Source organism: Choloepus didactylus, chromosome 8 (assembly GCF_015220235.1).
Source record: "Choloepus didactylus isolate mChoDid1 chromosome 8, mChoDid1.pri, whole genome shotgun sequence".
In the NCBI taxonomy this organism is placed as follows: Eukaryota; Metazoa; Chordata; class Mammalia; order Pilosa; family Megalonychidae; genus Choloepus; species Choloepus didactylus.
Genome location: NC_051314.1, coordinates 38,225,184 through 38,369,362, shown reverse-complemented (window position 1 = coordinate 38,369,362; position 144,179 = coordinate 38,225,184). Strand labels below are relative to the sequence as shown.

At 36.6% G+C, this 144,179-nt stretch overlaps 1 pseudogene; it reads left to right on the top strand.

The window, feature by feature from the left end:
* Positions 1 to 49,668: 49,668 nt before the first annotated feature.
* LOC119542605 lies at positions 49,669 to 98,184 on the top strand (annotated as a pseudogene).
* Positions 98,185 to 144,179: the final 45,995 nt, after the last annotated feature.

The window sequence follows — 144,179 nt, the reverse complement described above, 5'->3', positions numbered from 1 at the left end:
GGAGGAGAAAAGCTCAAAGGGGGCATAAGGAAAAACTGGAATATAGAATTTAAGCTTTATATTCATATTAATTTTCTTGAATTAACTGCAGTTAATGACATAAGTGTATATCCTTGTTCGTAGGAAATGTACAGGGAAGTGTTATGAGTTCAAGGAGTATGATATATGCAACCTGCTCTCAAATTTTCAAAAAAGATGATAAATGGGTAGATAGATAATTGATAGAAAGATAGTAGATATAGTTGAAAGAAAGGGGGGAGGGTAGGAGAGGAGAAGGAAGGAAGGAAGGAAGGAAGCAAGCAAGGAAGGAAGGAAGGAAGGAAAGAGAAAGAAAGGTACTGCAAAGGTAGCAAAACGTAAAATTGGTAGATATGGATATCTGGGGTTGGGCGGGGTGCTGGAGTTCTCTGTATGGGATTTGTATTGTATTTGCAACTGTCCTATATGTTTGAAATTATTTCAATATAAAAATTAAAAAATAAAATAAAATAAAATGCATATGCTTTGTTCAGAAATTGATTGTGGTGAAGAATACATAACTATATGATGATACTGTGAACAACTGATTATACACTTTGGATGATTATGGTATGTGACTATATCTTAATAAAATTTCAGAAAAAATAAAATGCATATGCTTACTAAAGTTACTTTAAAAAAAAACCAAGATATGAATTAGGCAATAACTGTGTCCCAGAATGAAAATCAGTAGAGCACATGGTTTTGAAAACCAAGAACTATAGAATTAACAGTTTGCATAGAAATTAATAACAGCATCAACAACAATTTAATTAGAAGCTAGTTATATTGGTTAACACATTGTCCACAAATTTCAAGCAAAAGAAGATGTGATTGAATTAACCTATTACATTCAATCCGTATAAAGCCCCCATTATGACAAGGTCCCAATGGGTCTTATCTCTCTACACTTCCCCAATTCTCATCATGCATCAACATCACTTTTCTCTCTTAACTGCAGCCATAATGGCCTTCATTCAGTTCTTTGTGCCCTATATACATTTTGCTCTTCATGGATTTTTCCTCCTCTGCTTGCCTCACTAACTCCTACTTGTCCTCCACGTCTTATTGCAAAGGTCGCTTACTCACTAAAGTGTTCCCTAGCCTTGTAGTCATGTCCAGGTTCTGCTCTCCTCTCATGGAGTTTCATGTATTTCTTCCAAGCACCCATTTTTGTGATTATTCATGTTGGATTCTCCCACAAAATAATAAGTTCCTTGCAGAAGAGTCCATATGTATATGTTTCTTTATTTTATTCCTAATACCTGTGAAGGTGCCTGCAAATAATTGGCAATCTATGTGTACTTATTAAATGAAGGACTAAATATTTAGCTTCTAAATGGCAGAGACCCCCCATAAGTTCCTCAACTCATAATTAAATTTATTCATTCATTTCCTCTAGCAAATGCAGTTGCTAAAAATCATTATATTGCATTTATCTTGTTGGATGTGTTGAATCAGTAATATGAAATCAATAGTAAAAGGGAAATGATGAAGTTTTTGTTCAAGGGAACATTTTAACTCAATTTGTGGAGGACATAAGGACAAGCTACTGCATAGAAATTTACTTCACTCCCATCTCTGTTACCTCGTGGTGGATGAGTATCCTCATTATTCTCATACATACCCGAGGATAAAATTGTCCATGTAAGTGTTTCAGCTCGTTGTGTGTGAGAGACACATTTGAAAAATATATAAATAATAAATGATAGATGGATAGATGGATAGATAGATAGATAGATAGATAGATAGATAGATAGATAAAGCATCTAGAGCCCTAGAAATGATTTCTAAAACCAATTTGCACTTTCATTTGTGTGAAATTCAGAATTCCCATAGCACCAAATATGTAAGAATAATCAATACCTGGTTTTCCTCCCAAGAGCTGCCCTTGAGTTTTATTATACTCTACAGCCATTATGGTCGGAGTAAAGTAAGATGTCCAATTCACGGGTTTGCTCTAATTTTCAGGCCCCACCAATCATGCTGGTGCATGATCTTCGTAGAAACGAGTGGTGATAATATACTCGTGCTTCATGTTTAAACATGATTAGTCATTAAGATTTCATAAGGAAGAGAGTGTTTCTAGAACTATCGAATTTTAAGTGTCATATGAAACAAAGTTGAGGAACACTTCAACTGAGCTCAGTCTCTTGTGATTTGAAAAGAAATAAGGGAGGCAGCATAGTAAGGCAGGATTTACTTAGAATTATGATATCTAATTGAATCCTTATGCCCATTTCTTAATAGCTGGGACAAGCACATTTCTGATATCTCTTAGCTTTACTGCCTTCATGTATAAAAGGGGAAATATAGAAATTACTTCATGGTTTTCTTTCTTAATAAATATTTAATAATGCCTACAATTTGTTGAGTCTGGAGCTAGATCCATTTACTTGAAGATTCTATCTAAACTTCCCATAAAGTGGTATTAATAGCCTCATCTTACAGTGAAGCTTAAAGAGCCTAAGGTCACATGGCTAATAATTTTCAGAAATGAGATCTTTAGGGGTCTTTGTCAAAGCTGTGAGACTCTGTTTTTTCTGTTGTCACTGCTATTGAAGTTACAGACCAAATCCCAACAACCCTGGACCAAGAAATGATTTTCACTGGTCTCTGAACTTGGCCAAAAATCTTGCTTGCTTTAATTTATGCACCACTGTGGTTCTTAGTCATGGGGAGCTCCCCTGTGATTCCTTAACCACCAGTTCCATGCTCAGTTTCTCCAAGCATAGGGTAGACCCAACATGGACTTTCTTTGAATGTGGATATCATGATAGTTAACATTGTTGTCTTTCTGCCACATGTTGTCATATTGGATTCATTGTCAAATTGGATTTTTTTACATGATAAAATCCATGTAGGTCCTTGGGATTTTGAGAGGCTGAGCTCGTCATGCTTAAAAGTGCATGTGCTCTCTTGCATATTTATTCTGTCTATCTCAGCAAAGACAACCTATGTGACAGGTCGTGGAACTGAATATGAGAACAATAAGTTAAATTCTCTCTGTGGGAAAATAAAACGTTGTTGTAGAAGTCTGGATCAAAGCTTTTGCATAGAAAATATTTGGAACACGCTTAGACATTTGGATAGTATTTTTAGAAGGACAGCAAGAGTTTAATGGGAAAAGTCCTATCTCTATCATTTATTGGTTGTGGGATTTGGGCCAGAGTCAAAAAACATCAGCCTATTTCCTTAATGTAAAATGGCCACAATGATCCCTTCCTAGTCCACTTTCCAGAGTTGCAGTAAAATTTAAATGAACCATATGAGAAAGTGGGGTTCAAATATAGTCCTCATATTATTATTGCTTTAATTATATGCAGCAAACTATTTTTATTATAGGCAATATTTTCCTAAATATGTTCTGTAGAACACACATTATTTTGGAAGAGTAATAAAAATTTATGTTTGGGAAATTCTGGGTTAAACAAAGTTAACTCCTTACCTCAAGAACTCTTGGAGTCTCTGCTGGTCTGAGAAATACTCTAAACATTTAAAGAGAGAAAATTCTATTTATTACTTTCCCAAATTTTATTTAACTTTGTACCTTTAATCTTCCAGGATTAGTATCATGCAAAACATATTTTTGGAAACTTTGCTCTTTAGAGAATGGACTAATACTGTATTGAGGTTTGAATTCTAAGATAAAACTTTTTCTAAAAATTAAAATAACTACTATGTATTCAATATTTCCTATGTGCCAAGAACTGAGCTAAATGCTTTAAGCATTATACCATGATTATAAACCTGATTTAAACTTTATAAAAATCATTTGAATTGCATGCCTTATTCCCATTTTATAAGTGAGAAAATGAAGCTCAGGATAGTTAAATAACTTAGCCAAACTAATGAAGCACAAGGCCAAGATTCAATTCCAAATCAAAGTCCATGCCCTTGCTCACTATTTGTTTGAATGATTGGATGGATGAGTCATGTAATCATGTGAGACATGTTTTAAACAGAACAAAGCAATTTTGCGGAAATGGACAGCACTTAGGAAGAAGGTTCTACCTCTTGCTCTAGCTGTGAAACTCTTCTAAGCTCATCTCTTGCTTTGTGGTAAGCAGACTGGAGTACAGCCTACCTTCTTAAGTCAGCTCTGGCTAGGTCTTCCTCTTTCTGTTCCATTTTTTATGCATCAGTAATCAAGATGGGCTGGTAGGTGCTATCTGCTCTGCACAAGGGGTAGTAGAAAAGATAGCAGATACTCAGACAGGCCTTATGCTTAAGTCAAGTGTTCCAACACAGTTCTTAAACAGATTTCAGAGTTTTAGAATTATTTTTTGTTTTTTAAATTTCCTTATTTTTCTTTATCAGCAAACTCCATGTGAAGTAAAAGTCAGTAGCAAGGTTAAAAGTAAGGCCCTGTTTTATGATCTTACTTTATGACCAGTAGCCATGACACCACCAGAGTACCATAAAAATCAGTAGATCCTCGAACAGAGAATATTGAGATAAAGATGAATCTTTTAAGAATATGTGTGCAATTCAACTCAACGACAGCTTGACACTGAATCTAAGGAATTCAGACCTTTTTAGATCATTGTTTACATGCAAAGGTATCTCTTTTTATTTCATCCAAACCAGTTTGATTATTTCTATCTTAAACCATTTAAGGAAATTGGTGTGACCAATAAAACAGGAAGAGTTAACATTATCAAATATCCTAAAATATGCCATACTCATTCATCTTTGACCTTGTCATAAAATTAAAAGTTTATGAATCTGTCATGTAAGAAAAAGGCACTGACTAGAGGCTATGAATGTAGAATTATTCCTTTACTAAGGTAACTCCTCTCAAATAGCTTTTTTTCAGTTATTTTCATAATTTTGCAACTGAAAAATAATTTCATCAAATAATATTTTGCAAAGAGCTCCATATATTAATCAGAAAGAAACAGAATCATTGTGAGAGAAGCAAGAGAAGAAAGCTGGAAGATCTGTCTGCTCAGAGCTTTGCTTTATACCAACTTCTCCAGCTAATGTTATGAACCTCTGGTCCAGATAATGTTTTAGACAAAATTAGGTGTCCTTTCTGAATAATGCATTCTCACCCTAGGTCTCAAAGAATTCCCACAAATAAAGTTTCAACATGCATGACATGACTTTTTTTTTTAAATTACAAAACACACCAAAAATAAGATAATCAGATGTAACAAATTCTAAGGTCCAACTTACAAGGATGATGCAACAATTAAAAAAAAAAAAGATTTATGTAACACTTATAACATATGAAGAAAAATATGACAGAAGTTTAAGGAGAAATTGACAAGCCCACTCTAGTAGACCTTCCTTTCTCAGTCATTATAAGGTTAGAAGAATTAAAAGTAAGTAAAGATATAGAAATTTTATACCCCAAAGGTCAAACACATTAATTTTGAATACAGAGATAACTTATGAGATGGGAAGGAATTCATTTAAACTGACAGGAAAGCTACCAGAAAGCTATAGCAAATATCATATTTGATAATAAAATATTTAAACACCTCCCTTCAAAATTGAAAATATGATGAAGATACTGGATTTACCACTTCTTTCAACATTTTATTGCAGTCCCTGCTTACAAAAAGAAAAATGAAATAAAGAAAACCTTTTGTAAGTAATGAGATGAAAAAGAACACTGTAATGGATGACAGGATCAACTACATTGAGAATTAAATATATATATAATAAATTTTTAGAATTAATAACAATTTAACAAAATTGCTGGATATAAGATCAATTTGAAAATGTTGACTTCATTTCTATGTGCTATTAACAAATATTTAGAATATTTAAAATATATGCCATTCATAACAAGCACAATTTTTTGTCAAATCTAGAAATGATACTAGCAAAAAATATACAAGAACTTCATACAAAAATTAAAACCCTTATTGAAAACCTAAACATAATGTTAGATAGAGAATATTCATAAATAGGAACACAGTTTTGTAAAGATGCCAATTTTCCCAAAACTGATATAAAAATTTAATGCAATTCCAATCATAACTCTAATAGAGATTTTTGTGGAATTTGCAAGCTAATTCTAAGTTTTACAAAAAATGCTAAGAGTAGCAAAGACACTCTTGAAATAAAAGAACAAGGTAGAGGCTTTACCTTGTCAGACAAGTAAACATGATAAAGCTTTAATAAGACAGTACAATAATGGCACAAGAATAGATGATAGACCCATAGAATAAAATACAGACCCAGAAATCAGCCCACACAGATCCAAAAGTTGATTATATTTTTGAAGTGACATGGCAGATTGGTTGGTAAAAAATGGATTATTGAATATATGGTGTGGAAGGAAATGATAATCCATGGGAAAAACATAAAAATTGTATCTCTATTTCACACCATTGCATAAAAATGTTTTCCAAGTGAATTAATACTTAAACATGAAAAAATGTTTGAAGAAAATATAAGAGAATATTATTACATCCTCATTGTAGGCAACATTTTAACAAATAAGACTTCAAAAGAGAAACCATAATGGAGAAGAGTGATAAATTTGAGAATATTAAAATGTTTTCAGCAAACAATCAAAAAAGCTGCTTTTCCTCAAAATGTATATTTTAAAATCAAAGAGGCAAGTCAACACTGGACTAAATAAACAGATGACAAAAGATATGGGTATAGAGACCTCAAGGTGTGGTACATGGATCAAAGAGTACTTGCATCACTTGAGAGCTTGTTATAAATCCCTAGTTGACTATATGCTCATTAAAGCTTAGAAGCACTGGTCTATAATTTAGTCCTACTAAACTCATAGGAAAATGGGCAAAAGGTGTGAACAGGCATTTCACAGAAGAGGAAACACGAATGGCTAATGAATACACAAAAAGAAACTCAGCCACTAATCATCAGGAAAACGTGAATGGAAACTAACTTAATGATACCATTAACAATGCACCAGTTTGGCAAAATTGCAAAGTGTGAGCAATATTAAGTATTATATGAAGATATATAACAACAGCAACACTCATCTTCTATGTGTAGAAGTGGAAATTGATACAATTTTTTTAAACAATTTGACAATATTAAGTAAAATTAAAATCACAAATGTCATACAAATCAATAATTCCACATACCCTGAAAACCAGCAGTTCCAGGACCAGGAAAAATGTATGAGAATGTTCATAAGACCTTTGTTTGTAATAATAACAAATTTGAAAACAAACCAAATATGCACTAACAAAAATGAATAGTTACACTGTGATCTATTTAGACAAGCAAATATTATTTAACATTGAAAATCACTTAATGAACTACACATAATGAATCTCACAAGCATATTTTTGAACATAGGAGGAATTCACATAAAATGCACAAAATACCATTTACTTTAATTTTAAAACTACAAGATGGAAAAATAAAATTTTAGTAATAGCTTACTATAAAAATTATAAGGAAAATCAAGAGAATAATGTATACAAAATTCAAGATAGGGGAACCACTGAGAGGAGGGATAGCAATGTGATCAGGGTGGGTCAGACAGGGAGCTACAGCAATATTGGTAAATTATAGGATGGTTATATAGATCTCTGTTATTTTATCTTTGATACCATAAATAGGTTATATGAATTTTCCTTGTTATGTATGTAATGTATCATAACAAATAAAGAAAGAAATATATCTAATAAATACAGGGATACATTCTAGGTTAAATTAAAGGTCAAAGAAGAACAAAAGTGGAAGACTGACTACCCAACTTCAAGACATAGTGTAGAGCTGTAATAATGAAGGCAGTGTAGTCCTGGGAAAAGAATAAACAGATCAATGGAACAGAATAGAGAGCCCAGCAAGAGACCTACCCAAATAGAGTCAACTGATATTTGACAAAGAAGCAAAAACAGTTCAATGGGGAAAGAACAGTTTTTCAACAAATGGTGCTGGAACAACTGGACATTGACCTGCAATAGCTACTAGAAAAAAAATAACTCAGAATGGGATATAGTTCTAAATACAAACCACAAAACTATAAAACTTCTAAAATATAACTTAGGAGAAAATCAAGGGGCAATGCAACAAAAGTCCAAACAGAAAGAAAAAATTACATTTGGACTTCATTAAAATTGAAAACTTCTGCTCCTTAACCACACTTTTAAGAGAATGAAAAGACAAGTCAAAGACTGGGAAAATATATTTGCAAAACATATCTGATAAAGGACTTGTATCCAAAATATACAAAGAACTCTTCAGCTCAGTGATAAAACTAACACCCAATTTTTTAAATAGGCAAAAGATCTGAATAGATACCTCACCAAAAAAGATATACAGATGGCAAATAAGCATAAGAAAATTTGTTCAATGTTCCAAGCAACATGATGATTTATGATTAATGCGTAGTGAAAGCATGCTAAGTTTTGTTATTGTTATAAAGAGGGTAGAATTGCTTAATAACAGTCTAATTTGTTAGAAAACATTAATCAGAAAGACAACCATCAGAAGAATAGAAATACTATATTCACTTTACAAATCAGAAGTATATCAAAACCATCTTTGAAATAATAGATGTCAAATTAATGATTGTGGTTATCTCTGTGGAGAGAAGGAAGGGCAAGGAGTACACACAGACCTATACTGCAACAGTAACATTTATTTTCAGAAATATCTAAAGCAAATATGGCATAATCTAGTATTTGGCAAAGCTATATTGAGGATACATGTATTCATTATGTTCTCTAATTTGTCTATATATTTTAAATCATAAACTAATATTTAAAAGCGTGATGTTAGGAAATGGCAACAACAACAAAAGGAATATGGGGAACATGATGCTGTCAAGACTTGCTAGATTAAGTTGAACTGTCATTTTTTGTAAATGAAAAATTTGGCAATTTTCTATAGTTCTTCTATTCATGGTGGCCACATAGTGGTAACCTCTATGGCTTGTTATCCATAAAAGGTTTCAAAATCAGGGGGTAGAGAAAATGGCAAACTTTAAATCACGTCATTATATAAGGGGACATGGGACATATAACCACTTCCTCAACTATAGTGAAATTCATCTATAGCCCTGTATAGTTCATGGACTTAATCCTGAGCTGTTTGCTTTGACAAATACCATGCAAAGATTCATTTTACTGATCATTGATTTGCCCCCTACACCCAATGAATCTGAATCTCTTAGTTTATCTTATTTAAATCTGAAAATGTCTTGATGTCTAGATTTCTAGTACACTGTTCTAAAAAATTTAGAACTTTGCAGTATGCAAAATTACATTGTACCATATATTGAATAGGAGATATGTAATTTGCTAAAAATAAAGCCCTCAAGAGTTATCCACCATAGAAGAGTTTTTAATCAATAAGAGACTTGGATAGGTTATATAACACCAATTGAAACTTTTGAAGATAAAATTTTAAAGTTTGATGTAGACCCTACTGCTACAGTTGGAGACGTGTAGTGACATCATGATGATTTGTAATTTCATCTAAGTCAACCAGCTGCAAATTAAACTGGACTTTGAATAAATGGAAAAGAAATTAAAGCATTTGTTTATTAATATTTATTATTCCCCGATAAAAATGAGGAAGAGGTAGCCCATTTTCCTAAGATTTATTGAAATATTTCAAAACAAACAAACCCTGATACATCCCTTAAATCCTATAATGAAGAATAACAAAACTGAACTTTGAAAAAAATTTTTCCATCTAATCTAATTCCCTCCAGCTGCAATCTAAGCTTCTTTTAGTCAGTCTATTCTTTCTCATATTTTAATTGATGTTTACAAAGGATATTTTTTGCATAGATTCTTGAGGGACCAAAGTTCCATTCAAGAAAACTTGGAAGGCTGGAAGTGAAAAGAGTCCTCCAAAGTAACAGTGAAAATGGCAAGATTGTGTTTATGTTAACAGATTATAAGCAACTCATAAATTGTCATAAACATCTCCTGGGCTAATCACAACATTCCTTATGAACTTCATTTGAAATATATATTTTTTTAATTTTTTATTAAGATTTATTCACATACCATACAATCATACAGATCACATTACCATCATATAGTTGTTCATTCATCACCCCGATCTATCTTTTTTTTAACATTTTCCTTGTACCAGAAAAAGTGAAAGCAAGAATAAAAAACAAGAGTAAAAACAGAACACCCAAATTGTCCCCCCACCATTCTTCTTTTAGTTTGCTTTTTTTTTTTTTTCTCCTCCCGTTTTTCCACTCATCCATCCATACTGGATAAAGGGCTTTCCCAATCACATTGTCACCCCTCATAAGCTACATTGTTATACAATCGTCTTGAAGAGTCAAGGGTTCTGGGTTATAGTTTCAGGTATTTACTGCTAGCTATTCCAATTCACCAAAGCCTAAAAAGGGTTACCTATGTTGTGCGTAAGAGTGCCCACCAGAATAACCTCTCAGCTCCTTTTGGAAACTCTCAGCCACTGAAACTTATTTTATTTCCTTTCACATCCCCTTTTTGGTCAAGAGGATGTTCTTCATCTCACAATGCTGGGTCTAGATTCCTCCTCGGAGTCATCATTTGAAATATTTTTAAGAAGGGCTCAGGGATTGGAACTTTTGGGGAACAAATATTTCTGAAATTTTTGGTCTATGGAGTAGCAAACTTAATTTTCCTTAAATAAGTCTTCCCCAATGTTTTATCATGAAAAAATGATGCCTATTACCTCATCTAAAATTGTCTCATATACTAAGTTGCTATTTTATGTACATAATTCATGTCCAAGAAGTAGATGTATTTTTTTTTTTCCATTTCCTCCTTCTAATAGCTGGGAATCAGGTATGCTTTTATTTATTTAAAGGATGAGAAATTGGAGGATCATAGAAATTAAGTAACTTGACTGTGGTCACAAAGACAATGAGTGACCATTCTAGAAATCAAATCACAATAGATACATCAAAATCTCATTCTCTAAGAGCAGCGTACTTGGGATAAATTAGGTCTCCAGAAATACAGACTCCTATATTACATAAACATATTTAAATATAGTTAGCCTGTGAATATGAATGTATCAGTCTCATCCTTTGAAATCTTTATTATTAAGGGGTTCTGTTTTGCAATGAATGAGGATATTTTCATAGTCAATATTCCAAAACTTTAATTTAATTCTCATTATAGTAATTTACATAGTAATTTTATTCCAGTTACTATTCTGCTTAATTTGACAAGAAAATTCTAGTACTAGTAAAATTTACATTAGAACTCATCTGGGAATACAGTTTACCATATTGACAGTCCTAGGCATCTGCTGATACATTAAAGCACAGAATTAAAAAAATGTTAGATCTAAAATCCAGGATATATAGTGTAATGAAGGATGATAAGAGGCTTTGGTCACTTATTGGTGAGACATATTAGGAATGAGAGCAAATGAATTTTGTAGTAACTTGAATAAATAAGCCCTAAAAATTATCTTTGCAAGCATGTGTGTGTGTGTGTGTGTGTGTGTGTGTGTGTTTACATGCAATGATAATAGTTAGCACTGGTAAGCGATGGTAAAATGAACATTCCAAATGCTGTCAGTGAGAGTATAAATAGCCTCATTGTCAATGACAGTATAAATCACTTCACTACATTTACCAAGGCACTAATAATATTTGCCAATATTCTTAACATAGTTAAATCTTTTGACCATACAATTGGATTTCTAGAAATCTCTTAGAAGACAATTCATCAAAGATGCAGACACAGATTATGTACAATGTTGTTGACCAAGGTATTATTTTGTGCAGCAAAAACTTGAAAACAATTCTAAGTCTGATAGTAGGGGTAATAGCTAAAAATTATGCTAAGTTCATATCATAATAATGTAGCAATTTAAAATTATATTTATACAAACTGTTTGATGGTATGATGAAGAGTAGAGTATAAAATCTACAGTTGGAGCCCAGTTTTATGTGTACATATGCTTATAGAGAAAATAGAAAAATACATCAAAATGCTAATTAATGGTGGTCACCTCTAATAAAATGTATTTTCTTCTTTATTCTTGTATATTTAATTAAAATATTTATAAGGATTATACGTTGTATTTTTAACAAAAATAGATCATAATTAGAAATAGATAAGTTATTGAGAGGTGGGGCCTTAGAAGTTAGAGCCCCCAGCACGTCACTGGGGTGATTCCAATGAAGCCAACACCCCTTGTGAATGCATGCACCTCATGAGGATATGGCTGTTTACACACACATTCAATGGCGTTGCTTTTTGCCAGTCAGTCAGTGCTTGAATGCTTTTCACACACCTCTGTTAGGGACATTTCTAAAGGAAATAATGCAAAAGATGGAGTGATGGTTATTTTCTTTCTTATTTATCTGTAACAATTTTAGATGCAAGTGTTGTGATCAACTAGGACTAAGCAGGGTGGTTCTGAGACCACCTTTCCTGAGTTCGGGTTTGAGATAAACATCTTAAGTACTTACCTCTCTTGACTTGTACAACAACCCATTTTACAGATTAGGAAATGGAAGTTCTTTGAGACCTCATGATTTGACCATGTAACCATGGTGACAGAGAGGCAGAATCAGAAGTCAGTACTCTTTTTGCTACCTATGCTGAGTATTTCCTTGTTAGAATTTTCCATATAAGCATATAATCAAAGTGTATCTGATGTCAGAAATATTAAAATCATCCTGGTGTGGAACTTTTGGGACAAACTGAATCCACAGGGATCCATCTACAAAATACAATTAGTCTAGCCTAAGCTTCTGGTTTTCAGACAATCCTCACAGAGAACTTAAGCATTTGGAGTGTGTTGAGCTTAAGTACATGGTAGAAGGGATTCAGAACCAACTTATCTACTTGAATGAATAGAGGCAGGCTCAATCAATGCATTTTTTGTCTGTTTGTTTTAAACATGCAATTAAAAGTGAAATACATTTAGACAAATTAGTAATTACTGAATCTCATTGCATTTTTTTTCTTCTATAGATCTACACAGGCATTAAGGTAAAATTATATACAGATATTGTTTATATTTATTCCCAAAAATTTATAATAGAAATACAGATAAGTTCTAAACCATTCAAATAAGATAAAAGATATGTAAGAAGTGACATGTCTACATAAACTACATCAGTTAGAAATATGCTTTGGAGAAATATATCTGTTTTTCTACATACAGTGGGCTCATTCCAGGTAGCAATTCAAAACTAAACTTATTATTTAGAAAAATCACAACAAAATCCCTGCTTGCTGAGTCTTCTTTGTTGAATAATGGGTCCTGTATTTTTTTTTTATTTTACTAAATAAATGAATTAGAGCACATTAAAGAGCCTGTAGGTCTAAATTCACTGTTTTAATCAATGCTGAGCAGCAGCACTGGGCTGAGTCCAAGAAAACTTATTGTTATAGTGACAACCTTCTCCAACTACTTCAGAATGTTTTTTTAAAGGCCTCAGGAATTAAAATTAAAACAAATGCCTCAAGCCCTTTAAAAACTCTTTCCCAGAAAATAAAAGCCAAGTGACTATTCTCTGGAGAATTATGGAGAGAAGTATTTGTCTGAGATTGAAAATAACTTTTTAAGGTAATATGAGTGACTAGAAAAATTATGACTGAACAATGCTCAAGAACCCTACTCTGAAGATTAAAAAACAAATGTAGGGTTGTTTAATCAGCAATATCCATTTTAAAACAATGACCTTATACATTTAAAAACATGATGAATTATTTTTAAATACAACTTGGCACATACAGTATTATGAATAAGTTAAATTAAGTCTTCAATTATTCTTTAAGGCTTTTTTAATAGAATACAACAAAGCAAAACATGAACCATCCCAATGAAATATGACTTCCATTACCTTCTTTTCAAGAGCTATAGCTTATGAAAGGAAAGCTGTAGAAATAACCACTTTCCTTTGATAGAATTCTGGACATTTATTTAAGTAAGTGGAAATGGTGATTTTGACATTAGGAGATTAGCATAATCGAAATCTAAAATGCTCAGTGTGTGTCAAAATAATATACCTTATGTTAAGGTTCCCAGATTTTTTCCCCCATCTTGTACTTAAGATTAGAAATTTTTTAAAGGTTAGGTTTTAAATATACTCATTTAAGAACTGATGGTAAGGTTCTGAATAATTGTGATCATCCATTTCCTCCTAAAATATTTGTGGAAATGGTTTGGACTAGGAAAGGCTATTATATTATCCTAGTCTAACCCACCTCTTTAACGCTGATCAGACTGAGGTCCCTTTGGTGGCAGAGCTCTCACCCTGCCTCCCCAACTAGGATTTTCTCCCCTCTCATACACTGTCTCCACATACACAATGAAGACTCAGGAAGGTGCTGGTTAAATTGACTCTATTTTAAAAATAAATACTCTGAAACTTCAAAAGGGTCAACTTTTGTTTATTTCCTTAACATCTCCCCCATTTCCTGATAGGAATAAGCTGAATAGAAAATTCAATAACCCATGTTTAATAGCTTGGCGTGTTATAAACCAAAAGTGAATAAAATATGCCTTATTTCTTTCCAGGATTTGAGCACAGGACAAATCTCAAAAAGGCACCAACATGTGTCTTGATCTTTACTCATTATAATGACATACTGAAATAATAGAGTTTAAAATGGTAACCTTTCCAGAAGAAGCCTCTAAAAGGAGTGCATTAAGCTGATATTTCAAGGCTTGTAAAATATCAAGTTGTTTTTGTCCATGTGGGCAACTATAATATTTTTACAATGTTTTTAAGCAACCATACATAGTATATAAGACAAAGTGACCATCTCAAATGAGGACAAAGGCAATTGCTTGGTGGTCATGAATTTTTCCATTGTAATTAGTGAGACTTTTCTTTTACAATTAGACAGTAGTAGTGGTTATCACGACAATGCAAATATCACCCTATCTCCTTGCTGTTTGCACTTGCTTGAACATGTAACAGTGGCTTATCTAGCTCCAAATATAAACCTGTCAGAAAGAAGGATATGGGATACTACTCACTTGTTTTTATGCTTAATTCTCAAAGAGTAAAATGGAAAACTAACTTTGTATTTTTGTCGGGAGAGGACTACAGGAAAGTGTTTTGAGTTCTCAGAACAGGAAGCTCCCTTTGACCCTTTTATTTTCCTCTTTCCCATTTTTTTAAGAGATGGAGATAATTGTAGGAAGTTGGAAATAATGGTGTGGAACTTTATAGATTTCTGATTTTTTAAAATATATTTTCAGTAGCAGAACATTTCCTAAAGAAAATTTTAAGCAGAACTCAAATATACAACAAAGGTAAGTGCCAAGCTTTTATCTCTGAAGTGGACCGAAAGTGCCCAGAGTCCAGGGCAATCCCACCCCTTGTCCCTCTTCTGCACTGACCTCTGCAGCATCTTTGCAGAATCCCAGGGCTCTGCAGAAAACAGCGTGGAAAGTATTGGTAATTACAAACAGAAGACTGGGAGTATAAATGAGGGAGTTAGTCTACAAAGTGGCATTCTTTTACTAAGGTAATAAAGACTTGTTTATGACTGAAAAGCCCACAGGAGGTCTGATGATAGAGACAGAAATTTGGGCTCAAATGGCTAAGAAGGGCTTTTGGCTAAATTCTAGAACTGAAAGTGAATTTACAAGAAATATTCTAAATGAAAAATATTCGTATCATGGTTGAATTTAGTTTAAAAACAAGGAATAGTGAGAATAGGGATCATTAGCTTCTTTAATAGTTGCTCAATAAGTCTCCTCTAGCAACCAAACAATACATTTCTTTTTAAAAACTAATTATCTCTTTGTTTGGAAATTTGGAAACGTATGTGTTTGGAAATAATTGGACAGGAAAAAAGGGCCTAAGGTATTTTAATATTTGCAAAGATTTTAAGTCTGCAGATGAATAAAAGCCAAGCTAAAAAGCTTGAAATAATACGTGTTGATGAAGAAACAACCTTTGTATTAATTTTTAAAAAGTGATGGGAGTCTGAAGGCCTTCCCTTTTAAGAAGAAGTGAAAATCATCTCCATATTAGACAGTAGTTCTATTAATGGAAATTTACTCAATATATACTCAATAGATTTGATCAGGGTGTTAGTATATCTTCTCATATATTTAGGTCTTTAAGGACCTTCATTGATTTTTTTCTAGAAAGAAATGGTGGAAGAGAGATTGTGCCCCCAGTATCCATTCTCTTTTTCTTCTTTCGGTAAGGGAATTTCTAAGTGTAATTTGGTGACCAGGATACATGGCCATTTAACTAGACTGTATTTTCTATCCTCCCATTGGTGAAGGAGGGATTCCCACCCTGGGCTAGGGGGCTGGCCGAAGCCAGGACACCTAACACTGGAAAGATTCTATTGATAGTAGTATATTAGTCCCATAAGCTCACCACCCTTGGGGGAGGGGGACACAGCGCGCCACGCAAGGCCACCCACAGTTGCGCTTGGGAGCAGAGTGAACAGCAAGGAGCCGTGAGAGGCAGGCTCTGTAGAATCAACAGGTGGGGTTCCCACGGAAGGATGTGATTGCTTTATCAGAGTATCTCCGCAGGCTGGCAGGGAACTGAAACTCAGTACTCAGGGTAAGTAGGAACTGATAAGTAGGAACTGTGCCAGGTTCTCACAATAAGTAGTTTCTCTTGATAAGTTCTAGTAATAAGTAGTTCCCATTTAGCTATGAGACCTTACCTGTGGGAGTAGATGGGGAGGGGAACTTGCATTTATGCCTTTTCAAGACCCCTCCCATCTCCCTCCAATTCCTTTCAAACCCTTCCAACCGCAGCCCATCCCCGTTTTCAGATGTCAAAGTAGCATATACCATTCAACCTTAATTTTAGGTCTTATGCCACACCTCTCTTGCAGTCAGTGATTATATTTGGTCCAATAGGGTACTGCAGAAATATGTGCAGCTTCTAAAGCTGCTTGCCCAATACTTTGTTCCTCCTACCACTCTTGTCAAGAATAGCAGCGAATCTTGGACTTAAAGATGGAAATTACAAGAAGATGATTGAGCCATCTGGTCAAAATGAGTTCTTGGGGACCACAGACTTATGACAAGAGAAATACTCTATCTAAATCAAGGCCCTGCATTTTGAGGTTTCTTTGTAATCCATTGTTAGCCTAAGCCATAGCTGATAAAGAACTTGGTACCAGAAGGGGTGTACTGCCATAAAATATATATATATAGCATTGTCTTAGTGGTTTGGTTGTATTAGTTAGGGTTCTCTAGGGAAACGGAATCGATGAGAGATATCTATGAATATAAGATTTATAAAAGTGTCTCACGCAACTGTGGATATGCATGAGTCCAAATTCCGTAGGGCAGGCAGCAAACTGGCAACTCCAATGAAGATGTTTGATGAACTCCTCAGGAAACAAACTGGCAACTTCGACGAACTCCTCAGGAAACGCTTTCCTGGTCAACAGAAGAAAAAGTGAAGGTCCTCTGTCTCACTTAAAATTGTCTTCAACTGATTGGATTAAATCCAGCCAACTGCATTCTCTCACTGTGGAAGACATGCCCTTCATTGACGTCATCAGTCACAGCTGCAGCCAATTGACTGATGATTTAATAAACCAGCCTGTTGGTTTATCAACCAGTCACAAATGTCCATGTAGCAATGGTTAGGCTAGTGCTTGCTTGACCAGACAGCTGGATACCATCACCTGGCCAAGTCGACACATGAACCTAACTATCACAGTGGTTGAATAGCAGACTACATGGACATAAATATTGCAGGATGTAAAATGACCTTGTATAGCATAGGAATAGCAAAATACTTGATAAAACTGTCAATTATGGTGAAAGAAAGACCACACCTATTAAATCTGTAGCTCTAAAGAAGATTGTTAGAAAAAGGTTAAATGTGTGTATGTTAGCTGCTCCTTGATGCTTTTAGCTAAATACAATGAGAAGGGAAAGCTTGGGTAAGAATTCCCAGTGTGCAAGTAGAGATAGGAATAAACAGAAACTTGTTAAGGGAGTTTCTTTCTGACAGAGGTCTAAACTCTAAACTGAGAGGTACTGGTACCTCGTTAGAAAGATAATCCCCTCCTTATATGTCCCAACTAGCAGAAGATAAGACTGTTGCTCAGACACTTTCTCAGAAGCCTCCCATTACTGCTTCTCAGGCAGACAATGGAAGCTCTGCCTAGTTGCAAAGATCAGATCAAGTGTGTTAACTTCTCAACAAAGCCTATTATCTCAAAGAGATGGTCCTAGAACAGAAGTCAGAAAATAAGAGTGAAGAATCTTCAGATATGTGAACTTTTTAGAGGAGATCATCAAGTGCAATGATGTTCACATGGAACTGATTAGCAAGCCAATAGATAGAAGCTTTACTAAATTTTTGAGGGAATTAATATTGCTTAAAGAAACCCAAAGGCCTGGACTATGAGCTTAGTTTTAGGGCCCCAAATGTGTACCAGCCAGAAACACGCGGTGGAGATTGTGCAGTCAGGGAGAGCATACTTTCCAAAACTCCCTTCAGGGGTGGCCACAAATAATGGTCAAGGGAAAACTTCCAGAAGTCATGGAGAACAATGGGTGAAGAAGATAACTTGTCTCTTAGTTATAACTTATGGATCATAAGGATACTGCACATTAATAAGAGGTTCTGGATTTTGAACTGGGTGCAGAGAATGAATGTGGCCTGGGTAACTCCATTGAGGAGAGCATGAATAGGGGCTGTGTGTGCAGAAAAGGATATGCAAAGGCATAGACTACTGTCAATAATTTTTCAATATCTATTTTGCTTTTATCTCCTTTAGTAACAATTCATTTATGTTTAAGATGGGCACAAGGATACTGAGGAAAAAATAATATTTCTAGCAGCTAGGGTAGCCATAAGATTAAATTTGGGCCAATAGAATATGAATGTATGTTTATATATACACACACACACATATTGTTTAGTGCAGTGCCCCACAGTCATTCAATAAATGTTTTTTAGATGAATGAGTGAATGAGTGAGCGAACACTGAAAACTGTTCCCAATTATAGGGGGGGAGTGCCTAAAATTTTTAAAGTCTATGAATTAAAATTATGACAAAATGGGAAGAATCACATTTACTCAAGATTCAGATTATGTTATAAATTTTGCCTAAAATTTCATCAAATATAAGATCATAAAATTTGAGTTATTTCTGATTTCCAAATTTAACCCAATTAGAAAGAAAATTATTTAATTTGGAACCAAATGTTTTTATTCTTTTTGTCTCTTTGTGCTCCACAAATGGAGTGCAAATTACAAAAGAGGTTAAGAACTATGTAGTTGACCCAAATTAGTTTTTGTCCATTTAAATTTTTTGAAAGTCTACTCTAGACATTAGATATATTCCTTATTTTTACTGATTTGTGGAACTTATCAATATAATTTTTCATTCCACTTGATGTGGCTTATTTAACTATATGTTTCTGCATTTTAAATTGCAAGACTTGCTCAGCACATCCTTTTAAAATTTCGTAGAAAACCATAGGTACAGATGGCCCATTAATAGCAATGAAGAGGTGCATTAAGATTATGCAAAACACTTTGGAAAGCAACTCATTCCACAGCTATTTCAAGGAAAATGCCTGGGTTTAAAATCTGATGTGATAAGAACCTCTTGCTGATATGACAAGTTGTCCTACAAGAAGTGTTGTATCATCTAAATTGTCTGCTTTTGGCAAGAAGGACAGATGGCCTAATTGATTTTAATAAACAATATCATTAATGGGATTCCAATCTGTCAGTGTTAGATAAGAATTCCTCACATGATTTGATAGACAATGACATTTCCAAACACAAACTTCTGATTTCTGTACCTACCAGTGGTTCTTTTCTTTTGAGATGATAGAATTTTTCTGTTGTCTGGAAGAGTATAGTCATTCAACTTTTGTTAGGTAGTGGTTTACAAAGCTCTTGGCTGAGTGAGGCTTTGGATGCTGCAGTAGATACCAATAAACTCTGGAGCCAAAACACGTGTTTGCAAATTTCCCCTCTGCTCTTTGAATCTGCTTGGGAATATCACTTAATCTTATTTTCACTTATAAAATTATGATAATTAATAATGAGTCTTTTAAGCAATTTAAAGAGTGTCATCAGAGATGCAAAAATACTTTATATATTTTAAAGTCTACACAAATATGAAGTATTGTATCTACATTTGGAACAGAGGAGACAAGTTACACAGAAATACTTGTTTAGAGTCAGATGCAACCAACTGCTTTTGAGTTAATTTTCTTAGAGGCCTGAGGAGTGACATGAAGGAAAGCTGATGTCAATGGAAGAATGGAGGGAAAATGACAGCAAATTTCCAAAGAATAATAGAAGAGATGATGGAGGAGCAAATTGGAGAAAGACCCTGTGGTGGTTTGGAGTTCTGTACCCCAGAAAAACATGTTCTTAAACTTAATCCATTCCTGTGGGTGTGAACCCACTGTAAATAGGGCCTTTTGAGGTTACTTCGGTTAAGGTGTGGCCCAACTGAATCAGGATATGCCTTAATCTTTGTACTGAAGGCTTTATAGGGAAGGCCAGAGAGGGAGAGAAAGTCACAGGAAGCAGCTAAAAGCTGGAAGTCAATGGAACCCAGAAGAGAAAGGAGAAGCCAGGAGAGGCTGCCACATGCATTGCCATGTGATAGAAAAGCCAATGACCAAGGATTGTCCACAGCCAGCCCCAGAATGCCACAATCTTATGAAAGAAAGTATCCCCTTGGAGACGTGCTGTTCAAGCCAACCCGTTGCATGGTATTTGATACAGCAGCCAGGAAACTAAAACAGACCCAGTGAAGAGAGAAAGGAGGAATATATGTAAAAGAGATATTTGAGTAAATGAATAAAGCCTTTTCCATGATGCCTTGTCAGATATTGATATGGGGAAGGAAAGACCATAATATGGTAAAGAATTCTGATAGAAGATTACTCTCCTGCAGAAATTAATCCTATCGGTAACCCCCAACTGTGGTTTTATCTACATGAGTGAAAGGATTAGGTTAAAACTCTATAGAGCAAATCCTGTTCATAAAGTAATTATTCAGTTGATGTGAAAATGTCATACTTCAATGAGAATTTATTTTTGGAGATGTAAGGACCAGTGATACTTCAAGCAAGGAGCATAATCAGATTATATTTGATAAACAAAGAAGAAAGCAGGATACCTCCAAATTTCTGGAACAGCTGTGCTATAATTATGCCATAATTAATTCTGTGTGTGTATGTGTGAGTGTGTGTTTTCTTCTCAGGATTACTTCCTCTTCTTGTTCAGCAATTTAAAAGAACCATAATTTCCTGGAAGGTGTTTGGAGTTTATTATGCATCATGATGTTGAGTTCAGAGCAACTTCCCGTGTTATTTCTTATAATGCTACAGTTGAATTGCATTGCTTCTACAAAATCTATTTGAGGAAAAATGTTTAAGGACAAATCATTCTGTATTCATAGCACAAAAGGAACTGTATACTGAGTCATCTCATTTATAATATGACTATAGAATTCTGATGGGAAGTCAAACCAAAGAAGGGTGTTTTTCTGGGGGCCCATATTCTCTTAGCGTATCACTTAAAACCTTTTGAAAGTTTCCACAGGAATTAATGGTCAGCACCCTGGGAGGAACTGGGGCTGTTTCAACACTGCTGAGCAAGGCTGACTCAAGGATGAATTCTTCAGTGCTCTGGGGTACCAGGCACACATTTTTAGCCTTCATCACCATCCTAAAGAGATGAAAGCCCCTTGAAGTCAGTGGGAGTTTCATTTTTAAATTAGTTCTGTCAGAAGCATAGTAATTTGAGAAACTGGACTGCAAATGGTATTTGAATAAGGCAGACACACACAATGCCAACTTTGTTATTTGAACTCCAGTCTTGCTGTGGATGACTCTAAGAGTGTGTGTAAGTGTGTGCATGTATGTGTGTGCATGTATGTGCATAGAATATAGTATGGGAAATGTGCATTTGAACATCCACTTTGCTTCAGTAACTTCAATAGTGTCAAGAAGCCTCTCAGCATTTGTTTATGCAATACCTGTGTATACATAATTTTGCATAATTATAAAAAACAATGTACATCAAGAACTGGCTGAGACTAAGCTCTCTATGCACTTGTATTTATGTCCTCCAAATATGGTTTATTTATGTTAGTTTATAGTATTATCCTCACAATTGACATATCAAAAGGAGGTTTTTGAGACTGGATTTTAACAAACTAATTTGAAGCAAAAATAAGGAATATCATGCATCAGGAAGAAACAAGGACAATTACATACCACAAACTTAAAGCAACGGCTAAGTTGAGAAAAGAGATCAGGAGCCCATACACAATGCAATTCTTCTTTAGCTACATTGCAACAGACATAAGAAACCAACATAAGAAAATTCTGAAACCACCCAGTAATTGTCATGTCATGGGAGAGATGAGAATTACATTATTTGGGTCCTCTGTTCTACCATGGAATCAATCTGCTTTCACAAAACTGTGTAGTCCCACCCCACCCCCCATTTCCTTTCTGGAAATCCTTTCATAATTGCCATGAGAGCTTCTCCAAAGAGTGAGTTCTAGAAGGAATTATAATCAGCAAAGGAGACTCTTGGGAAGAATTATAAATGAGACATTTTCACAGCTGCTTGTGATAAAAGCAAAGGTGACTGTGAGGAGGAAACTGTGAGTCTCCACTAAAAAGATCGGTAACATTCAGGAAAACCTAACTCAACTTCTCTGTTATGCATGTCCTGGAAAGTAGAGCAACATGCAGTTCAATGTTACCCACTAAATGTGGAGAGCGGTCAGACTGCAGAGCAGGGATCTGGTTATCTAGCACATGTATACACACACATGCAAAGATACAAATGCATATACATATTGATTCAAATATTTGTTCATACACAAGTAAATCTGGTGCCCTGTATTAGTTTCTTAGAGCTGCCTTAACAAATTAACACAAACTTGGCAGCTTTAAACAACAGAAATGTATTCTCTCAGTTCTCAAGGCCAAAAGTCTGAAATCAAGGTGTTGGCAGAGCTTCACTTCTTCCAAGGGCTCTAGGAAAGAATCCTTCCTTTCTTCTCCCAGCTTCCGGTGGCTCTCAGTATTTCTTGACTTGCAATGCATAACTTCAATCTCTCTGCCTCTGTCTTCACTTTGCCATCTCCTTTTTCTCCTTGTGTGTTTCTTCTCTGTGTGTCTCTCCAAAAGAAACTAGTCATTGGATTTAGGGCCCTCCCAGACAATCCAACAGGATCTCGTCTAGAGATCCTTGACTTAATTACATTTACCAAAGACCCTCTTTCCAAATAGAGTTACATCCACAGGTGCTGGGTGTTAGGACATAGACATATATTTTGGAGGCTACCATTCAACCCACTATACCCCCAAAATTTTTATTTTTGTTCTTGCATTCCCCTTGCATCCCTCACTCTCCAAGAACAGGTGCTATATAATGTATTTACTCCTTGGCGCCTCCTTCATAGCTCCTTGCATAATGTTTTGTCTACAGTGGGCTTTCCATTAAGAAATGTTTACTAATACTGTGGCAAAAGTGTTTCCAAATGGTTCTGATTTCAAATTTGTGGAGGAGAACAATGCAGTTAGTGTGCACATAACACCTAGAAGATAAAGGAAAATCAGAAACATTGACCAATCCAATCAGACAAATTTATAATTAGCCAACAGAATGATCTGAATGACTGGCTGCTAACAAGGTGCCAGAGACATGGCTAGGATCCTTTTATCATGATCTCATTTGTTATTCATTACTCCGTCACTTGGAAGATTACCTGACTTGTTTGTAGATGCAATGAATATATTTAGGATAATAAGGGAAGTGACAATGATGAGGGTTCGGAGATGTTTGTGAATACAGCGTGAATATACGATGAGTAGAAACAAATGTGTGTTATTACTACATTGAATCTAGTTTTATCTAATAGGGTACTGTGTACTGAGACAGCTGGATTACATATATCAATGTAATCAAACCTTTAAGAAAAATGATATTATGATAATATTCCTGCCATGTCACATCTGCCTTTCCCAGGAGAAGTTAATTCCCAAAAGGCCTTCATTGATTTATTCTTTAAGTAAAGGTAGCAGGATAAATGTCACTTTAGTGTTAATAGCTGGCTCAGAGTTCCCCTTAGGGAGAAAATTATCTTTGTTTTGGAAAACACCTTGATATTCTGCTTTAGATGTGTGGGCCCTGAGGACATAGTCTAGAAGGATCCTGGAAGGAAAATGAAAACAGTTACATTTCTCAATCTAAATATTTAACAGGAATTTAAGAGAAAGCATGAAAGGCAGAAAACCAGACTTTAACCCCTAAAATGATAGGGTAAGGATAGAGACAGAAGGATAGAGTTGAGAGACAGAGAGAACAAAGAAACATGGCAGGAAGCTAGAGATACTGGAGCTCTGTGGTCACTAGGAAATTCCTGGTGACTGGTGGTAAAAGACTGAAGAATGACAGGCATATTAAGCAGTTTGGGAAATACTGTTATTATGTAACCTCCTTTTTTTGCCCCAGACTTTGGTAAAATCTGCTGCCCTTCCAAGTGCTTTGTGTGGATGACATTTTGGAGAAATCAGAGACCAGTAGGCCTCATTTCAATAAGCATAGGCAGAGAACCATGAACAAATATAGAAGGAAGACATATTTCCTTTTCACTACTTTCAACAGCTTCTCCTCTTTTCTTATTCACCATCTTTCTGTTGAGACCTTTACTTTCCCAGCAGCTCCAAGACATAACATCTAATTCTTATAATAACTCCCTTGATCTTTAACTCAAAATATTTCTGCTTTCTTGGCTGAATCCTGACTAATTCAGGCTCTTGCAAGTGCAGTGTTTTCATCTCAAAGACCTAAGACCTGTGACAGTGACTTGAAGCTGGATGGCAGGTGGAGGCTGGAAAGAGCAAGAAATCTATTAGGGAAGTCTTAGAAAATGGCCAAGGGATGTTGGAGGTTGGAGGAAGGATGACCAGTATTATGTTGCAAAGATAAAACTTCCAAAAAGACTTACCTGCAATAACATGAAAGACAAAAAATATACCAGCTGAACTTATAGATCTGGTTGTGGAGATCTCTAGACAAAATATTGAAAGGGCTGATTAGTTTTTCCTGGGTGCACATGATAAGATATGGGAAGATAGAGATGAGTTAAAGAAGGAATTTTGCAAGCAGAATTTAGAGAAAATATAGAATGCCCAGGACTTGCCGGGTTGAAACACAAAACTTTCTTTAATCCCAAGTATTGCAAGCTGTAAAAAATTCTCAAAGTGAAATGAGGCCTGGGGCTAAAGATCAAATCAAGTGTTAGTCTATAAGAGCCCTTTTAAGACCTGTGAAAGATTCAAGGCAATGCTGCTCGAATTAGCCTAGGCAATCAGAGGAAGAACTAACCAGCCAAACCACAGAATTATGTGAAACAATAAGTCATCATGTTTGGAGTTTTTAAAACTAATTTTTATTTTGGTAAAATATATATTACATAAAATTTCCATTTAACCATTTAAAAATGTGCATGACATTCTCATCATTTAAAAATGTGTGTGACATTTAAAAATGTGCATGACATTCACAATGTCATGCAATCATCACCACTGCCTATTTCCAAAAATTTTCGTCAACCAAACAAAAACTCTGATGTGTAGGAGAAAAAATTAAATATATGTAAACACCCATGCTTTTATGTTTGAGCTTTCTCTTCTTTTCTTTGAGTGTAGTAAACAGAAGTGAAAACACTGACTGACCCTCAATTCCCACAGCCTGATGCCCTAGATTAAGATCAACTTTTAATCCAGGCATCGCTTTTCCAAGGTAAATGTGTATGGTGACAGAAGTGTGGGTAATAGCTCTTCTCAGCCTGCAGTTTGGCTGAGCCAGTTACTGTCAGGAAAATGTCAGCAGACTACTGCTTGAACCCAGGATATCATCTGAATGAAAAGAGATATCATCAATCACCACTGCCCAATTTTATGACTAGGATTCAGTATTTTCATAATTTTTTTCCAGGGATAAGACCTGCTTATTCCTGGTCTATTGCTCACAAGTTTCTACATTAGAAGATGGAGTTCTTCATTGTTGATTAATTTGCTTTACTTATAGGTTACTCATTAGAAGTTAATGTCAACCCCTAACTGGCTTCCCAGTGACATTATCTTGCTTCATAATAGTAACTTAACACTATTATTGAAAAATAGTTATAGTATTATTTCCTCACAAATTCAAGGGTCATCTCCAACTAATTTCTTTAAAATAATACATTTTAAACCAAAACCTACTTAATCATAACTCTGAAACTGGACAGGATGACTCCACTCTCTCATTACCTCAGGTAATTTAAATGATTTAGAGTTCATTAAGATATTACCTATGTTTTAATTGATAACCCACCTTCTGCCAAGATAATATGATGTAATGATTCATAATGGTGTGCTCCTAACAGTTAATATCTCTTTTCATTGTAATGGAAGCTTTCTTGTAGTAGTATAATTTGTGGTTGAACACATAGTCATTGCACATGCTAGCTGACATTCAAAAAAGTTACTGAACTTCTCTGACCTTCAGTTTCCTCATCTATATAATAATGATACCTATTTCACACGGTTGTTATGAAGAATAAATAAGGTAATACCTGACAGGTGGTAACACTTAATACATATCGGCTATACTAGTATTAGGACAATAATTTACCATCAAGAATGGGGGAGGGGGTAAGTGGGATCATGGTAGATGTTTTAGGCATTAAACCAGGTTTTAGAAGGAGAGCTCAGTTCTAGCCTTAGACAAAAGTGGGATGTATAGTTGCAAATCCACCCCTGATCGTACAAAAGCCATCCAGAGGGTAGATCTGCCGAGGAGGTATTCTCCCTCTCCCAGGTCATCTAACAAGAGAGAGAGAGATTTACTGTTAGTATGGGAAAGGCCAGGAAATTATCAGATGGGTTTACAGAGCAGTGAACTGACAGGTGACACATCCAATCATTACTTGACCTGGTATTATATAGGCTTATGTGAAACCTGGGGAGAAAAATCAGAATCATTTTCTTTATTTCCTCTCACCCATTTCTAATTTTTAGTAAAAAATTATTTTTTAATGTCCCAGTTTGCTTTTTCTATGCCTTCATATTTTTAAATTGTATATTTAGAAATGCAGCTATTTTTCTAAAATCTTAACTTTTATTCATTACTGGATTCATTTATGTAACAAATATTTATTAAATGCCTCCTGCATTCTTGTCACTATGTTAGATGTAGAAATATAACAGTGAGAAAGAAAGGCATGTTGCTTGTCCTTTGGGAGTTTTCAGTTTAGTTAGAGATACAGAGGACTGAACAGGAAATTAATATACAGTGTTAAAAGTATTGCAATAGGAAAACTATTTGTTGCTACGGAAGCTCAAAGAGAAGCATTTTAACCCAGCATGGTGTACCAGCAAAGTGATGCCCAAGGCCAGTGATCCCTAAGGTGAGAGTTAAAGGATAAGTACAAGTCAAGCAAACAAGAAAAGAAGGTGTTGGAGGCAGGGAAAAGAAAATGCCTGAAAAAACAATCAGAGGCAAGGGAAAGCACAGCACATTTGACATGAAGGGAAATGAGTGTGTCCAAAGACGCAAGTGGAAAGACACCTGGAGGCTAACTCACAAAGGGCCTATGAACCTTATTAAGAAGCCTCTTTATCTCATGGGCAGTGGGGAGCTTTTAATGAGTTTTGAGCAGAAGTCTATAGTTTTACGCAATCACTGTGGAGTGTGGAGAATGGTTTGGCAGAGGAGCAGAAAGGAAAGTTCGAAGTCCGGTTCTGTTAAGGATTTGTCTCATGATCTAGGTGATGGACCTATGCTAGGGCTCTGAGTGGAGACACAGAGAGTAAATGGATTAGAAAGTCATTTACAATGGAGAAGCCACAGAACATTTGCTTAATATGATGTCAGACTCAACAGAGGTAGAAAATCAGATTTCAAGTTTGAGCAACTGCATAAATAATGGCACCCTCTCCTGAGATAGGGTATATGGGAACAATAGAGGAGAGATAGGTATTCAGGATACAATGATTAATTTAGTTTTGAGTCTGAGGACATTCAGGTTTAGATTTCTGACAGGTAACTGCTTATGAAAGTTTGATTTTTGGGGAGGTTTTTGGACACTAGAAGTGGAAAACATTCACTCATTTATCCAAATGTTTTCTCCTGACAATAATCTGATCATTTTAAAGTAGATATTAGAGAGCCTAAGTTTCTGGATTTCCTAGTGAACAGTCTGTCTTTTTCCATGATGAGTTATGTAATCCAAAACCTGTAGACTTCACATAAAAATGTAGCCGTCACATCAGAAGTTATCCAGCTGACTAGAATTCTATGGCCTATTATGTCACTTATTTTACTTGTGTATTTCTCTCAGAACAAGAATACATATGGACATTTTCAAACTAATAAAAAAGAGGAAAAAACTTAATGCCTATTTTTTTTTAATTCTTAAAAAATGTTTTGTGTGAGTTTTAACTAATGGCCAAGAGAAATATTTTAACAAGTTGTGTTTCAATTGGCAAAACTTTCTGTTCATCATTTTTAATCATACACTATTAGACTCAAGTTGGAATCATGTTGCAGAAAATGTGGATGAAAGATTATCTATGCCACCTGAAAAGCATAAGCTGTGCTTTTTAAATAATGGATGCCTTGTTATAAATCAGGCTGACAGTTTATTTTTCACGATATCATTCTACAAAGGCAAGTTGCAGTTGAAACAAATTGGCCTGACAGATGTATTTCTACAATGTAGAGATGCTTTTTAATTAATGAGGAATATAAAGCAGTTAATTCTTTGTTTTTAAAATGACTTATTTCTAAAAAATAATGGCAAAGAGAACCATCTAGGAAGAGGTGAAATGAAAAGCTTCTAGAATTCTAGAATGAATTAGAGAACTGGGAAGAGAATTCACACATGTTCATGGTTAGAAGTCAAAGTATTATTGGAGAGAGTGTCTTGGATAGCAAAGTCCCACAGTGGTTTTAATGTCTCTGCTAATTTTTTAAACACCTGAAAAAGAAAAGTCAACATAATATTGGTTAGAAGAAGAAATTTTGACTTGAAATTTTGATTTGAATTCCCAGAAAAAGTTTAATACCACCTTCATGCAATTATCAGTACCATTGGAAAGGGTCTACCATTCAGGCCCCTGAGAAACTCTAAAGATGGCATTTGGATTATTATTTCCTTTTTGCAAAACCTATCGAATTTGACTTGGCTGGCACAGCAAGTATAGAACTGAGAAGCCATTCTGGTGAACTATTAATCACAATTCTCTCTTTGAAAAGTCACATAAAGTAGATTTCCAGACATTTTTTAGATGAAATCTATTTAAATAATGGGCTATTTACAGTTATGGAAATATTTCTGATTATGGTCTTGAGGAAAGAAAGGAAAAAATTGTAGAAGATGAAAGAGGAATTGAGAAAGCAGCAATGTCAGTGAAATGGAGTGAATTTATGAGGCATGCATTCCTTGAGGCTTGGCTTACCTTTCTGAAAACATCAGAGGGCTCCAGATAATGGCAGACCCCTTTTATGAACTATAGGCCATGTGATTAAGGATCCTCAAATACTGTATGGGAACCTTCTCTGAGAAAATGGAACTCAAGATAAAAAAAATGCGTACGTAATTATGCACTACAAGCTGTGTAATTGTAGGCAAATTACCTAACTTCCTGTAATCAATTTCCTTATCTTAGAAATAGAAGGAATAATGCCTACATCATGGGTTATTGTCAGTATTCAGATGCATCATTTTGTCTGCACTTCTCGGACTGGGGTATTGGGCTATGTGCCTGATACTGCTTGAAGCTGCCAAATAAGCTTGGCACATTATTCAGTGGTAAACAATTCGAAGCACATTTCAAGCATGAATATTTGGAGTAATATGCAAGACAAAACCTTAGATTACAAAGATGCGGTGGTCCCCTCTGGTTACAAGTAACCCCTTACCCAAATTCTGGTTGTATGTAAAAGTAATTCTCATTTATTAAGGTAATTTCAGAAGAAAAGTATGAGAAGTATTTTATGGGTAAGTACGTGGTATGCAGTAGATCTTCCATAAATAACAAAAGCTAAGAGTTAGTTGGTGCTGAATAATCAGTACATAATAAGTACACTTAATAAATACACACTTAATAAATAATACTCAGTGGATTACCTCATTGAGCCTGCATACCAACCCCATGAGGCAGATACAATTATCATCACTACTTGAAAAGATAAAGAAACTGAGGGAAAATGGTAAAATAATGTGTCTACATCCTGACAGTTAATGACTAACGAAGCCAGAATTGAAACTTAGGCCATTTGGCTCCTAAATTTATGCACTTAGCAACTAGTTTATATTAAAAACTCAAAATCTTGTATCCACAAGATAAGGGTCTGGAACACCTAAAGGAAAAAAACAAACCTGGGAAATAGCAACATAGCAACATTAATAACCCAGAAATTGTCTGGTTAGAATGACGTGACAGGCAAAAGTCACTGCTAGGCCTCACTCTGATTCACTCAAGGCCACTTCTGGGAATATTTTAAATCTTTCCCTATATTCCTGTACCATACACTTAATATATAGAGAGTCTTGAAGAAATATATAATTACCTGAGTCTGGGTTACATGTCAGAAACCTGGCACCAAGGATGCTGAGAGAGAGATTTCATCCTTTCAGGTTCAGTGGAGAGCAGCTGAATCCCATGCTCCAGTGTTACGTGATTTGGGTTATTCCTCCAAACTAGGAAGGAGCATTGGATGCTGAGCAGTTAAAAACAATTCCCCACAAGTTATTGTCACCTAATAAGATGAACATGCTCTTTGTACAGCTAAATAGATACCCATTTGTTCCCCAAAGAGAGTCAATCTGAGTTGACCTAAGACATGTAATGTCCATTTGTCCTTTAGTTCTGCCATGTCATCTCTCAATAATCTGCAATATATAGACCTACACAGTACAATGTGGCATCCAGTAGTCACATGAGAGCGGCTCCTAATCACTTGAAATGGGGCTAGTCTGAAGTGAGATGAGAGATACAGTTGGTTGTGAAAACAGTTGTTGAAGTGATAATATTTTGAATATATTTTAATTAAGCAAAATATATCATTAAATGTAACCTCATTTTGTTACTTTCTACTTTCTTTAGTTTGGCTACTTAAAAAACTTTAAAATTATATATATGATTCACATATTTACATTGGATAGTGTTGCTCAAGACCAAATGGTTCACTCTACCACATACATTCCCTACACACTATGTTTGGAGAATATGGAGTTTTCAGGTAAGAAAATAAAGATATTACTTAAAATATATAAATGTATATAATACATATACTGGTGGCCCTGGTTGAGTGTCTGTTTAAAGGAACATTCCCATAGAGAACAACTATGAATGTTAGCATGCATAAAGTACTAACTGAAAGCATCAGTGAAAGTGTAAGTTTGCAGGGACTTGAGAAGTCAAAGTCTTAGAGAGAAGGAAAATGCATTTAGGTGAGCCCTATAGTCTTCTGGCAATTTTTCCTCAAGCCAGTTGCCAGGTTTTAGGTTTCAAATTTGAAGACTAAAACATGGAAGGATACAAACAAACAAACAAGTAAAAAACAGAAAGCAGTTGCTAAGAGGCTAAAAAGACCAACATAGGAGACCAGTCTCCTTATGTTGGGGAGAAAAAAATATTGGAGCTTAGAGTTCGTGAAGGAGAAGGCAATCCAGTAATAACTTCAGATATACAGATGAAACTCTGAAAAGACCTACACCCTAAGGAAAGGGTAAACTGGAAATAGAACAGTCTTGACTGATTTAATGTGATTTACTTAATATCTCTCTCCTTTCCAGATACAGATCCTACAGGAAGAAATTAACACTAATCATGATGGTCTAGTTTTTTCTATGTAGAGTCCAGCATTCAACAAAAAAATACCAGACATACAAGGAAACACAAGCTAACGGCCAAAAAATAAGAGTGAAAAACCAGATAAGTGTAAAGGGCAACAGGTGATCCAAATTTGTCCATATTAGCTCCAGACTTTAAGAAAAACAAAAGCAGTGGGCACTATAATTAAGAAAAATTATAAAAAGATGGAGAATTTCAATAAAGAACTAAAATCTACAAAAATAATCAAGTGTAAATAATAGTATTTAAAAATAATATACCTAAATTTTTCCATTCACTGGATGGTTAAAGTAGCAGATTAAACACAGTTGAACAGAGGATTAGTGAACTGAAATATAGCTCAGTAGAAAATATCCAGATTTCAGGGTAGAGAGAAATAATTGGTGGAAAGTAATACTTTAAAAGATAGCTCAGGAGACATATGGACACAATGACAAAGTTTAATATATAGGCATTTGGGTGAGGAATTTGAGGAGAGCAAATATGGTGCAGAAACAATATAAGAAGGGTAATGGCTGATAATTTTCCAAAACCAATGAACAATATAAAATTACAGTTTCAAGACCTTCTGCAAATCATAAACAAGATAAATACAAAGAAAACCACACTCAGGCATATAATAGTAAAGCTGTCAGAAATGAAACACAAATATTTACTCTCAAAAGCAATCAGAGGAATGCTTCTCATGGTTATGTCATTGTGTTTATTTTTTAAAATTACATCAAGTTGCGCATTTAAGATATGTGCATTTTATTACATCTATGTCAAGTGCTATACTTCAATTAAAAATGCTCTTTTTTTTCCCCAAATAAAGGAATATGTATAAGGACTCAATTCTTTATTTCCAAAACTTAACAGGAGATCATTAAATGGTATATATGGCTTTATTTTTCTACTTCTTTTTTCTTCATCTCCAAGCCTTCAATTAGCACCAATGTGGTTACTCAAATTTTCTTTTGTGAAAGTGCTTAATGCTTTGTCATTCTGCTAGGTTTTCTGTTTCAAATGTTTTCCATTAACTTCTACCATCAGGCATAGTAGTAGAAGGAGGCACATTATGGTATGCCTTTTGTTCTGTGTAATCCCTGGCTTTATTGAGAAGCAATTACCTTATTTTCCCTTGATTGCCAGGGATGATTAGCTTAGCCAATACTATAACACACTTTTTGCTGGTTTGCCTGATGGCATGAAGAGCTGAAAAGATTGACTTATAGTCATTCAGGTTCAAATTAAACAGGACTTGCTGGGTCACCTTGGTGCTAAAACCTTGGGGTCATGTCACCCACACTAGAAGAAATAACATTGCAAATGGAATACTTATAATTAATGATGCAATTGGAAAAGGATACTCTTCAACTTCAACTTCTTGGTTTTTGGAGTTGTGTGTTTTACATAGGGATGCCACTGCTGCTGCTGCTAGCAACAAAAACCACAACTGAAATTTATTAGAGCTTACTATATTCCAGACACTGTTTTAGGCAGATTGCTATATTAATTTTTTCAGCTTCAAGAAACCTCACAGATTACTTTAATTACTACATATTGAGGATAAGGAAAATGAGAAATAGAGAGGTTAAGTAATTTTCCCAAGGTCACAGAGTTGGTAGAAAAGAGCAGTGATTTGGACTGAAGCATTGTTACTCAAACGTCTGAACTTATTTTCTGATAAACAGTTTTAGTGAAGGATAATTGACATTAATAAAACTATACTTGCTTAAAGTGCACAATTACGATAATGAACAAATCCACCACACCTGATTCCTCATACTTCCTTATAATTTCTCCTTCCCACCTTTTTTTGAACCTTCATTCTTAGACAACTACTGATCTGCTTTCTATAAGATTAGTTTTTATTTTCTAGAATTTTATATAAATTATAGAGTAGGTAATCTTTAACCTTCTTTCTTTCTCTCATGATTCATTCTGTTGTCATTGTGCATCAATAGTTCATTACTTTTTATTGCTTAGTAGTATTCCATTTTATGGATGTATTACAATATATTGATTTGCTTATTGATTGACATTTGAGTTGTTTCCAGTCTTTAACTTTTACAAAGAAAGTTGCAATGAACATTTGTGTACAAGAATTTGTATGGAAATTCATTTTCATTTCTCTTGGAGTGGAATGGTAAGGTCACATGGTTGATGTATATTTAATTTTTAGGAAAATGCCAAACTGTTCACCAAGGTGATTGTACCATTACATATTCCCACCATAATATGGTATATTTATCTATTTAATTAAGTCTCTTTGACTTATTTCAACAACTTTTGTCATGTTTGGTGAACAACTCTTGAATTTCTTTTGTCCTGTTAAATCCTACACATTTGGCATTTTATATCCTATCATATATGGTATTTTAAAAATTAATATCACATTTTGATTGCTAGTGCATAGAAATAAAACTGATGTTTTTGTATATTTACCCTCGATGCTGCAACCTTGCTAAACTCACCTATTAATTCTAATATCTTTTTTGTAAACTCTGTAGAATTTTCTATGCTATTTATTTATTTATTTTTGCCTTAATGGCACTCTCTGGACTCTCTAGAAGATTGAAAAATCACAATTCTGGTTAGGATCAGTGTTTCATGCAGAAAAACCTTTAACTAAAATTATTTTCTTCTGCTCAGTCAACTGTTCATTGCAACAGTCTCCACACTATCATAGGTAAGAGTTGAAGAAGAGCCATAATTGTGTCTAATATAGACACACAGGAGTAGGAGCCATCCATTCATTTAACTCACAGGTGTCTTCAGGGCTTCTCTTCCTTCAGGTTTCATACACTATTATTTCCACTTGATGGTGGATTGCTGTTACGCATGTCAAAATCTTTAACAACATACAGTTTATGATGAAAGCTTGGATTTTTATGATCATCTGGAGGATCCTATCATCAAGTATTCATTAAAGCCCCTTAAGTAAAATGATCCTTACCTTCAATAACAAAATTGGGGCATCAGGGATAAAGTAGGACTTTCCTGGAGGAATCAGAATATATGGTCACTTCCCATTATCAAATCAGGATTATTTCTTAAAAGGAAAACATCTATTGTGAAAGAGGACATGGATTTTCCTCAATACCCTAAGGATTAGATGGAAATGGGTTAAAATTCAACACTGAAGGATCCTTAAGGAACAGAAGCTCTGAGGAGCCCAGGCCTGGGTTAACTATCAGGCTGGAGACACGAATCCAGCTTTGGACTCTTCCGTTCCCTGAACTTTGCCATCAACTGTCCAACTACCCAGAGCCTGTGTTCATAGTGAGGCACTCAAGACCAGATGCTGTTTGGTTCAGGGGTCCTTGGGAAGGGGTTTGGGGGAGCTCCTCCTACTCAGGGTCTGATATCCCAGTCCTCATCTTCCCTGGGACATGACTTACATCTCGGTCCCCTGGTCGTGGTGTTCCGCTGACGCTGAGCCTCTTTGTCTTGACAGCTCCCTCCCTTCTCTGCCAGACAGGAACTTGAGGAATGTGTTGTGATGCTCATCCCTTGTCCTTTCTCTCAGACCTTCCCTAATTCCCCAAAAGCCAGGGATTTGTCCTCATTTTAAAATTTGAATAAAATAAAATTTTAAAACCACAATGAAGAATGAAAGGAGCACATTTCTTTTCCCACTGATTTTCTCCCAACCTCCAATTACTCCCACTCCCATCCCCTTCACTCAGTGGCCCCAGGCCCTGGGGTTGGTGTAGCAAACTAGTGAGAATTTACCTGGGTTCATATTCTGGCTTTGCAATGAAGGAATTTTATGACCTTGGGAAAGCTATTTAATTTCTATGAGCTTCATTTACTACCTCTAAAAGAATGACTTAGGCAAGTTGGTGCTTGAAATCATCTCTAGCCCTAAAGGAGAGTCCTGACCCAAAGCCAATTTATTTAAGCTGGAAACAGCAAGCAATTTAAAAAATCACCACTAAACATCCTTAGGATTCCCCTCTGACAAGTGGGTCTCAGTGGTTGCCTGCAGCTCTATCATTGTTTAGTTTGGAGCCAATGTCTTACAATCCCACAAAGGTCTATGTTTTGTTAGTGCAGGTTCCCAGATAAATGTTCACAGGTTGGGGAAGGCTACTTCCATAGAAATGTGTGTGATGTAATTTTAAGGTCCCTCCTGAAGGATGCCCATCCCAACCTTGATTTGAGACTCAGGGCTCAGGTTTGGGGAAAGAACATGGTAAGTGGTGGCTCAAGTCAGGACTCCCTTCAAGTTGAAGTGGTTGTCCATTTTATATATCAAGTAGGATCTTTAGCAGGATTTCTACATATTCATCTCCAAGGAATTTCATAATCATTAATCATCAGCAAAGCTCTCTGAGAGTCATATCCTGATTACCATGTAGACTCTGTGGACTGTAATAGTAAACCTGCCCAATTTGTCTCAGCTAGTTAAACACCACTGTGTGTTCTTGGCCATTTCAGAATTCACTTATTTCCAGTAGAATTAGAGACCTCATTTTAATTGTAGTGTCTCCCTCATTCCACTTGCATGATGATGCTTCTCTTACCAGTATAGTCTCAAGGTCCTGGTGAAGGGAATGATTTGGACCCCTAAATCTATCCCAGCCTCCATATCTCTCAAAGTCTGTGTATTCCATTTCACACATTATACCAGGGGAATTTCTGTAATTTCAACTTCATTCCAGGTGGGCCATCATAAAATCCAAGTTTCTGTCAATAAGAGCAACAACATTGAATTCAGAATCTTTAATAAATTCATTAATTATCAATAAATTGATACTGATCCTTGCTTGAGCACCTTAGCAATCCATTTGCACACCAATTACTGAAATTTTTATGAATACAAGTGAGCAAACTCTACAAGTTTGGGGGCATATATGTCTTCTCCTGGGTTTAAATTTGTCATTTGTCCCTCAGATCCTGGTGGTATTTCCTTCCAACTAAAATAAAAGCCCCACAAGAACAGGGCCTTTATCTGTTTTATACATGGCTGTATGAAATTGGAAGTTAATGAATATTTAACAAATAAATGTTTTGAGTTTCAGATCTGGAAATAATGGAAAGTGGTAGGAAAAAAGAGAATACTTGATTCTCCTTACCAGTATGACTCCTCAGGGGAAGGTTAACGCAATGTGTTAACACTTTGTGTCCCGGCCCGCGGGACGATCAACGGAGGCTCCAAATCCTGTGAGGGAGGAATGGTATGGGACAAGAGACATGAAGAACGACAGCAAGAGAGGTTTCTGATCAAGCTGCAAATCTTTATTGAGGGGGCAGAGCATATATACTCTAGGAGAGAGGGGGAATGGCTAGCAAGGACGGGTGGCGGTCTAGGATTGGTTGCTGCTGTTGCTAGGGTGGATGGCAGATGTAAGGCTAGCACAGGATTGGTGGCTACTGTTGCTGGGGTAGAAGGCAGATTGTAAAGCTAGCACTCTAGGCACGAATCTTAGGCACAAACTGCTATCACTTCCATAAAGAAGGCTGGAGGGCAACGTAAGCCGTTATTGCATCAGCCCTAGCGGCCATGTTGCATATCTCCGGCATTGCTGAGGGTGGATTTTATACATGCTACCTTAATTGTCCCCAACACTTTGTAGAACTTAAATGTTTAATTCTTTCTGCTGACTCCTAGTAGAGACCCAAGGTGTATTTAATAAGTTTTCTTTCTTTACCATAAGGTTTCTTAGTCATTGGATTTGTTAGTTTTTATCTCAATGGCTTTTGCTTTCTGTGAAAAGCAGAATTAAGCAATAATTTTCTCAGTAAAATGCAGCATTTTAAGTTTTCAATAAATGCAAGTTTACCATTCATAATAATAAATCTCAAAATAATTAGAATTACTAATTCTCAGCCAAGATTCTTTCTATTGAGAATCTCCTTAAACAAGTTTTCTTATACCCACTCAAAATGATTAGGAAATTAAAATGAGCAACTTCTTTTTTGTTATATGTATTAAGAGGATCCTTTGTGCTCTCTCTGCTGCCCTGCAAAATACTGCAATTTTTCCCAAAGCTAAGATCTTCAGAAAGTAAACCATAACCTTGTTTAGTCAATTTTTGTATATTTTAACTTGGAGCTTCTTAAATGAAAGAAGTTGCAAAATATCTGTTTTAACTCATAGCTCTTTTGCTAAATGAAATTAAAATTGAATTTAAAGAATAATTATTTTACTGCTTCCTTTTCTACAAAATAGGAGCACACATTGTTTAGTTGGGAGAAGATTAACTGGCAAACCAGAAGTATGTCTATCTTTTGTACCATCACTTGGCATGTTGCCTGGTCTTGCCCAGACCATTTAGTAGTAAAGAAGACTTTCTCTTTAACTTCTCTACCTCTAATACTAAAAAAAAAAAAAAAAACAAAAAAAAAAACAACACTCTTTTTCCCTAGACTACCACTGTTTCCTTACATCAAATAAATATGAGCATCTCTATTGTAGATATAGCAGAGTGTTTCCCCCTGAGGCTTCCCTCTGGAAACCCCCCTATTTAGAAGATAATAGATAGTATTGTCAAAAGCATCATTCTCCGTGAAATTCCTTTTCCAATCAGAATATTTCCTTTGATTTATCCTTGGCTAGATTCCTTTTAATTACATTACCATTTGCTTTTAGTCTCATATTCTGAATTAAATTATTATTAATATGATGTGTCCCAGCAAGCCATGTAGTTTTACTACTTTTCCAAACTGGAACTTTTAACAGAGAGAACTTTTAATGGCCCATATTTCTTCCGATCCTTATCCCATCAGTGAACATTCAAAACTGGTCTGAATATATGAAATACAACAGTTTATGAACATTCAGAGAAATTTCCCACACTAGCTAAAAGTTAAAACATTTGAAGTTGGTATAAAAATAAAGCATGCTTTTCAAAATTCACAAAACCTAAAGAAAAGAAAGGAAAAAGATTATTTTTAACATTCAAAACAATAAATTAATTTGGAACAGTCACTGCAAATTAGCTCAATTTTTTTTGTTGTTGTTGAGCAGGAGATATTAGATTTCTATTGCTGTTCAACAAAGCACCATGGACTTAGTGGCCTATAGCAATGCTCAATTATTTGCAACAGTTCTGTGGATCAGAAGTCTAGCATGGGATAGCTGAGTTCCCTTCTCAGGTATCACAAAGCTACAATTAAGGTGTTGCCAGGATGTATTTCTTGTCTAGAGGCACTGGGGAAAAATCCAATTCCAAGTTCATTCTTGCTGTGGGCACAATTTAGTTCTTTCTGGCTGTAAGACTAAGGTGTTTCCTGGCTGTTTGTCAGCCAAGGGCCACCCACAGCTTCTAGAGACTTCTCACATTCATTCTTTGCCACATGGTCCTTCCGTCTTCAAGTCAGCAACAGTGTGTTGAATCCTTCTTATGCTTTGAATCTGTAGCTTCCTCCATCTCTGACCTCTAGATCAAGATTTGAAAGACTTACATGATTAGGTCAGGACCACCCAAATAATCTCTCTCCTCAAAGTCAACTGATTTGGGAATTTAACTACATCTGCAAAATCACTTTTGCCAGATAGTGTAATATAATCATGGGAATGATATATCATGTTTTTCACAGGTTCCACCCACACACAAGGAGAGGAGATTATACAAGGGAGAGCTTCATTGGGAATCATCTTAGAATTCTGCCTACCATGGGGGCAACATATAAACTTGACAAAGGCTGTTTAACATTTCCCCTTTAACTCAATTTCTTCAGCAATGTCAAAGTGACCATTTGATATAATGTATAGAATTGATATTTACATGACTATTGAACATTAAAGTGGAATTTTAGTTTCAGCTTTTGATGTAACAGTAGAAATCAAAATCATAAAAATCTTCATAGATGTACAGCCAAAATGGCTCTTGAGATCAATTTCTTTGTAATTTTTTTTCCTTATAAAATGTTTCAATCTATTTAAATCATACTAGCTTCAGTCCAGGATAGAAGTAAAGACTTTGACAGCTAAGTAGCTAATGAATGCAATAGAATTTTCAGCACCTTGTCATTTGCTGCCATCTCTGCCAGCACCTATGTATCCCAGGGAATTAGCTATTTCAAGAAGGGTCAAAGGACTTGCAATAGTGTTGGAGCTTGCATGTGAAATGGTACCATCTGACTCAGCACTCAAAGTGCTGGAAAAGTGTACATAGCCAGAAGTAACCAGCAGTTCAAAATAATAAATTTGAAAAAGAAAGCAATATTTGGGAAGTGCAATCAGGTTAATCAAAATGCAAAAATGTATTTTTTTCTAGAACTGTAAGTCAGTTGAGTGAATAAGAAAATAATTCACAGACAAGTTAGAAATGCCTGTACATGAATTTCAAATTTTATTTAACACAGTTTGTTTACAATTCAAACTTCAGTGAAAGGTATTTTGATCCTTTCAAATCACATTTTCTAAGTGAACATTTTGAACCCTCCCCCCTATTCCAAATTCATTTGAATTAGTATATCAAACTGAAATTCCTCATCTGGCTAAAATTTTGGAGACATCACAACAGGCAAATGCCTGTACATAAATTAATATAAATAGTATTCATTTCACATCCTCTTACATTTCTTAGGGTGTGTCTATAGAGAGTTGTTGATGCAAGGACTTTTACCTTACAAATTGTTAGGCATTTACAAAATAGCAGTATGAATAGTCTCTTGTATTTAAAAACATTGTCTCCTTGCATCAGAATTTTCTTTTCCAATCTCCTTGGGCCGTTAGCAAAGGGTTACCAGAAAGGTTTATTTAATAGCCTAGGGTTGTTCTTAACCCAGGCACTATAAAAATAGCTGCCACTGAATATTATCATGTGCTGGAATCTATGCTAAGTGCATTCCCCCCAGTAACCATGAAAGTATTATCATTTTGATGTAACTGGTAGATAACTGGGATTCAGAGACCTTTGGCAATTTGCTCAGATTAGTAATTGGAAGCACGTAAATTATTTAAATACGTGTCTTCTCAAGTTCTTGATAAACAAATCAGATTAATAAAACCCCAAAATATGGAGGACTAAAGCATGAGAAGAAGAAAGGAAAAATCGAGTGGTCATTGCCACCATATGACGATCATCATACCTTTTTAGTGAAAATATTTTAAGCTTCTCAATTGCTACTCATTGTCCATTTGTACCATTTTTTCTTCTTCTGGAATATTTTGGGTTTGTTTTGTAACTACTATTTCACCAAGTACAGTATTTTTCAGATCATAGAACAGAAAATTCTCTCTTTCTGGAGTGATCAACAACATTTGAGAGGCTTCCCTGAAAATAGAAATAGAGCACTTTACAAGCAAAGGACACAACAATTAGTCTCTACCTATGGAAGTTGGATATTATGCAAAGAGAATGGTGAGAAGATAGGAGGAGCTGAGGTGAAGAGATGGGAACAATTGGTGTGAACTGCAAAGGGTCCTACAAGAGACTCAGATTGCATTTGGAGTCTCATTGCTACAGGAAGAAGTAATGAGGATGCAGAAGGTGGCTTGATAGGCAAAATGCTTATAAAGATAATGGCTTGATGGAAAGGCTGTAGAGACATGCATTAAACCTAGGAAAGGAGTTGAAGGAAAACTTGAAATTTAGAGATTTGAATAGTTTGATACTACAACAAATTGTTTAAAATAATTTCAGAAATGCTGTAAGGAGTCAATAAGTTTGCTGGATGGATGTCTAATAAATGAATAAATGAATAAATGAATGAATGTTTTGGGTTCCTCATTCCTATAGTGAGTTAATAATTTTGACTATGACTATTTGGGTCTCATTGAATAGCTGAATATCTACAGCCATTAAAAACAATGATTTGTTTTCATAATAACTTCATGAATTTCAATATCACTATTAGTATAAATCTTCTTTTTTGTTGTAGATGAAGTAAGAGTACTTGTCTCTGTCATAAAGATCTTGCATATGAATTTTGATATGTATGTTTGTCTTTCAAACTCTTAAATTTTAAATGTAGTTTTTGCTTCAACATGTTTATATAAAATCCATCAATGAAAACAAATGAGGAACTTAATAAATAGGAAAAACAGTCATAAATGATAAAATTCATTTATTTAACATATAGATCTAGACTGCTTTGTTGCTTATATGGCTTAGAAATCAATACCCAATTTTATTAGCCTGAAATATCAGTAAGAAACTTCTGGTTTTCCACTTCAATCACAGGATGATGATAATTATCATCATAATCATGGTTATTGTCATTATTTTAACTATTATATTCCAGGAAAGATGTGAGGTAATTCCCTACCTTAGTTTACCAGGCTACTATTACCTACTATGACAAATATTACACAATGGGTTGGCTTAAACCATGGAAATTTATTGGCTCACGGTTTTGAGGTTAGGAAAATTCCAAAACTGAGGTGTCAGCAAAGCAAACTTTTCTCCCCAAATAATCTGGCTCTGGCTTGCTGGCAATCCTTGGGGTCCCCTGGCTTCCATCTCTACCTCATGTCACATGGTGATGACCTCTCCTTTCTCCTCCAGTTCTGTTGACTTCTGGCTTCTGGCTCCTGCCTGTGGCTTTTCTCTCACTATGTCTGAATGTCTTCTACTAACAAAAGCTTCAGTTACTCAGGTTAAGATCAACAACATTCAGTTGGGCCACACCTTAAGTAAAATTAACATCTTTAAAAGATCTCATTTATAGCCGGTTCACAACCACAGGGATGCGGATTAAAATGAAGAACATACCTGAGTGGGTACATAATCACCATACTCCCTTAGGTTATCAAATTATTATACTTTATAGGAGAAATATAACCCTTCCCTTCATGACTTTGCTTCTCTCTCTTTCTATGGACCTTAACCTGCCTGTCATAGAGTATATGATGACTCGAACAGGTTGAAATCAGGGAGCCTAAGTGAATTTTCCTTTTATATTGATTTTTCTTTTCAAATAAAATAAAAATATTTCTAAGGCAGATATTTGTCTCTCTCTCTCTCTCTCTCTCTATCTATCTCTCTCTCTCTCTCTCTCTTTTTAAATAAAAGCCCACTAGTTGAAAATAAACCTTTATATTAACCAACAGCATATGCAAGCTGTTCACAATAAAAATTCCTTCCAAAGGAGGTAAATCCACAGCTTATCCTTTTTTACTGTCTGAACCAGCATACTTTCCTACCAGATTTGATTAATCAAGGCTGTATTTGAGGTTAAAATATGATAAATTTTTTACACAATACAAAAGATACAGACTTCTATTAAAAATAAAAGGTTCCCTTTCAGGTTAAGTTATAGCACAAAAATTGGAATGTGTGATACGTAGAATATGAGTATTTTTCAGCACGTTTTATATGTTACCATTTGGAAGAAGGCCTAACTCTATGCATTAGTGTAGTTTTTTGCCTACAGCTATGTCCAACATGAGAGACAGAAGTTTTAGCACTCTTTTTTAATTGCCACATGCCCTACCTCTACTCACTGAATTTCGACGAATAGCATTTCAAGTTAAGAAAATAGCATGTGGGCATTTCCTTTATCTGTAAAGTACCATATTTAGCCCATAAAATTAGCTAAAATTTAAAAGATTGACAAAAATCTAATCATGGCAATGATGTAGGGAAACAAGTATTCTCATATGTTGTTAGGAGGAATCCTAGTTCAGTTTAGCAGCATTTAAAACATTTAAAATGTGTATGGTTTTTAATGAAGCAATTCCATCTTGCAGAAATATTTGCACTTGTCACTTAGGTATAATGTATAAGGATGATCATTGCAACACTGTTTATAACTTATAAAAAAGCTGTGAGTAAGATAATTTATGCAACGAGAAAATATTTACAAATATATAGATGCTGTATCATACAAATGAGTTCTTTGCACTCATGAAGACTTAAATACCTTGCAATCTTCATAAAGGCAAAAGTAGACCTCTTGGTACTGACAGGAAAAGTTTTCCAATTGCATTTGGAATGAATAAAAGCAAGTTACAGAAAAGAGTGCAAAGCATGATCCCATTTGCTTAAAATACTTCAAACTCATTTATTTGTAAATGTAGAGAATAAAAATCTGCAAGAATCACACTAAACTGACAATAGTGGTCCTCTCCAATATGGGATTCAGAAAGGATAGAGAGGAGGATGGGGAATTTCCCTTTTAATTTTATATATTCCTCTATTTGTGTTTTTACAAATAAAATGTATGCCTTTTGTAATTTTTCAAAATAACATTTATTGAAACTATATACATAATATACACATATTTAATTGTAAATGGTAAGGTTCATATATTTAATAGAACCATGTGAGCAATTTCATCTGGCTTTGTGATTAAGTACCAACGTTTTAACATTGGCAGTGTCTCTGAGACATTTTACTCTCCTCCCTCACAGGAGTTTATGTGAAAAACTAATTTGTGTAGTCAATCAAGTGTTTGTTTGTTTTGATGAAGTGGTTGTTTCACTGGTTGATATTCCTGTAAAATCAATTCAGAGAATCAAATAAGTAATATGTGTAGCTTTTCTGTTTTCAGGATGTTATAGCTGTTTCAAAATTTAAAATTATAAGTACTGTTCCGGTTTGCTAATGCTGCCATTATGCAAAATACCAGAAATGGATTGGTTTTTATAAAGCAGGTTTATTTGGTTACAAATTTACAGTCCGAAGGCCATGCAAATGTCCAAATTAAGGCATCAACATGAGTATACCTTCACCAAAGGAAGGTCAATGGAGTCTGGAAAACCTCTGTTAGCTGGAAAGGCACGTGGCTGGCATCTGCTGATCCCAGGTTGTGTTCCAGCTCCTCTCTCAGTTCCTGTGCACTCTTGGTTCTTTCTCCCAGGACATTTCTCTTGTAAGAGCCTGAGAAATGTCCTATCTTAGCATATCCTGGGGCAAACTCGGGGCTTCATCTCTCAGCTAAACATCCTTCTGTCTGCATCTCCAAGCGTCTCTAAGCATCAGCATCAGCAAGCGTCTGGGCCTGTGTGGTTTTTTTAAAGGGCTCCAGTAAACTAATCAAGACCCATGCTGAATGGGCAGGGTCACACCTCCATGGAAATAATCTAATCAAAATTTTCACCAACAATTGGGTGAGTCATATCTTCATGGAAACAACCTAATCCAAATATTCCACAAGATTGGATTAAAACATCTTTTGGAGGGACATAATATATCCAAACTGGCACCACAAATATTAAGAGGATGGTTTTATGTACTATTCACTGAAATCACCAAACTTAATACCTTTGCACATACATCAAAATTACAATCATTTTGGTATGGTTTAAAAATAAAACTTTATGAAATTGCCCTTTAACATAAGATCAAGCAACTATGCAGTAAAATAATCAAATCACATGGGTTCAGGCTTTAGTCTTATCTTCAATAAAATATTTGCATTAAGTCCTTTATAACAGGTGTTTCATGATATATTTACTGGCATTTGCCAGAAGAAAACAGTACTGGGCACATTGTAGGCTCTGAATGAATGCTTCTTGATTTATTCATTTTTATTGATCACCAATGAGAAACTGCCTTTTTGACATCCATTGTATTAATGGAAAACATACTTCATTAAAGACAGAAAAAGCATTATGATCAAACTAATAAAAATAAAATCTTTTGTTTGTTAGATATGCAATCAAGAAAATAATGAAATAGAAGATTTATTCTGTCTTCACCTAATCATAGACCTGATATTTGTGATTTAAATCCCAATGAACTTTAAATAAGTAGTGTACCAGGACTTGATATCATCAGTGTCCGAAGTCCCATTTCTCCTTAACATTCTTAAATTTCCAATGACTTCCTGCTGTCCTCAGTAAAAGCCACCAGAATACATTCATGATCTGCACCTTCCAAAGTCTTTAGCCTTGCTTCACATCTACACCAGGCTATCCCCATCTCCTCTTGTGCATTAATGGATTAAGCCCCTGTGCCAGTTTGAATGTATTATGTCCCCCCAAATGCCATTATCTTTGATGTAATCTTGTGTGGGCAGATGTATCAGTGTTGATTAGATTGTAATTCTTTGAGTGTTTCCATGGAGATGTGCCATACCCAACTGTGGATAATGACTCTGATTGGATAAATTTCCATGGAGGTGTTACCCCACCCATTCAGGGTAGGTCTAAATTAAATCACTGGAGCCATATAAATGACCTGACAAACTGAAGGAACTCAGTGCAACTGGGAGTGACATACTGAAGAGGAGCTACAGCCAAGAGGGACACTTTGAAGAACGCACTGGAACTGAGAGAGGAGCTTCAGCTTACGGAGACATTTTGGAGACAGCCTTTGAAAGCAGACTTTTGCTCCAGAGAAGCTAAGAGAGGACAAATAACCCAAGAACAACTAAGAGTGACATTTTTGAGGAGCTGAAGCCTAGAGAGGAACGTCCTGGGAGAAAGCCACTTTGAAAGCAGAACTTTGGAGCAGATGCCAGACACGTGTCTTCCCAGCTAACAGAGGTTTTCCGGACGCCATCGGCCATCCTCCTGTGAAGGTACCTGATTGTTAAGGCATTACCTTAGACACTTTATGGCCTTAAGACTGTAACTGTGTAACCAAATAAACCCCCTTTATAAAAGCCGATCCATTTCTGGTGTTTTGCATTCTGGCAGCATTAGCAAATTAGAATAGCCCCTAAGCAAACTGAGTCCCAAATTTAAGACACCAGAAAAGATGCAAACCCATACCTATCCTGTCTCACTTCTCCAAAAGGTTAGTTTGGATAAGCTAATCCAGAATTTTGCTATCAGACATTGAAAAAGGAGTTATTATAATTTCAGCATGACTATATATTTTGTGTCATTTCAACAAATAACATTTCATTTTTAATTTCCCTCTAAAGATCTTTGCCTAGCCCTGCCCTACCAACTTCACATATGCTTTCCTTTCTTCTTGAAATGTCCTTTATCCATCCCACTGCATCTCACCTTACCTAGGCTACTCTTCATCTTACCCTTCATCTGGCTGACTCCATTTATCTACCAAGACACAACTGCTGGCATCATCTGTGCCAGAAGGATTTTCCTGATACCACCCCAGGGTTAGGTGCCCTTTCTTTATGCTCCCCAAACCCCATGACCATACATCTATTACATGTATCCACATAAATAAATGTAATCATTTATTACAGCTAAATGGGGAGCTGGTTTATTGAATAAATGAATGAGTGAATAAGTGAGTGGAAGAATATTTATTTCAATTTTTGGCATATTTAAAATTTCTTAAGAATTTTTTCTCAAATCTTTAGATATTTATATGATGTTCATACAATAGAGTGCTAGCCAGAACCAGTAATAATAATGATATAATAATAAATATAAGAAACGATGTTTAGCATCTAGTGAAAGGCTATTAGTCTATCATTGTGAAAGTGCCATTGATAAGGCCAAAATTGCCAAAAGGAAGAGCAGCATTGAACAGTGCTCACCACTAAGTAGTCTTCACTTAATTGGCATTTAAAGCATTTTCAAAGGATGCTTGGTCAAAGAGATGTATATGCTGAACCCTGTTTAATTATTTCAGTCCTCATCTGTCACCTTAGCACTCTCCTGTCTCATTTGCAGTGGCCCCAAAGCAATGCAATTGATGGATTATGGAAAATAAATCTAGTGTGGAAATACTGATAATTTGCTCAAGGTCAGAAAAAAAAAAAAAAGCAAGAATAATTTGCAACACTAAATTGCTAGATGGAGTACTTTGGCTTGCTTCTCTCTAAAAGGTGGAGGAGGGGTGCTTGATCAGAGTCAAGACTCTTTAGAGAAATATGCTAATCAAAAATTTACCACCTTTCTAAATCCTTTTAATCCATCAGTTAATCTCAACAATGACCTAGTTTTCAGAACATTGACTATGCCTGGATACCTAATCACATTATCTCACTTCTTTTCTGCAAACTTTGAAGTGGGAAAGATATATGTGTATGAGTGAAAACATTGATAAAACACAGCTGCCTGTCATATATCTAATCTTCTCAGGAAAACAAGTGATTATAGCATGATGAGATCAAATCTTCCTCCATGAATGCTAATGGCTATATTTTGAAACTCAGTTAGAAGAACTCATGCAATAGCCCAGACTGATGACATTAATGTCAGATCTTTGAACAAATCTAGTTAATGTGAAAGCAGAAGAGAAAGATGATCTCATTTTGGAAACAACAATAAAAATGTTGCTGTTCAATAAGGAATTGAGACCATGAGGATTTAGTACTATATCTTTGAGCTATCTTTTATTAGCCAACTTTCCACTATAAAATGCATTAAAAATACATTTATGGAGAACATAGCTCAGAACTACTATGAAGTGGATGCTTTGCTGATAAATGATCATCACATGGTTAGTTAGTTCCTGGCTTTACTGCCAGAAAGGATCATTGAAGGCCTACTATGTGCACGGTATTATTATTCTATAGATTATAGACTGTACTGCTGAAGTTGGTCCTGAAGCCATAATTAATACTACTCCTCTGTCCCTCCTCCACCACACATTCTATACATTCTACATTTCCCTCCTCTTTCGCTAGCACTTATATTAGCCTGGGTGCCTGCTCTTGCTGGGTTTACTTAGACCCTCATCCCTTCAGGTTCTGAGGTCCTGTTTGCATACCCAAACAGGGAATGGTTGATGTACTTGTACCTTTATAATTACTATGTGTCTGGGAATACCATGAACCCATCAGTGGATCATCTAAGTGCTACAGACACTCCTTTTTATGAAGCAGCACCTTCACTGCTGCATGGTGATGAGGTCCAATTAATATGGTGGGTTAAATGGTGGCCCCCCCACAGGTGTGTACCCCTGGAACCAGTGATTATGAACTTATTTGGAAAAAGAGTCTTTTCAGATGTAATTAAATTAACGTTCTCTAGAGGAGATTATCCTGGATTACAGTGAGCTGTAAATCCAATGACAGGTCCCCATAAGAGAAGAAAAAGAGGAGAAAATGCAGAGGTCAAGGCTGACATTGGAGTGATACCTCCACACTCCAAAGGACACCCAAGATTACTGGCAGCCACTGGAAGCTACAGGAGGAAAGGAAAAATTCTCTCCTTTGTCCTTCTAGAACATGAAAGAAAAATTTCTGTTGCTCTAAACCACCAAGTTTCTGGTAATTAGTTATGGCAGTCCTAGGGAATTAATCCATTACCCATGCCAATATGATATTATACTCCTTCCTTTGCTTCCTGGTCCACTGGCACAAGAAGCCCAAAGTAATCAAGTATTAATCATAGCTTCTGATTTAGTGTGACTCTTACTGTATCACCTGATGGAACCCTCTTTTCTGTGGGAACCAGGAATTCTAGATCCACAAATATTTAAATAGATGGTACAGGGAATGATGGTGAGTGCTACCGCTCCCGCAGTTCTGGACCCATTTATCATATCTTTGATGATATTGCACTATATAATAGCTACTGATTAAGGTGTATACTGCACATGATGGATAGAGCCCATACTTCATATGGTATCATCTCTAAGCTGGAGCTTTAGCTGCTCTTTCAGGAGGACATGACATCATCTATCAGTACAGCACCTTCTGGATAGTGCAATATGCGGTAGGATGAGTGAATACCATGTTCATATCCCCACTCCTTTTCTGTAAGGTGGGTCCCTTGGTCTTATGCAATCAGAATCCTGTAGTAATGGATGAGACACTCTGAGCCCTTGAATAGTGATACTATCTGAAGTACTGCAGGCAAGAAAGGCAAATCCATATATAGAGTATGTGTCAATTCCAATGTGGTAGGCAGAATATTACTTCACCCAAAGATGTCCATGTCCCAATCTCCAGAAACTATTAATATGTTACCTTATATAGCAAAAGAGACTTTGAGTTTGTGATTAAGTTAAAGATCTTGAGATGGGGAGCTTATCATGGAAGCTTATCCTAGTAACCAAAAGTTTCCTTACAAGTTGAAAGAGGGAGGCAGAAGAGTGAGTCAGAGAGGATGTGACTATGGAAGTAGAGGTTAGAGTGATTGCTTTCTTTGAAGGTGGAAAAAGGGGACCAGGAGACAAGGAATGTAGGCAGTCTCTAGAAGCTGGGAAAGATAGGAAAAAAGATTCTATCCTAGATCTTCTAGAAGGAATGCACCCTGCCAACAACTTGATTTCATCCCAGAGAGATCCGTTTCCAACTTCTGACCTTCAGAACTGTAAGATAATATATTTGTATTGTTTTAAGCCACTGAATTTGTGGTAATTCGTTCCAGCAGGAATAGGAAACTAATAAACTATGTCAACAGGAATGCTGTGATTTCTAGTGTAGAAGTTGTTCAGTGTAGTCTACTTACCACAATATGGCTAGTTGATTTCTTCAAAGAATGTTGCCACATTTGGGACTCAGCTGTTGTTTCTATTCCTGGCAAATCAGACATCCAGTAGCAGCAGTAGTTATATCAGCTCTGATGAGAGGGAGCCTAAGCTGTTGGGTCGGTGCATAGCTGCTATCTCTACCAAAACTGTCACAATATTTGTGAACCCATTTGCAGCACTGGTGTGGCTGAGGACAGAGGCTGGATGACATCAACTAATGGAGTCATCCTGTCCACTTGGTTGTTTAGTGCCTCTTCTGCAGTGGTATTATCAAGTAATATAATGATGCTTACACTCTGTGTCCATTCCCATAAGTCTATCCACATGCCTCTTCCCCAAATCCCCGTGTGCCAGATCTTCCAGTCTCATTCATTATAGGCCCTTGACCAATCAGGTAAATCATTTACCACTGCCTATGAGTCTATGTATATCCTTATGTCAGGAAATCTCTGTCTCCACATAAAATGACAGTCAGATGCACTTCCCAATACTCTCCCAATTGGTAGAATTTTCCTTTACCACTGTCTTCCAGGACTATCTCTGAGTGGAACTTTATTGCAAATAGCTCATGTTCATCTTGCACCCACATATCAAGCTGGGGCATCCATGAACTAATCTTCACATATTTCTTCCTCTGCCAACTGGTCATGGTGAACCATGAGTGAAGCCATGGATGTGAGCTGAGAGAGTAGCATCAGACAACAGTTGGTGGCATGAAGATACGGGCCACCTCTTTGTGCAGATTACTCATAATCTCCAGACTGCTCAATTCCAATCTAAGATGCACAATATCCATTTAATGATGAATTGCTGGTGGGTCTGCCAGACCTTAAAACTTGGTGGGTCTGATAGTAACATGCCCAGAAAGGTTACTTAGTTTTCCTCAGTTAGGCACTCTGCTTCTCCCAGGGCCTAGTAGCATGCCATGAGCTGTTTTTCAAAGGCCTGATTCCATAACCCTAGCAATCTGTGCTGAGATACTTTGACTGGGGTTTTTCAGAGGCTCCATTTGGCATCTTTCTCTTCCACAGATGCCTCTGATACCATGGTACTGCCAGGTCGTATGGCTCACGAGCCATGGCTGCTTGTACCTGCTATTGTCACCCCTCTTTCTCAGAGTCCTACTCAAAATGAACAGTCTTACAAGTTACCCAATAATGTGTCAGAACAGTAGTCACAAGTTTGAGATGCTACCTTCAAATAGATGTCAATATCAGTGGGTGAAAGCTTGAGGAGAAACAGGATATTAGCATCATCTCAAAGTATACCCTCTAAGATATTTATCAATTATGAGAAAAATAGTAATGTCACAGTGGAGAAACTCAGCAGACACCACCTTTACCAACTAATAAATTTTAGCACAGTATTAATAAGACATAACAACATATTGTTCCCTGATATGCTGCAAGGAGAAGGACATAGCACTTCTGTGATATTCTTGCCAAAAAAGTATCATCTCAATCTAATTATAAGAAAACATCAGACAAATAAAAAATTCCACAAAATAACTTAAAAGTTCCCATCAAAAGCATTAAGGTCATAAAAAATAAGGAAAGTTTGAGGAATTTTCACAGATTAGAGGAGACAAAGGAAACACAACTAAATGCATTCTGAGATCCTGCATTAGATCCTGGGAGGAGTAAAAGGGACATAAGGAGGAAAACTGCTGAAATTCAAATACTAGTTGTAGTTTAGTTGATACTATTCTGCCAATGTTATTCTTATAATTTTGACAATTGTACTGTGGTCATGTAATCTATTACCATCAGGAAAATTTATGGTGTGCGTTATAGGGTATATATGAACTCTCTGTACTATTGTTGCAACATTTCTGTAAATCTAAAATATTTCAAAATGTAAAGGTAAAAAATAAATGTAAAACATTTAACTGGACTAAGCGCCGCATTTTTTTATCCAAATTGGATAAACAAGCTAGACTCAACTAAATGCTGCTGCTTGCAAGAAACACATTTTAAATATAAGATACATATAGGTTAAAATTAAAATGATGCTACACTGAGAACAAGAAAGCTGGTGTAGCTAAATCTTTAACAGACAAAGTAGACTTTATGTCAAGGAATATTATCAGAGATAAAGGGAGACATTTCATAAATAATATCATCGATCATAATAAAAGAACTTCAAAATATATTAAACAACAATTGACAGAAATAGCAGAAGAGTAGGAAAATCCAGTCACTGTTGGAGATATTAATAACCCTCGATCAGTAAATTTTAGAAAAACTGGACCAAAATTTCAGTGAAAATATAACACTACTAAAACATTGAACTAATTTACATTTTCAGAACACTACACTCATCTGAAGAATACATGTATGCAGGTAGTGAATGAGGAAGAAATTCTAAAATGGAGAGATTCTTGAGAGACTGACCATGAGGGTCTTTTATGTCATGATAAAGAATTTGCATTTAATCTAAAGGGCCATGAGAAGACATTGAAGAATTTTAGCAGGGAAGTATATGATATAAAGCTAACATCGAATTATGTGCTGTCTATTTACCAGTATCCACTCCAAATATCTTCAGGTGAGTGCTAAGCAAAACATTTAAACAGGTATAAGCCATGAAGAAGAAGGTTTTTAAAAAAATAGGTTTATAATTGAAAATCATTCTTAATGTGTAAAAATGATTACAGACTAAAACAAAGGAGATTTTTAAAAAATATATGTTAGCCTACCGCTGAATGAGCATAAAGGAAAGGAGTTCTATCTTAGTGCCACCATCCAAAACACACACACAAACACACCTGAATCATCAGGATGAACTTCTTCTGACTCCCAATTTTCCAAGACACTCTTGTTTAATGAATGTGGTTTCCTAATTCCATTGGTTTCCCTTGACCACAAATTCCACTGACAAAAAAAAAATTCATACCTCTATGATTTTGCAAAATTTTGGTCATTACTATAGGAAGGAACTGTAGAAATGTTTTATTTTAGGCATTTACATGTGCTTTGAGATTTGTCTTTTAATGTACTAAATATTTCTAGGCCACCAATCAGATGAATAACACCATGAGCCATGTTTGACCAAGTAGAGTTAGAAAATAAAGGCTGAACACAGAGCTTTAACAATGACAAGTTTAAGTGAGTTTTCTCATTCTTTTGGTCCCATAAACTTAAGGGCATTCTGAGATAACACAAAACATTCTTTCTTCCCTGTAATGTTTCTTGCCTCTATTTGGGTCTCACAGTTTCATGGGGCTACCCAGAGGGGTCCACTTCCTGGCTTGCTTACCTCATGCCTGAAATAATCTTTTAACCTTTCGATTTCCAGTCCAAAGAAACCGACAAAGCAGAACTTAACCTGACTTGAAATGTAAATGTTGACCCAGTTTTCTCTTTCACGTTTTGCCCTCTGTACTGATTTGTGTGAAATGGAAACAGATGGCAATGTGTTACTCATGGGGGAAAAGAAAAAATCTTGACTTCTAAAACACTCCCCTTCACTCAATAACATATTGCCATCATTTGCTTCCTTTAATTACTCTGGACCAGCATCCTTTGGCCATGTAAATTGAATAAAAACCCAAATAGATGGTGTTTTTCTGGAAAGAAAGTGCAAAAATAATGATAATATAAACCATTTTGATAGGGAAATATTAAAGACTGAAATCTTTGTGTCTCAGGCTGAAGGCGGTTGAAGGGCTGGTCTCAGAAGCAAGTTTCAAAACAAGCCATGGAATTAATAACATACAACACTGTATGTTCAGAAGCCAACATAAAGCATGTTTGAAGCAAAGGGGAATGATGTACACAAAAAAGCCTCAGTAGATGGAAGGTATGCCAATGTTGGCTGACCAACACACAACCCAGAGTGGGTTACTATGCGTGTAAAATAGTTTACTGGAAAAAAAGCTCAACATTTCAAATTCTCAAATAGTACTGAAAAAAAAAAAGTTGAACAGTAAAATAGAAGAGTTCTTTTGGAATAAGAGAGGCATTCTCTCAAGGACTGACTGAATGGAGCAGTCAGCTGTTTCTATTTCAAGTCTCCCTTGTGCATATGCCTTCCTGTGGGAGCATGTTTTAAAACCTGTTTCCCCAGAGGTCACACAGGAGAAAGAAATTGTTTTTTTCCCTCCCTCCCTCCCTCCCTCCCTCCCTTCCTGCCTTCCTTTCTTCTTTCCTCTCTCTTGCTCCCTTTCTCTGGCCTTCTTTCTTTCCTTCCTCTTTCTTTTTCCCTTCTTTCTTCATTTCCTTCCTCCTTCTTTCCTTTTTCCTTTCTTTCGCTCTCCTTTTTCCTTATTCTTCCCTTCCTTCTTCCTTCTTTTCTGTCTGTCTCTCCCTCCCTCCCTTCCTTCTTTCTTCTTTCACTGCCTTTCTCTGCCCTTCTCTCTCTCTTTCTTTCCTTTCTTTCTTTCTTTTTTCCTTCTTTCTTCCTTTTCCTCTTCCTTCTCCCCTTTTTCCTTTCTTTCACTCTTTCCTTTTTCCTTATTTCTTCCCTTCATTCCTCCTTTTCTCCCTCCCTCCCTTCCTTCCTTCTTACCTTCCTTTCCTTCATCCTTCCTTCCTTCCCTCTCTCCTCCCTTTTCCACCCTTCCTTCCTCCTCCCCTTTGAGGTTTATAAATAACTCCCTTGACTAGAGATATCACATGAAAAAGCAGAATTTTTCTCTGTATCATTGGGCATAAGTTCTAGGTGATCTATTCATTGGTGTCAGTCTGAATCTCGATGGAAACAGAATTATCCCCCAGATAGTTCAAATAAAGGGACTTAATTTAAAGGATTACTCTCAGAGTTCCCAAAGTTGGATTTCCTGCCTATGGCCCCAAGGTTGAGTGTGTAAAACATTCATGTCTAGATCATGAGCTAAAACTGTGAGAGGACAGCTGTACCCAACAGGGATCACTGTCAACCCAGTACTCTCGGGGCATTGATTACAAGACTCTTTCTGAAGTGATATTCTGATCTTATTTAGGCTGCTAGTGATGTTCTGGGAGAATTTTTATAATGACAGTGGTTTCATTAAGGATAGAGTGATATTTTGGATATCAGTAGAACTAGATTTGTGTCATCTCACCCTTCATTATCTGTCAAGCCCTAGAAAAATCATTTAAACTTCTCTGAGCCTCACTTTCCTTATTTATAAAATAGTGATAGCTATAGCTCCTTTGCAAATATGACTTGAGTATTAATGTGTGAAATATTAATTAATTAATACGTGAAAATGCTATGCAAGCCATAAACTCTTTGCCCCTACATTAAGACTTGTTTCAAGGTGTTGAATAGAGACAGAACAAAGGTAGTGACCTTAAGCCAGTATTTAGAAAGCAGACTTTAGAGACAGCCTGTCCTACTTGAATCGTCACCCACCACTTATGAAATGTGTAATCTTTGGCACATTGATTAACCTTTCTGGGTTCTCAGTTTCCTCATCCAAAAAGGGAGGGGTTTATGAGGATTTAATGAAATAATACAGTGAAAATTTTTAGAACAGTGCTCAGATATACATTTCATTTATAGAAATTTCATAGAAATCTACATCTAAAAAATATGAATCTTTGACAATGATACAGACTATACTCTATACCTGCTATAGATGCCCATTTTTTTTTCTCTGTCCATAACTTTAAATGCCTTTGCTACAAAATAGACATATTAACCACCAAATTCTTACGCAAAATGCTCGGAGGATCTCAAAACTTTCATACTTAAGAGTTGAAATGTCACTAAAATAGGTCTAAGCTCCAGCTGTACAAACTCAGTTCAATTGGTCAGGGAGGTAAATGTCACAAATTTGTGGGTTAGCTCTGCATTCTCTATTCTCTGCTCTTCATAGCTGACAATTTCTCTTTTATAGTTCTTATCTTTTATTACCAGGCTCAAAGAGATTTGTCTTTTAATGTACTAAATATTTTTTTTCTTTTTAAATTTTCTTTTTTTCTACAAATTTTTTTTTGATTCTATTCCTTAGTTGTTTCTAATGATGATTTTAATTCTGCTCCTTTAAAAAAATCCTTGTAACTTTTCTTTGCCTAGTCAAACTAAAATTTTTCTTATAGTTTCTGCCAATTTTTCAACTAATTCCTCTTTCAACTGACTCCTTTTTATTGTCTCATTTTTATTTTGTTTCTTAGAATCTGTCATTTTAGAATTTTATTTGCAGCATATGCCTATTGTTTTAAATTAGGTAAGAACTCAGACTCTGGAGTCAGATGACCCGAATTTGAACCCTGGCTCTCTTGTTAACAAAGCTAGATGGCTATGAGCATTTTACTAAACTCTCATCTCAGTTTCCTCATCTGTAAAATGGGAATAATAATCTCATAATTTTGTATGTGCATTATAAGAGATAATATAAATAAAATGACTAGAACTATGTAGAGCAATAGCTCTAAATAAATAACACACACCTTTTCTTAAACAGGCTCCTTGCCACATAGTGAATACATAAATATATCCGTATACATATACGTATATGTCTATTATGTCTATGTATATATGAAAAACACACATATACATACACATTCACATAAATATTTATGAAATATGCATATCCATATATGCACACACATAGCTCCTTTTTTGCATTTTTGAGTGTTATGCTTTCAGTTTTCTTTTATGTTGCAGTTTTTTGTTTTTTTTTTTTTTTCAATATTTACTCCTCCTTAAAGAATGCCCTCTCAGTCCTATTTTTTGCCCATAAGCATGGTGGGTAGATTCTCCTTACTTGCTCTGACAAGCCTCCTGCCACTGTAAGAATCCTGCCCTCTCCGTAACTGGGGTGCTGATGAATGTGCATAGGTACCAGATACTCTGGTACTTTAGTCTTTGATACAGGGTGCATTTGCTGACCTGAGAAGACTTCTTGGCCTCAGAGCTTGGTTATCTCACTAGGGGAAATAGCATTTACTCCTGGTTTATATGTAGGACCTCCCACACCATTAAGAGTAACTTAAAATTTTAAACCTGCTACCTGGGAGAGTAAGGGTCTGCCTTGAGTCTCCCAGTTTCAGCTCATTTTTACTGCTGAATTTACAGATGATAAAATGCCATCCTCTTACCACTTCAGCCACAAGCCACACTGTATTCCTGGGAACTGTAGGCACAGCTTCCATGTCACTGAATGGCTACCATTGGGGTAAATGCTGTCTAGTCCTGGCTCCCTGTGGGAGAGTGGGCTTTGCCCACTCTGGTTGACAAAATCCCATATGTCTGGGATGGGAAGAAAGAGTGAGATTAAAGTGAGGGATAGCTCTTAATATATGTTTCTCTTATGTTACTCCTCACTCCCACCTTTTCTGACTTCAGCCTTTACCTTCGTTTTTGTTAGAGAAAATATCTATTGGAATTTAGGAGATTACTGACTACTGATTACTAGTGATGCTTTTCAAGATATTGCATTGTTTTGACCATATTTCTAGGTCTGTATATGTAAAGATTTAAAAAAAAAAAAGACAACAAAAAGGACAGTCCCTGCCTCCCACATGTTAACAATCAAATTTCATACAGGACATGGAGCTATATGGAAATATGATGAGAAATTTTATGCTAATAAATTCAACAACCTAGATGAAATGGATAAAGTCTTTGAAAGACACAAACTACGAAAACATAACCAAGAAAAAAACAGGATAACCTGATTAGACCTATATTGCTTATAGAAATTGAATTTATAGTTAAAAACTTTTCAAATGCAATGCAAGAATAGAAAACTTCAGACATATCTTCCATGAAAATTCATGTTGTGTTTTATAAAATATACAAATAAAATCTCTATATATGTTCGTGTACGGGAGATAAAGAGTAGTACCATATTGTTAACATTGGTAAATCATTGAGTTTTTCATCTCTGCATTGCTTTAATTTTACAACAAGCATACATTCACTTTTTTTCTTTTTCTGTTTCATTTTTTTCTTGTTTTTTTTTTTATTTTTTTATTCTTTTTTCATTCATTTTTTAATTTAAAAAGGTGATTTTTAAGAAAGAAATTCTCAAGGGCTCCACTTTAATTATTTGTGACAAGGGAAAATTTGAATTCAACACATTTATTTAATGCCTACCAGGTCTCAGGCCCTGTGTGAGGTGCTGGGAACACAACAATGAATAAGACACAGTACTGGTCTTCAATGAAGCTTAATCTAATAGAAAGAAAAGGGCAAATAAGAAACTAAGTTTTCTACTAAACTACACTTGTAATTAGTATGCAGGATCCCTTAGAGCAGGAGCCTACAGAGGATAAGATGATACTGGCTAGCACAGGGTCTGGCTCATAGTAGATATTATTTAATAAGTATTTGATGAGTTAATTAATTAATTAATTATGTACTTGGTATAGTCAGGTACAAAGGGAAAGTAGACAGTTTTACCTGGGGAGTTGCAGAGCAGGGCGTAAGGGATACATTCAGGGGATGCTTTAGTTAGCCTTTCTGAGCTACAGGTTTTCCCAGAAATGCCAAAGAATGATGTAGGAAACTGTAGGCAAAGCAAGCTGCATACAAAAAGGGGGTGGGGGTGGAGGTGAGGAAATCATATGGCATGATTAAGATAGGGAAGTTTATTCAGTACATTTGCAGCATGTAGTAAAAGGAGATGGGTTTTGGAAGTAAGGCAGGAAAGGGATAGGGAAGGGCCTCATTTGCCATGATAAAGTGCTTGGGTTTTATCTACTTTTCAAAAACACAAGATACAAGTTAAGGAGATCAGAGAAAGCAAAGGAGATGGGATTGAATTTGAGCAATATTTCTTTCCCTATTTGGAATGCACATGAATTAAAGAGTGCATGTGTGTGTGTAGACATAATTGTTGGTCATACTCTATCTATGAAATTGGAGATGGATCCTCTACCAAAGGAGAAATGTGAAGGGTAGCCTGAGGTAAGGAGTTTGAAGATGATGGAGAGGGCATGTAAACATTACTATATTCATTGTATGATGCTCTTGAGTCTTGAGTCTTCAGGCGGTGGTAGCCCCCCAAAATCAAACCCAAATAGAGTTGCTGTGCTGGTTTGTATATATTATGTTCCCAGAAAAAGCTATATTCTTTAGTTCAATCTTGTCTGGGCAGATGTATTTAGTCTTGATTATGTTGGAACCTTTGGATTACGTTGTTTCCATGAAGATGTGACCCACCCAACTGGAGGTGATAACTCTGATTGAATTATTTCCATGGAGGTGTACCCCATCCATTCAGCATTGTCTTAATTAAATCACTGGAACCCTGTAAGAGCTTGGACAGAAGGAACTCAGTGGTGCAGCTTAGAGAGACATTTTAAAGATGGCTATTGAAAGCTGAAGCTGACAATTTGGAGAACGCCATTTTGAAATGCAACCTGGGAGCAAGCAGATGCCAGCCACGTGCCTTCCCAGCTAATAGAGGTTTTCTAGATGCCAATGGCCTTTCTCCAGTGAAGATATATTCATATTTATGCCATAGTTTGGAAATTTTTATGGCTGTAGAACTGTAACTTTGTAACCAAATAAATCCCCTTTATAAAAGCCAATTCATTTCCGGTGTTTTGCACATGGCAGCATTAGCAAACCAGAACAGCTGCTTATGCTCTCCTATTGTCCAGTTACAGCAAGAGTGACACAACAGCTGCCAGGCAAAGTAGCCTCATAGCTACTCCTCTACACTTTTTTTTTTTTTTTTAATTATAATAGACTTAACCCTTTAATTGAACTGGAAACTGGTTCCTACAAAGTACTAACTATCATGAATAAACATGAAGGTGCAGAATGTAGTATCCAGAATTCATTCATATTTGTCTTACAAAATTTCACCTAATTCCAAATGGGGAGATATTTTTAAATGATAATTTAAGTAAGTAATTTAGGGCTGATTTCTATTTGATTTAGAGTTTCAGGCTGAGAAATAAGTTAAGTGGGAAGTCTTTCTGAATTATTTCTCTGTGTTTCCATTTCAAAGTGAACTGCTGACTCTTCTACCTCTTCTTCCTTCCCTCTTGTTTGGAGGTTATGGCAGTTTGGAGCTGTATGTACCCAGCAAAACATGTTCTTAAATCTCAATCCATTCCAGTGGGTATGAACCCATTGTAAGTAAGAACATTTGATGAGGTTATTCAGTTAAAGAGTGACCCACCTCAATCAGGATAGGTCTTAATCCTATTTCTGGAATCTTTATAACAGAGTGAAATTCAGAAAGAGAGAGAGAAAGCCAAGGAAGCAAGAAGCTGAAGTCAACAAAACCTGGAAGTGAAGGGAGAGACCAGCAGATACCTCCATGTACCTTGCCATGTGTCAGAGGAACCAAGGATTGCCAGTAGCCAGTTTTCAGGAAGAAAGCATTGCCCTTGATGATGCCTTGATTTGGAATTTTCCTGGCCTCAAAGCCATTCCTGTCCCCCACCCCCCCCCCCAAATTTCTGAAACAAGAATGAACCTCAGTCCATAAATCCAATTGTTGAAGTAATAACACTTGTTTTATTTTCTATGACTCAACTTAATTTCTTACATAGAAATTACTTCATTGATGGAAACCTTAATCTCATAAACTTTTAGGATTTCTTCACCATGGTTAAACTACAGTTTCTGTCCCAGGACCTTACACAGGGCTAGGTAGCTGGAAGGAGGGGGCCCAGTCATGGTTCTCAGTCATTTGTCAACACTGAGTTTTACTGGGATCCATTATTCCCATCTGCCTGGTTCCCTTCAGATCCAGTGACTCTCACTATTCTGAGCCATAATCTAGGCATGGAAAATTATAACCAGACTGCATATGGGAGCCATCTGCCTTACGTACCCCTCAGCCATTTCTTTCTTGGGTCTTGTGGCCTTCCCAACAGCATTGCAAAGTACAGTTTTCCTCTACTTCTAGGAAACATAGACATTACCATTTTGCTTCCCATGCCTCCCTTCCAACCCAGTGGTTGGGTTTTTGGTGGGGGAGGTTGTTTTTGGGGTGCTTATTTATTTCAAACTAATCTGTCTGTCCCTTCAAATTCCTTCTTCCAACTGTTTAGAATTTTTGTAAACCAAACCCTAGTAAGACGTGGGAAGTGATGGGAAAAGATAATATTTCAAAATGTTTACCTACCATGTTTCTATATATCATAGTCATCTTTTGCTAGTCAACAGTAAAATTTAGCAAAGTAGGACTTGGCCATCATAATATGCATCTGGTAGGAAAACAAACAAACAAAAATCTTGTACAATGCACCCATAGAGATTCAAACTCAGGTTATGTAACCAATGTTTACTAAACATTGGTTGTAAGGTAATTTGCATAACACAAAATGGAAGAAAAACAAATTTCCTGTCCCTGAGGAATTTGCAGTCTAGTGAAGAAGAAAGACTAGAACATAAATAATTGTAATGCAGAAACTAAAATGATTAACTTGCCCTCATGAGTCATAAACAAAGAGCTCTGAGAGCACTGAGGGGATTAATTTTGGTGGGAGGATTGGAGAAGACTTCAGATGTAGCACTGAGTCATAGCCCCTCAGTAAACAGAATGTTAATAGTTCTCTGGATGTTTCCTCTGCTCTCCAGGCAGTTTGGGGTGGGGAAAGGAGAGAAATGACTTACTGTTTCTGCAGCCTCTTGTTAATAGCATTTGTGTGCCCTAGAGGGTCCAGAATTTAAGGGTGATTTTTGCTAAAGAATTTTTCACATACCTTCTTTCTCACTATTAGGGGGTACCTCTCTGTGTTATTTATTTATTTATTTATTTTTTGGTTGTATAATCCTATTTTTTTTATTTTATTTTGAAATAAATTCAAAGTTTCATGAATAGTTGCAAAAACAATACTAGCCCCATACACAGAATTCCATCATACCCTGACCCCCCTCCCCCGATAGCTCAATCCACCAACTTTAACATGCTGTCACATCACTATTTCTTTCCCTCCCTCCCTCCCTATCTATCATCCATCATATATTTCTCTGTCTTCTGAACATATGAGAGTTAGCTGCACACATCCTTGAACATACACTATAATTCATGTATGTACTTCCCATGAACAAGAACATTGTTTTATGTAATTCCATTAAGCACAGGTAAGAAGTATAAGAGATTCAACAATGATACAATGCTTACATTCTATATTTCCTTTTCCTTATGTCTCAACTGTGTCCCTTCAAGCCACCTGTCCTCCACCCTCCAATCCCATCCAAGTTCATCCTTAGCATTCAATTGTCGTCTAGTTAGACTGCCTTTTTTTTTTTTTTTTTCCTTTTTTCAATTGTGGAAACATATACACAGCCTAAATCTTCCCATTCCACCCCCTCCCTAGCCTTCCATTAGTGGGATTAATCACATTTAGAATGATGTTATGCTCTTTCCCATCATCCATTGCTAGAAATTTCCCTTCACCTCAAACAGCAACCCTACACTCCTTTCTTAACTTCCCATTGCCCCTTCCCCCATTTCTCTTAACCCAAACTCTAATTTCATCTCTATGGTTATATTCTCTGATAATTTCTTTGTGTTTACTGTGGGGCTTAAAATTAACCTCTTAAATCCCTATCAATCTTGTTTTTCTTTGATACCACCTTCACTTCAACAGGGCACATAAACTATGTTCCTATACTCCTTCATTCCCCCACATTTATACAGTTGTCTAAAATTACATATTTTACTTTGAGTTCAAAACCACTGATTTGTCCTTAGAGTTTGTGTATTTTTTATCATGTAGGAAGTAAATAGTGGAGTTATAGTTCAAAAATTATTGACTTCTATTTGTATTCCATTGTGTTTGGAGAATGTTCTTTGAGTATATTCAATTTTTTTTTTTTTTTTTTAATTTCTTGAGGCTTGTTTTATGTCCCAGCTTATGGTCCCTTCTGGAGAAAGATCTGTGATCACTAGAGAAAAATAAGTGTCCTGGTGATTTGGGATGTAAAGTACTATATATGTCTGATAAAATTCTCTATATCTCTTTCTCCTTTCTTTGTTTCTCTGTTGGTAGGGCTTCCTTTAGAATCTGAAGTAGGGCAGGTCTTTTATTGGCAAAGTCTCTCAGCATTTGTTTGTGAAAAATTTAAGCTCTCCCTCAAATTTGAAGGAGAGTTTTGCTGGATAAAGTATTCTTGGCTGGAAATTTTTCTCTCTCAGAATTTTAAATATGTCATGCCACTGCCTTCTTGCCTCCATAGTGAGTAGTCACTACTTAGTCTTATATTATTTCCTTTGTATGTGGTGAATTGCTTTTCTCTTGCTGCTTTCAGAACTTGCTCCTTCTCTTCAGTATTTGAGAGTCTGATCAGAATATGTCTTGGGGTGGTTTTATTTGGATTTATTCTATTTGGAGTTCAATGGGCATTTATGCTTTGTGTGTTTATATCGTGTAGAAGGTTGGGGAAGTTTTCCCCAACAATTTCTTTGAATACTCTTTCTAGACCTTTACCCTTCTCTTCCCCTTCTGGGACACCAATGAGTCTTAAGTTTGGACATTTTATTTTATTTATCATTTCCCTGAGATCCATTGCGATTTTTTCAATTTTTTTCTCCATTCTTTCTTTCGTTCTTTCATTTTCTCTTCTGTGGATTTCTAGGACACTGAGATGTTGTTCGGTTTCCTCTAGTCTTGTATTGTGAATATCCAGAGTCTTTTCAATTTGGCCAACAGTTTCTTTTATTTCCATAAGATCTTCTATTTTTTTATTTACTCTTGCAATGTCTTCTTTATGCTCTTCTAGTGTCTTTTTTATGGCGCTTATATCCTGGGCCATGGTCCTCTTGATGTCCTTTAAATCCTTTGCCATGTTTTCGTTCTTTGATTGTAGTTCTTTAATTAAATTTGCGAGGTATAACATTTCTTCCGAAATCTTGATTTGTGTGTTTGGAGCTGGATTCCCCATATCATCTGGTTTTATCATATGTATTAAGATTTTCTGTTGTTTTTGGCCTCTTGGCATTTGTTTTGCTTGATAGGGCTCTTTCAAGTTGTATCAAAAAAAAAAAAAAGGGCTATCGGTCTAATTTTTCAGAGACACAGTTTGGTGATGTACACTTTCTCTAACTAAGCAGCAGATGGCGTCTGTGAGCCACCTATATCCCTCCAGTCAGTTCTCGCATAGTGAGGGGAAATGATTCTTGTGTGTTCAGTTGGAGAGCTCAGCCTGGGCACGCCGCTGGAGTCGCCCTCCCTGAATGTGGGGCACGTGCACGGGTGGCCAGGGAGGAAGGGCAGCTCTCTCTCCGTGTCCCCTAAACCACTAGACTTGGCGTAGCGCCCCTGGGTTCTCTGAGCAGATCCTCCCTCCCAGCCGCGATTCTCCCTCAGCCGAGGGGGATGCCATGCTACGTCATCAGTGTGCGCCGTCCCTCTAGGGAAGCCCTGGGCCACTTGGCTGTGCCGTGGGCCTCTCAGCTCGTTTCAGAATACAGAATGTGTGAGGCTGTCTTTACTGCAATGCCTTGTGGGCTGAGAGCAGCTGAGGTTTTCTCCACAGAGAGAGAGCGAGAGACAGAATATTTCCCCCGATTCTCTCAAGGTCAGTTGTCACCAAAAGCCTCTGTCTGCTTGTTGAGGATTTGCTGTCTGTATTGAGCAGTTATTATTAAAAGCTCACGTGGAGCTGGGCTGAGAAAGTGCACGGCGCGGCTTCCGTGAGGGAGGGGCTCCCGGCTCTAGGTTCTCGGCTCTCAGCGTGGGTCCGCAGTTTTACTTACAGATTTTATGCTGTGATCTTGGACATTCTTCCCAATTCATGTCGGTGGAAGTTGAGTGTACAGTCACGTTTGTCTCTCCGCTACCATTCCAGGTTATTTACTGGTTTTTTGTTCATTTATGAATTGTTATGGGGGAGACTAAGTCTTCCACTCATTTCTATGCCGCCATCTTCCCAGAATCCTCTGTTATCTATTTTTCTAAAGCTTATGCTTTTGCGGGTCAAATCCTTTTCTTGACTTCTTGTCTTTTGTTGCTGCTGCTGGTGATAGTGTTGGTGGTACTGATTGTTTGTTTCTGTTGTTGTTATAACTGTTTTTCCTTTAACTTCTTTTCCACCTGAGAGACTGATGTCAAATTCTGAAGCAGTTTGTTCTTGGCATTTTCTGACTAGTTACATTTGTTCCTAAGCTTTAGGGAAATGAAAGGATAAGCATGGAAGGAGGGGAACATGGGATTTCCTTTAAAATAAACAAAAAATCCTTAAAAAATTAATGTGTTGTTTTGTCTACACCCCTCACTCCATTCCCCATAAATTAGTGACTGTTCCTGTGTTCCTTTAGCTGTAGTAGTAAGTTCTAACAGTCTCTTACAGTCTATGTTGTCTGTCAGGCTTGGTGAGTGAATCATCTTTCACTTAAGAGAGCATAGGTGTAGGTAAATCTTTCACTATGAGCCTGGTTCATATTAAAAAAAGAAAGAAAGAAAATAAAAAGAGAATTCACTCATATTTTGCTTCCTGTAATAAGTAAGTACCATACCTTGGTGCCTTGATGTATACTTCAAAGAGATACGACACAGATAGGAAAAGGCAAAAAGAAAGGGAAAAATCAGTATGGGGAAATACCTTTTCTGATGGCTGTGAACAATTCCAGTGTTCCCTATTTGTTTTATCACTAAAAGAAAAACTCTGATGGTAGAAACTGTTTAGAACTATCCAAGATGTGTGTGTTTATGATGCTGAGAGAAGAGAGTCTGTCCTGGCCAGTCGCTATGGTAACTCCAACAGCAAAGATTATGTCTGATTAGGTTGTCCTTCTCAGAGGAATTGACCAGAAAAATCTTTTGAAAGTTTAAAATGGAGGGTACAGAGATACTGGTACTAATTTTGCGCAGCTGCTCTCCTCCCTGACTCTCCTAATAAGAATGACTCAGACTATTTTCTGGAACCTTTTCCCAGTCCCGTAGAGAGCTTCCGATGATATCCTCCCCTTGCTGAACATGTATCTTAGGCCAATTCTTCCTGGTTATTGCCCCCACAGCTCATAATCAGAGTTCCAGATACCTTTGTGATTGCTTGTAAAGAGACTGATAAATGTGCCTAAGGAAAAATAATAAAAGGAGTGAAACATAATCTGCTCTGAAGAAGTTGTGAAAGGAAGCAAAAACTCAGTCATGCCTGTCCTGGGATGATCTGGGAGGCAGACAAGCAGCAGTGAGGCAGAAATACTGCAGAATCCAGAAAACCATGTTAAATTTACTTTTGTGGAAGTTGTTAATGCTCTTTGCATTTGGAAAAAAAATCTATTTAAACAAGATTCAATATTTTTTTTCCAAGTTTCCACTACCAGTACTAGTGCCTTTAAAGCACAATGTGTATTAATTGTTATGCTAGTCCTAGATAAGGTAATAATCAAATGAATCTAGTATTGGAGGTTGGCTAATGTTAAGGGGAGCATCAAAAAAAGAGGAAAACATAGTTTTATTCCCACTTAATTGAGATGGTAAAACCTTATTGAACTAACACAGTATTCTATAGCAGTGGGTTTAAAGAGAATTCACATGAAGTCTGCAAAATTTGTCATCCTTTTGGTTTTTAATAAAATGGTTGGTATAAAATCCCAATCTTATTCACTTACACTTTCAAGGTAAAAAATGAGGGGATTATTTATTCAACTTAATGTAGGCAAAAAAGTCTTTGTATTGGAGTAAAAGGTAAGAACTAAGAATCATTCTTTTCTCATTCCCTCTGTTGAAAGGAAACAACTTCTTTTCTGATTATACATAATTATTATATAAAATCCTGGGGAGAAATTGGGTAATATACATCAAAATAAAAAATGTACAACCCCTTTGACAGGAGAGAGATTTCCAGATATGCACATGGAAATGTGTTCCGAGATTCAGCTGAAGCAAAAGATAGAAAATTATCTAAATGTACTCTGTGAATGCTAGGTTTCTATACAATGGAAAATTAAGTCATTTTAAAAAGAATGAGGATATGCTCCATTGGCCAATAAGGAACAAACTCCAAAATAGACTGTTAAATGGCAATAGAACGAAGACGTGGTGCTTATGTTGTGTTGGTTATTTTCTAAGTGCTTTTTTGTGTTATTAACTTATTTAATTCTCATAGACACCCTTTTTTTTTTTTTTTTTTAAAAAGAAAAATCAAAACTGTAATTCATATCCCAAGAGATATAAGAAGACACTGTGTCAATAGAATAAGAATAAAATGATATGGAAAAAGAGCAATTAGAAAATAACTCCAGGGAAAAAATGCAAATGAAAGCTCAAATATTCAATCAAATGATTAGAAAAAAGAATCAAATATTTCCTTCAAAGGAGAACTAAAATACAAATATAAACTTAGAAGATCAGTAGAAGTCCGACATTTGACTAACAGAAAGTTTGGAATTAGAACAAAGAAAATGAGGGAAGGTTATCAAAATTTCCCATAATTGTACATCTCAAATCCTTCCAAATACCCCAAACAAAGAATGAAAACAGGCCCACACCAAGGTACGGCATCATGGTATTTCAGATCTCCAGGAAGAAGAAAAGCTTCTAAAGAATGTGAATGAGAATTAAAATGGCAGTGACTTCTCAATGGCAACATAGGAGGCAAGAAGACAAAGGGGTGCCTTCAACATTTCATAGACACCCTTTTAAGTGTGTACTCTTAAAATTTCCATTTTATAAATGAGTAAATAGGGGCATAGAAAGCTTAGGTTATCTGCTGTAAAGAGTAATGCCAGGATTTGACCAAGCAGTCTGACTTCAGAATCTGTCCTATTAACCACTGAGCATTACTGCAAAGCAATGTTCAGATCAGGTTACATAATGTATTGCTTGTATAATATAGTATAATAAAAATCATTACATATGTGTTGGCATATGTATATGCTTATGTATGTATTGTGCTTAAGAAGATAAAATAAACTGCAAACAATGGTTGCCCTTGAGAGAAAAACTAAGGTACTGGGGTTTGGATGCTTTAGTTTCTTGGCTACTAAAACAAATACCATAAATGGGTTGACTTAAATGATGGGAATTTATTGGCTCACGGTTTTTGAGGTTAGAATTCCAACATCAAGACATCACCGAGGAGATGCTTTCTCTCAGAAGACTGTGGCACTCTGGGACTGGCCTCCTGCAAGCCGTGGTCCTTGGCTTTTCCATCACATGGCAATGCACATGGCAGCATCTTCTTCTTTCTCTTACAGGTTCCATTGACTTATGGCTTCTTGCTTCTCCCTGTGGCTTCCTCTTTCTGTGCCTTTCTATATAAGCATCCAATAATAGGATTAAGACCACACTGATTCAGTTGGGCCACACCTTAACTGAAGTAACCTCATCAAAAGGTTCTATTTAAATGGGTTCACACCCACAGGAATGGATAATGATCAAGAACATGGTTTTCTGAGGTACATAGCTCCAAGCCACCCCAGGGAATGAGAAAAAGACTTCTCACTTTATTTACACCTTATCAAATTTTACCATGTGTATTTTCCATTTAAGTTTTTTTCATGCAAATAATACAGGGAGAGGAAAAGTTTCTGCACAATCCCACTTTCCTGCAATTAGATTCAAAAATAATTTTCTACTTTTATAAATGCAGATAGAATACATATTATCATACTCTACTGTATCTTGCTCTTTTAAACTTTATATATCGTGAACTTGTTTCTAGGTCAGAACATAAAGAGCTGCCTGCTCTTCTCTTTCTTTCCATGTCTCACCACAAACATAGACCCACCAGAGCTCCACACTGAGACACAGACAACATTGCTCTCTGCCTTTCCAGATTGCCCACCCACCGCTGGCATTTCTGCACAAGTACTACAGCAAAATTTTAGAGACAAAATCATGACAGGGCTTTGATATTTAAAGTCAAGAAAGGTCTACATAGAAGAGGATATATCAAGGAATGAGAGGAATTTCTTGGAAGGGTGTTGCTAAGTTTTACTTGTTTACTTAACCCGAGCCAGGGAAATTTTATTTAAAAAAAAAAAAAAGCAAGAGAAAGGGAATTTACTCTGAGCCAGTCACAGTGTTAGGTACTGTACATAATTCCCTGTAATCCTTACACAGCTGGAGGTAGATACAATTATTCCTGTTTTACAGATAGAGAAAATAGGCTCTGAGTGATTAACCAGCTTCCCCCAAATCACACCATTCATGTCTCTAGAAAGCAGGTGTTAGGAGTCAAATTGTGATTCCCAAAAGAAATGTTCAGGTCCAGTGACCTGTCCTGTGGATGTGACTTTATTTGGAAAAGCATCTTCAAAGACATTATAAATTAAAATGAGGCCAAACTGGACTAAAGCACACCCTAATCCAATATGACAGATGACCATATAAGAAGCGGAGAATTTAGACATGTACAGACATAACGGTGAAAAGTCTGCCTGTCCCGACTGAGGCAGCCATTGCAGCCCAAGGGTTGCTGGCAAACCATCAGAAGTTAAGAAGAACCAGGGAAGGATTCTCCCATACAGATTTTAGCCTTCTGGCTTCCAGAACTGTGAGACAATGAATTTTTGTTGTTTCTGGCCATGTTGCTTGTGATACTTTTTGTTAATGTAGCCCCAGTACACTAAGACTGCAGAGAAGGGAGCCTTTCCCATACCCATCTTCAGGCTGAATATTTTGTTCAAATTCTAATTTGGCTGCCATTTATGCAGGTTATTGAACCATGTTTTATTGCTATATCCAATTTATACAATTTTAAAGGGCATCCAATGCCCCAAAGACCACGCAGCAAATGCAGTGTGAAGCCTAGAACACAAGACTGTTGAAGTGACAAGTGCATACCACTCACTGCTTCAGGAACTGAAATTCTAACCTTTCAGTGCATCCGTCTTTCTTAATGAAACTCCTCTTCACCAAGCTTAAGAGTATGGTTTTGCTGTTCCAAAATAAGACTCTTTAAGACACTGATACTCCAGCTTAAAGAAAAAAAGTGCTGCAAAACTAGCGCTACTTAATATAATGGGTTCCAGGACTGAGTTAAACTGAATATAAATGAAATCAAGGAATTATTGTCATGACTGAATTTAAATTAGTCCTGCTGGTATATTCAATTTTAAGTTTAAATTGTAATTCCCACTAATTTCCTCTAGAGGGAGACTGAAGCAAGAACAGGAAGAAACGATAATAAAAAATGGGTGAATGGGAATGATCCAGAAGATTGGCCCTTAACAGAAAGAAGAAATTTGGCCAAGGCTACCATAAGGAAAACCATAGAATGATTAGTTTTATTGTGGTATATTTTCTAAGTGTAGCTGAATCAGCCTCTGTAATATATAGGCAATTTTTCTAGTTTGCTTTTAATTTTGTATTAATAGGAAAATCTGGATATGCACACACACTTCCACACACTTTACTCCTTACAAATGGCAACGATGTCTTTATTGTAACACAGATGATGAACTGCTTAAACCCCTTTTTTTAAAAAAAATAAAACCATGCATTAACTCTTAGTATTCATGAAGTAAACATGATGCTTAGCTATTCAAACATACATATGAAGTGGTTTAAGAAAAGGAGGCATTCTACAAAGGAAATTACACAGTACTAAATACAATATTGCATAAAATTCAATATGAACCCCCCCCCCCCCAATACACACACAATTTCCTTAGGATAGTCAATGTTCCGTTAAAACACTCCAATCTTAAAGTTTGGAGACCAGGAGAACAAGTACTGAAATAAAGTAAGTGTTCATATGCATTGTACAAGAACTGAAATCTACATAGCTTTACTGTTATTGCAAAATTCGAAGAAATAAACATCAAAGGGAAATAAGATCAGTATCAGCAGAAATAAATGTTTCCGCAAGAAAAAACGATCGTGAGAGGAAATTATCTTCTTTGCTAACAATATGGCATCAGCTTGTCCCTACTTTCTCCTGATGCTGAGGTGATGTCACTGGTCAGAAGCGCTGGCCTATTTTCTGTACTGCCCACAGTGGGTTGGATTGGATGAAAATAAACATCTTACATAACAGGCCGGCTGTGCTCTGTCTTTTTTTTTTTCCCAAGGAGATTTTCACAGCATGAATTCTGCATGTACAATTAACACTGGCCAAATTTCAGTCTAAAAATCTGTTAGGTTTATAAACAGATGACCAAATACAGCTCATGTATGAGGTCTCTCATTCCCCTCACCCACCTGAACCTCCTTTACACTCACACACACACGCACACACACACACACACACCATCACCACCACCACCCCTCCAATAATCAAAACCACTTTGTAATGAGAAGGGAAAACAGACAAGTTAAAATTAAAATTAGTCTTCAAAAAGTCAAAACAAAATAGAAGACTGCAGATTAAAGCCTTTGTCCTGTTTCAGTGATGCAAACCATACCCACTCTGTATTTGGTTTCTCAGAGTTGAAGAGGAATCAAAGATTACAAGCCTAACCCAACAATGCACCCCTAAGCTTGTAGCCATTAGCTTCATAAAAACAGCAAAGCCCACAGGGGTCATTTTCAATCATGAATTGTAATAATTAACAAAAATTGTAGATTTTTCTGTCACAAACCCTGTTTTAGAATGGAGGGGTTTATGAATCTGTAAGTTTTGACATTTATTTTGAAGGCTACTCATAAAGCAATTATATTAATCTGAGAATTCAACTTAATTTTTTGAATTCCTGACATGCAATAATGTTGGAGATGCCAAACATTTTGAATAGCCTGGATGGAAGCTCATTTGAAATCAGTGACATAATCCAAGTGGTTTCAATGGAGCACTTTAACTGACCTAGCAGTCTCAGTTTCAAAGAAAATCATCATGCAGTCTTTATGAAGTCAAGTGAATATTTGAATTATCTGTCATATGCCTAAAGCATGGCCAATAATGCATAACTTAAACACTATATAGGTGAACTCAAATTATGATATCACATGCTAAGCAATAAATATAAATACACTAATCTGTAGTTTAGGAGAGGAAAATCATTAAGAATGAATCAAATGAATAGATGAATTAAGATTATCTGATGCTTCCTGTCATAAAAATAACCCCTACTTTTCTGTCCCAACTAGGAGCCACCTTTGAAATAGCCAAATGCAAATCTTTTTTATTTGGTGTGTATAATGTCTAGCCAAGAAACCCAGCTCTGTGACTGTGTGCATTACTGTACATGCATTTTGAGGTGCTTGCCTGCATTTAGAGGTGACTCTAATATACAGTTGTATTTATAGACACACTAAATATACAGCAGTAATAGCTGTTCAGTTTGAAGGTACAATTTTATTGTAAAGAGCCAGCTAAGCTATATTGGCAAGGTAATTGAATTTGGATTCTCAAGATTTATATTTAACGCTCAACTTGATCATTATTGCCAGGGAGACCTTAAACAATTAATTACACTTCTCTAAATCTCAGTGTTCTCATCCATAATGTGAAGATAATGATGCTTAGAAGAGCTGTTGTGAGGAAAGAAAAAGAAAACATGTACTAACCTAACACAGTGCATAACATACTTGCACATAAATAGCAAATAGAGATATGTATGTATTATCATACATGCATTACTATCATTGTAGGTAATTTTTCAGTAGTTTCACAAAGAAGCAAGATTGAATTATTTAATATTAACAAAAAAGGAAAAAAAGTTTTTACTTCTTAGAACTAATTTAAGCAGATGCAAAAGCAACCAATTATATATTTATTTGACTTAAAGAATGACAATAATCCATACCTTTTGTATATGTATAGATATTTGCATTGAATGGGGAGTATTAATCTCTAATTTGTGAATCAAAATATATTTTGAATGCCTATTATAATAACAGAAGGGGGGAAAGAATGAATGTCTTCAGTGGTTTATTGTCTTCTAAGAAATTTCAAAGCTTCTCAGGGGATGGTAAATCAAAGCAATGGTTACAAGATACTTAATTAACTTTTTTTAAATCAACTATATAAAAAATAAAAAAACATACAATAAAAAACATTTTAAACAAACTATAACAAGGGAGTAAGAAAAAGGCAACTAACCTACGATAACTACTTTACTTCCAACATTTCCTACTCTACCCCAAGAAAATAACCTAATATAGCAACATTTCTGTGAACTTGTTCCTACCATACCAATCAGAAATTAATAGACCATAGTCATTCCTGGGCATTCCCAGAATGTTAAATTTACCCACAATAGCTTATCTGTACTTACTTGGTTAAATATTTAATAAATATTTTGTTATGGATGGTATCTTTTAAGTGCTCTAGAACTAAGTTGGTATGTTAGTGAATTAAAAGCAGTTTTTGTTTCTAAATGTATTTCCAAGATGGCAAAATCATTTATACGTGAAAGAAAATTCTTATGAAGGTTCAGTGTAGACTTAGGATCTCTTAAAATATTTTCTATGAATTTTGGAGAAAAATGTTTTTTGGGTAAGGGATTTTTGACAATGTTAAAGATCTCAAATCTAGGAAGGTTCACAACTGATAATTTAAATGAAAAAGCAAAATGGATGAACATCTTCAGAGGAATACATTGTTACAAATGCATATCTTCTACAAAAATACATGTACAAAACAGGAGCTTATAGGTTTATTGAAATATTTTATCCTTACAGCTCTGTGAGAAATTAAAAAAAAAACAAAGCTATAGAATTGTGTCTTTTTTTACAATCTTTGAATTACCGATGTTAAAATTGGTGGTGTTAAAGCTTATTGACTTTATAGTTTAAGGTTTTATTTTCCTGTTTTGTTTTCTTTTTTTTTTTTTTTTTTTTTTTTGAGGAAATTCTAACTGAAGCAAATTTGGATTTTATATGCTCTGGAAAAGGAGAAAGAAAACCAGCTTTCTCTTTGTGTAGAATCTCAAGTCCAGATGCTGGCTTTTTCTTCATGAAAATTCATAGTGTATCTATTATAGCTTCCTAATTAAAGTCACACATGTATGAATAATGTTTTGAAAATCAGTCACTACCCACTTTACATATGTTAACACACATTATGTTTTAGAGTCGGTTTTAGTCAAATAGTTCATAACTTACTATGAAGTACTATTATCACTACTGATTTTTGATTCACTGATAGGCTTCAGGAAATTTAGCATATTGAAAAGTAAAAACAGTAGAGTTACTTATTTTCTAAAACCCAATTAAACTTTGTGAGAAACAGTGTGTTTTGTTTATTTCCTTATGATTCCACAGAGTTACAACTTTTAATTCATTCACTAAATGTTTACATAATTCCAGACACAGTTGGAAGCATTTGGAATAGAGCTGTGGAGAAAAACAGAGAAAAAATATCTCTATTCTCGCTTACACTCTAGATCAATAATATACTAAAAATATAATAAATTAGTTAATTCTATAAAATGTTACAAAGTAATAAGTGCTGTAGAGAACAAAATAACAGGGTGAAAGACAGGAGAGGAAGTGTAATTTTAAGTGGGATTGTTAGCAGAGACCTTACGGAGAAGTGGACATTTGAACAAAGAGATGAAGGAGGTGAGGGACATGAGATTTGAGTGTCTACAACTGCTGAACAGAGTGCAGTACCAATTATCAGGAGACTGGTTCTGCCATTAACCTAATTTGGTCCTCATGGCCAAGTGTTTTGATTTGTTTTCCCTGTAGAATAGAAACAGTAAAAATATCTACTCAAGATTTCCGTATGAATAAATAAGAGCATTTATTCCACAAACACATTTTTCAATGCCCACTGGGAGCCAGGCACCAGTAATGAACTGCACATGAGCTCGTCCCTTGAGGAACTTACATTTTAGTAATGATTCTCATAATGAACAATGACTGGGCATTTCATGGCTTTTTGGAAATGCCCATGAATTTTGTAATGGAAAAGATATCCTAACACAGGATTATCTTTCTCATTTGTCATCTTCTTATACTTCTGCATCCTGAAACATGATTTACTTGCTCTTCCCAAAGCCTCTCTTTTGATGTCTCTAACTCTCTACCCTTCTTTAGCTCCTCCTATCTCACGGTTACTATATCTCTATTTAACTCACTAACTCCTTCTCTTCTTTCAGATCCTCTATAAATAGAGGTTTTAAGAATTCGTTCTCAGCCCTCTTTGTTTTTCTGTTCATTCTATCCATGGACAAGTACTGATTTCAAATATCACCTCAAAGAAACATGTCTACCTCTCCACTTTATCCAAATTCTGAATCAAGATATAAGACAAGAGTCCAGAGATGGAGAAAAATCACCTTTAGCTAAAGGCTGGCTAAGAAGGACAGCCCAATGGGACTGATAACTTAATCTCATAATTCCTTGCTCATTCATAGCAATTATGGACCAGAGTAGGCCTCTCCATCTTGAGAATCCTCCTAGGACCTTAGGAGGCAGTGTAGATTTTGATCAGAAGGCTCTGTACCCTAGGCTGAAATTTTTCTTATTCTTTAACCCATCTCAAATTATGTCTAGTCATATTTCCTAGTCGCATGTCAGGAGTTCTCCAATAAAATTTAAGAACAACATTAGACTACTTTACTGGTTTGAATCTAGACTACTGCTTGCTAAAGTGGGTATAGGTCTTTCAAATCTCAGAACTGTTTGTTTCATTTTTAAGTACAGGTTGTATTTGATTTATTATTTATATTTGTATTCAGCCATAAATTGCGTATGTTGAAGTGCACAGACTTTACGTGTACAGTTCAATCAGTTTTGATAAATGCATACACCCATGCCACTATTTACATGGAATATTTTCATCACTCCAAAAAGTTCCCTTGTACCACTACCCAATGAATCCCTGCCTCCCAAGCAGCAGCCATTATTATGATTTCTCTTACAACAGATCAGTTTTGCCTGATCTAGAAACTCATATACATAGAATATTATAGTATACCCTCTTTAGTCTCTGACTTCTTTCACTCAGTATGTTTTTGAAATTTATTTATGTTATTCCTTTTTATTACTGAGTTGTATCTCCATCTGAATATACAAGTTATTTGGTTTCTTTAAATCTATTCTCCTGTTGATGGATACCTGAGCTGTTTCTAGATTTTTGGATAAACAGAATAAAGGCATTACAGACATTATTGTACAAGGCTTGTTGTGAACATACATTTTCATTCTTCTTGTATAAATACCTAGGAGTATAATTTCGGGTTATAGGGTAGAAGAATGTTTAATTTTATAAGAAACTGCCAATCATTTTCCAAAGCCATTGTAGCATTTTACATTCCCATGGAAATATTTGAGAGTTCTGGTTGTTCCACATCATTGTCAACATTTGACTGTCTTTTCATTTTATCCATTCTTGGGTGTGCAGTGATATCTTATTATGGATTTTTTTTTTTTTTTTTTTTTTTGCCTCACAGTCATGGAGTCCAGACGTCCAAGATTATTACAGTACTAGCCTCACATCAACTTCTTTTTTCTAGTCAATACAATCCCTAGTAACAAGAGCAGTTACCCTATACAAAATTATAAACCCAGTATTCTGGTATTTAAAAACATAAAACAAAAAAACAATTTCAGAAATTCCTTGGTATTTGAATGAAGGAGGGTAAATGAAGAAACTCTGCTTGCTTTTAACCTCATTAAGATGCTAACAGGTCTATATGTATCTATAATTCATAATTTATATACTCAATCTCAATTAGAAGAAATCTAACAGCAAGAGGTTAAATTAGGTCCTAAGAATTTGCCATTTCTGGAGGGGTAAGATCCATATATGTGTTTGTTCAAATTTAAGTTTCCTCTTTAGTCCCACTACCTTCACTAGGTAGTTTCCAAAGTCACCTTGTTCATCCTTCAAAACTGATGGAGAAGAATAAATCAGGGAGGATGACATGAGGAAGGTTTTTATTAGTCAGGCCTGAAAGTGGTACACCATCATTTCCATCCATTTTGGTTAAAGCTGAATCACATGTGCCTAGCTAACTGCAAGGGACACTGGGAAATGAGATCTCATATCCTGGGAGAAAAAAAAAGTGAGTTAAAAGGAAGTGTGAGTCTCTGCACACCTAAGTTAGCCTAAAATGCCAGGTCGTACTATACCTGTATGGTAAAACCCAGTGGTCCCTACACAGAAGCTACCTGTGATGGCTGAAATAGCAGTTTGCCGGGATCCTCTTGGCTGGAGTCCTCTGGCCCTGTCTAGAATATCCTCACACATTTACTGAGCCTCTGACATCTACCTTTACCACCCAAACACTTCTGACAGAGCCCAGGTGTCTTTGCTGTGGTCTGAATGCCTTTGGGGTCTGAGTGCCTTTTGGTCCCTGCCTCTATAAGATATCCCACTTGGCTGTGGGCAAAGCCACCACAGACTGAAGTCTCTCGCCGAAGTCAAAACACCTTTGACCCAAAGTTTTAACCACCTTCTCAGGCTGCAGCTAACCCGATATAAACGTCCAAAAACAACTAAGGTCAAAACATCCTGCCCACACATAAAATTCAAAGCCTCAAACCATATGCCCTGGCCACATTAGATGCCCTACCATTCCACATATTTATGTTGCTGCCCCAAATTACTCTTCCTTTATTTTCCAATGTTCCTAGCCAACACACATGCAAAAATGCAGAGTCTTGATGTTGATCCTTCAAAAGCTATAATTCCCATCTCCTCACCCTGCCACAGCAGAGGCTGCCACCAGGACAATACCAGAATTTGGGAAAGTACTGGAAAGCATGAAAACATGTACTCACTTCCAAGGAGAAAGGAAGTAAGGCACGGCTAAGGATGTCAAGTTTATTCTTTCCACATTTAAAAATCAGATAAACTACCTACAGCCCCTAGTGGTGAGTGAGTGAAGGAATTGGGAGAGCTGCCACTGTATGGAAGTAAACATCATAGAAGCAGCAGTCCCTCCACCTTTCGAACACTAGCAATGCCTATTTATCTGGTCCTTATCTCCTTCCTAAGCTCAAGAAACTTATTTCCAACTACCTGCTGGTTATCTCCACTTGAACATCACAATAGCACCTCAAAAAATGTTGAATATATATCTTCCTATTTCTTAGTCACCCAAGTTTGAAACTTTAGAGACATCTATGATCATTCTCATTTTAAACGTGTAATATAGGTACTCTTGCCAACAATGTTTCTCAGATATGTCTTAGTTTTTCAACTTCTAGCCTCTAGTTCAGACATGTACTGCCTCCTTGAGCCAATGAAAAAGTTTCCTAACAGATTTCCTACATATACCCATTAGCCCACACATGATATATGGATTTATTCTCCTAAATATAGCTCTAAACATGGGTCTCTTTTGCTCAAATCTTTTAATGTCTTCTACAAAATTAAGTATAGCCATTTTGCAGATATTTACTTCCTTTGGTTATGCAGGACTTTTATAATGCAATTTTATTGAGATGTATTCACACACCGTATAATCCATCAAAGGAATGCAAGCAATGGCTCGTAGTGTCACCACATAGCTGTGCAGTCATCACCACAATCAATTTTAGAACATTTTGATTACTCCAAATTAGAAAAGGGAAAAGAAAAAATATAATAAAAATAAAAAAGAACACCCAAAGCATCTCATATGCCTTATCCCATTATTTATTTATTTGGTTTTTTGTTTATTTATTTGTTTATTTGTTAGTTTATTTTACTCATCTGTGCACACACTGGATAAAAGGAGTGTCAATCACATGTTTTTCACAATCAAATGGTCACCCTATAAAAGCTAAATAGTTATACTATCATCATCAGGAATCAAGGCTATCAGATTCCGGTTCAATTGTTTCACATATTTCCTTCTATCTATTCTAATAAACTCAAAACTAAAAAGGAATATCTATATAATGCATAAGAGTAACCTCCAAAATGATCTCTCTACTCTATTTACTCTATTTGAAATCTCTTAGCCACTGAAACTTTATTTTGTTCCATTTCTTTTCCCCCTTCAGGTCAACAAGGCTTTCTCAATCCCATGATGGCAGGGCCAGGCTCATCCCTGGAGGTTATGACCCACATAGTGGGTGGGATACAGGACTTTTCTATGCTTTCTTTAGATTTGAGGAAGGTCCAATTTAAAAGTCTATACTTCCCCAAGGTAGAATATATGAATTCTATTAAATGCATGCCTGAAGATTTTAATTTAGAAGTCAGTGACATAAAGAAGGAAAGTTCATTCTGTGGAGGGGGCAGAACATGTGGACAGGCATCTAAATTTTATAGACAGCTCCAGCTGAACTTTGAACACGCCATATCCTCTGACTGGAGCAGTCCCTTGCGCTTTCTCTTCCTTTCCCTGATTCTCCAAACCTTCTATTCCCAATTATTACCCACCTATCTTTCAGATCTTGGTTTAAATGTCACTTCCTCTGAAAGCCTTCCTTGAGATATTAGACAGTACCGGGATTCCCTGTTACACACTTAAACATCTTTATTTTCCTAAATAAACAATCCACAATTAAAGCTATTTACTTGTATTAACTTTTGTTTATTGTCTCTTTCTCATTAACATCTAAGCTTCATGATGGTGGAGAGCTTGTCTCTCATTCATCATCGTTTCTGTCAGTCCAGTCCAGTCCCTGGAACTTACGAGATGCCCAATAAATATTTGTTGAATGAATATATCTAACCTTCAAGACTCCCCAGTACGACTGGATTAGACTTCAAAAAGCACTAAGTTTCACATTCTTACTACAATAATATGGCTCTCCATTAATCCATTACTTGGAATATCTTTGATCTGAAAAAACCCAAACAATTCTTCTATGCTAACTTGTAAAATGATCATTTTTTCCCATAAAGCCATTCCTGATTTCCTTTATGAAATGTTCTCTCCCGCCTTCCTTTAAACACAAACAGATCAGTGTATTTCAACACATTCTTACTTGCCATGCAGACATCTGCGTTCCTGCCTTGAGCACTTCTTTAGGGCACAGAATTATTCTCTGAAGCTATGGCAGTGTCTGGTACGGTGCTTTGGAAAAAAACTGTTTTCCAATGAATTCTCTTTGAATTTAATACCACAAGGAAATGGGGCCAACTCTCATTAAGTCTAGATCTAAAAACTAATTGATGAAGATCATGATATAGAAGACACAGCCTCAAGATTTAATTTATATCAGCCCACTGATTTTGAGTTGAACCTTCTTCCCTCATTTTGTTTCTTTTTCTTTTTTCTCATGTTCTTTTAGGGTACAGACAACAATGATGCAATTAAACGAGTACTCTACTTGAAGTAAGGGAAGTATGGATTGGAATGTTGGTTGTGTTCCTTACCAGCTTTTACTGTGAACTCTCTCCTAGACAGTTCCAACCAGATAACTTAATTTCAATATATTTTGCATTTGTAAAGTACTCTGAGGTTGATACACAGCTTTCACTGACGTTTAATGGATTCTCCCCTACATCCTATGGGGATGCTTTAAAAAGACCAAATCAGCTTTCCCGCAATAACAGCTGCCTGCAATTTTTAACCTATTTTTTCCAATTATTTCATCATCTCTCCGGCACCAAAGATGAAAAATCAGCATCTCATATCTAGTAAATACACAAGTGTCATAGACTGCTCCCACTTTTATTGCCATCCCATGTAGCCTTTACCCATTCAAAACTGGATTGATATGTCTCTACCAAACTGTTCTCCATGTCTCCTAAGAGACAAAACTAGCCAATAGGTTTAATTTCCTAAAACACAAACTCCCTTTGACCACTCCTATTTGAAAAGTTTTAGTGACTCTTCTCTGAGAACCATCTAGAATCTGTGCTAATATAGAAGTCATTAGCTACATGTGGCTATCTAAATTTAAATTAATTAAAATTGAATAAAATCAAAAAGTTAGTTCTCAAGGGATCAATACTCACACGTCACACACCATATTGGATAGTGCAGATACGGAATATTGCCATCATAGCAGCATATTCTATTGGTCAGTGCTGTCCTAGATTAATCTCCTTTGCCTGTATTCAAGACCTGCTACAATCTGGCCCAAACTTACTTTTTCAACCTTATCATCCACTGTGTCAACACTCATCTTCCCTGTTTGAACAATTATCTTATTGACTCCTCCATTCAATCTGGCTTCTCTACTCTCCACCCATCTTCATGTTTTTTGTATTCTTCCCTTCTATGAAAAGCCCTCTTTCTCTTCTTACCCTCTATCCCAATTTAGTGCAGGGCCCACACTTGAGTGAGCATACCTCCTTAAATGTTGCCTACCTCAGCTATCCATTCAGCCCACAGGGATATTCTGAACAGCGATAGTGTTTATTCTTGGTGCCCCTTTAAGCACTTTATGTCCTTGTATAGCTATTTGAATTGGTTGTGCTGTGCCACTGAGAAAGCACTTTCATTAAGAAGGTATGCTGTGGAAAGTGACTCCACCACTTCCTAACAACACAGCCTTGGGAAAATCATTCTAGTTTCTACATCTGTAAAATGGAGTTAAAAATAGCACCAGCCTTATTTCCTTCACTGACTTTTTTTTTTTTTCCTAAAATGTAAGTGTATATGTCTGTGAATGCTATAAAACCTATTATAGATAGTGGTGCTGATAGAAGTCATAAATGTTGCTGTTGTCTCAATATTTGCTTCTCATCATTCTTAATAAGGCAATGTCAGATTATACATTCTATCCCTGACAGTGTTATGCACAAAGCAAGTTCTTAATATCACAAATACTTGTTGAATTTGAATGAAGTATTTCTGATGAATAAAATAATAAATATGCAAATCTGTATGCCTAGACATGTTAGTATGCATTGTATATGTGTTTATACTATTTCCTCAGCTGAAATTAAGAATGTGAATATTTTAAGTATTAACAAGAAGCAAATGTCTATATTTAGAGTGATGGATTTTTAATAAAAAGTGAGATTTCATCCTTCAGTGGTGATAAGAAAATGTAAAAATAACTTATCCAGATAACTCTATCAATCCCCTGCACCTTGTCCTTACTCCAAAATTTCTAAACTAACTACATATGAGTAAAAACTGAGTCAAAAGAGTTTTTGGTGGAGATGGCCAAATAACAGTTCCAGGTATTTTTATGTTCATTTAGAACTATTCTGCCCATTAACCTAAAGCAATACTGAACATTGCAGTTTTTCTTTCCTTTTTCTGAATTTTGAAAGATGAGATTTAAAGTCAGTGTTTAAAAATTCCCGTTGCTTCCATACCCAGCTGTACTTTACTTCAGGTGCAAGGCTTTAGTGGAGCCTGCACTAGTGAGGGTGTTAAAATCCTCCCCCCAGCGTCCGTGGTGGATGTGAACACTGTGTGCATGCGAGAGCTGGAGGAAATGTGACTTGGCTTAATGCAACTTGCCTTGTTAACAGCAGAGCTCAAGGACGCACAAGCCAGAGGAGAAGGTGTGCAATCGAGAGCAACATTTAAATTAATTAAAAGTCGCCTCCAGGGAAAGATTACGATTCAAACCAATTGTGAGAGAACTTTCATAGGACTTGACAAAAGTTTGTCCCACATGTTCTCTTTTGCTGCTCATAAGGTTAGGGGAAGCAAAAGAAGAAGGATGTGTCACTGTGATCTGGAGGGGAGAAACCTATGCAGTTGTTGCCCTCTAACTTCAAAGCCCTGAGCTCTGCTGAGAATCAAGAATTGGTTCACTAGCCCATTTCTTGGCAGGAAACAAAATTTTGAGAACATAAGAGTGAATACAGACCATAAGGGTAATTCTGTAGGCTAAAGTAGATTCAAGGGGTTGTAAGAATGCAAAACCTCACCCTTCTTGACTTTTTATTTTAATTTCTCCTGAGCACCAATGATTTCATAATTGATGATTAAGTACTGAACAGAAGAAGACCTAGGTCCATAAGAAGTTTCTAGTCTATTGGCTTGCAGGCAGCCCACAGAACTCACTTTCTATAAAGTATTATCTCTTGTGAAGGTGAGTATTATCTGATTATGTCTGGGATTACAGATATTCCTAAAAGAAGACTTCCTGTAAGAACTGAGATTTGGGGATGAGCTTTGAAGATAGAAAAAGTAACTTAAAAGTTTGGTAGCTTTGTAACTTTATGAGAAAAGAGACGAGGTAAGTATAATTCTTCTTGGAAGTGGAAAGAAGAAATGAACTCATCTTTTCTTATTACTGAGAAAAACCTGTTCTGCTATTCCTAAGAATAGACGATAAAAACCTGAAATGGAGGGAATGATTGCAAAACTCTCTCAGGATTGTTTGACAAGTAAGTAAATGAATGACTGTGAAGACAATTAACTAGAGCATGTAGATATGTCTGGTAGATTTTTTTTGTCTGTTTAGGTCTAGGTAAACAAAACAGTCAGAGATGGAGTTTAGAGAGTGATTTAGCCAAGCAATGGTTTGGACATGCTTCCCATGTGGACAGATAACATCAAACATTTTCCCCTGATAATTGTTCTTTAATTTGATTTCTTCGACCACACACACACACGCACGCACACACACACACGCACGCACAAGGATATAAAGAAATGTGTAAATACACATGCACGTCTAGATACATGTATATATACATACGTACATTTGTATTTGTATATGGTACATATTTGAGCATTTGCCTCATTTATACATAGGCTGTGCTATAAATAATTATTCTGAAATTACAAATTTGAAACACAGGCCATATAAAATAAAAATTCTGCTGTATCTTGTGATGATTTCTTAGGCTGGGTGAAAAATCTTCAACACCTGATGAATCTGAGTTATAACAATGGACTAAAATTTGGCCATTTACCTGAGAAATGTATGATTCCTGCATTAGAGGAATGAGTTAAAATACAAATACGAATTTAATTAAATAAGCTACAGATATTATATTGTGTATATATACATATACATATATATAATTCACACAGACATGCCTTTAATAAAAATAAATAGCCACCGTGACTAACAATGCTTTTGACAGTATACAACCTCAACATTTCGACTTGGTACATCAGGAACATTTCTTCCCCTAAAACAAGGAATTCTCCCCCAATTATCCCCTCCCTTCCACTTATTCCCAGTTGATTTTTTTTTTTTTTTTTTGCCTGTCTGCTCTGTTTCCTTTTTCCCACTCTCAGTTCATGTACTTTGATTTGACCCTAATCCCAACTCCTGGCAAAGTCACGTGAGGAGACAGATTTAAGTCAATCAACATTCTCCATGTCATTAGCAATAGCGATTGGTTCAAAGATGGGCACATGATTCTATTTGGGAAAATGCACTTCAAGCTCAGGACTTTGGTCAAACTATTGAAGTCAAAGAATGATTCTTTGTGCCAGTCTTTAACTATATAAACTTTATAACAATATAAATCCGGAGGTTCCGACAGTCATTTTACACAAGGGAAGAAAATGCCGGGAAATGGCATCACTATAAAGAAAGCAGAGCCAAGATCTACAGAGAGTAAGGTGCCAGTGCACAGTCTTAGAGTGTGTAGTTACAGATAATGAAAAAGTCACACTCTAAAGGAGAAGCTTATCAAATCAGTGCAATGTGAGTAACGTGGCCCATCCATTTAAATGCGATTGGCTGAGAGGTTGTTTAGAACTGTAATATTGACTGGGCTGGGTCACTGCAGTGCTATTGAATGTTGGGCATGGCAGAATGATGAGGTAACTAATATTTTTAAGGGACTAGGAAATAATTGATAATATTGTTTATGCCCTTTTAACCTTAGACCTTTCCCCACAGGCAGGACCCATTCAATGCCATGTAATGAAACTGTCAAATAAATGAAAAGGTTCAGGAAGAATATTAAAGTTTCACCATCTTTCTTCCTCTCTAACCTTTAACACTGCCTGAGAAAGCTTAGCCTTTTGTGAGGAGGCAGGCAAGGACTATAAAAACCTCTCCTTGCCCTAAGTCCTTTCCTGTAGTCAGCAGTATTAAAGATGCCACACTATCAAAGCTAACATTTGGAGTTTGGAGTGCCCTCCTTGGAAAGGATATTTGGCCCCTGAGACACAATAAGGGCCATGATAAAATTTATCTTGGAACTGGCAGCTTAGAACTAACTCTAGATTCCAGGCTTTAAGGAAGGAATGTACATGGAATAGGAGATTTCCTTTCTGTTGTTTGGCTCCATTTGGCAAGATAGGAAATCACACCAGGAATTAGGTCATGTATTATTTTTTTACATATTTGGTTGCAAGTAATCAAAACAGTCTTTGGCTAACTTAAACCACAAATGGTAATATATTGGAAGCATTCTTTCATAGCTCATGGGATTCAAGCAAATAGTAAACAAAATTTCTAGAAGAATATTAACTAGGATAGCTCAAGGGTCCTCAGCAATGGAAGTTTGTAATACTTTTCTTTAGAGAGCTCGTATTAAGTGAATCAGTGTTGCTTTGCTCTTCAAGATTCCAAGTTCTTTGGAAAGAGACTTTGATTGGCCTTACAGCTATGGAAGGCTAGCCTTAAAGACATCAGGTGTGTAGTTACACAAGTGAGAAATTGTAAACATGGCAAAAATGGGTTAGACTGCAAGGAAAAAGATTTGATCAAGAATAAAGACTGTACATTTGGTCAAAATAATCCTGTATTATATCTGAGAAACCCAAGTGGAGTGGGTACAAAACCAATAGATAAGAAAGAAGTAACCCAGCTCTTTCCCCACTGAAAGTAAAAATTAAATTACTCATGTACTGATCTTCAAGAATACAAATGAATAGAGAGATCCCGATTTGACCATAACTCACTTTATAGACATTCTTGAGTGGAGAAAACCTACAAAAGGTAGAGAATTGTTTAGAGGAATACAGAGAAACCTTAGTCCTTGTGTGTAGCAGAAGTAAGAAAGTGAAGGCATAGGATATATCAGGGGCTTTGTATTGACCTTGGATTTAATAAATAAAAGGACCATGACTCAATTACGATTATGTTGATTGCATCAGCTGAGGATATAGAGAAAGCCTCTGGGATTTTCTTATAGACCCTGGTTGATTCATCCCTCAAGATCATCTGGATTTCTTTGCTTTATTTCTTTGTTTACCCAAAACCTTCAGATGTCTAATTTTATTTCTTTTAAGTCAATAGTAGAAAGACTTCTTAACACCTACCAACTAATTTATGCTCTGCCTTGTATTAATTATTTGAGGATTCAGTGAGATAACACATGCAAATGTGCTGAGAACATAGTAGGATAATAGGTTCTCAGTAAATACAATTCTTTCTTTCCTTGAGTTTCACCTTGATAATTTGAAAGAGATGCCCAGGAAAGCAGATATTAGTATTCTGGTATTGGGAAATACACACTGGCCATTGTACATAAGCAAATAGTTTGGGCAAGTTTGCAGACAAATCCCCCAAGAATTTTCCTACCATGGGTCAGTCTTGTAGAATAGCTGAGTATTTGAATGAACTGGGAACATTTAGTTTTGAGATGCTTAGGAAAACTAAAAGCATCCCTTGTCTCTTGTGGTAACAAAAAGGCATTGCCCATAAAACAATCAACAAGACATCATTCTTCTTTAAACATATTCTTACGGCAACACTGTCCATTTATTGAGAGACATATATACTCTCCCTGGATCATTTATTCACTGCCATAATTGATGAAATAATTTGAAAGCTAAGAAAGGAAGTTCTTTAATATCTGGTCAGATTGGTTTTTTTGACTTAAGTCAAAAGTAACTTGACCTGTACTATCAAATGGTTAGTTGTGAACAATCCTAGAGAGTTTCTTAGTGCTAAAGATACCCAAACATACATATGTGTGTATCACACAGTATACAACTGGTATGCACCTAAATTTTTGCTAATAAATTTTAGGGGGATGTAAATCAACTCATTTGAAATGCACTGAAGAAGCTTGCCATTTGAAGCCACCCACAAATAAATCCCTTTGTCAAGTAATGTTCGTCAATATAGATTTTCATATGTTGGGTTTGTTAAGATACTTAACTCATACTTTATGTCAATCTATAAAATACAATGTCCAAGGGCAAATGGCTCTCTAGTGACCATCAACATACACACACATACACACACACAAATCCCCAAACACCCAAAATATTCATATATAATTAACTAACCAATGGATTGAAATCTCCAACAGTTTGTGTGGACACTGGTGAAGAAACTTTGTTCTGCTACTTCAAAGAAATATATCTAAACTCTTGCCAGGGATTGTATTTACCAAACAATAACAACACTGTCTCTTAACTATAGACTCTGCCAAGGAAGACAGAAGCCTTTGAGACTTAAGGAGCAAACCAGAAGGAATTCTTCACCAAGCCCCAGAAAGCATCTTTGTTATGACAAATGGCAGTTTGTATTAATCTATTCCCACTGCTGATGGGAAAAGAAACAGATAGTCCCCATCACTGAAAAAATAAAAGTTAAAAATAGAAAGGATCCCAAAGATTGTCTTGTTCAGTGGTTTATGGGCTTTTGAATTTCATGGAGTAGCAACATTTCAAAATATAACTAAAATTAAAAATAAAATAAAATAATTAGGGAGGAGGGCAGGTGATGACATGGGACTTTTACATAATAATAAAATAGAAAGTCTTAAAAAATACCATTGCCAGTTTTAAGATGGCAGCTTAGATTGGTCATCTCCTTCTTTTTTCTTAGAAATCATCTAAAGCAGCAAGGAGACCAGGAAATAAAAATAAAATACACTTTCAGTAAAATTAGGAGATAGTTGGAGCCCCAAATCACAGAAAAGGTATGTCACCAGACAAGGTGGGGGATTCTTTGCCTGACGCACTCAAATGGCCAATTTCTGAGACACTGGGGTTTCAGGGAGAGAGAGTGTTTATTGCTAAGTGCAAAGCAGGAGATCATATAGCTTTTCAGTCCACAATTCTGTCTCCCTGAACTGCAGTAATTCTGATAGTTTCATAGTATCAAAAGATGGGCAGGTTTTAGGATAATGAGCACAATGACCCCAGGTGATGTAATTAGAGGTGATCTACTTATTGATGTGTGCAGACTGATTGAATGCCTAGTTACAGAACATATGTAAGAAAATGGCCGCCTTAATATGATGATGGGCATAATTCTTAGCATTATATTAAGGTTTAGGTGACTTACAGGGTAAAGTCTAAGCTACTGTGCATGTCAGGCAGGCCCATTTTGGTTAGATACAGCTTTGGTTAACAAGATAACTTAGGATTTGGGGTGGGTTAGTTCTGGGCTGACTCAAGGCCCTTCATTAATAAACATTAGTGGTGATGGTGATTGCACAACTAAATGAAGATAATGTGAGACACTAACTGTTGATCTTGCACAGAATATATGCTATGCAAAATTAGGAACCCCCTACTTAAAATCAAGCCCTCGATCTTGAAGCTTACTCTGTGAAACTTATGGCTGTAAAATGGAGGCTAACTCTTCCTATAATTATGCCTAAGAGGCACTTCCAGAGAACTTCTTTTATTGCTCAGATGTGGCCTTTCTTTCTCTATGCCCTATCTGGCAAATAAATTAAGCTCCCCCATCCCTGCATGGGACATGACTCCCAGGGGGGTGAATCTCCCTGGTGATGTGGGACATGACTCCCTGGAATGAGCCTGGGCCTGGCAGTGAGGGGTTGAAAATGCCTTCTTGACCAAAAGAGGGAAAAGAAAGATAACAAAATAAGGTTACAGTAGCTAAGAGATTTCAAATAGAGTCGAGAGGCTATCCTGGAGGTTTCTCTTATGCAGGCTCCAGCCAGATATCCCAAATGGCCACTGTATGCCATTCCCTAACCAACAGTAGTCCCAAAATACCTAGGTCCCTATCTGAGATTCTATACAAGTTTCACTCACTAAGTATATTTTTCAGAAACTTAAATCCACCAGAGTGTTCCTATGCCAGTCAAGTCCTAAAACCCAGAGGCAATAGCCTTTTTAAAGAATATCAATCTGATGCAGCCCCTTCCCCATGATGTTGACACCCCTTTTCAATATGAACAAGTTAGGGTAGTCACTGCCTAGACATCCCTGTAGATCAAGAAAGTGATTAAACGAGAGGAAGGGGTAGCACCAGACAAGATAAGATGTAACAAAGAATTATAAATACTGAATCTTCATATGTATGTATGTTGGATGCTAGGGTATCTTATATTTCACAATAGGGAAATAACTGAAGCTGTGGAAAGGTAACCCATAACGTTCTTTGAAATTGCCTATATGACCACTTGTTGAATTGTACTTTGAAAGTTATCACCTGTCTGTGTATATGCTGCATGTCACAATGGGGAAATGACTGAAATTGTGGAACTGTAACTCATAGCATTTTTTGAAATTTACTGTCTGTTTGTTAAATCGTACTTTGAAAGTTATCACTGTTCTGTATATATGTTAAATTTCACAATGAAAAAGTATTAAAAAACAAATAAATAAACCTTAGGGGCTGTCTTTAGTGATAGCAAGACTCCAAAGTGAAAAAAGCAAATAAAATGAATACAAATGAGGGTCAGTCACAAGGTTTTTACAATCACAGGGGCACAAGATAAAGGCTATACAATCATTATCAGAGATCAAGGCAGCTGGATTACAGTTCAAAGATTTCAGGTATTTCCCTCTGTCTACTCTAATGTACCAGAAAGGAAAAAAAGGATTATCTGTATAATGATTCAGTAATCACAATCATTCCTTAAATCCTAACTTCTTGGTTACAGCTAGGGGAGATTCCGAAAGCAGAAGCAATAGAGCAGGAGTATGTCAGAGAACATGAAGCTACAGATCTCTGAGTACCACATAATACTTCCTGAGTAAATATCTAAGTCACCTATTTGAAGCACAAAAAATGGGTGAACACAGGAACAGCACAAACTCCCATAATTCCAGTTTTAAGAAGCAGAGAGAGGCTGGATGACTAACCATAGTTGAAGTAAGTAGTCTGACTCCCTGCCAGCAAAAGAGAAGATAAATTTTTTTTTTAATTGTAAAAAATGCTACAGAGGCCTGTCTCCTCTAGCTGAAGAGAAGTACAGACTAAACAAACTTTCAACCAAAATCTTGACTCGTAGGAAAATTTAGACAAATTCTAGTTTCTCCTCATCATGGACCCTTGCAAATAAATGGTACATAAAATACATTCTTACCCTAAAAATAAGTACTTAAAATATAACCCACAAATGATTGATACAAACATGCTACAAGAATCAAAAGAAAGTTAAGAGAGATAAAGATTAAACTCTCACAAGAAAATTATTTTCATGGAGTTGATTAAAATTGAGGCAAGATATTTTGCTACCATTAAAAAAATACTGAAGTATTTCTCCTTGTAAAATAAGAATACAAAGAAGAGATGTAATAGCTCAGAAAGGATATGCCAAGGCAACAGGGGGACGTAAAATATGAGTTATCAGAACTTAGAAACAAAATGAAATAAAAAAATAAAAACAGAAATAGAGATGAACTTGGAAGGTATGATATAAAGACCCCTGGAACCCTGAAGGAAAAAAAAAGTAGCTGTACAAGGGTTAGATATGTAAAAAAATTAATCCGGCACATGAAACAGTGCTCAGAATTATTAGTTACCAGGGAAATATAAATTAAAAACTGAACCAGATACAACTGTAGACACACTATAAAGACTGAAATTAAAAGACTGGCAACTTCAAATATTGGAAGGATGTGGAGTGCCCTTGAACTGGAGGGAATGTGAAATGAGACAACCACTTTGGAAAAAGGTTTGACAGTGTTATAAAGGTATACATGTACCTTAGGCCAGAAATTCCACTCCTATGTGTTTATCTAAGAGAAATGAAAACAAATGTACACAAAAGGAATGTTTTTGTGGAAGAATATTTATAGCAACTCTTTTCATAATAACCAAGAACTGGAAAAAACACAATGTCCATTCACATAAGAAAGGATAAACACATTGTGGAATATTTATACTGTGTAATGATAGCCTTCAAAAGAAGCAAATTACTAACATATCCAATACCATGGGTGAGTATCACAGATAATATGCTGAATGAAAGAAGCTGGCTGTAAAAGAGCACATACTATAAGAATGCATTTATATGAAGTTCTAGAACTGACTGATCTAATTATTTTTAGAAGAAATCAAAATACTGGTTGCTTCTGAGATGGGAAGCTGATTAGGAAAGGAGATGCGATAACTTTCTGGAGTGATAGAAATGTACTATAACCTGATGGATTGTGGGTTAAAGATGTGTATCCATTTGTTAAAATTGTGTAGTTAAGATTTGTGAATTTAAATAGACGTACATTTAACTTAAAAAAGACAACCAATAATAGATAATTAAGTAGAAGTTGGAGAATGGGTAGATTTACAGATAAAACAAAATGACACAATTTTGAGAATTGTTCAAGCTGAGTTATGGGTACGTGGGGAGTCATTTAATTATTATTTCTTTTTTTATAGATTTGAATTCTTCCTAAATAGTTTTAAAATCCTGAAATAAGAAAAGACTTCATTCTACATAGAGAATTGGCACAATGTTCCAAGGAAAACTGCTTTTATGGCTTGAATTCTATCTTGTCTGTTTTTAAGATCATGATTCATGTTTTCTTTGTACTTGTATTTGCCTGTTATTTGTTAATTCTTTTAATTTTAACCAACAAAATTTCTTTACTTTAAGTGTATCTCTCATATAGCATTGAATTGGTTTTGCTTTGTTAGTCAAATTGCAGTATTTTTCTTTTAATGTGTGATAAGTACATTTCCATTATTGATATAATTGATAGACTTAGTCTTAATTCTACCATATCATTTCATTTTAATTTTTGTGATTTGACCTGTATGTGGTTTTAAAATTTTTTTGATATTTAGAAGGAATAAATTTTTACTTTAGTGGTTGCTTTTATAATAACTTTCTAAATAAACTGAATCATTTTTCTATGTGGAAACATTTTTATTATGAGCAATATTGAAATTAGACATTATCTGCTTCTTTCCTCACTCACCTTTGTTTCTTTCCTAATCTCCAATTTTAAACATAGGTATAAGTTATTTATTTGCTTGTTTGTTACAACAGAAGTTGTAGGTTTACAAAAAAATCAAGTAGAAAATAAACCCTTCACTCATGCAGTTTTCCCTATCATTAATACTTTGCACAAGGACAACAACTTTGTTACAACTGATGAAACAATATTATAATATACTACTAACTATAGTCTGCAGTTTATGTTAGGGCTCACAGTTTGGGTTGTACAGTTCAATGTGTTGTTGTTTTTTTTTAAATTTTTATTCTAGTAACATATGGACTTTTAAAAAATAGCCTTTTAACCAATTCTAAAAAATAATTCACTGTTTTTTAGAATCACAATGTTGTGCTACCACCACCACCACCAATTGCCAAAACTTCCCATCACCCAAAACAGGAACTCTTTACAAATTAAACATTAATTTCCCATTTCCTACCACCGCCCCTGGAAAACTGTATTTTAGTTTCTGACTCTATGAATTTGCTTTTTCTAATTATTTTATATCAATGAAATAATAAAATATTTGATCTTTTTTGTCTGGCTTATTTCATTCAACATGATGTCTTCAAAGTTCATTCGTGTTGTCACATGTATCAGAACATCATTCCTTTTTGTGGCCGAATAATAGTCCATTGTGTGTATATACCATATTTTGTTTGTCCATTCTTCTGTTGATAGACACGTGGATAGCTTCCATCTTTTGACAGTTGTGAATAATGCTGCTACAAATATCAGTGTGTAAAAATCTGTTCCAGTCACTACTTTCAATTCTTTTTGGTATATACCAAGAAGTGGAGTTGCCAGGTCAGGTCATACTTAATTCTATACTTAACTTTTTGAGGAAATGCCAAACTATTTTCCACAGAAACTGCACCATTTTACATTCCCACCAGCAAAGAATGAGTATTCCTATTTCTTCACATCTTTTCCAGCACTTGTTATTTTCCTTTTTTGGAATAGTAGCCATTCTAATGGGTGTTAAATGTTAGTTCATTGTGATTTTGACTTGTATTTTCCCTAATGGCTAATGATGTTGAGCAACTTTTCATGTGCTTTTTGGCCACTTGTACTTCTATTTTTGAGAGATGTCTATTTCAGTCTTTAGCCCATTTTAAAATTGTTTTGTTTGTCTTTTTGTTGTTCAGTTGCAGGTTTCTTTATATATTCTTGATATTAAACCCTTATTATTTATATGCTTCCAAATATTTTCTCCTGATCTGTTTTTTACTTTCATAAAAAAATCTTTTGATTCAGAAAAGTTTTTAAATTTGATGAAATCCCATTTATATATTTTTCCTTTGGTTGCATTTGCTTTTGTGTAAAGTCCAAGAAACCATTGCCTAACACAGGATCCTGAAGATGCTTCCATATGCTTTCTTCTAGGAGTTTTATGGTTTTGGTTCTTATATATAGGTCTATGATCCATGACAAATTAATTTTTTGAATATGATGTGAGGTAGGAGTCCACCTCCCTTCTTTTGCATGTGGATATCAGTTTTACAGCACCATTAGTGGAAAAGACCATTCTGTCCCCATTGAGCAGACTTGGGAACCTTGTCAAAAATCAATTGGCCATCTTTCTCTCAGCCAACTCTGCAAATAAACTCACTACCCTCCGCCATATGGGGAACATGACTCCCAGGGGTGTAAGTCTCCCTGGCAATGAGGGATGCCAGGACCAGGGATGAGACTGGTCCTGGCATCATGGGAATGAGAAAGACTTCCTGACCAAAAGGGGGGAAAAGAAATGAAACAAAATAAAATTTCAGTGGCTGAGAGATCTCAAATAGAATCGAGGTCAATCTGGAGGTTATTCTTATGCATTATACAGATATTCCTTTTTAGTTTCTAGTGTATTATAATAGCTAGAAGGAAATACTTGTATCTGTTGAACTGTAATCCAGAAGACTTGATTATTGATGATTATTGTATAATTATGTATCTTTTATTGTGTGACCATGTGATAGTATATGAGCAGATAAGTAATAAATAATGACAAAACTATATAAGTAATAGAGGGCAATATGACATATGGGATGGTTTGAGTGTTCCTTTTAATTTATATATATTTTTTCTTTACTTTAGAGTAATGAAAGTGTTTGAAAATTGATTGTGGCAATGAATGCACAATTATTTGAAAAAAATCAATTGATCATAGATGTCAAGATTTATTTTTGAATTCTTATTTTTTTTCCATTGGTCTATATATATGACCTGGGCAAATACCACTCTGCTTGGATTCCTGAAGTATTGTAATAAGTTTTAAATTGAGAAAGCATAAGACCTCCAACTTTTTCTTTTTCAAGATGGTTTTGGCTATTTGGGGCCACTTATATGTCCATAAAATTTTTTTTGTAGTATAAAATTTATTTTATTTAAGGAAGAACCTTGAGTAACAAGTTTCATAGTGCTTCAGAATTATTTTGCTTTCTCTATTCTCAAAAAACAACCTGTCCCAGTTGGTTTTTTTATTCACTTTTATTGAGATATATTCACAAACCATACAATATCCACAGCGTACAATCAATTGTTCACAGTACCATTATATAGCTGTGCATTCATCACTACAATCAATTTTTGAACATTTTCATTACCACACACAAAAAAAGAATAAAAATAAAAGTTAAAGTAAAAAAGAACACCCATACCCCCCATCCCTTCCTGTTATTCATTTACTTTTTGCCCTCATTTTTCTACTCATCTGTCCATACACTGGATAAATGGAGTGGGAGCCATAAGGTGTTCACAATCACATAGTCACGCAGTGTAAGCTACCTAGTTATACAGCAGTCTTTAAGAATCAAGGCTACTGGGTTGCAGTTTAATAGTTCCAGGTATTTCCTTCTAGCTACTCCGATACACTAAAAACAAATAGGGATGTCTATATAATGCATGAGAATAATGTCCAGAATGACCTCTCGGCTGTATTTGAAATCACTCAGTCACTGAAACTTTATTTTACTTAATTTCTCTTCCCCCTTTCATCCAAAAAGGCTTTCTAAATCCCAAAACGCCAGGGCCAAGCTCATTCCCATGAGTCATGTCCCACATCTCCAGGGAGATTTACACCTCTGGGAGTCATGTCCCACATAGTGGGGAGAGCAGTGAGTTTACCTGCAGAGTTGGCTTAAAGAGAGAGGCCACATCTGAGCAACAAAAGAGGTTGTCTGGGGGTTATCCTTAGGCACAATTTTAAGTAGGCTTAAATTTGCAGTAACATATTTCATAGGGGGCAAGCTCCAAGATTGAGGGCTCAGCCTTCTAAATTGCTAGACCCCAATGCTTGTGTGAATATCATTAATTCCTCAGGTGGGGAAATTTAATATTTCCACATTTTTCCCCAGTTCCTCAAGAAGGCTTTGTAAATACATTTTTATTGTCTGCCTCAATTACTCTGGAATGTATTGGGGCTTCACACTAATCTGTACAAACCAATCAGATTTCACTCCCTATTCAAAGTTCCATGTAATTATGGTGTTTAAATAAACTGAACATACAAGTTTAATTACATAGTATGCTACAAATAAATAAAGATTTTGCACCTAATAAGCATCACTTCCTTTTGTCTTGCACAGAAGTTGAAGCTTTAAAATACCGTCAATATCATCCTTTACCCTTTAGTCTGATTTACCTTAGCCCTAACCGAATCCATTTCATTCATATCTCTAAGTGAAGTCTGATATCTTTTTCAGACTCTCTAACATTTGCTGTGTGGGGTAATGCTGACCCTCATAGCTGCTGAACTCTGGCTCTGAGTCTCAGGTGTCACACGATACCCAAAGTTCCAGGCACCAACAATGTTATATACAAAGAGCTCAGTATCTCAGAATTTAGAAACAGCCATTATAGCTCAGGAATAGATGTAGCTGTTGTAAGAGCTTACAATCTAGGAGCCTTACAATAAGCCTTCCGCTGATTATTTATGCTCTCAGATTCAATTCTCAGAGTTTGCACTTACAGTTAGTCTATATTAGTGAGGTGCTGTAATGTTTGTCTTTTCATTCCTAGTTTATTTCACTGAACATGCTGTCCTCAATGTCCATTCACATAGTTGCATATGTCACAACTTCATTCCTTCATGTAGCAGTTCAATATCCCATTGTATGTATACATCATTGTTCATCATTCCATTCATCAGTTGATGTACCCTTAGACCACCTCCATTGACTGCAAATTGTGAATACTGTCGCAGTTTGAAAATGTTCATGCATGTACCTCTTTTTTCAGTTCTTCCAAGTATATACCCAATAACAGGGTTGCAGAACCATATGACAGCTCCATGCTTAGCTTCCTATGGAACCACCACACTGCACTCCAGATGGGCTGCACCATTTTACTTCCCCACAAATGGTGATAAGTTACATCCCTCTCTCCACATTTTCTCTGGCACCTGTATCCCTCTGTTTATTTTTTATATAGTTTTATGCACACACCATATACTTACTCCTAAGTAAACAGTGTTCCCCATATATTCACATAGTTATGCATTCACCACACTACCTATATGAGGACATTTCCATTTCTTCCACAAAGAAAGAGGAAGAAATGAAAAAAGAAAAAAGAAAAAAAAAATGGCAACTAAAAAGCAACAAAAGAAAAAATAAAATTAAAATAAAATACAGGTTGGACCCACGTCATGACGCGCCTGCTCCGCGCACTGTCCAGCACCAGCGAGTTGCACCTCCGTGGTCTGTGCGCGGTTGGGCCGGCGGCTGCGGTCTCTGCGCTGGGGCCGGACGCAGGGATGCAGGGCTCCTGCAAAGTGCGAGCCGCCTCTGGCCAAGAGCGACTGGCAAAAGAAACTGACTCGCAAAAGAAACTGACTCCAGAGCAGTTCTGTGTCACCAGAGAAAAAGGAACGGAACCACCTTTCAGCTGGTCCTACCTGCATAACAAGGAGATGGGAATGTTATCACTGCATGTGCTGAGACAGCCAACTCTTCAGTTCTGAGAAGAAGTTCTGCTCGGGCACTGGGTGGCCTTCATTCTCCGAGGCCCATGGAATGGTGGGCTCGGACGAGAGCCACACAGGGATCGTCAGACACCGGGACATCTCGCTGCAGCCGGTGCGGGTGAAGGTTGTCTGCAAGCAGGTGGGTCGTCTGCAAGCAGGTAGGTCATCTGCAAGCAGGTGGACCGGTTGGTTTTGTTTTCCTCAAGGCTATGGTCTCTATCTGCCAAGGCTGCTACGACAAGCCCCACGCACCGGTGTGTAATTGACAGGAATGTACTGTCTCATGGTTTTGGGGGCCCGAGGTCTAACAGCAAGCATCCGCCACCAGGCTTTATCCTGGAGCCTGTGACATTCCAGTGCTAGCTTGCCACAGGCCTTGCATATGTGCCACCACTGTTTGGCGATCTGTCCCCTGGGTCTCCTGTGACCATCTCCGACTGCGTGCACATTTCCTCTGCCTTGAAAGGCCTCCAGTCACATGGAGGAAAGCCCACCCTGATTCAATCTGGCCTCATCCAAATAGGAGATTCACAGATCCTGTTCTCAAATGACTCGGCACCTTAACTAATAGTAACATCTTCAAAGGTCCTATTTATGAATGGCTCACATGCACGGAACCAAGCATTAGGACTCAAATGTGACTCAGTCCCCAACAATGACCTCATGAATCATGAGTAGCACTCTTGTCCTCGGCTCAGCTGGTGATATTCCCCGGGGAGACTTGTCAGTACAGCACACTGCGTTTCTGTCATGCTGATAATGACCCCTCTCGCTCCCGTAATTCTGGACCCTGAAGCCTTCTCAGGCTTCTTGCTCTCTGAAGTGGCCTTTCCTTGTTCTCACCTGGCATGGAGGTGGGCACAGAGTTAGGATCGGAAGGAAGGAGCTGGCCCTTCACGCTCCTTGGACCAGGGACAGGTAGACGACACCACTCTGCCTTCCTCTCCGTTCTGGTGTCCCCAGCCAGGCAGAACAGTGCTCGGGGGCATCAGGGAGCTGCCCCTCAGCGAGCTGCTGTAAGATACGGGCTTCGATCCAGACACAGGCTCATTAGGATTTCCTTGGGTGCTCATATTTTATGACTCATGTTTTGAAAAATAAAGAGAGCATGTTTTTTCCTCCAATAAACAATAATAGCACAGTAGCTGCAAAACACTACGGCGTGCTTGCTGTATACATCAGTAGCTGCATTAGTGCTTTACTTGCATTATATCAATTATCAAACAGCCCTATGATAATTATACATTCCCATTCTATAGATAAGCAAACCAAGAATTAATTTCTATCACTTGCTCACATTCTCACAGGTAAAGCAGAGCTATTCACCACTGCTCTACAGTGTATCCTTTCATTGCTTAATCAAATTCTTTTGCTGTAGCTTCTTCAACTCACAAGTGTCAAATCCTGCAGTGTGTGGTCATGTGCTGTTGTCCTTCCAGTTTTATGTCAGGAGTTTTGCCTCCTGGGATTGACTGAGGCATCCTTTGCAGTGTGACACTCACCTTGGCTATGTGTTTCCCGACGGACCTGGGCCCACTGGTCAGAGATTTTGCATCAATTGTGCCATTCTGAGGTTTAAGCCAAGCCGAGACTGACTTCCCAAGGGTCCCCTTCCCAAGGCCAAGCTTGCTGTTGGCACCAAGTGAGTTGCAGCTCCTCTAATTTCTTTACCTTGGATCAAGTCGACTGCAACCTTGCTTTGACTGGTTATTGCACAGAATAAGAGACTGCAGCTGTTTCCATCAAACTGACTTCCATGGGCTTTGCCTGGGACCACAGGGCATGACTCTTTGGAGGACATTAAGAGATTGAAGAGTTAGTGTTCTGGTTTGCTAATGCTGCTGTTATGCAAAATACCAGAAATGGATTGGCTTTTATAAAGGGGGTTTATTTGGTTACACAGTTACAATCTTAAGGCCTTAAAGTGTCCATCAACAATTGGGTACCTTCACAGGAGGATGGCCAATGGCGTCCGGAAAACCTCTGCTAGCTGGGATGGCACATGGCTGGTGTCTGCTTGCTCCCAGGTTGCGTTCCAAAATGACGTTCTCCAAAATGTTACTTTTGGGACATTTTGTTCTCTCTTAGTTACAGCTGCTCTTCAAAATGTCATTCTCAGTTGCTCTGCTCCTTCTGTCTGTGAACTCCTTTATACAACTCCAGTGATCCAGTTAACACCCACCCTGAAAGGGCAGAGTAACACCTCCATGGAAATTATCAATTCAAATATTTCACTCACAGTTGATTGAGTCACATCTTAATGGAAACACTCAAAGGATTCCAATCTAATCAATACTACTAATATGTCTGTCCCCACAAAATTGCATCAGAGAACATGGCATTTTGGGGAACATAATACATCCAAACTGGCACATTTAGTAAGCCAAAAAATTGCTACAAAACTTCCCTGGACTTCCCATTGCATTTAAGTAATGGACATATATGGGTGAGGGATCAAGTGAAAAGAGGTAGGAAATCAATATGGGATCATGATAACCAGTCTTCCCAGCATTGAAGAGGCACTAAAAGTAGGGTTGTGGAGTAGTTGTGCTTTGGGAGGCACATGCAATCAGTGGGATGCATGACTTTCTCCAAAATTTTAGAATTGAGTTCCAACCTGTATATCCAGAAATAAGTTTCAATGGAAGTTTGTTAGAGCTCAGTGATAATGAATGAATGTTCACTCTCATAAGTGGCCTATAAAGTTAAACTTTAAAATGTTCAAATAAAATTTCTTCTAGAAAAAAAAAGTAAAACAAAATACAATAAAAACTTCAGACAACATCTCCAACACCAAGAATCCCATACACCTCCCTTGTATCCCCCTCTTGTAGACATTTAGCTTTGTATATTGTCAGTGTTACAATTAATGGAAGCCTCTTAAAACATTACTGTTAACTATAGATTCTAGTTTGCATTGATTGTATATTTTCCCCCAATACCATCCCATTTTCAACATCTTGCAAAATTGACATTCATTTGTTCTCCCTCATGTAAAAACATTCTTAAATTTGTACATTTAATCACAATCATTGAACACTCTAGGTTTCACTAAGTTATACCATCCCTTTCTTTATCCTCTATTTTTCCTTCTTGTGTCCTACATGCCCCTAACCTTCCTCTTTCAACTGTATGGACAGTCATCTTTGTTCAGTGTACTTACAATATTGTGCTACCATCACCCAGTATTGTGCTATACATTTCTGAATCTATACAATCAATCCTATTGAACATTCTGTACTCCAGCATCAAATGCATGATCTTTACCCTCTTTCTATCTCCTGGTATCTTCATTTCTATACTCTTCTCCAAACCTCTCTATCCTGTCTTTTCCTATCTGTCTGCAGCACTGCCTTTAGGATTTTTTGTGGAGGAGGTCTCCTGTTCATGAGCTCAATCAGTGTCTGTTTATCTGTAAATATTTCAAACTTTCCCTCATTTTAGAAGGACAGTTTTGCCAGATATAGGATTCTTGGTTGGCAGTTTTTCTGTTTCCATATTTCTATATTTTCTGGAATATATCATACCACTGCCTTATCCCCTACATAGTTTCTACTGAGAAATCCACAATTAGTCTGATCGAGCTTCCTTTGTACGTGATGGATTCCTTTGCTCTTGCTACTTTCTCTCTGTCTTTGACATTTGAAACTCTGATTAGCAAGTGTCTTGTAGGAGGTCTATTTGGATCAATTCTTTTTTGGGTACACTGCACTTCTTGGACCTGCAATTTTATGTCTTTCATGAGTTGGGAAGTTTTCATTGATTATTTCCTCTATTATTCTTTCTGTCCTTTTCTTTCTCTTCTCTTTCAGGGACACCTATAGCACATACATTCATGTACTTCACATTGTTATTCAGTTCCCTGAGCCTGTGCTTACATTTTTCCATTCTTTTCCCTATCTGTTCTTTAGTATTAGGATTTTAGATGTCTTGTCCTCTAGTTCAGTAATCCTTTCTTCTGCCTCTCTAAGTCTGCTGTTGTACATCTCCATTGTGTTTTTCATCTCTTCTATTGTGGCTTTCATTCCCATAAGCTCTGCTATTTATTTTTTCAAGCTTACAAATTCCTTATGGCCACCCAGTGTCTTCTTTATAACTTTCATCTCTTTTGTCACATTTTCTTTCAACTCATTGATTTTATTTAGATTTGTTTGAACATCTTTAATTACTTGTTTCAACTCTTGAATCTTGGTTGAGGTGTTAGTTTTTTTCCTTTAACTGGCCCATATCTTTGTGTTTCCTAGTGTGGCTTGTGATTATTTGTTGTCAAGGTATCTGAATTTCTTGATTAGTTTATTCTGGAGGTTGTTTTCTCTGTTTTGCCTTGGGTTTTCTTTGATCTCTATATTTCTTTGTTTCTTTCACTGGCCAGTTGTCAGATTTGCTCTGAACTACAGTCTTCTCCCCAAATCAAGCACCCACTGTGGCTTACCACAAGGATGTGAGGTAGGCACTGGCCACCCCAGCAGGTTCACTATGTATGGTAATATAGATCTGCTGGCTTGCAGTGGTGCTCTTTTTCTGCCAGTCAGCAAGACCTGGGTGTGTTTTAGAGCCCTGCTTTGACAATTGGCTTGTCTAAATTTCTCAGCCAAAATTGGACTGGGTTTCTCTGCAGGGCATGTAGACCAGCTCCTGTGGTCCTAATAAAGGATCTGGAGCATCTTTTTAAAAGTATTTGATTCCCTTGAACTTTCTGAACTGTCCAGCAGATGGTGCTGCTCAGTAACTTAATTGTCCTCAGAGGCTGCTTTGCCTCCAAGCACAGGCTGCTTCTACACAGGTGAGCTGAAACTACAGGATTCCTATGCCCTCACTTTGCCAACCCAAATCTGGCAAGATGTGGGGATACTCCCTCAGCTGACCCCAGTGTCCCCAAAGCAAGGAAACAGCCACCAGCTGCTGCTTCCCTCAAGGGTTGGGGAAGAGTTTTGAGAATTAGGGCTGGAAATGCAGTCTCTGTCCATGTCTTCTCAGTCTCTTTGTCTCCCACTGACCTGGGCCTTGAAATGTCCTCCCCTGTCCCCTGGGGTCTTCCAACAGTGGAGCTGTGTCTCACTGCTGTGAGAGATTTTAAAATCTGTGTCCCTGGTGGAAGGATTCCCATCTGCTGATTCTATGCCTTTCCCACACTGAGCCCAAGTGAGGGGGAAGGGAGAGGACTGGTTGCTCTGGGAGGAAAGATTCCTACCCAATATTTCTTCTTTTTCTTCGATTTGGAATCTGCAGGGTCCTTCTCCAGTCTATATCCTCTTCCAGAGTTTCAAATAATTCAGAATTGTCCTTTTCATCATTGAACTTCTGGAGAGGAGTTTTCAGTAGCTATTTACATCTCCATGTTGATGATGTCACTCTCCATACAAATTTTTTTTTCATTTTTATTGAGATTGTTCAGATAACATACAATTATCCAAAGATCCCAAGTGTACAATCACTTGCCCCTGGGTACCCTCATACAGCTGTGCATCCATCACACTTAATTTTTGTTCAATTTTTAGAAACTTTTCATTACTCCAGACAAGAAATAAAGTGAAAGATGAAAAAAGGAAAAAAGAAAAGGAAACTCTAATCCTCCCCTATCCCTAACCAACCCCCCTCAATTGTTGACTCGTAGTATTGATATAGTACATTTATTACTGTTTATGAAAAAATGTTGAAATACTACTAACTGTAGTATATAGTTTATAATAGGTATACAGTTCTTCCCTATATGCCCCTCTATTATTAACTTCTAATTGTATTGTCATACTTTTGTTCTGGTTCATGGAAGTGATTTCTAGTATTTGTACAGTTGATCATGGACATTGCCCACCATAGGATTCCATTTTATACATTCCCGTCTTTTGATCTCCAACTTTCCTTCTGGTGACATTTATGACTCTGAACTTCCCCTTTCCACCTCATTCACACACCATTCGGCACTGTTAGTTATTCTCACATCTTGCTACCAACACCCCTGTTCATTTCCAAACATTTAAGTTCATCCTAATTGAACATTCTGCTCATACTAAGCAACCACTCCCCATTCTTAAGCCTCGTCCTATATCTTGGTACCTTATATTTCATGTCTATGAGTTTACATATTATAATTAGTTCCTATCAGTGAGACCCTGCAATAATTGTCGTTATGTGTCTGGCTTATTTCACTCAGTATATTGCCCTTGAGGTTTTGTCACCAACCCATTTTTTTTTTTTAAATATAGTTTTGTTCACTCACCATACATTCCATCCCAAGTAAATAATTGATGGTTCTCTGCATGGTCATACATTTATGTGTTCACCACCTTCACCACTATCTATATAAGGGCATCTACATTTCTTCCACAAGGCAGGAGGGAGAATCAAAGAAGGTAGAGAGGCAAAAGAAAGAGGAAAAAAAATGATAGCGAGAAAGCAGCAAAAGGAAAAATAACCTTAAATCAAAGTAGAATAAAGAATCAGACAATATCACCAATGTCAAGTGTCTAACATGCCTCCCCTATCCCCCCCTCTTACCTGCATTTACCTTGGTATATCACCTTTGTTACATTAAAGGAAGCATAATACAATGATTCTATTAGTTACAGTCTCTAGTTTATGCTGATTGGATCCCTCCCCCAATGCCTCCCCATTTTTAACACCTTGCAAGGTTGACATTTGCTTGTTCTCCCTCATAAAACAACATATTTGTACATTTTATCACAATTGTTGAATACTCTAGATTTCACCAAGTTACACAGTCCCAGTCGTTATCTTTCCTCCATTCTTGTGGTGTCTCACATGTTCCCCACCTTCCTCTCTCAACCATATTCATAGTTACCTTTGTTCAGTGTACTTACATTGTTGTGCTACCATCTCCCAAAATTGTGTTCCAAACCATGCACTCCTGTCTTCTATCACCCTGTAGTACTCCCTTTAGTATTTCCTGTAGGGCAGGTGTCTTGTTCACAAAGTCTCTCATTGTCTGTTTGTCAGAAAATATTTTGAGCTCTCCCTCATATTTGAAGGACAGCTTTGCTGGATATAGGATTCTTGGTTGGTGGTTTTTCTCTTTCAGTATCTTAAATATGTCACACCACTTCCTTCTTGCCTCCATGGTTTCTGCTGAGAGATCTGCACATAGTCTTATTAAGCTTCCTTTGTATGTAATGGATTGCTTTTCTCTTGCTGCTTTCAGGATTCTCTCTTTGTCTTTGACATTTGATAATCTGATTATTAAGTGTCTTGGCGTAGGCCTATTCAGATCTCTTCTGTTTGGAGTATGCTGCGCTTCTTGGATCTGTAATTTTATATCTTTCATAGGAGATGGGAAATTTTCATTAATTATTTCCTCTATTATTGCTTTTGCCCCCTCTCCCTTCTCTTCTCCTTCTGGGACACCAATGATACATACATTATTGTACTTTGTTTCATCCTTGAGTTCCCGGAGACGTTGCTCATATTTTTTCATTCTTTTCTCCATCTGCTCCTTTGCGTGTAGGCTTTCAGGTGTTTTGTTCTCCAGTTCCTGAGTGTTTTCTTCTGCCTTTTGAGATCTGCTGTTGTATGTTTACATTGTGTCTTTCATCTCTTGTGTTGTGCCTTTCATTTCCATAGATTCTACTAGTTGTTTTTTTGAACTTTTGATTTCTGCCGTATATTTGCCCAGTGTTTCCTTTACAGCCCTTATCTCTTTTGCAATATCTTCTCTAAACTTTTTGAATTGATTTAGCATTAGTTGTTTAAATTCCTGTATCTCAGTTGAAGTGTACATTTGTTCCTTTGACTGGGCCATAACTTTGTTTTCCTTAGTGTAGGTTGTAATTTTCTGTTGTCTAGGCATTGTTTCCTTGGTGATCCAAATCATGTTTTCCCAGACCAGAACAGGCTCAGGTCCCAGAGGGAAGAAATATTCAGTATCTGGTTTCCCTGCAGGTGTGTCTTAGAAAATTGCTCCACCCTGTGATGCCTCGGGTCACTGTGCTTTTCTGCCCAGCAGGTGACGCCTGTTAGCCTATAATTCTTGACTGGTGTGAGGCGGTATGGCCGTGTTCCCCCAGGCTCTGGGGTCTGGTTCTAAATGGACAGGGCCCCACCCCTTTCCTCCTAGAGAAGACAGAGCCCCCAGGTGGAGGTCATTAGCATTTCAATGGTCTTGCTCTCTGCTTGTGCTGTCTCCACCCTTCCCCGAGTCACAGCCCTGGAAACTGAAAATGACTGGGGCTTTCTCCACTGAGCCGAAAAAGAAACAGATAGTCCCCTTCAGACCCCGTCCAAGGCGACCCTCTGGCTCTCCAAGGTCAGTCGTCACCCAAAGCCTCTGTCTGTTTTTTGGGGCTGCGTACCTGTAGTGAGCAGTTCACACTCGCTACTTAAAACCCCAGTTGGAGCTCAGCTGAGCTATATTCGCTTGCTGGGAGAGCGCTTCTCTCTGGCACCACAAGGCTTTGCAACTTGGGCTATGGGGGAGGGGGTCTCCCGACCTGGTTCCGCAGGTTTTACTTACAGATTTTATGCTGTGTTCTCGGGCATTCCTCCCAATTTAGGTTGGTGTATGATGAGTGTATGGTCTCGTTTGTCCCCCTGCAGTTATTCTGGATTATTTACTAGTCGTTTCTGGTTTTTGTAGCTGTTCCAGGGGGAATACTTAGCTTCTACTCCTCTCTATGCTGCCATCTTGCCCCGCCTCCCACTCTCCATATAAATTTGATGATTGACTTTTCCATTTCTGAAAGGAAGTCTGTTAGAATTGTGATTGGGATTGCATTGAATTTGTAAATTGCTTTGAGTTAATTGCTCAACATCTTAACAATATTTAATCTTCCAATACATGAATATAGAATGTCAATGCCTTTATGTAGGTCTTCTTTAATTTCTTTCAGCAATGTTTTGTCATTTTCCATGTATAAGACCTTTGTAGCTTTGATTGAATTTATTCCTAGCTGTTTGATTCATTTAGTTGCTATTGTCAACAGATTTTTGTTCTTGATTTTCTCTTCAGATTGTTCATTACTAGTGTATGCAAACATTACTGACTTTTGCATGCTGATCTTGTACCTCATTTATTAGCTCTAGTAGCTTTGTTTTGGATATTTCAGGAATTTCTATATACAGGATCATGTCATATGCAAACAGGGAAAGTTTTATTTTCCAATTTGAATGCCTGCTTCCTTTCCAATTTGAATGCCTTCTATTTCTTCTATTTCTTTTTCTGGCTAATTTCTCTGGCTAGAACTTCCAGTACAATTTTGAATAACAGTGGTGACAGAGGGCATGCTTTTCTTATTCCTGGTTTTAAATAGAAAACTTTGAGCCTTTCACCATTGAGTAGGATGTTTGCTGTGGGTTTTTCACATTTGGCCCTTATAATGTTGAGGAAGTATTCATCTATTCCTAGTGTCCTAAGTGTTTTTATCAAGAAGGCATGCTGGATTTGGTCAAATGAATTGTCTGCATCAATTGAGATGATCATGTGTTTTTCTCCCCTTCATTCTGTTAATGTGGTGTATTACATTAATTGATTTTCTTATGTTAAAACACTCTTACATACCTGGGATAAATCCCACTTTTTTTGCTGTTAGATTTGGTTTGCTAATATTGTGTTGAGAATTTTTGCTTATAAATTCACAAGACATATCGGTCTGTAATTTTCTTTTCTTATGGTATCTTTATTTGGCTTTGGTATGAGGGTGATGTTGGTTTCATAGAATGAGTTAGGCATTTTCCCCTCTTCAATTTTTTTAAAGAGATTTAACTTTTTTAAAGTTACCCTGTGAAGCCATCTGTTCATGGGCTTTTTATTAAATTGGGAGGTTTTTAGTTACTGATTCAATTTATTTCCTAGTGATCGGTTTGTTGATATCTTCTATTTCTTTGGGAGTCAATGTAGGTAGTTTGTGTGTATCTAGCAATTTGTCTGTTTCATCTAGGTTATGTAATTTTTTAGTGTACAGTTGTTCATAGTAGTCTCTTATAGTCCTTTTTATTTCTGTAGGGCCAGCAGTAGTGTTCCTTTTTTTAATTCTCATTTTAGTCATTTGTGTCCTCTCTTTTTTTATTTGTCATTCCAGCTAAATGTGTGTCAATTTTATTGATCTTTTCAAAAAACCAACTTTCATTTTTGTTGATTCTTTCTATTGTTTTTTTTCCTGTTTCATTCATCTCTGCTCTAATTTTGTTATTTCCTTCCTTCAGCTCACTTTGGGTTTAGATTGCTCTTCTTTTCCTAGTTCTTCTAGTTTTGAGTTAGGTGTTTGATTTGAAATCTTTCTTCTGTTTTTATATAAGTAATAAGAGTGATACATTTCTCTCTTGGCACTCCCTTTGGTGTGTACCATAAATTTTGGTATATTATATTTTCATTTTCATTCATCCCAACATATTTCTTCATTTCTCTTATGGTTTTCCCTTTTAAGCATTTGTGGTTTAAGAATACGTTGTTTAATTTCCACATATTTGTAAATTTTCTATTTCTCCCATTTTGGGGGGTTGTAGATTCATTCCATTGTTGTAAGAGAAGATACATTGTATGATTTCAATATTTTGAATGTACTGAGTCTTGTTTTGTGATCTAAAATATGGTCAGGCTTGGATAACAGTCCATGTGCACTCAAGAAGAATGTGTATTGTATTGTTGGTTGACATGTTCTCTCTCTCTCTCTCTCTCTCTCTCTCTCTGTATATATATATATATATATATATGTATATATGCAATTTTGAATTTAATTGGTTTAGAGTATCATTCAAGGCTTGTATTTCTTTCAAATACCTTAAATAGGATCAAAGAACTAAAGGAAAACACACAAACAATTAAAGGAAATCAGGAAAACAACTTAAAAACAAAATGAGAATTTCATTAATGAGATCAAAATTATAAAGAGGAAACAAATGGGAATTCTAAGGCTTAAAAGTACAATAACTGAAATGTAGAATTCAATAGGGAGGTTAGATACTGGAGTAGGACAGGCAGAAAAAAGGATCCACAAAACTGAAGGTAAAACAATTCAAATTTTCTAGTCTGAGGAGCAGAAAAAAAAGAATGAAAAAATTATCAGAGCTGGGGGAATTTGTGGGACATCATCAAGCCTAGCAATATGTGCTTTATTGAAGTCACAGAAGAGAGAAAGAGAAGAGCAGAAAAACTATTTTAAGAGGCAATGACTGAAAACTTCCAAAATCTGATGAAAGATATGACTATTCCAGTACAAAAGGCTCAATGAACTCCATGCAGGATAAACTTAAAGAGATACACCCAGACACATTATAATCAAACTATTGAACACCAGAGGCAGAGACAAGCTTATAAACAGTAAAAGAGAAGCAACGTATAACATATAAGGGATCCTTAACAAAACCGACTGTATTAGTTAGGATTTCTCTAGGCAAACAGAAGCAACAAGAGGTATCTATAAATATAAGATTTTATAAAAGTGTCTCAGGCAACAGTGGGGATGCACAAATCCAAATTATGTAAGGCAGGCAGTGAACTGGCAACTCCAATGAAGGTGTTCAATGAACTCAGGAAGCATTTAGCTGGCTAGCTGAAGAAGAAGGTCCTCTATCTTTCTTGCTTAAAAGTCTTCAACTGACTGGATTAAATCCAACTGATTGAATTCTTTCCTAGTGGAAGACACACCCTTCATTGATGTAGTCAGTCACAGCTGCAGCCAATTGACTGATGATTTAATAAACCAGCCAAAAATGTCCTTGCAGTAATGGTTAGGCCAGTGCTTTCTTGACCAGATACCTGGACACCATCACCTGGCCAAGTTGACACATGAACCTAACCACCATAGTCCACCCCTTGTCAACTTGGCAGTTACACAGATCACCTTAACCATATTTTATCTCTAAGTAGAGAGCAATAACAGACATATATTTTGACTAACACTACACAGCTCTCCTGCATACAACTGGAAACACACTAGATCTCTCCAGAATAGGGTTCAAGTCCTTGGGTGACATTAACCCTTAAACTTGATTTCCTTTAACTTAAATACTGCAAAATGAACAATACAGCTTATGTTATACAATAAGGGGATCAGAAAAGAAAACAAAGACATTTGCTTTACAGACAAATGCAAAATACTCATAAGAAAACAAGGAGGAAATATTCAAGCCATCATAGTCCTCATTTCTGTAACTGGTCACATGGTCATAGTTCACATTTAGCACTACCTTCTTCCACTACCCATTCCATGTTCCGTTTACTCTCAGCAAGCACTTCAACTGGTGGTGGTTCTTTGCCTGGTGGGGTGAACCAAACCTTCATTCCTGAAGTTTCTTGGCCATTGCTAGTCCTGCCTGGATTGGGCAATTGTAGTTTTCCATTGACTTTAATCACAGGGCATGGTAGTACTAAGAGATGCCCTAGGGGATCTCCTGTATTCCAGGAAAACTCTTCTTTACCTCCACTCTGTAGTTGCAATTTTATTTCCCCTTGATAGTCGGGATCAACCACCCCAGCCAGTACAGTGATCCCCTTCCTTGCCTGTTGATTCAGAGGCATAAGAAGCCCAAAGTGGCCAGGTGGCAGTCTTAACTTCCAGTTCAATGGAGTTAATGTTGTGTTTCCTGGTAGAAGCACTCCTCCTTTTGGATCTAAAACTTGTAGACCAGCAGAGCTTAAGCTTTCAGGGACAGGAATCAAAAATCTTCCTAATGGATCACTAGGAGTGATAGTGAGTGGTGCCACTCCTGTTTCCACCCTTTGATTCCTGTTCCTGTGAATCCTGCTATGGGAGAAACAGCACCATAGAGTGGATGCTGATTCAGAGCATACAGTCTCCTGGAGAACACTGCCCCAGCCCTGCAATGTAATGCCACCTAGTTGCTGCCATAATCAAGTCCTCAACAGGCCATTCCACACTTCTATCAACCCAGTTGCTTCTGGATGATGGGGAACATGGTAAGACCAGAGAATTCCATGAGCATGTGCCCATTCCCCACTTCATTTGCTGTGAAGTGGGTTCCTTGGTAAGAAGCAATATTGTGTGGTGGATAAGGCATTCTGTAAGTCCATGGATGGTAGTTTTGGCAGAAACTGTGTGCAGAGAAAGAAAACCCATATCCATAGTATGTTTCTATTCCAGTGAGAATAAATCACCACCCCTTCCATGATGGAAGTGGTCCAATGTAATCAACTTCCCACCAGGTAGCAGGCTGATCATCTCAGGGAATTGTGCCATATTGGGGACTGAGTGTATTTCTCTGCTGCTGGCAGATTGGGCACTCAGCAGTGGCTGTGGCCAGGTCACCCTTGGTGAGTGGAAGTCCATGTTGCTGAGCCCATGCATAACCTCCATCCCTACCACCAAGACCACTTTGTTTATGAGCCCAATGGGCAATGACAGGAGTGGCTAGGGAAAGAGGCTGACTGGTATCAACCAAATGAGTCATTTTATCCACTTTATGATTAAACTCTTCTTCTACTGAAGTCACCCTCTGTTGAGAATTCACATGGGACACAATTATCTTCATGTTTTTGCCCAGAAAGTTTTATCCACATACCTCTTCCCCAGATTTCTTTTTCAACAATTTTTCTATCATGTTCTTTCCAGGTCCCTGAAAATCCAGCCAAACCATTAGCAACAGCCCGTGATTCAGGATACAAACTGTCCTGGTTTGCTAATGCTGATGGGATGCAAAACACCAGAAATGGATTGACTTTTATAAAGGGTGTTTATTTGGTTACACAGTTACAGTCTTTAGGCCATAAAGTGTCCAAGGTAGCACATCAACAATTGGATGCCTTCACTGGAGGATAGCCAATGGCATCTGGAAAACCTCCGTTAGCTGGGAAGGCATGTGGCTGGTGTCTGCTCCAAGTTCTGATTTCAAAATGGCTTTCTCCCAGATGTTCCTCTCTAGGCTGCAGTTCCTCAAAAATGTCACTCTTAGTTGCTCTTGGGGTGTTTTCCCTCTCTTGGCTTCTCTGGAGCAAAAGTCTGCTTTCAATGGCTGTCTTCAAACTGTCTCATCTACAGCCACTCTCTCAGCTCTTGTGCATTCTTCAAAGTGTCCCTCTTGGATGCAGCAAGCTCACTCCTTCTGTCTGAGCTTATGTAGTGCTCCAGTAAACTAATCAAAGCCCATGCTGAATGGGTGTGGCCACACCTCCATGGAAATTATCCAGTGAAAGATTTCACCCACAGTTGAGCAATCATATCTCCATGGAAACATCCAATCAAAAGTCTCCAACCCAATCAACACTAATACGTTTCCTGCCCCACAAGACTGCATCAAAGATAATGGCATTTTGGGGGACATGATATATACAAACCAGCACAGAAATGCACCTCTGGCCAGTTGTCCTTCCAAGCAAAACGAACAACCACATGCACAGTTCAATGTTCCACCAACTGGGAGGATTTCCCCTCACCACTATCCTTCAGAGACATTCCAGAAAGGGGCTGCAGTGCTGCCAAAGCTGTCCACTTTTGGGTGGTGGCTGCATGTCATGCAGAACCATCTGTAAACCAGACTGAATTTTCTCTTCCTTAGTGAACTGATTGTAAGGAACTCCCCAAGATGCTGTAGTTGTGGGCTGGGAAAGAGAAGGTAAGGTGGAAGGAGTGAGGCCATGGGCATTTGGGCCACTTCCTCATGTAACTTACTTGTCCCTTCAGGACCTGCTTGAGCTCTATCTCATATATACCATTTCTGTTTTATGATGTAGTGCTGCTGTGTACACCCAACTTTATGGCTTGGCAGGTTGGACAACAGCCAGCTCATGATAAGTAACTCAGTCTCATGGTAACTTGGTGGCCCATGGTTAAGCATTCTGTCTCTACTAAGGCCCAATAACAGACCGAAAGCTATTTCTGAAATGGAGAATAATTATCTGCAGAGGATGGTAAGGCTTTACTACAAAATCCTAAGGGCCTGCATTGTGATTCTCCTATAGGAGCCTGCCAAAGGCTCCAAATGGCATCTCTATTTCACACTGATGCTTCCAGCACCATTGGATCAGCTGGATCACATGGTCCAAGTGGCAGAGAAGCTTGCACAGCGGTCTGGATCTGTTGCAGAGCCTCATCTTGTTCCAGTCCCCCTCAAACCTAGAAGCTTTTCTAGTCACTTGGTAAATGGGCTGTAACAGCACACCCAAATGAGGAATATGCTGTCTCCAAAATCCAAAGAGGCCAACTAATCATTGTGCCTCTTTTTTGAGCATAGAAAAGGCCAGATGCAACAGCTTATCCTTCACTTTAGAAGGGATATCTCAACATGGCCCACACCACTGGACACCTAGAAATTTTACTGAGGTGGAAAGCCCCTGTATTTTTGTTGGATTTATTTTCCATTTCCTGACACACAAATAACTTACCAACAAATCTAGAGTAGTTGCTACTTCTTGCTCACTAGGTCCAATCAACATGATACCCATATAATGGACCAGTGTGATGTGTTGTGGGAGGGAGAAATGATCAAGAGCCATATGGATAATGACATAGGGCTGGAGAGTTGATATACCCCTGAGGTAGCACAGTGAATGTATACTGCTGGCCTTGCCAGCTAAATGCAAACCATTTCTTGTGGTTTTTATTAGCAGCTATTGAGAAAAAAGCATTTGCCAGATCAATAGCTGCATACCAGGTAACAGGGGATGTGTTGATTTGCTCAAGCAATGATACCACATCTGGAACAGCAGCTGCAATTGGAGTCACCACCTGGTTAAGCTTACAATAATCCACCCATTTGTTTTCTGCACAGGCCAAATAGGAGAGTTGAACAGGGATGTGCTGGGAATCACCACCCCTGCATCCTTCAAGTACTTAAGAGTGGCATTAATCTCTGCAATCCCTCCAGGAACCCAGTATTTCTTCTGGTTTACTATTTTGCTAGGCAGGGGTAGTTCTAATGGCCTCTACTTGGCCTTTCCCACCATAATAGCTCTCACTCCACAAGTAAGGGAACCAATGTGAGGATTCTGCCAGTTGCTGAGTACGTCTATTCCAATTATGCATTCCGGAACTGGGGAAATAATCACAGAATGTGTCCGGGGACCCACTGGATGCACTGTGAGATGGACCTGAACTAAAACTCCATTGATCATGTGACCTCCATAAGCCCCAACTCTGACTGGTGGACCAGAGTGACATTTTGGGTCTCCTGGAATTAATGACACTTCTGAACCTGTGTCTAATAATCCCTGAAATATCTGATCATTTCCTTTTCCCCAGTGCACAGTTACCTGGGTAAAAGGCCATAGAACATCTTGGGGAAGGCTTAGAGGAAGATTAACAGTATAAATTCTTGGCAGTGTAACAGGGTCCTTCCCCAAGGGTACCCAGCATTCCCTTCATTCAAGGTGTTTTGGAGCTGTAAACTGTCTCAAGTCTTGGACTTGCTTAAGGGCCATGACTCTCTGTTTCTGAAATTCAAGGTACACTTTTGTTCACTTGACCTAGAATCCTCTACTTATACAGACCAAACAAGAATTTAGTAGAGTCCCCATCTATTTTACTTCTAGGTACTCCATGATCTTCTAGCCAATGCCATAAGTCTCTGTAAGTCAGATTATTTTGACTACTGCTTTGAGCCTGTTTTCCATTATGGTAGCCACAGTCACCTTGTCTTTGGTGATTAACTGCTGTCACTTGGCTTCCGCCAACTCAGGGTTCAATTATCTCCATTGTGTTTAAGGATTCCAGCTCAGTGACAGAAGCTTGCACAGTAATATCTCACCTACAGAGAAGGGTGACTACAGAGCTCTTCAGGGATGTCGGAGCTAGTCTTACAAATGTATTCCTCAAAGTCCTGGTAAAAAGTGTGTCCTCTGGACATTCCAGGGGTGCATAAGGTGGTCTTCCATGATAGATCCACTCTAACATTCCAATCTCTCTAAGCCTTTGAATCCCCTCCTCTACATTATATCAGGGCAGTTCTGGCATTTTGACCTCAGAAAATGTCAGCTATTTCTTGATCCATGTTTCAGCCAACCACCCAAACAAACTGTTAATGCCCTTTGTAACACCTCAAGCTACAACACTGAATTCAGAGTCTCTGCTTAGTGGGTCTATATTACTAAATTCAGCCTGATCCAACTTTATATTCCTTCCACCATTATCCCACACCCTTAATATCCATTCCCACATTTTCCCCTGATTTCTGTCTGTATAAATTAGAAAACTCATACAGTTCTTTTGGACTATAGCATACTTCCTCATGGGTCACACTTTGTACCTCACCTTTTGGGGCCTGTTGGGACTTTAGACTACTTATAGGTTTTGAAGCAAAGACTGGTGGTGGGAGTGGGTCATGAAAAGAATAAGAAGTATCCTTCAAGCCATTTACCTCAGGACATTCCATTGCAGTTTCATCTTGTGAAACAGGATTAATCACTGCTTCATCAGGGGAGGTGATTACAGGTTTATCAGGCACTGAAGGCTTAATCTCTTTAGGTGGAGGTTGTATGGCAGGCTCCTCAGGGCAGACTCGAGGCTAGGGAAGCTGGTTCCTCAAAGAAGATTGGAGGTTGGGTAGCTGTCTCCTTAGGGCAGACTGGAGGGGGGGTGGAGCTGTTTCCTCAGGACAGACCACTACAGGTATATCTAACAAAGACTCAGCAGAATCCAGGATTCCAATGTCCTCACTGTCATTATTATCAATCCATATGTTCCCATCCCAAGTTTCAGGATCCCATTCTTTTCCAATCAATGCCTTTACTTTAACAGCAGACACTCTGCGAGGTTGAGATTTTACTTTATGTTGTAAATATGCTACTATCATAGTGAAACTCTAGATCTGGTTCTCAGAAATCTCAAGTCTGCAGCCACAGGAAATAAGATTCTCTTTCAGGGCACACATAGAAACCTTTACATCTTTCATATGGTACTTAAGTTTCATATTTGAAGCCTTTAGATCATCTCTTTCTCTTATGAATTTATCCAGCATATCTAAAAGCACCTGGCCAACATCATGACACCTCTTAACTCTGCAAAACTCTGTTAAGGTGTCAAAGACACTGTCACCCAGAGCCTTGCTTCATACACAAGGATGATTAGGAGAATCAAATGGTGCTATTTTGCATATCTCTATTGCCAACTCATACCATGGACTGTCAGTGCCATCTTGATTACTGGAAATGGAGTCATTAGTGCCTTTGAATCTAATCAGAGTAGAAAACCAATTGTAAAAGCCCATTTGAAGATTCTGTTTCTCAAGAACCACTCCCAGTACCAGATTATAGTTGTATTAGCTGTGGTTCTCTAGGGAAATGGAATCAACAAGCGGTATCTATAAATAAAAGATTTTATAAAAGTGTCTCATGCAATGGTGGTGATGCACAAGTCCAAATTCCGTAGGGCAGGCAGTGAACTGGCAACTCCGATGAAGGTGTTTGATGAACTCCTCAGAAAGCACTTTGCTGGCTAGCCAAAGAACAAGAAGGACCTCTACCTGAATGGATTAAATCCAGCTGATTGCATTCTCTCATTGCAGAAGACATGCCCCTTTTTGATGCAATCAGTCACAGCTGCAGCCAATTGACTGATGATTTAATAAACCAGTCTTCTGGTTGATTAACCAGCCACAGATGTCCTTGCAATAACAGTTAGGCCAGTGCTTGCTTGACCAGACACCTGGGCACTATCACGTGGCCAAGTTGACACATGAACCTAACCATCAAACTAACATCTAATTTTTCATTAGAAACCATGGAGGCCAGATGGCAGTGGGATAACATATTTAAAGGGCTGAAAGAAATAAAAAATGTCAACCAAGAATAATATATCCAGAAAAACTGTCCTTTAAATATAAGAGGAAAATTAAGATGTTTCTGGATAAATAAAAGCTGATGGAGCTCATTACCAGTAGATCTGTCTTACAGGAATGCTAAAGGGTGTCCCGCATGTTGAAAGGTAAGGACTTTAGACAAGACAGTGTCTCAAAACTGCCTTTAGAAATAAAGACCACTGATATAGGTGACTATATGAGTAAATGTAAATTTCAGCATTATTGTATTTTCTTTTGGAGTGCCATGTTTAACATTTCATATAGCTTAAAATTCAAATGCCTAAAATCAATCATAATCCTTTGTTTCTGTGTACACAATATATAAAGATGCAAATTGTGACAAGAACAACATAAAGGGAGGGACAGTGGGTTATAGAAACAGAATTTCTTGTGATATTGAAGGTAAGTTGGTATCAGAGCAAACTAAATTGTAATAGATTTAGGGTGCTAAGTGTAATCCTCATGGTGACCACAAAGAAAATATCTAAAAAAACTACAGAAAGAGAAATGGAAGTGATTCAAAATGACACATTACAAAAGATCATAAAAACCAAAAGGAAGACACTAAAGGAGAGAAGGAGGAATTTCAAAAAAATATATGTCACACTGTAAACAATCAGCAAAATGGTAGAAATACTCTTGCATTATCAGTGATTATCTTACATATAAATTGATTAAACTCTCCAGATTGGCAGAATGGATAAAGAAGAATGTTCTAATTATATATTGTTTAGAAGAGACTCGTCTTAGATCTAAAGACACAAGCAGGTTGAAAGTGAAAGGATGGAAAAAATATTCCCTGAAAATAGTAACTAAAAGATAGCTCAGGTGACTATACTAATACCAGACAGAATTGACTCTAAGTCAAAAAGTTTCACAAGACACAAAAGACATTATATATTGATTAAAGGATCAATTCAACAAGAAGATATAGCAATTATAAACATAAATACACATAACATATGCAGAGTATAAAACTCTATGAAGCAAACTTTGACAGAATTGAAGGAAGAAATAGTTCTAAAATAATAGTTGGAGATTTCAAAATACCATTTTCGGACCATCTAGACAGAAACTTAACGAGGAAATAAAGGACTTGAACAGCACTATAAACCAACTAGATCTAACAGATGTATATTGAACATTTCACCCAAAACCAGCAGAATACATTCTTATCAAGTGCACATGGATCATTCTCCAGGACAGACCATATATTAGGGCACAAGAGGAGTCTCAATAAATTTGAAAATAGTAATATAATACTAAATATCTTTACCAGCCACAATGGGATGAAGCTAGAAGTCAATAACAGAAGGAAAGCTGGAAAATTTACAATCATGTGGAAATTACATGGCATACTCTTAAACAACCAATGGATTAAAGAAAACACAAGGGAAATCAGAAAACATTTGGAAATGAATGAAAATGAAAATACAATAGACCAAAACTTGTGGGAAATGGCAAAGGCAGTGCTCAGAGGGAAATTTATGACTATTAATTCCTATATTAGAAAAGAAGAAATATCTCAAGTCAAAAACCTAACTTCACATCTCAAGGAACAAGAGAAAGAAGAGAAAAATACACCCAAACTTAGTAAAAGGAAGGAAATAGTTAAGATTAGAGTCGACAAAGATGAAATAGTGAATAGAAAAACAATAGAAAGAATCAACAAAACTAAAAGTTGATTCTTTGAAAAAATTAAAAAAAATTGACAATTTAGTTAGAATGACAAGAGAAAAAAATGAAAAGAACTAAAAACAGAAATGAAAATGATGACATCACTACTGACTTTAAAGAATTAAAAATCATTATAAGAAAATATTATGAACAATTGTTTGCCAAAAAATTAGATAATCTAGACAAAATGGAAAAATTCCTAGAATTACATATGAAAAAAATAAAATTAAATTTAAAAGTGAAGTAGAGGTTACCAAGGAAAGCAAGGAATGGTTATAGAATGTTTAGCTTGATGATTATAGAGTAATTATAGAGACAAATTAATAAAGTTGAAAAAAAAGAAGATATAGAAGAATACAACCTTAGAACAAAGAATATTCTTTTAAATAAAATATTTATCTTTATATAAAATTAAATGTGTTGGCCTTATATTTCTCAATTTGCATGTGCAGTGATGCTGGTCCCCAAACTAAAATTTTACTGCTGATGGAGTAAAGCCTGCAGCCAGGTACTAGAGTGTCTTGTATAACTCCTACAGGGAAAGAGCACCTCTCTTTGAAAAACTTTAGGGGCAAGGAAATTTCCCATAAAATGACTCCCTCACAAAGCAGTTGACTCCATGCATTAAGGCAAATTTCAGTGCCAGAAAATTCGTGCTTACATTGGTCTGAAATATGCTCCCCTTCCAACCTCCATGCATTTGTCCTGAGTTTGCCTTGTGGATCCACATTGATAAGTATAATTTATTCCTCTTCCATATAAGAGCTCTTCAAGCATTCAAAGTATTTCCATTTCAATTTTAAAATTTTCAAGATTTTCTATTTCTCTTTCAACAGGATTTCAAATCTCTCATCTGTATAAACAGGCAATTCTCCTCTGGAAGCACTCTGTTTGTTGATGTTTTGGGGAGAATATTTTACAAGGGAAGATTGATCAGCAAAAAGTAGACTGGGATTATCACCTCCAGATGCTGAATATCATCCTATTAACACTGATGAAAACAGATTATCTTTATGACAGGAGGATTAGTGTGTTAACCGTATTGAACAGGCAGACATATACAACCCTTAATTATTTTTCTTATTTGCAACTCATAGAATTCCCAACCACCATTACCAGAGAAAGAGAGATAAGATGCCTTAAGTTCAAGACGTTAATGTTATATTTAGGTTCAGCTTATTAGAAAAGGAAGAGGCTAAAGACAGAGCAATAAACAAGGAGAAAGTGAGAAGTTAAAAATGGAAAAAGGAAGCATAAAAAAATTAAAATACACCAGCATAATTTAAAGTAGTTTTTTTTTCATTGAATGAAATATCTATTGAGGCTCCAAGTGTTTTGCACTAAATATTTGAAATGCTTCGTTAGCATCTAAATATAATGAAATTATATCGGTAAATTAGATAAACAGCTAACATTTATTGAAGTGTACTAGGTACCAGGAATTATTATAAGGGCTTTCAGTGAAATAAATCCTTTTATTTCACAATAACCCTATAGTATAAATTCTCTCCATTTTTAAAGATGAAGAACTTGAATATGCCTGGAGGAGTTACTAATTTGCCCAAAGTCATGGAGCAAATGTTCAGTGAAACTTGTATTCAAAGCCAAGAAGTCAGTTTCAGAACAAATGATATACTGATAATTAATTATGGAACCTCCCATAAAGGGCCATGCTTGAGTTTCTTCTTGAAACAGGTAAAAATATCCATAATCAGGAATATGCAAAATCAGTAATGGCTATCAACCAATGAAAAATTTGGTTATCAATAGGTGGAAGGTCAATCATTGAAAGGAAGCAATAGGTGTAGTGGTTGGATACATTTGCTTTCAAATCACACAGATGGTGTTTGAATTCCAACTTTGCCACTTGGTAAAGCTGAGAATATGGGCAAGTGACCTGACCTGGGTAAGCCCCTGTTTTCTCACCCCAAAAAATGATGGTAATTATGTCTCCTTCAAAGGGCTCTTACAAAGAACAAATATGATAATATATGTAAATCACTTCATACTACCAGACACATAGTATGCACTTAATAAATTATGCCTATTATATTGTTATTATAGACAAGTTTGATTCATGGCACTGGAGGGAGCTTATGCCTGATAAATTCAATTTTCTCACTCCATGAAGTTGCTCATGTCCTCATCCTCCAGTAGTGCCTAATTCAGGAATGTGTGCTCAATAATTAATCATAGATTATATTTTATTGCACTAGCTAATGTTGCTTTCCATTTTTAGCTGTTTCATAACTTCATGCGGAATTTGTCATTTTTTCATTAACTGAATGAAAATGGAAAATAAGCAATCAAAAGGATATGCTTTTTCTACAATTTTGAAATTAAAGGGTACTTTTCCTAACATGGTAAAACATTTATCTTTTATTATAAATTCTATCAAAATATCTCTAACAATGGCATTTCTATGGCTGGTGATCAAATAGTTTAGGATAAAAATTCAAAAGAGTATGTAGCCAAGAGCCTGGAATAGTCACAGGATTTTTGTCAATGCAGAATCATTATGTGTGGAAAGGAAATAACAATGTTAGCTAATAGTGCCAACCTAATTTTCCACAATATTTCCATCATTATTTATCATAACATTATTAGGCACAATCCTACAGAAGTTTTAAGTTTTCAAGGACTTTGATGCTCCCACAAAGTCTCTCCAGACACTGATGACTAACGGCCCTAGAAACAATCAATCCATAACCAATTTCACTTCTCTTTAGAAGATTGTGAAGATAATACACAATATTTGAAAAGTTATAAGATAACACAATGCAATTTTGCCAGTGAAGATTATGTCACAGGACAATGTAGTTGAAATTGGAACCAGATCCTGTGACTTGGTTGCACTCAACTGGCTTTATCTTCTCACCAAATTTGGAATTGTAATCCATATTCCTTACCCACATCTCTAAGGCTCTATACCCTTGCCCAGCTCTCTGACATCTCTTATTCATCTTCCCCTTGTGTGCTCTGCTCCAGCCACACTGGCCTTCCTTCAGTACTCCGGACATTCCTGCCTTTCTGCCTTTGCCATAGCTCTGTCTGCAAATCCCACCTCTCCCCATATGATTACTTGAATGGCCCTTCTTGGCATCTCATCTCAGCCCAAAGTTCTTCTCAGAGATCCTTACCTTGATTGTCCAATCTAAACTAGATTCCCTACCCCAGCAACGCTGCAGAAAGAGCTCTACTATATTTATACATAGAGATGAATATCTGAAATGACCTTATTTATTTGTCCATGAGTTTATTGTCTGTCTTCCCTACTAGAATATATGCATCATTAGAGCGGTAAACTTTTTGATCATGTTGAATCTTCAGGGCCTAGAAGAGTGCTGGTACATAGTAGATCCTCAAAGTATATTTATGCAATGAATATGTTGTGGGGGCTTTAAATTTGTTTCTTCATCGTGGCTCTCTATATATTCAATTTTGAACATAGTATGGTGGCTAAAAACACCTACCCTGGAATTAGGCTGCCTAGGTTTTCAAACCCCAATTCTGTGGCTTACTGGCACTGTGACCTTGAGGAATTCACTTCTCAGCTCTTTGATACCCTTATCTGCCAGATAGCACCTAGTCTTACATTGAAAGGATTGCATGCAAAACTGAACTTAAAGTACTCAGTAGTGTAAGCTCTCAATAAACACTATTGATGACTATCCATTTCTTTTATATTCGGAAAACCCTGTGGTTTTAAATGTTTTATCAACAGACAAATTTAAAGTAGACTTGTTAAGATTCTCCTGGCTAATGTGTATGTTTCTTCCCAACACCAATTCATATTTGCTTTATCCAAGGGTTAGAAATGTAGTTCAACATTGGTTCTCTTTGCACTTGTCATATTCTAGAGCTACTCATCCATTTCATGGAAGCAACTTCTATTTGCTGCATCAAAAATTCTTGTTTCACTCATCCACCAAATATGTGAGTTTCTCTATGTAAAAGTTTTGTGCTAGGAAATAGAGATACAATTCCAAGCTATCTAGAAGGGCAGGTAAATATTAAACACATAGAAATTATATAATTACAACCCGAGATAAGTTTTATGAAGGAGGTATAAAAGTTTCTATGACAATGTATCCTAACAGGACCCAATTTAGATTTGGAGATGAGATGCAGTTAGGGAAGGCATCCTGGAAGAAATGAAATTTGTATGGAAATTAAAGGCTAAGTACATGTTAGCCAGGCAGAAAGTGGAAGATACAGTGTCCTAAAGAGAGAAAACAAAGTTTGCAAAATCCCTGAGGTGGTAAGGCAATTGAAGAATGTAGAGGAAAAAGGGAAAGCCTGGTAATTAGTGGGGAGCAGAGGGTTAGAGATGAAGTTGTAAAGGTGGCTGTGGCCAGATCTTGTGTACCCTGTAGGCAACATTAGACATTTAGTGTTTTATCTTTCATGCACTGGTAAGCCATGAATATTTTATGTAGATGAGTACCCAAATCATATTTGCATGTTTAAATGCTCACTTTGGTTGCCCTGTGGAGATGAATTGGAAGGGAGGCAGAAGAGGTTATCTTGTACAGGGTGGAAAGATGGTGGCTTAGACCCAGGGAGAGAAGGTGAAGAGATTCAAAAGAGATAAGAGAGATAGGTGAAGACATTCAAAAAATATATATTCTACACTTTCAGTCTTGAAGCATTAGAAGTTAGCATGAAGTCTGTTGGGTGTCAAATGCCTTTAAATAACTATAATACTGAAAATTCATCTAGATAAAGTCTTTAACCAGTCAATGCCCAGATATTTATTGAATGTTGGGTATGGAAAACACAATGATAGCCATCACCATGTCCAATAAAATAAGTTGTAGAAAGGAGTCACATTAAGAAACAGATTTCTTTGAAAAAGGTTTAACTTAAATTGAAAGCATACATTTTGACTGGTGCTTTTTCCTAGATATAAAGTAAGGTTGTGTCTGAAACCTATTTCCTTCCAATTTATATATAAATAAATTGCCACCACTGTTATATAAATTGAATGTGTATTCTCCAGCTCTAAGAAATAAGATGACAGCTCATTTCAACAAATATATATTCAGCACTGCCTATATGCCAGCTACTGTGATATTCAGTGGCAATACAAAAGTTAAAAGGCATGTCTCTACTAAGGAAAAGAGAAGACATGCCTTCACATGGGTACTTGTAATGGTTTATTATTTTAAACCAAAACTGGTTTTAGAAACAGCTAAATCTGATGGCTAACTATAGTCAGAGACTCATTTTTACACCAATTGTGCTAAAAACAAAATTGTATTGTTTGATATTCTCCAACATTTACATGAAAAAAAAAAACAAAAATAAGCAGGTATTTAGATCAAATATGAATTCTTTGAGGCTAGGTATATGTACATTTTGTTCAATAGTGTGTCCTCAAAATTTATCTCATTGTCTAGCACACGGTAAATATCTGTTAAATTAATGAATGACAGAATAAATGAATGCTTTAATTCTGCTATGTAGGGACTGAATTAAAAATCTATTTGCTTCCGGAAGGGGCCTTCAGGATACCCTGATATTCAAAACCAGACCTTTCACAGAGACTAAATAATTGGTAAGAGTTGCCCTTCACTGTTTTCCAGATAAACTGCCTTTTCTTTCTTTTCAGCCCAAAGCTTTAGGGTCTTTCCTAAAAGTTATTGAAATGATTGACAAATAAAAAACTGTTTTTTGGAAGGAAGTGTCCTGCTTATTGGTTTTTCTAAGGTCCACTTCTATATGTAGGAATTAAATCACTTTCTGTCTGGGAGAGAATTAAGTCAGTCCCTAAACTTTCACCAAATTTCACCCTTCCCAAGTCTGGTATACTATTCAATTCAATTGTAAAATTATTTATTTATATCTACGATGTGTTGTATACTTGGTGGCTGTTGGGAAATGAAAATGAATAAAAGGCCTGCACTCAAATGTTTCAAAAATATTTCAAAAGTAGGAAGAAAGTGTGATAAGTGCTAAGACAGAGTAGGAGAAGGGTGCAATCAGAGCCCAGAAGAGGCACCTAAGTCAGAGAGAAGGCAGAGAGGCTTCACGGAGAAACAACAAGCAAGTAGTAGTAAGAGAAATGGCCAAGAGCACTTACGGGGAGAGAAATTAGATGTTAAGTATTGGTCCCCTATAAAATATGAATCAGAGAATGAGGAAGGTGTTGGGGTCTACAGATATAAACATGGGAGTCATCAGCACATTAGACCAAATGAGATCACCTAAATAGTGAGTGTAGATAGAGAAAGAAAAGATCCAGTGATGAAGCCCAAGGGCAGCACATCAACCCGTGGAGATTGTTGAGAGGAGGTTGCACCTATAGAGAAGACTAAGAAGCAGTGACCAGTGAGGCAGGGAGGAGAAAACCTAGCAGAGTGTGTGTCTCTCATACCAAGTATGAGATAGATAGAAAATCATACAATTTTGGTTTGGGTTTTGACTCCCAATTTCCTTTTCTGGCCATATGAAGCTAGAGGAAGAATATCTGCTCTGGCTCCATTTACATCTATTCCTTTCATATTTGGATGCTCCATCATCTCCTCTTTTATTTGTTTTTGCCATTATAACCCTTACCTTTCTGAATTAGAATGGTCACTTTCTATAATAGCTACTTCTTTCTCTTGTAATATTAACTCTGGATAATTCTTATAACTCTGAGTAGTTATGCAAAGGCTTAACTGAATACTGCATCTTCACTTGTTTTCCATCATATACTCTCTGCAAAATCAACAGTTTGCCAGGATATGGCCTCCTTTGATCTGTTACATAATTCTTAGGTCTTTATGAATTTCGATTTTCTTCCTAAGTGTGGCAGATACACTCTGCAGCGACCCCAATGATCCACACCCTTGTATGATACTCTCCCCTTGAGTGTGAGCAGGACCCATGACTTGTTTCTACCCTGTAGAATATGGCAAGGTGATGGGGAGTCACTGCCTTGATTATTTTACTTCATAGGACAAAGGTGATGGGATATCACTCCTATGATTACATTACATTAGATGACCCCATCTTCACAGCCTGGAGAGAGAGAAAATCTCCTACTGGCCTCAAATAAGCAAACCACCATGTTGTGAGCTGCCTATGGAGGGTCCAAGTGGCCTCCAGACAGCAGAGGAAGAAGCAGGTGTGCTCTATCATAGAGCAGCAAGGAAATGGTTTCTGCCAATAATCTGAATGAGCTTGAAAGTCAAGCTTCCAGATGTGAACACAACCAGTGACACTAATCAAAGGTCCAACTAAGCCAAGCATGGAGTCCTGACCCACAGAAACTGTTAGGTACTAAATGTGTGTTGTTTTAATCCATTAAGTGTGGGATGATTTGTTATGAAACAATAGAGAACTAATACACTGTGTTTTTTGTTAGGAGTATGTCCTTTTTATTCACACATCCCTAGATGTTTATAAAACACAATCTAGTAGTCTCTGTCATTAAGAGATAATGTCAACAAATTTAGACATATTATATCTATAATTATATTGAATTATTTATACCATCATATTTTATATTCTTCATTTATGATACTTTTTTGTTCCTTGTCACTGGATTTCTAGTCTTTGATTGAATAGTTTGAACTTCCTCCTGCTTGCTTAAAAATTACACACTCTCTTTCTGTTCTTTTAATGGTTGCTGTTAATATCTTTTCTTGTTATTACTTAACCCTATTGATTCCTTAAACATATCAATACCTGTATCTTCTCCCTAACACAAGTATCTTAGCATTCTAGCGTGTCAGTTTGGTCTCCTCTCTGCAATTATATTGATATTAACTAAAATTTTAGTTAGCAATAAACTTTGTCACTTCAACTTCACATGCTTCTTTCTCTACCATATCCTGGACTGTGTTCTTAATGAGAATTTCCTTTGAAAATCCCTTCCATTTAGGTCATTGGCAAAGCCTCTGAGGTCTTACATGCCTGAGAATATTTTTTATTTTGCCTTCACTTTGGAATAACAATTTCTTTGGATATCAATTTGGTTCACAGTTTCTTTTCCTTCAAATTTTAAAAATTGTGACTCCTTTACTTTTTAGGTTTCATTGTTTCTAGTATGTCTGATTGAATCTAACTCTTCTTCTTTTATAGGTAATCTGCTTTTCTTTTAGTGAAAGCTTTTAGAATTTTCATTTGGCCTTTGGTATTCTTAAATATCACCCTCATGTTCTAGGTGTGGGTTGTTCTCTTGTCCTTCCTACTTGGCATTCCAGGAACTCTTTCAATCTAAGGTCTTTAATCTCATCAATTCTGCAAATTTATCTCCTGTATTTCTTTAAATATCCCCTCCTCTTCATTTTTATTTATCTCTCCTTCCTCAAGTCCTGTTATTCCAATACTAATACTTCTACTTCTACCCTCCATATCTCTTAACTTTCTTTTATTTGTTTCTTCCCTTTATTCGCTCTTGCTGCCAACTCACCATTTTCTTCTATAGTTAAATCCAAACTCTTTTAAAGTTATCCATTGTTTTCTCTATTTCAGCTATTATATTTTTCATATCTAATATTTGCATTGGAATGTTTTTTATAAATGTTTTGCACTTGCTTCATGTTGCTAATATTATCTCATATGCTTTAATATAGTTGTAATGAATATTTTGAGTTTTGGAAGATCTGTTCCAAGAGCTCTGCTTTAGATGGTATATGCTAATTCTACTTTAGATAGTACATGTTGTTAAGTTTATTGTCATTTTTTTTTACGGTGATATTACTATTCACATGTCAAGTTATTTTGTCTTGTGAACTAATTTCAGATACTACGTCTTGGGAAGAGGCTCAAAGCCAGGCCCTAGTCTATGGTAACAGCAGTGTGTTTAGGGTGATGGGAGAGTGTGACAACCCATGCAAAGAGTTCCTAGAACCACAGACCTGCTCCCCAAAGGAAATCCTCTGACTGCTGGTTTGAATGTATTGTGTCCCCCAAATGCCATTGTCTTTGTAGTCTTGTGGGGCAGGCGTTTTGGTGCTGGTTGGATTTGCTTGGAGTGCGCCCCACCCAGCTGTGGGAGATGACTCTGATTAGATGTTCCCATGGAGGCATGGCTCCGCCCATTCAGGGTGGGCCTTGATCAGTGGAGCCATGTAAATGAGCTGACTCAAAGAGATGGAACGGAGTACAGCTGTGAGTGACATTTTGAAGAGGAGCAAGCTTGCTAGAGAGGAACGTCCTGGGAGAAGCCATTTTGAAACCAGAATTTTGGAGCAGACGCCAGCCACATGCCTTCCCAGCTAACAGAGGTTTTCCGGACGCTATTTGCCATCCTCCAGTGAAGGTACCCGATTACTGATGTGTTACCTTGGACACTTTATGGCCTTAAGACTGTAACTGTATAGCCAAATAAACCCCCGTTTTATAAAAGCCAGTCCATCTCTGGTGTTTTGCATTCCGCAGCATTAGCAAACTAGAACATCTGACTTTGCCTTTAAACACTTTGAGAGAAACAGCACAGGGAAATGAAATTCCCTTGTTTTAATCCATAGGCCTGGGAGGTTTGGAAGGGAGGGGAGTGGAGGAATGAATACTCAGGGAAGTTATTTATTCTGTACCTGTTTTTATTAACTTCTTGCCCCAAGTAGGGTTTGCCCTGCCTTTATACTATCCCAAGGACATCAGCACCAGCAGCCTGGTCCATGGAAATTGGTGTTATGGGGCAATCGTTGGCTGTGCCTTGCACCATGCGAGAGAAAGAGCAGATCCTAAAAATCTTTCCTCCAATCAAAGCTTTCCCTGCAGCTTGCAACAGCCTCTCCTCCCCCACCCCATCACTGCCCTGCCCCCCTTCCACATACCCTCAACAAGCATCAACTCAAGCAGCTTTCAGAGCTGGATTTTAGGGAGAACCAGCAACTCACCCTAGCTCATCATCTTCATTGCATTCTTTGTCTCCATATAGCCTCGGGTCAGTTCCTACATCAACTCTGAGCTTTAGCACAGAGATGACTTCAGCAAGAAGGAGAAATTTTCCTGGGTAAATAAAACTGAAAAATTCCAATTCCACTGATCCCAAGAACTCTAGTATTTCTGGTATCATAGCATGAAAATTTTTTTATAGTTGTAGCCACCTAGGAGGTTATTGTGTAATTAGATTAATTCATTCCCATTTACTGCCGGCAACCCATATAAGAACCAGGAAATCCTAAAAAGTGGAGATGCGACTCATTCATTCAGTTAGTCAAAAGACTTTCATCAAGCAATTTCTAAATGGAAACAAAAGTGACTGAGATCAAGTATTTGCCTTCAAGGGAACTTCACTAAAAGAATTATATGTGAGTAAACAGTCTTAATTTATTACAATTAAATGCATTTGCAGAGTTTATAAAAAGTCTTACAGGAACATATAGAGGCAAGCTCTTAATTCACCAGGGAAGGATATGGAGACTTCTCAGAGACAAATCACCTAAGAGGGCAGCAAAATATCAAGGTCATGGAATTGTTGACTAGCAGCAAACTCTTTATTTACAAGGTCCATTCTCACCTACTCCAGTATCTTTACACAAAGACTCTGCCTGCCATTTCAGAAAAACAAAATCAAAGCAAATTGGCCAGACTCTCACCGCTTGGACCTACAAAATGTTCACCTAAATCATTTTGGTAGACACCAGCTCTGGACTCTTGGAAGTATGGTTGTGTATTAAGCCAACACCTACATATCCAGATGTGGGCTTGCATGTTTACCAAGGAGTGAGCACCTGTGCTTTTGAAACTATGACATCTGATTATAAGTATGTTCTGTATGAATATGTGAAACCATGAGGTGTTTATCATCTGTTTTGCTAACATTTATTTTTTATTATACTCCATCTAGGAGCATTGAGTAAATCAGTTCTGAGAGCAGAGTTATATGTTAGATAGCTCTTGAACCTCCAGTATATACCTTAATATCAAATCTATGTAAATACTGTAATAATATAAAAAAGTATATCTCACTTATGTATGTTCTGTTTTACTCTGGAACTATATGAATAGATTTTGCAAATTAAATGCATTCAATTATTTATTTAACAAATATGTATTTGGTGTTACTGTTTCCAGGTACAGGGGTAAGTACTAGAGATAAAGTAACCAACAGACACACTCTCCTACTTTCATGGAATTTACTGTCTTATGGGGGAGACAGACACTGAACAAGTAATTATAAATGCAATGAATGCTATAAAATAGAAGTACAGAGTGCTGTGGGAGCATAGAAGGGGGTGCTTTGAAAAGTGACTTCTGAATAACGACTGTGGGAAATTAAGATTTCACATTAAAATCAAGGGAGCTGGAATTGTATGCTTCATTTTTTAGAGGCTGTACTGTTACAGGTGGTACTTCTTATATTTGGATACCCATGGGGATATCAGAAGCCACAATGCACATTTCTGGGGCTTCAGTTTCACTTGAAGATTTGGGAAAACAAACATTTTATATTAAAACAAATATGGATATATTATGGAGTAGAATGTATGCATTTTAAAGATAAAAGATGAAACTTCAAAGAAATTTCACACTTACTGTGATTCCCTTTGAACTACACCCCCAGACTCCCTAGGGTTGTATATTCACTCTCCTCTGCCTTTAGGGGTACTTTTATCAGAAAAAATAATGTTTAGCAAACAGTAGAAAGAGCATTGACTCAGAGAGCTTTGGGTACCACTATGAATACATGGGTAGCATTTGCTAAGCTAGGTAACCTCTCTGAGACTCAGTTTCCTTTGGTATAACATAGAAATGATGCCTACTTCATGCAATTGCTGTTAAGATTAAATCATATGGCAAATAGAAATTTTCCCAGGGTGCTATTTGCTGTAAAATAGGCATGCATGCAGTAAATATTAGTTACCTCTTTCTAATATCAGAGGGAAATAAATAGTTGTCTAGCAATCTTAGTGTTTAAACTTAACACAGCTACAACTACAGAAGGAACAACCAAAGGAAACAGGTTTTAGAAAGCCCTGTGTTATGTTCCCATCTGTTTATCCATTAGCATAATAGCTACTATAATAACAGCTAACAAATGTGAGTGTGTGTGTGGTGAATCTGAAACGCTTGTAAACTGTAATTTAGGGAAACAAAATAAACAAACCTACCAATTTTCCATATGTTGATACATTTTTTACTCTCTGTTGCTATTTTTAACCATTTCATATTGATTATTACAGAAGAACAACCAGGACTGCATCCATCACTCTTATGAATGGAGGATGGAATTAAAGAGTAAAAGAGCTCTTGGTAAACTCTAAAGCAGTATCCAGCTGCAAGTGTGATTATGATTATAATTATAAGGATATGCTAATAAAGGGCCTTGCGATTCTCAATAGGTACTACCATATCTAGATAGTTTGTGTACTCATTTTTTTAAAAACGCAATTTTTACCAAATCTTATTGTCTCCTGCAGTGTCCTAAGCCCCAGTGAATGAGGCAAACTTTAAAACTGAGCAGAATTTGATATAGATAAGAGAGGAAAATCTGATTATTTCTTGATACTTTTTCAAATATATATGAGATTAACTTTAACTTTTCCAAATTTTTCTTATCTAAAATAGAATCAAGTGTCTTAATATTGCAAGTGACTAATTAGAGTTTCTTTGTGTTTCACCTAATGGGACTAAGAAGAAAGAAAAATATAGCATGACTGCTTTAATTCTCAATTTTTTTTTTCTTAAAATATATTATTTTATAATTAAAGTGCCATGATATGAAGTAGAGCTGCTTATTTAAAAAATCACTTATGAGGATCTGCAATGAAGCAAATAGGAAAATGTTCATCAGAAACCTGGCAGTACACCAGGATTGTTACATCAGGTATAAATCAGGTAGGCTCATCACCTCTGTCAGAGAAAGTCCAGAGAATTGATTCCCAATGAAGATGTACGTGCGTGGGCTCCTTGACTGCCTGCCAAGTTCTAAGTGGTACTGACAAAGGGCACTTCAGCTCCTAACAAGCCTCAAGATCGGAGTGACAGACTGATGGTCTTTCAAGTGTAGAAAAAAAGAATCAGGAATTCTAGTTGCCTTAAAGCCAGATAATAAATAGCTGAACCACTATAAATGAATGTCCGAAATTTTCTTAAAGCCTCTAAAAGTGGCTATTCCACATTGTTGCTTACGTGCAGGACTGAAATGCTCTTACCAACAGCCAGGAGTGGGACAGAAATAATTGTTTCCTTATCACATGCACAATTGTACCAAATGCATTAACTTCTGACCCCGATTTAGCCTATGTAAACGGGTGTTTCTGCCAGAATTTCTCTCATTCCAATGTGGTATGGCCAGCCTCCTCTAATACTGCTTTTCTTCTGACTAGGGCTTCTGGAAACTTCCAGGTTCTCAAAAGATCATACTGATCCCTGTGAAGCTCCCTAGTGAGGCCTCAGGCCCATAGGGAAAGGAAGAACTTCCTCTGATGCAAGTGAGGAGAAAGAAATCCTACACCTCCAGCTTCCAGGGCTGTTTTTCTATCAATTGTTTTTCAAGGATATGAGAAGAACTGAGTTCTTGGTGCTGAATAAAGAGTTACTGATATTAATAGTGATCAAGATTTCTTAAGCATTAATCCTTAACTGCCGCCTTTAACCAGAATTGGGATCTTTGGTGTCTATATTGTGTCATGTTATCCTCACTTTTGTGAAGTCCTTACTTTCTTTACCAGAATAATATTTCCAGTAAAAATTATTGCAAAGAACACCAAGAGCCTTTGTTGTCTCACAACCATATGAAAACATCTCGAACTTCATTTAAAGCCCACAATATTTTTTATGGGAATTCGAGCAGCTTATGATTCACCTATCAGACAGCAGCCAAACCATTCATGGAAAGGCGCTCCACTGAGGGGGTGGAAAGGTGAAGCTTATATAGGGTGAATGTGGAAGCAAGCAAGGAAATTGGCTGATGCTAAGCTTCCAGTGGGGAGCAGATATACACTGATTACTGTGGTATGCTTGTTCATTCTGAAAACTATTTCAGCTGGCTTATCACCAGGTATTTCTTACCTGCAATTCTGTAGGGTGCTTTCCATTGTTTCATTAACTCAGAAAGCCTCTGAGTTAATCGTTCTGGAAAATCCTTTCTGAGAAAGGAGTGGCTCCTGGCAATGCCCAATGCAGGCAGCCGTTTTATTTTATTTAACAGTCCCCTCATTTGGTCATTTTCCTAATGATCTCATTGAAACCTTGACCAAAACACTCTGGTCACCACCACTGATTTCACTGGGTGGCTGTTCAGTTACATTTAAGACTCTTGGAGCAGGGTTACTTACTCAGCTGAACATGTTACAGATCCTGCCCTCTCTCAGAGTCACAGTATCTATTATTCTTCTTTTTATTTTTTAGTCTCAGTCCACCATAGACAGTCCCAATTCTATCTTATTTCCTTTTGATTAACTATCTTAAGAGCAACACCTATCTTGAGGGTGACAAGGAATTTAATCAGAATGTTGAAACTTGGTTTCTACAATAAATAAAAACATTTAGACTGATAATCACAATTAAAAGTATAAATCCAAAGTTTTCTAGTTGTCCCCATAGTCCATTAAACAAAGAATCCATGTCAGGAAATAGGTCTGTCCATTGAAATGTTTGAGCCTGACTGATATCATAAAACACCTTAACTTGGTCCTTTAAAATATTTAGGTTATTTATCATTGTGACTGATTCATTACCATAAAAGCAACATTGTTCATGGACAGTCAGGTTATCTACAATCTGTCTGTTTTGCAAGACCACTGATGCTAAGTTGTCAACTTCAGCCTAGAGGGCTGAAGAACGTTGAGTGCAGTATTAAAACTCTCTTTCATAACCTCAGATATATTTACAACTGCTTGCTCCAGGTCATATGTTCCTAAGTTGTGATAGTGCACATGTAAGAGTGGAATTACAATATTACAGTAAGTAGGTCAAGAGATTGGGAGTATTATCCCTTTTTTGTTTGATCTTTTGTGCAAAAGATCCTGAGTTTAAAAAGCCCAAGAGTTTGATCATAGGTATTCATTCTAATTGTGAATTAAATGAATGCCTGCCTATGATGTTCATTCATGAACTTTTAATATAAAATTTCACAAAGGCGTTTGAAGTGAATAACTTGCCACGTGTGTAACTCAGTAGCTGTTGCAGCATCCTTCTTTTATATGTCTACTTCTCTCTTCTTGTATGGACTCATTTATTGAATGCCTCTGGTCTCCAGGCTCTGAATTTCTCCCAGAGTGATCGGCACATGCCTCCAGTTTTTGATTACACTTGCTGTTTGTCCCAGATGAAGGTTGTTCCTTTACACTTACATTTCTCCTCATTTATTTTTTCATTCAGCAAAGGACTCTGGAGAACAGCACAACCAAAATTATGTCCAGTTAATTTACAGTTCTTGGGTTGTTCTAGTTTTACATTGGCAGTAATAAATCTTCAAGTCTTTGTCCTGGAAAGTTAACTCCTTTTTAAGGTAGATTGGTAATGAACTGAGTGATATAGTTTAATTTGAACATTAATCCAACTGTCCAACTGTCTCTACCTACAGTGGAGAAATTATTGGGAGGGAGTGTCATTGATTGAAATGAACCTAGAAATTGTGAAAGAGTCCTGGGTTTAAACATGGGTGGTTTTAGAAAAATAATTTTATAGCCCTGAAATTCCAGTGATAATGCCACTCATCCTTCAAGGTGGTTGTGTGAATTATATTAAATGATCGATCTCATTCATTCAACAAATTTTATTTGAGCTCCTTCTATGTGGCAGCCACTGCTGTAGGCATTGGGAACACAAGAAAACAGACAAGGATCCTGCCCCATGAAGCTTACAGTCTGTTGAAGGAAGAAAGATATTAAATATATCCATATATATGATAATTTCAGATAGTGACAGGTAATTTGAAGAAAATAAAAGTGTAATGGAATGAGGGTATGATGGTACTCAATTTAATTAGGATTCTGTTCTAGTTCTACTGTAACAAAATATCACAGACTAGTTGACTTTAACAGAAATTTATGGCCTCACGGTTCAAAGGCTAGAAGTCCAAAATCAAGGTGTCAGCATGGAAGGCCAGTCTTCCTCTTAAAAGAGGTAACTCATTCCATGCTTTCCCCATAGCTTCTGGTAGGTGGCCAGCAATCCATGGTCTTCCTTGGCTGGTGGCAACATAACTCAGTCTCTGCCTCAGTCACACAGTTGTCTGTCTCTCTCTGTTTCCAAATTTCCTCTCCATATAATAGAACTAGTTAATTGGAGTAGGGCTCACTAATCCAGTTTGGCCTTATCTTAACTAATAACATCTTCAATATCCTATTTATTAATAAATTCACATTCACAGGGACTGGAGGTTAGTAGTTGAGCATGGCTTTTTAGGAGATACAATTTAATCCATAATAGATGGCTAAAAGAAAACCTCTCTTAGTAGACAATAATTAATTAGAAGTATGGATAGTGAAAAGGAGTTGGTCATGAAAAGGGCTGACAGAACAGCTTTCTGAGTAGACAACAACTAGTGGAAAGGCTTAGGAGCAAGACTTTGGCATGTCAGAAGAACAAAAAGATAATCTGCCTAGAGCAGGATAAGCAAGGCAACAAGCAGTAAGAAATAGCCCAGGAGACATTAGAAAACCCTTTAGGCCATAATAAGAAACTTGGATTTGATTCTAATTGCAACAGGAAACCATTGATAGGTTTCAGTCAGAGGAATAATAAGACTTAACATGTCACAATTCTATTTCCTGATGTCTTAGAATTGGTTGTAGAAGGGGAGAGTAGAAACCAGGAAATCAATTAAGATGCTGTTGTATACAGGAGATAAATTGCCCAGGGACTTGAAAAATGGTCAAGAAAATAGTGAGAAGTGGTGTAATTCAGGATATATTTTGGAATTGTAGCTGATGAGGTTCCTTGATGTACTGTATGTAGAGAGTTAGTACTGAACAAAGGGACAAAGTAATTCTGGATGACACACCATTGTTTGCACAGGTGAATGGTAGTTGTAATGGCAATAACAGTTATGTGGAATGAAAAACTACTGGGGGAGAAGTAGTTTTTGAGGGTGGTGGGAGTGGAGGGAAACAGATGAGTAGGGTAAGAAATTAACTTTTTGGACATGTTAAATTTATGATGCCTCTTAACCATCCAAGAAATCACTAGAAGATAATTGGGTATATGAAACTGGAGCTCAGGGGGAGAAAAGAGAATCGGGGATATTATAAATGTCATTGTTATATATATGATGAGTACTCCATCCATTCAAGCAACCATCCATCCATTCATCCGTCTGTAATATTTTCAAAGTCTTTGTCTACTTACTACCTATCTATTTAGCCGTTATCATAGTTGTTCAATAAATGAGAGTGGAATCTGAATCATAAAATGTAGTGAAACACAGATTCCACCAATTTTCTTACATGTAATCCTGCTTTGTGAAATCTGAAGTCAACAATATAAGATGCAATTTCATATTCATGATTATATAATTTGATGAAGGACATCATCTAGTGTTACAGATTTTTTTCCAATCAAATGATTCCAGGGATCTCAAAATATTTTAATATTTCTAAGAGAATGCTTATATAAACAACAATGGAGAAACTGTCATAAACAATGAAATCATGATTTTAACTTCATTGTTAAAAAAAACAATTGACCTCCCCTGAAGAATGTGTAGGTTTGATTGATCTTATAGTTTAAATGTGTTCTTTTTCTTTTCCTATTAAGCTTCTTTAATTAATTATTTTGAATTATTTTGAAAATAATTGGAATTTCAAAACTAGCTTAGGAAAGGAGAGAAAAATTCCTACTTGCATTTGCAAGAAGACAAGACTATGTTTGAAAAACCTAGTCTAAGTCTTCTTGACTTGCCATCAGGCACACATTATAGATACATTGAGGAATAAGAATAAGAAAGCTGATGGCACTATACAATAAACAGTTTTCAATTAGTTTTAAAATACCTTTTATTTCTGACACAGAGAACTGAGGCTGAAAACAAACAAGTATGAAAGAACTGAGAAGTAATCAGAAGCCTATAACTATCAAAAGAATAATGTAATTCTATACCGATAAGCTTGGTAGATTTTTGTTAACCCAACATATTGTCCTTGGTGGAATTTTATTCACCTACAAAATTTCAAGCTTCTTGGATTCAGAAACTGTAGTACTTGCTAATGTTTTGAACCATAAGACAACAATTTAATAAGGATTATATAATTTCACTGGAAAGAAAAATGTTCTAAAGCCTTCCATTAGAAATTGACTGCTTGTATTTAAAACTGTCTGACACCTTCTGAAGTCTGAATATAGATTCAGCACTGGGCAAATGATGCTGGGCTGTGTTCAAATGTTTTTCTTTTGGAATTGCATTGTTGGGTGTAACAGATCTAGATTTTTGTCGTAATTCCCTTCCTGCGCGCCAGGACAAGAGTCTAAATTATTGGAAGTAATGGAATCAGAAATCATCTTTCACACTTTGTTCACAGTCTATGCCCCACAGGCAGTGATTATTCCTGGGCTGCCTGCACAGTATTTCCCATGCCGACCAGCAGACTGTGAAAAGCTTTTATGGAAGAGAGAACATGAGTGGAGGGCACCGTAGGATAAGACCGCGCAGGACAAGGCACTGCGAGGACGAAGCGTAAACATTCAGCCCCAGAAAGGAACAGAGTGAGTAGTTCAAAGGAGCCGGCGTCATTGCCGGGGCGGTGATCACGAGAAACAAGGCCATCGGAGACGAGGACGGAGTAAATAGCAGAGGTTCAGAGCGCAGACCCTGGAACTAGATTGCACCCCTCTCTCACTGCACCCCCCTCTTACCCCACCCCGGCTCTGCTCCTGTGTAGTGTGACCTTGGGCAAGGGGCGGAAAACCTCTGAGTCTTCTTTGCCCATAGGTATGATAAACTTCAGAACGTACCATAAGGATTATGTGAATTAGTATGTTTAATACCTTTACAATAAGTAGTACAGGCGAGTGGTAGATCCTTGGTAAAGATTTGGCTTTTATTTTCAAACCTTGGGAGAGCTTTAGAGTGAGTTCAAATTTTATGTGAGCTGAAGTTTGGATGGATATTTACAATTAGTCTTCCATCCTTATCCAAGAATATTTGTGGCAGGAAAATGCATACACACACACACACACACACACACAGAATCAGTTCAATCATGGTAAAGGGGCGAGATAGGGTGAGGAATAAACTTAGGAAGTATCCTAGTGTCTTTCAACCTAAAAAGAAGAACCAGAGATTAAAGAATACGGTGACGGCTATAAAGGGAGAAAAAGTAAAAAAAATTCCCCAGGGCATGTTATTGATATTTTATGAGGATTTGATAAAGTGGAGCATTAGAGAGTGAGTGCTAAATTTGTGCAGGGTAATAACAGCTTCAGAAGGTAATAAGAATCTTGGACCCTGTGCAATACGGTGCTGTAGGAAGCTTTGTAATTACCTAAATGAAAGGACGTTGCCATTTTCATAATCACAGTTCAAATCCAGGGATCACTTATGGTTGATAATGTTATTGATGCCTTTCCATCATCTGTAGCACAAGGAGCTTTAAGTGTGATGCAGTCTCCTGTGTCTTGTTCATCTCACCATCATTTTGATGAGATATTTTAGCCTGGTTTATAAAGCATTTTAAATACTAGAGTCCTCTCATGAAAACAAAAAACAAAAGTTTGTGATCTGAATGTAACATCAAAAATATGAATAAGAGCAACACATAACCTGTAATGAAAACAAAGTCGAACAGACTTAAGTTAGTAGTATTTTTATTTTCACATGCCATGGATGATCACTTGCAAAATTATGATGTCTAATCACACCTCTGTCTTCCTCAGGTAAGTCTAGCAAATTTAAGATATGTGGTAGGGAAAATTTGAAATTGTCCTAAAAAATCTTCACCAAATTACATGATAAGATCATTCTGCTCATGAATTATTGTATTGATAATCCATGCCCATTGCCTCTTTACAGAATAAAGTAGGTGTTAGCAAGGTTAATTCCCCAATAATCTACTGTGTTGGTCTTCCCAAAGGCCACCCCCAAATTTGATGATTCACTAGGAGCACTGAAAGAACTCAGCTTATAGTCGTACTCATGGCAAAGATTTATTGCATCAAAAGCATACAAAGCAAACACAACAAAGGGAAAGGATTCATGGAACGAAGTCCAGGGGAAACCAGGTGCAAGTTTCCAAGACTTCTTTCTCAGTGAAGTCACACAGACCATTTTTAATTCCTACAGCTGACAATTTGTAACAACACCTGCAAAGTGTTACCTACTAGAGAGGCATGTTAGAGACTCAGTACCCTAGGATTTTACTGGGGTTTTTTACATAGGCACCCCCGCCTAACATGTACCAAAATTCCACACTCTCATCAGGAAAGCAGATGTTCAATACAAACTACCTTTTTTTTTTACAAATGACTTAGGCCCAGTGAGCCACTCTTAGCATTTAGGAGAAGTTTTATATCAGTGTTGGAAACTGTTTTGTCAAAGGCCAGTTTTGCAAGCCGGCCTTTCTAAGGATAGCAGTCTCAGGCATACTTTGTTAACTCTTTTCTGCATATGTACTTAGGTAGATTTATTGGACCAGTTTCCAAGACTGAAGATAAGGGATCTTAGATTTTCTGACAACTTTGAACCTGACTTGCCTAATGAAACTGTCAGAATGGTAGCATGGGTGTACTATATGTCACTGCCAACTGACAAGTGAATAGGCTCTGTTAATGTATTTTATCTCTGCCACCCAATCATTGCTTTTCCAGTTTTTTTTTTTTTCTCGAAGGAGCCATCACCTCCTATTTTAAAGAAAAGAATCTGATGTAGCACTTAGAAAGATCAGAATCCCATCTACCAAAAGTATGTTTAACTCATTCACCCTAAAGGGTGTCATCACAAATTTCAAAAAGAAGAGGCAAATTTCTATGTCAGAAATTCAAGAATCTTGAAGAAGATACGATTAACATTTGTTTTTCTTCGAAATTACCAGTTCCAAAAAGGGACTCAAGAAACACAGGAGTCATTTTTGATCCCTTGCTCTTTCTCAGCCTTTATATTTAGTCAATTATTAAACTGTGTCAAAGTTAGTTGCTAAAACATTTCTCTAATCCATCTACCTCTCTCCATGTCCAAACTACCATTATTGCTTTGTGATATACTGAAATGGAATCCTAACTGTACTGCCTGCACTCCATTTTGATCCTTCCTCTCCATTCTCTATCTTGTAGATAAAGTGATCTTTTAAAAACACTGATCATGTAAGGTTGACCTTCAGGGCCTTTCTGCATGGTGCTGACAAAAAACAACCAAATCTTTAATAGTTCTTAAAAGACCCTGCATCATCTGGCTCATGCCAACCTTTGTAGCCTCACAGCATGCCTCTATACTTCTTGCTTTCTGAACTACAGCCATAAAGGCCTTCATAAACTTTTGGGTCTGCCCACCAGCTGTTTCTCACCTCCTTCTTTACCAATCTTTACTCATTGGTTAATTTCTACTCACGCTATTGATCTTGACATAAAACATCACCTTTTTCGGTAAGACTTTCCTAACTGATCCTTTCTTCCCAAGTATGCACGCGCGTGTGCGCACACACACACACACACACAACCATGCAGTCCTTGGTCACATTCCCTGCTGAGTACTCTCCTAGCATCTTGTAGTTCTCCTTCAAAGATATATTAGAATTATAATTAATTATCTGCACGAAAAGTGAGTTGAATGTTGCATATCTCTAGCTCTAGAATATAAGCTACCTGAGGGCAGGGACTTCTTTTGTCTTGTTCACTGCTCTGTTGTGGGTATCTAAAATAGTTACTTGCACATACTGGATTATGTGCTGAATAAATTATATATTAGATTATATGCTAAATAAATACAAATTAAATGAGTGAGCCAATTAGTACCTTTTATTTCCTGTGCTTCACAGCCCTTAGCATGGCACCAAGCACTGTCCAAACAGATCCTCTCAAGAATGTATGTGGATTGGTTGCTATATACATGAGTGTAGCCTCATGAGATTTCAAAAGTTTTTTCCAAGAATGCAGTATTTTATATTTGTTGCTGTTATTTTTTTCTGCATTTTAGTATTTATAAAGAAATTGTTCCCAGAAAGACTTGAAAAAAGTGATAAAATATAATGATTAGAGAAAAAAGTAAGCAAGGCCATTTCATCACCCAAGACCTCCTATGTGTGAAACCTAAAAGATGCCTAAAGATGCATTTTCACACATTTTCTACCAGATGGTTAAATTTATTTCATCCCTCTTCTTCAGTGAGCCACTTCTGCCATTTAAATCAAACTTCTATTATGCAACTGTGGATCCTTCTCAGCGCCTACCTAAAAGGACATGAAGCACAAAGCTCTTGACTTTGATTATCAATCATAATCTCATTTCATTTAGGATTTATTCATAGACATTAAACTTCAAATACTGTTCTTATTTCCCTGTCTGATTCATCTTCCTGCATATTCATTCTTAAGACCATTACATTCAGAAATTCTCACTCCATTGGTTTGGGCAGAGCTGCATTAAAAGTTTAGAGTTTAGCTTTTGTACAAATGTAACTCAAAAATTAAAACATTACTAACCATAAAACAAAAAATTTTCATAAATGTTGAAATTGAAATAGCTTCTTTGTAGAATTTCTAGTTGCAAAGTATGGGTAAAATTCCCCCTTTCTCCCTGTAAATATGAAGTAGATACTTAATTTGTCTGATTGGGTAATTCAGCATAGCGTAGAGCCCTGAAAATCTGCCACATCTGTTAACCTACCTACATTCCCCAAAACATTTCCTACCTGACTTGTATGGAATCCAACCACAGTCACAGTACAATGTTGACACAGCATTTTGAAAGGTTTTCCTCAGGGTTTTACTTTTCATTTCACGTGTATGACAATTAACTAAACACCTTTGCCACTTGCCTTTCATGCCTGGAAAACTTTTGATGAATTAAGTGATAAGCTAACCCATGCACTAACTGTTAGGTACACTTGACTGACAGAAAATACTCACTGGCAACACCACAGCAATAGCTAAATGCCAGGATCTATAATTCCCCTCCTCCCTAGGTTGTTTTGTGCTTTGCTACCATGGTTAAGCCTGGTATATTACTGAAAAGCATGAACTACATTGGGTTTTCTTTTATTTCTTTTTTTTTTTTTTTTTACATTATTATAAAGCAGTATCTTTGCCTCAAAAATGCCTCTATATATCTAAAAGTAAAACAAAACAGAAAAACAACAATCTGCATAGATAGTATAAATATGGAAAGTATGTACTAGGAGCTACCCACCAAGGAATGTAAAACTTTCTTGATAAAACAATTTAGGAAATGTCACAGCCATAGGATGCCACACAAAGAAATCAAGTAGCTTGTTCCAGTGTATGCTTTTATGCATTCCCAATTAGTCAAACATGTAATGGTAGAAATTTCTACGTGTTAATTTGTTTCAATTTGTCTCATAATATTTCTTGAACATATCCATTAATAAAGGAGACTGAGAGATGGAGACTTATTGCCTGCAACTTAAAATGTATCCATATCCCCTAAAGCCTTTACCCAACTTTTGTTATATTTGTTCCCATATTCAATCTCTTAGCACATGTTCCTGCCTTAACAGGATGCATACAGCTCTTTATTATTTCATGGCTGTGCTTGTTTTTCCTTCTTCCTGGAATAATTTTCTTCCCTGCTCTTTGTCATGCTAGCAGCTACTCATCTTTCAGGTTTATATTAAATTAATTTTAAATTATATGTTCTCACCTGTATTTTTCCTTCATTATATTCATTTTAATTTGTAATTATATTTTATTTGTGTATATAAAATATATTTTATATTTTATGTGTATGTATATATAAATAAATATGGTCTGTTTATATATGTATATATACAATTGACTGTAAGTTATCTATTATATTCTCCATATCTTAATGTATTTGACATGATGCATGACTCATGTCTAAATTTAAAAAGATTTGTTTATCTTAACTGTGACTCTGCAAATTGGATTTATGGATATAAGATACTCGGTTTGCAAGATAATGGTTGAGAAGCTATGCCTTTGTTTATCCCCCGAGGTGACACGATCAATGAAACAGCCAGAAAATGTTTGCAGAGGATGATGAAAAGAAGAGTTTGGTGACCATGTATTCTTCGCACTAGAGGACTAGAAAACCAGCAGGAGGTATAATTTGACTGAGACAGAAAAAGGGTACCTGAGGAGCTTTTGGGCAAGAGATTTGTGAGCAGGCAACAAGCGACTCAATGTGAGACAATTGCATGGGTAGACTGGGCATGGCTTTTTCCCAAAGTCTGGGGCTACAGAGAAGGGCCTAACTGACTTGGATACAAATCCACCCAAAAGTATAAAATCAAACTTCTGGTTAAGACAGAAAAAACTAAATTCTGTGATATAATATTTGCACTTGTCATTTACTACCTGTTTGTGTCCTAAGGTTAATCATGCAAAAGGCTTTTTTTTTTTTTTTCTTTAACTCACTTGTATCTTCTTTCAATTTCTTGATGGTCTCAAACTCATTACCAACAAAGAACTTGCACATGCTCTTCCTTGTGTCTGGAACATTTTCCCCTACTCTGTCTGGTTAATTCTTATTCATCCTTTCTGCCCCGCATTCAATGTGCTTTTTAAAAATGGCTGTCTCCATTTCATCTAAGCCAGTACACTGATGACTATATAATGTGAAGTCCCAATTAGACACATACAAATTATTCCTATATAAATCCATGATAATTTATATATATATATATATATCTTTGTGATTTTTTTATTAGAGAAATTGTTTACAGAAATTGGTTTACAGAACAATCATATATAAGATACAGGGTCCCATATACCACCCTATTATTAACACCTTGCATTAGTGTGGTACATTTCTTACTGTTGGTGAAAGCACGTTTTTATAATTGTACCATAAACTATAGTGCATGGTTTAACTTAGGGTTCTCTGTTTGTGTCGTGCAGTTCCATGGATTTTTTAAAAGCCGTTTTATTCTGGTACCATATATACAACCTTAAATTTCCCCTTTTAACCACATTCAAATATATAATTCAGTGCTGGTAATTGTGTTCACAACATTGTAGTACCATCACCATCAACCATTACCAAAAACTTTTCCATCATCCAAAATAGAAACTGTACAATTTTTTAAACAACTGCTCTGCCCTACTAGACACTTAAGTTTAGAGTTATATGGTTAGAATTTTTGTCTATTTTGCTAAAACTCTACCTCTAATTCTCAGCACATTGCCTAGCAGAGGGATTAATAAATACTAAGTGAATGAATGAATGAATACCAGTTTATGAATGTGTACTGGCTTGTTAATTCCATATGTAGGAGAAATAGTGAATTGGCAAAAGCTTGGAGTCCAAGGTCTCAAACTCATGGAAAATTCCTTCTAAATCTGAAGTGATAAGACAGACAGCCAAGCATGGGTACCTTTCTGTTGTGGGTGGCTTGATGGTTTCATTATAAGTTACCCATGCTTTGTTTTCTTGGAGGCATAATCTTATATCTTTCAGGGCTGCAGGCTGTGGCTTCTTGTTAATTGGTCTGGTAGCATATTAGTAAATGCATGATGTCATTTTTTATAGTGTGCAATCTGAAAAAAGAGAGTCTGTCTGGTGGAAATGAAGTAAATTTAATTAATCCCACTAAACAAAAATCAGATGATTCAGAAAAAGCTATGTTTTGAAGGAGTTTCATTTATACTGAATAAATAAATAACCCAACAAGCATCTACTTATAGAAATAATTAGAAGAAACAATCACAAATGGATAGTAAGTTAGGTTATTTTTGTGATTGGATTTTTTTAATCATTTTTTTCAAAAAAGGGACAGATATATGGGAAAAACCTTTTCTTTTCATTCACTTTTTTCCTTGAATAACCATATACCAAATTTTTGATTTTGGCACCCTACTATCATAAAACCCACATTACATACGTCCTCTCAACATTGGTAAACAGGCTACAGTAGGTGGGACTAATGGGGCCCTACCTTCAGTAATTAGGGATGCCATCTAACTTTAATTGTTACCGCTTTAGATGAGTTCTTAACCAAAATCACTTACATATGACTGTTATTGTTAATGAGAAAGGATATTAAATATGGATTATATCTCTCACAGTCTTGCTAGCTGGGCATCTTGGACTTAATTCACCCCATCTGTGACCGTTTACAATACATTAAGCACACCTTTTCAGCAGCAGTGCTATTACAGTTAATCATGCTGAGGAAGAGACTGCACTGAAAGTATTATCGAGACACTGACATTAACCAAATGCTAGTCAGATGTGTCAGGGAACAAAGAGCTAAATCTAGCCTCTGTGTTTTCAACGGACTTTGAGCTTTTATGTCAATGTTATCTGAGTCTTTCCATCCATCCATATGGGGACTGCTGGCCTCTTTGATTAGTGTCATGTGGCCACATGTTTTGTTACTAAAATTATAAAATTAACCCAACTACTTGGTTAAGAAATTTAGATGTGAATTTTCTATTTATTTCTCTGTAATATGCATTCTTTCAGTAAAAACTAACATGCAGTAAGCACATGGAGTTCCAGGAAAGAACATTAGTTTTTAAAATTCTACAGGAAAGAAAAATAAAAATAGCAAGTAGAATAATAATCCCAGCAATATAAAGAATTCACTGTAATGGCATCTCTGTTATTGGAAACACCATGGTCTCATGTAAAAATTATGGAGATGGTGTAGCCTTATGGCATGAAAAAATGTAAATATTAACAGGAGATAAATATCTAGGGAGAATATGCTTCTGAGAGCCTTGAAACAGAGGGAGAAGAGACAAAGTGATTGTGTAGGAACCATGGAACTGGCCTATGCATGTATCAGGGATGCCTGTTGAACTGAACTGTTCTTGCAAGGGAAAAGATGAAAGGTCTGAAAGGTGGAGCCAACGGGTGGGTCTGCCTTACATCAGGTTGAGCTGTAGTTTCTAGAGTAAGCTTTTAACCCACAGAACCAATACTCCTGTGGCTTAGTGTGAGGCATAGGGCCAGAGTGAATGGGGAGGTTGGTAAAAGGAAATTGCGATTCTAGCGCTATATAGGAAGAAACTAGTACTAAAAAGACACTAAACTAATCACACAAAACTTAGAGCTTCATCAATTCCCTATACTTTACTAGCAAATTGTGCATAATCTACTCCAGAGAGTAGCATTAGTTCTTTTCAGGGAATCCTTTATTATATTTTTAGGGTCTTAAATTAAAAAATAATGCGTTCTAATTTTGTTTCAGTATTTT